Source organism: Uloborus diversus, chromosome 8, assembly GCF_026930045.1.
Source record: "Uloborus diversus isolate 005 chromosome 8, Udiv.v.3.1, whole genome shotgun sequence".
NCBI classification, from domain to species: domain Eukaryota; kingdom Metazoa; phylum Arthropoda; class Arachnida; order Araneae; family Uloboridae; genus Uloborus; species Uloborus diversus.
In genome coordinates this window covers 40,516,799-40,660,977 of record NC_072738.1, presented here as the reverse complement: position 1 = coordinate 40,660,977, position 144,179 = coordinate 40,516,799, and the positions used below count along the sequence as shown (strand labels likewise).

The following is a 144,179-nucleotide window of genomic DNA, read 5'->3' as shown; positions in this document are numbered from 1 at the left end:
CGAAAGAAAAATGCGCCAAATTGCATCATTTGTGACGTCATAAAGAACACGCCTTATTTTCAAAATCGGGCATTTTAAAAAATTAATTAAAAAATAACTGTTAGGAAAATAAAAGTATTTTCTGGGGCCATGTTATTTTTTTTACTCATTCTATCTATTTCAGTGACTAAAAGTAGTACTTTTGACTGAAGGAAACAACCCATTGAACGATTGAATCACGGTTGATTTGAATCACGTTTGTTCTAAGCAGTTTCTATTCCATAAAGCGGCTGATTCAATAAAACTGGATTTTTTTTTCGGTTTTTGACAATTTGATTTATCAAAGCGGTTAATTAACCACTGATTTAATTAAACGGCGCCCATTGTATAATTAATAGTAATAATATATTATTTTTTGAAAGCATTAACGCTTCGAAAATTAGTGTGATAAAACTTTGTATACCTAGATTAATTAAATCATGCCTAGTTTCAACGGATGTTATGGGACATCACTTTGAAAATGAAAGTTTAGTTCTCTGCGGAGTTTGACCATAAAGATTATGTGTGATAATGGTCATGAAACATAATTCGGAATGCTCGGGCTAATTTTAAGCTCAGTGGTTCGATCGAGAAGACGAAACCCGAAATTAAGAAAGTATTTTAAGCATACATGAAACATCTTTACCAAGAAGTCAACCGATTACCGGATAGAATCAAGGTTATTTCGAAGAATATCTTAGGCATCGTAATCGTTTTCATATAAAAGTAAAAACAGGTTCAGATACAAATGTAATGCACGGAAATAACTATATCTCTTTATGTATAAAGTAGAACCCCAATCATCCGAATCAACTTTAACTGGACTCCGTTTGGATAATCAAAAATTCGGATGATTGGAATTTGCTGAAAAAGGGTTCCACTTTAATTAATTATTGTATGAATGTAGAAAATTGGAGATAACACTATTAGAAAAAAGAGCTTTGTATTAATCTAATAGAAAGGCAACACTTTTCATGCTGAGAATACTTTCAAGTGTTGTACATTAGAACATGCACTATGTTACTGTAAATAAATCTCATTACTTTCCTAAACATCTTGGTTAAAGTAAGCTATTTGACAAACTTAGCAGAGAGAAAAATAGCAGCTCGTAGAGGCAATCATTGTTTTGCAAATCGCAGTACGTTTTAGCCTTTTTTTTTCTGAAATTCTGGAAGCGATTCGGAAATTCGGATATGTGGAGTTCTACTGTATTTTAAATCTTATAATACATATACAGTGGTCAACCCCTTATTTGAACCACGGTTGTTCTGAGCAGTTTTTATTCCATAAAGAGGTTTGATTCAATAAAGTGGTTAATTCAAGAAAGCTGGACTTTTTTCGGTTTTTGACAATTTGATTTATTAAAGCTGCTGATTCAATTAACTACTGATTCAATTAAACGGCGTCAATTGGAAAAAAAATATATATATGTACTTTTGAAAGAACTCTTAGCATAAAAAGTGTTGCCTTTCTATTACATTAATAAAAAGCTCTTTTTTAATAGTTTTTTTCTCTCATTTTCAACATACATACAGTAATTAAATAAAGTGGAACCCTTTTTCAGCATATTCAAATCATACGAATTTTTGATTAGCCGAACGGCGTCCAGTTCCACTTCATTCGGACAATTGCAGTTCTACTATATATAGACAGACAGATTGTTATTTTTGTGCATTATATTTGTCTCAGAAGGTGTATTTACCTCTTTATGAAAACGATTACGATGCATAAGATGTTCTTCGAATTAACCTTGAATCTACCCGGTAATCGATTGACTTCCTGGTAAAGAGGTTTCATGTATGCTTGAAATGCTTCCTTAATTTCGGGTTTCGTCTTCTCGATCGAACCACTGAGCTTGAAGTTAGCCCGAGCATTTCAAATTATGTTACATGCCCATTATCACACGCAATCCTTATGATCAAACTCCGCAGAGAACCAAACTTTCATTTTCAACGTGAATCATTCCTTGAAATTAGCCATGATTTAATTAATCTAGGTGTTTTAAAGTTTTATCTCATAAATTAAAACATTTTGAAGCGTTAGTGTTTTCATTAAAAAATGAATTTTTCTTTCATTGATAGCTACTGGAATGAGACATTTTAAACTAAAAATGGGATTTGCAAAAAAAAAAAAAAAAAAAATTCAGCGGTATTAACTGAAGAATGTTGGAAATGCTGTTGACTCTCTCTATCTGAACACTCCCTAATGTGAACACCCCGATATTCTTAACATATTTTGATGATCCCGGATAAATTCCATAGACTTAACACAAGCTGACCTCTCTACTCTGAACACCCTATAATATGAACAACCCAGTATTTTGAACGTAATTTTTAACCCCATTCAATTATTGCCTCTCTATATACCGAACATGTTCACAATCGATACTCGGGAATTCCTACGATTTCAATTGGAAAGCCTGAACTACATTTGCAATTTTATCACAAAAATTGAAGGGAATTAAGCGGAAGATGGAGAGAGGAAGAAGAAAAATTATTTTCCTGGATATTACTGCACATTAAGTAATTAAACTGAGCAATATGAGCCTGAAGTATCTGCCATTGAATTATATGTCAAGAGTCCAACCGCTGTGTCAAGTAGTATTCAAGACCTTTCAAGTATGATTACTTAAAAAAAAAAAAAATGCGTCTGAGAATCACCTGGAAACATTTTCATTTGGAGGATAACACATACCTTGTTGGAGAGTACACAATACGAAAACAGATTAAAAATTACTTTTTTTTATCTAGGTATTGTGGCGATAGCTGTGTTGAAATATTGTATTGTTACATTTTACGTAATTTTTTTTTAAATTTAAAATGATAGAAAATAATGCTAGAGTTTAGGTCTTACTGAACTGAATTAGACATTGCACTAGCCACCAATCCAAGATTCAGCACCTCTATCTAAATTACTGAACATAGTTCATTTCCGCAACTGAACACATACACATAGGTTATCCAATCTCCCTCTATAATGAACACCCCCATGATCTGAACACTTTTGTTCGCTCCCATGAGTGTTCAGAATAGAGAGTCCACTCTACGTTAAAAATGAAAACCCAAGTGCTTTATAATTACTTTAAAAACTTTAAATAACTAAGCAACCTTTTTTCTTCTTTTTTTTGTGTATGTGTGGCTCTACATAAACAGGGGCTTTTTCAAGGGTAAGTGGTTTAATTTCTGCATGAAATGTTTCAGCAAATAAGTTAGAGGATTTATTATAGAAATCTGTACTTTCAGGTTTCCATCATATCATAAAAATATTTTATTTATTGAGTTTGAATAAAAGTATCGTCAACTAGCTTATAATGCTTCAAATATTTTTTCATTAAATTGTAATTAAAACCGGCGGTAAAATCGAAAACGATGAAAAAAATTCCTTCTAGAGAACTATTTTCAAGCTAGAAAAAACTCTAGATTTAGTTATTGAAAGCGATGTGTTACAATTAAGTAATCAGATCTTAATTAAGAATTTTAATTAGAAGGTCAAACGAAACTGGATGTGTATGCTACAGAAACTGGTTTATCAGTTCTCCGATTTCGTTTTGGATTAAGTTAACTGGATATAATTAACATCGAAGTAAGAAACAGCGAACAAGTCTTCGTCCACTTACAAATACTCCGAGCAAGCTACTCTGTTACAACTAGTAAAATATTTGTTTTTGTTTTGAGGTAGGTAATCGCTGAGTAGCAAGCTTAATGAGATGCTGCTACCGCTTGTCTTTTTTTTTTTTCTTTTTTTTTTTTTTTTTTTTTTTGAGATCAATAAACTTAATATAATTCATTACTATACAAACATTTCCAGTTTGGAAGTTTTTTTTTTTAGATTATTAAATTTAGTATTATACATTACTCCATAAAGATTTCAAGTTTGCCAATTTAAGTTTTTCTTAGATTATTAAAATTAGTACAACACGGCACTTTAAGTTCTTTCCTTCGATTTTCTTTTTTTTAATCTATATATAGATAAGTAAAACTTGAAAACTTCAAAGAAATGCAGTTAAAATGTTTACATCATTGGAGCTAAAAATCAAAAACATTGAGACAAGATTTGATGAGTACACATAGTAATAAGAGCTGTAGAAACGTGTTCCGGGACAAAATGAAGCTTTTTAATGCAGAAAAATGAACATTTGGTTGAAAAGCTGCTCGGATTTTCATATACTTCGTCATTCATTCAAGGGTAGGTCAAAAAGGGAGTGGTTCTCAAAGTCGCAACACTTGTATTTAAAATCAATCAAATAAACTAAATTTAAAATGTCCTGGACTTAAGACTCATTTCGAGAGAAAATAAAATAAATTGTCAGAACCATCACTGAAAACTTATTGGCATTATCACGAGTTAAAACGCACGAAAAAAGAAATCATATTTCACATGCTTGTGTTATTAACAATTTTTTCCTTTTTTTTTTTTTGCAATTCATATTTACTTATAAGAAATGGATCGATCCCAAATTCGCTACAAGTAAAGGAGAATCAGGAAGAATGGTACAGCGCTGCATTTATGCCGAAATAAGATGAAAACAATTATGTATTTTAGCTTGTCCAGTAGATGAAGCAGCAATTCAAAAGCTGCTACTGCTATTGAACAAGTTGGAAACAATTTTTCTCATTTTATTCGGGCACAAATACAGTTCTGTCTCATTCCCTCGCCGTCATATTTAGCCCGAATTTTCCAAAATGCTTGCGTTTCTGACAGGAACCGTTACGGGCAAGTGACTTGTGAATTTTGAAAGCTTTGAAATTTAGTAAAATTTTCAAAGTTAAATAGAATGCCAATGCTGTTTATTGTCAGTAAAAACATGCCACTTCAACAGATTCGAAGCCTAATTTTGAAGCATGCAGGACTGAGGGTTCGACAATTTAAGATTATTGGATCTATGAAAAATTGTTTTATAAAGTATTGGGAAAGAATAATTGCATCATGTTGTAGGCATACATAGGCCGTGATATATTCTTCAAAAATTTAAAATGACATAAAAAGGAATGTGAGGCAAAGTTAAATGGCGAAATATTTATTCTATTTTTAGCGCGACCTATCGTCTAATATTTTAACTATGTAGTAAACACATGTAGTCTATACCAGTCAGGAAAAGTTACCTCTGAGGATCAAAGCATATGATAATACAAGCAATGTTCGAAAAATTGATGCCAAAATTGTAATACAGTCGAGCCTCCATATATCGAACTTCCACATATCGAAATTTTCTATATATCGAAATCCCAGCAAATTTCAATGTTCATTACATAGAAAAATTGTTTCTATATATCGAAAAAATCTCTATATATCGAAATTTTTTTCGAGACATTCGTAGGTTTTTTTCCCCTACTTTAGACTGTTTGTCTCATGAAAAATGAAGGTTACGGGAGAAAATCATGTTTACCAACGGTTGCTAAGAAACTCATAAGAAATTTGGGTTTGAGGGGTGTGTAGATAAGTCGTTGTTCCGTTCTGGAGTTCTTAAATTCCCTCGAGTTTATTTCAAATTTTAGTTGTAACCACTAACACTGTAAAATTAGTTTCAAGTTATCCTTTTTGTCTGTTGATTATCATTCCTAGTCTTTTTAGCTTCAGTAAAAATAATTCAAGTTAAGTAGATTGATTTTTTACTTTTCTCTCGGATTACATTGTCAAAACGAAAATCCCCCTAATGTTGCGGATCAAGTTAAACTGCCAAGAATGAAGATGTATGAAGGCACAAAAATGTAATTTCTGTTAATTTTTCAATTACTAACATTCGTTTAATCCAATGCTCGTATAAATTAGAAATTGGGTTTCATGCACGAAAATTAGCTTTAATTTTAATGTTTTAGGAGATTTTTATGAGAAAATTAGATTGTTTCTATATATCGAAATTTCTATATATCGAATTTTTTCCCGGCAATTTGCTACTTCGATATATGGAGGTCCGACTGTAATTCGTTCCAAGTCAAAAAATATTTTTGGTATTATAAAATTAACAAGTTCTTGTTTTTCACAACCTCATATAAATAATAGCCAATGATCGAGTAACCCGCGAGTTTCAACAATGAAACTCGCGCCACGTCATGATCATTTCATAATATGTTTAGCTAATGTTTAACGTGCAGGGAATGGCTTTATTGTGACAAAGCTGAACTCGATCCGATAACTTAACTGTTTTACTGGTAAGACTGTGTCATTTTAGGGGAATGAATAATCAAAAAAGTGGTTGAAAATGAACGCTATCGACTGGAATTTATGATTAATCCACTGGAGTTAGGGTTAAAATTTCAACTATCAAAATATCACCAAACAGGCAATGGCTTCGTTCAAATGTAGAAGCAATTTTCACCCGTCATACCTTGACGGGCGACTTTCTAGTTTTAAATATTAAGACCTACTAATAGTCAGTGCAGAATTTGTAATTTAATGTTAAGTTTATTTTTATTTTAAATTATTTGTGCAATTAGTCATACGAAGGCGGGTGAAGTAAAATAGTGCGTTTCGTTTATACATTTCATTATTTATAAAATTACTTACATATTTATTTGTTAAGTCATTTTAATTATATTATTTACTAGATCACTTATTTATTCATTCATTCTCTTATTTTCTCCTTTATTCACTTATAGTTTTTCTCATATATTTATTAATTTATGCACTTATTTATTCGTTTAGTTTCATTGTATGCTCAGTTATTCATTCTTTCTCTTTTTTACGCGTTCATTTAATCAATAATATTCTCAAGACTAAAATATAAACCAACTAACTAGAAAATAATTTATTTTTCATTTTACATCATCATAAAAGAAAAAAAAAGTAAAAATCCCCCCCCCCCCCCACCCCACCCTCCTTTTTCTTCCTTGAAGGAACGAATTTCCTGCCAAAGATAAAAAATAATGTTTCAATGCAAGATTTTTTATAAAATATATTGTTCAAAAACAAAATTTCCAATGTGTTCTTCATTTTGAAAAATTCAAGTTACCTTAACTATTTCACTTTGCCCCACACTACCCTGAAATTTCTTCATTCATTGACAAGGAGTTCGATCTAGATTGGCCAAATGATAGAACAGTCAGTTAGAAAAATCAAATAATATTCAATTGACATTAAATCGGATAGACGGCGTACTATAATATGTGTATATCACATTTTGCCAAGCAAAAGCTTCAAACAAATTCGGCCTGCATCAGAAGAACGACTATTATCCGTCATTTCAACCCTCCCGACATCCACACCATGACCTCCCCCACCCTCTGATAGCCAATAACAGGTGACCCTCCCCCTTCCCCTTGCTCTCTTTATTTGACTTCTACTTCCCGAAAATGAAAGGCCCCTGCTGCGAAATAAATAGCACTTTTGTTGAGCGATAGGACCCCGCTTTTTTAAAAAGGCGGGAATCCAAAAATGCTGGACGCGTCTTCCATTGTGGAGGGTGAGGAACTTTTCCCGAATTTCTCACACCTGGGCATGTGCTGTATGTTTGTTTTTGTGCCTTTTTTTTAGCCATTGGGAGGGGTGGTTTCTCGCGTATTATCCGAAACAAATTGTTGTGACAGTTCACCACGTGGGGTCGCAGTTATACCGGCGCTACAATGGAAAGACTTTCTTCCGAAAAAAAATTGCCTTTGAGTGGAAAGTCTTGACGCTTGCCTTTTCATGGTAAGCTGCGGCCTTTATTAGAAGTCAACTTCTGTGAGATCGTACATCTATTGGTTTCGTTGCCGGAAAAAAAGGAATGACGTTCGATACCAAAGTTGGATTTGAGGAGAATGAAATTAATTTTATAGCGAAATATCGTGACACAAAATCCATGTCACAGTCTTATCCGAACTAATCTTTCAAGATACACGAGGTAATTATCGGAGTGGAATGGTATTGTCTGCAAAGAGTTTATAGACAATTTCTAGACCCTTTACCAACTAGAACATACTTCCTTTAGACAATTTCTAGAGTTTGTACTCAAAATCAACACTCTCTGCAAGATATTTATGTAGATCATATAAAACTGTCTTTAGCACTTTATGGACCGTACTTCTTGAAAAAACTACAATGATCCTGTACATAGTCTACAGATACATCAACAAAATTTGTACAAAATGTATGGACAGTTATTTGGAAACACACTGCCCTCTCAGAATACCTTCTGTATTATATTGTCTCGTCTTAAGTCCAGACTGGTTTTGTTTTAAAAATCAGTGCATAAAATATTTGTTTTTGCGGTAACCCATGTTTAATTATACCCTAACAGACACCACATACTTTTGAAGTTTTGACTAACCTATGGCTTTTCAGTTTCCTTATCACAATCTTTTAATCCTTATCTACTGACATGACCTTTACTTTAACTTTAATCCACAAAGTTTAAAACACCATTTAAATCTTTCCAAATGTATCTAATTGCTTTAAAACACTGCAGGCAATGTAAATATGAAATTAAGATGAAAACAAACGATTGCCTTACAGTTGCATATTTCGGCATTACCTTCCTTGGACTGTTCAAAATACACCACTTTACGAGACCATGGCTTACGAGCCCAAATTTGTACATTTTTCACTCGAAGTATTAACATAAATTATCATTTTTAATCCCAGGTTTATTATCTTGATCTTCAACATTCCCCAATGAAAATGACACAAATATGAACTAATGAGCATTGCGACATTTACTTCGGGAAGTCTACCTTGCCTTAGTCCTATGCTTTGGGACAGTGTCGCATTCTTTTAAGTCGTATATCATGCGCAGATATATGTAATCCACAGAAAGGGAAGGTATGTTCACGCTCTGGATAGCGCACGAGAAAGGAGGGTTGAGATTTCGGGAGTATGTTTTTGAGTAGAAAGAGATTAGCAGTCGAAAAAAATGTTTTCTCCGAGACATGTTAAAGGTGAAAGGAAGATGACTATCGGGAAACTTCGGCTGATTGTTATGCTCTAGATATCGCTGATCTTGAGGAGAGGCATTAGAATTTCGTAGTTCGATTTTGGAGAAGATACTATCGTAGACTAACTGTCGTGTGCTTACGTATTTGCTATAAGAAGGATTCTACAGAAATTGTAAAAATGTGCTAAAGCAAATGATGGTGTAAATGTCCTCAGTCATTCCTTCTTCACTAGATTTTTACTTCCTTGAATACAGTAAAGAAAGTAAATTATCAGCGAAAACGTTTTTAATCAACTTTTAAGTAGTATTCCCATTTTAGTTACTTTTAATCTGACAAACTTCGCCGCGACGTTCCCCCCGTATATGTACGTACATACCTATGAGCAAACGAAATATCAGTTTTGACCACATCTTTGTCGATTTCTGAGGGTTGTCTTTTTTTCTTTTTTTTATTTTTTAATATGCACATAGCATCGTGTTTTTTTATAAATTTGCATATTACTCTCGCATAGATTATTACGGTTCGTAGCAGAAAGTTAAAACTTTCCATGGAGCTGAAATTTTGTACGTTATGACATAAAATTTGCAAGATCTATTACATTTAATCCCAAAATAAAGTTTTGTTTGGAAGTGAAAAAGTAAATATTGTAAATAATGAAATAGCGGTTGAAAATCATATTGTTTCTAAGTAATTAAAAAGCAAATTTTACATTTTTAATAAATGAATGCTTGAGTTTAAAACAAAATTTAATCTATTAATGCATCCGGAAAAAGCCGTGTTTACATTTTTAATAAATTAATGCTTTGGTTTAAAACGAAATATTATTTAATAATGTACCCTATTTCGTAAATATTTCAGAAAAATAGAAATTAGTTCTATTTTAGAGATTATAGTCAAAGCTTTTATTCAATCATTAATTATCATAAACTGAATTATTCAAATACTCAACTGGCACATTAATTCCAAATAATCATCAGAGTATTTGCTAACTTCAATTTCTTAAACGTGTCACGAGTTCATGATAATTTCATTTTATTATGATAAGTTGAAAAAGTAATCTTTCTGTCAAATTTTTAATACCTGTAAACTATGTAGCATTATTCAGTCTTCATGCAAAGACTAGATCATTTAACTGTAGTTGTAATTTACAATCGTTCGCAGGTTTTTAATCGCAATACATATAGTGGCATTCTTAATCACAGCAATGATCATATTCTAGTTTTGTAGAAGAATCATCATCATAATCGTAATCTAATCACTTTCTTGTTGTCATAATTGTAATCGATTGATTTTCTTCTGCGAGCTTAGAATAACACTTTGATACTTTTATCCAATCCATTCATCATAAGCACGTACTGTTTTTCGCAAAGCTGGAACAGTAAGTGGATCAGCCAAAGAATTAAAAAGACTTTAAGACGGCTATACTTCAAGTTTGAAAGTCTATTATGATGGAATGAAATAATCTATAAACTTCTCAATCAATTTCTTTGGTGAATTTTTAGGCAAATTTTTGAGAAAGGATTAAATTTGCCACACATTTCTGATAAGGTTCATTATAAATCTCTGAAAAAATAACTGGCGGATATTTAAGGAAACGCTTACTATACAGTTTCAACAATATTGACATTTATTTTTTGGTTTTAATCCATTTGTCTTTTATTGAAATGGTACTGCAGTGGTCTCTAAAAAGATCTTGATTTAAAAAGGGCTTTCATTAAAATTTTATGATAGTCACCTTTTCCAAGACCCTGCTGTTATTTACAGAGTGCTTTCTTTTTAGAACCTATTTCCAAGAAGAATGCTCCACGAAATCTCTCTATTATGTTGCAGCCTTATCATTTTCTTTCTTTAAGTTACACACTGCTTATTGAAGTAGTCTCCTCCTCTGAACATAGCTTTCAATCAAAATATTTTATTGCAATCGTCCTATAATGGAGTGCATTATACGAGAACCTCCTCCTTTCAGCTGTCGTTCCTCAAAACTTTTCTCGCAAGAGTAGTTTCTTTACCTGCGATGAACCTTCCTCTAAGACAGTTCCTCATAATAATCGCCCAGTAATCGTCTGGTTTTGGTCTCCTAGAACATCTCCTCCACGTAACTGTTCTTTCTCTAAAATTGTCTTGTAATATTGTCCTCCTCTAAAGGTGGGTCTGCATCCGAAATAGTTCTTCATTATAATCGTCCTGTAATAGTGTGGTTAGCCTGAGAACCTATATAACTGTCCTTCCTCTAAAATTGCCTAGGCTCCGATCCCAAATTCGAGGTGGCACTTCCCTATTTTCTTTTCTTTTCTTTTCTTTTTTTTTTTAAATTTTTACACTAAATTATAAAATCTCGTTTGAAAGTTTCAATTACATTATTATGCTTCTTAAAATCAGTCTTTAATGGTCCTAAATCTCTGGGAACTTATTTTCTCAACCTTTGTCTTAGTAAAAATCGTTTGGTACGCTCTTTTGAGAGTATTTTGGTTTAAAATGAGTCTTATCAATAATTGTTCTTCAGCGTCACGCTCAGCTCAAAGAATGCTTTACTTAACACGATCCTTCTCTTAAATCGTCCTATAACGATACCCTTTCTCAAGAATCTTCATTTCAGACATTACTTAAGAGTTTACATTCATAAATATTAAAAAAATAGCTATTTTTTTTCAAAATATTTTAAAATTTTAACGTTTTAATGAGTAAGTGAAGTCACACTTAGAACAATTGCATTACGTTTCAAATTTTTTAAGACGTTCATTATGGGAGTAACCTGTAGACCAATTTTCGTCTAATTATTCGGATAAGCACCATTATATGTTTGACAACGAGACAGGATGACGCTGCATTGACTCATGTTCGATACAGGGTTACCAAATTTATTGTTGGCGACATTTCTTGGCGACAATGTATCCTAATTGCTTTAGTTGCGCTTTGAATTCTGGCTATATTGTTCCTTATCAAGAGAATCATCAGTGCGACTGGCAATGATCGCAAAGGCACAGGTAGGTGGTTCCAGAGAAAAAGTTAAAACCTTTTTATTTTATTGATTCAGGACCCCCTCCTTAATCGAGTAGTCATGGCGACTCTTGTATTTGGCTTGAGGTGGTTGCCATAGCAACGAAAACGACAGGTGAGGGACTTTTTGCCGTTTCGTTTTCGACACTCAAGGGCTTTCGATATTCATCAAAGAGTGGGACACATACGTGCATAGTTATGCGGCCTGTGTTTGAGACAGAACGATGTATGGTAACTTGGAAGATCGTCGAGATTCTAAAAATAGAGAACTAAAACAAAAACTAAAGTTATCTTTTTACGATTTAGCTATATATTTATAGAAATAAAACAGGATATACTATATGTGGGTATGTGTGTTACCTGTACAAATCCACTTTTTACGTCGGATCTCGACTGAATTTGGCAGAGAAGTACTTGGACAACGGAGAAGGAACGTAGAGGGGTTTTCAAATTCCAAAATAGTTATTTATCATTCGAATTTTAGTTTTAGGACCTGAAAATGGCGTTTTTGAGGGCGAAACAAATGCTCGCAATAAAAGGAGTAAAATATCCATAGAAACCCCTGATTTTTCTGCATCAGATAGTTCCAATGTTCCAAGGTAGTTAGAACATGAATTATAACTGTTTTTAAAATGTAAGTAAGTGTTCATTCAGAAATTCATTGTTGATCACGGTCATTGTTGAACAATACTTTTATTAAAATTTGTAGCATAAAGAAAACCATTAAGAAGAAAGCTCTGTTGCCATTTTTTACTCGAATATGGGCAAATAAAATTCTGTCTTTTGTTTTGAGGCTTTTCTTGTAATCGAGGGATTTAAAAATTGTTCAACACGCGTCACTTCACTTTTTCGAAGTAGACAGTGCAAAGCTGGGCGACACAGCTAGCTTTAAATAAATATTTAAATTTTTCAAAGCGATAAATAGAAGCATTTATTAGTTTTAAAATTAGATCTCTAGCAGCTATATGAAGTAGTACCAAACATTTATGAGCTTGTAGCAAATGCTTAAGTACTACAAAGCTTTTAAATTCGGACAAATGACACGCATCATTAAAAAAAAGCATGGCTTACATTCGTACATAAAAGCGATTTCTAAATGTGACTTTAAAAAACCATATTTCATAAGTAGAGAGCAGTAAAATATAGCTCTTAATTTTATACGAAATAAAATCACAAAATTACACACCGAACACGTTTTTGGAAAGCATTTAGTTTTAGCACAAATACAGTAAACTCCCGATTATCTACGGATTAGGATGGCACGGTAACCGCGGATAATCCGAATTATATGTAAAAAACGATATTAGCGTATACAATAGTTAAAATATAGGAAAAAAAACTCACACATACAGAAAAGTTATAGCTAAAAACATTAACATTGATTGATTCCAACATTGTTTTTTTTTTTCTTTCTTTTTTTTTTAAAGAATATTGTTTTCCTAAAACATAAAAAGAAGAAACTAAAGCAGGTTTTAACTCTTTAGATAATTTTAAGTAGCAGGATAACTATTAAAAGTAAAAAGAAAAAGGCTGTCTGGATTTCATTATCTAAAGCAGTAAAATAATAATTTCATTCCATTAAAACTACTGCTTTTAAAAAGACAATTGTTTCTTCTCTTCTTTTGTTTTATTATTGATGTAAACATTTGTGCTTAAATTTTTTTAATTAAAAGTTTGCTATCTTTTCAGTGCCCTTCACAGTTTTTTTTTTTTTTTTTGAAGTCTTATGCTTTCACCTGATGATTAAGAAAAGAGATAGTTGGCAAAAATCTTGATCATATACAAAGATTGGGCTTAGAAACAAGATTTTCTTGTCCTTACTTAGATCTTGTGACATGATATCTGTGTAAGCCAGTCATTCTTGACAATGTTAAGATAAGTCAAATGCTGCCTTGGTTGAAGTCAAGATTAATCGTTCAAATATTTGCATTTTACTTCTGTTAAAAAATTAAGAAGCATTAGATATTGGTCGAAATTTTTAGTTCTATCCAAACGAGCTTGATGATATATCTCCTCTACTGTCATCATTCATATGGAGATGCTATATTTGATTTATTGCAGTAGCATTCATATTGCAGTAAATCTACGAAGAAAACTTTAACCATGAACAAAATATATCATAATTTTTTATATTTTTTTCTGCTAATACGATTTAGTCTGACTTACCTAGATATGAAATCAAATGCAATATCCATCAATTTGAAACATGTTTATGGCTAAGCAAATCTCATATTATCGTTTAGCAAAGATATTTTGAGTTACATTATTTAAACTTTGTTACACAATGCGTGAGTATAATCGATCTCTTTCTTAAGTAAAATACATCCAAAACTGTCATTATTTATTCAGTTAAAGAATAGAACCATGTTAAATATAATTACATAAATATTATTTTACAAATACAATTTTTTGGAAATATCAGATCTTGATCGAAAGATCTGGATCTAACCTGAACGAGCTTGACAAGATAGCTTATAAATTAAAATTAAAATTAGCATTGAATTATTAATGCTATGTAACAAAGTTTAAATATTTTTATTACTTAAGATTCGCAACACAATGCGTGAATATTCAAATTTCATTCGTAAGGAAAGTTACGTCCAATGCAGTCCTTTCCATGCAATTTAAAGATTAGAAATGATTAAATTTTTTAACATTATTTTGTTGCAAATGCAAGTTTATGAACTACGAGTTCTTGATAAAGAGCTCTATAGTTGGGGCAAACCTAACCCTGCAGCATTGTGAAGGCTGCGCAGATACTAATGAAAGCATTACAACGCTAACAGGTTAGGTTTGCTCCAACTATAGGTTCGAACCAAACCAGCATGTCCACTTATAAACTAAAATCAAATGATGGCTAAACCACAGTTATTTATATGCTATCATTCAAACTTATTGCAAAAACACTCAAATACCTCGGCGTTTAAGATATCAGCATTTTTTTCATGTATGAGATTGAATGCGGATTACGAAGACATAATGGAGAGTCGCGAGGAATGGAACAGCTGCATTTACTTGCCGAAACAACATTCAAAAAGCTATTCCTAGCTTTTTCAGCAGATGTAGCAGATTAGAGTCAAATCCTCAATTCTGCTACATCTACTGGACAAGCAAGAAATGATTTTTCACATTTTATTTCGACTTATAAATGCAGCTGTCCCTTCAACTCGACTTTCCTCTGTGGCAAAATGAGGAATTTGTTTAATATGGTTAAGCCCATACTTTCTCTGACCTAATATTCTTCACTTATTTCGAGGTTTTCTTTGATTAAACCTTTATTTTTTTTACTTTTAATTTAATAATAAGTACGATTTCGTTCGCTGATAAAGTGATATCAGACTTCCCCGTAAATAAAATTTTATCCCCTGGTATTGAAAACGTACTTCTAATAAGTATTGAAAATCAGGTAAATTTTCTACCTGTATTTACCAGCATTTAAAAGTGTATAAAACTTTCGCATAAAAGACGTGCACAAGCAATTCAAATGCAAAAAAAATCAGCTTCAGCATTAAAAAAAAAAAAAAAGTACCTCTCAAAATCACCCGCACGCGCAGAAAAGGAAAAAAAAATCGTCCCAAAAAGGTTACAAATACACTTAAACCAGAGGATTACAGGGTCGAAGATTCCCCACGTCAAGGCCTCTTCGCGCGAGATTCCTCTAGAATGCTGCTGCACCAGGTAAAGGGGGAGGGGGAACATTGTCCCGCAAACATCCCTATCTATATATGACCAGGAGCCGATTTCTGCCAGGGGTCTCTTTCTTGGTCGTTGCGGAAAAATGGAACCACACCTTGACTCAGAGCCATGGTTCTTTGTGATCGGTTTTGGAAAAGAAGAAGAAAAGGCGAAAGTGTGGGGAAAGTTTTGAGGTTAGCAGTTATAGATACATAATAATAAGATGAAAGTTTCTAAGGCGGAAGATTTTCAGCTTGAGCAGTAGAAAATGGGAGATGTAGAATGGATGTGCTTATGGCTCTCATAGATACATGAAAGTGCGTCCACATTTAAATAAGCACACTCTCCCGCACACTAACGTTGATTTTTCTAACATCTGCTGCATCTTTCTCTCGCGGGGCTAAGTTTCAAATTATTCTCAACATTGGGTTTTTGAGCAATCACGATTGCTTATTGTTCTCATTTGACTGTTTTTCGCGTTACGCTCATTTTTCCCACCGCCACCCTCCGCACCATCACCGTGGACCGGCTGGCTCCTCACGATGCTGCTCCTATAGCGAAAGCCGTCTCCAGGTTGCATCCATGTCCTACACACACGCGCATACATACACAACTACACACACACACGCGCACATACACACACACAAACACATACACACATACACACACAAACACATACACACACAAACACATACACACACATACACACATACAACCACTTATACACACGCACACATACAGACACCCACACATACACAACTACCCACACATTCATGCATGCACACAGACACAAACACATATGCCTACACACACATGCACATCCCCCCCCACACATTCATACACACACATACACATAGCCCGTACACACAAACACACACGCCTACATACACACACTCGTGATTGCAAAAAACATAATTTGAATTCAAGAAGTCAAAATTCAAATTAATTTATTATTATTATTTTTTTAAATTAAATACGCTTCTGAAAATAAAATATCTTTTATATGAAAGGAAAAAAACTACTTCTCCCAAAAATGGCATCAAATTCAATTAATCAAACTGATAGGCGATGTGTTTCCGTAAATTCTAACAATAAATTTCTTTTTAACAGAATTCTAAAACTAAAGAATATTGCCTTTTACCTCAGCGTAAAAAAGAATAAATGGATAAGAAAATCATTGTTTTTTCTTTACCCCAACATAAAAATAAATAAATAAAAAAGAAAATCATTTGTCGATCAAAATAACCGCAAAATTACGATACAATTTCGAATCCGAATAGGTAAAAGTATATAGTTATACTAATCTGAAATTTCAAAAAATTTGTTTTTGAAAAAAAAAATCTTATTAGCAATTGAAAAAAAAAGCCTAGATTTGTAAAAATAAAAATTAAAAATGTTTATCGATAAAAAAAAAATATACATAAACATTTTAAAAACAACTCATGAAAACGTAAAACATAATTTATTTGCTTGTGAGAGTTCATTTAATGCTAAAACATACTTTGATTCAAAAAGGTTGATATTATTATCTTAAAAATAGGGATAAAAGTAATTGATTTCCTGATTATTCAAATACTAAAAAAAATTCAATGAGTCTTCCTCATTATAACATTGGTGAAAAGCTTAGAACCTGAACTGACACACAAAATGATTCACATTCGATTTTTTTCTTTTTTTCTTTTGTTTTTTTTTTATTGTTCTATGATTTACCTTTATTATTTGAAATTAGTTTAAACATTGCTGCAAAAAACAAACAGTTAAAGAATTTTTATTCTTTACTTTAAAAAAAATCTGTACATTTCAAAATTTTTATACTTGTACAAAGTAATTTCCAAAAAGTCAAATTTAAAAAGTCAAAAAAAGGCCAGAAATGTTTAACGTTAAGAAAATTACATCATTTTAATTTGCGTAACCAAAAAAAAAAACAAAAAAAATTAATACGTAACACCATTAAGGAGCTTGTGAAATAATTGACTACTATTGCTAGAATGAAAAATCTATTGTGATAAATCACAAATTGTCACGTTGGTATAAATCTTGAGATTCATGTTCACACCCAACTTAGCAGTTGTCAGTTTAATAGTGTACACTGAAAGGATAAATCAATACTTTGAAAAAGCTGTTTTCTGCCCTTTTTCGATTTCTGCTTTATAAATTCTTATCGTTCAATATACTCTGTAGAAACCTGATGATGTTTCAAGCACACTTTAATCGAACGGTCAAATAATTTTGTGAAAAGAAGTTTCATTGGCAAAGAATAACGACTGCAAAATGTTAAATAAGGGGACATAATCTCAAAAAGGAAAAAATCTGATAAAGTTTAGAATGGAATTACATTTTGATTGATAACCGATTTAGACTGGCAGATTTAATAATATTTACCAGACCATTGACTTATTATTTTATTTTTATACCTTTGTACAATATATTACTCCATTAAATCTGAGTAATGTTATAAAATATTCATACTAGACTGTTCATGCGCTAGGTGCAGATAGAGTCGGCTAAAAAAAGTGGCAAGAAATTTTTAATTAAATATTATGGAATGTAGCAATACAAAATGATTACCACAAATTGTTATACAGAAATAACCGTCGAATTTTTTTTATTCTGTTCCTGAAGGGGCACAACAAAACTCAATTGTAAGAAATTAAACCCAAATTGACTTTTTTAACGAATGGCACAGGATGGTCTTTAAAAAAAAATACTTGCTAAGGGCAGGACATATTGCCTATAACAGAAGTTGGAATTATATTTCTACGTTAATCTCATTGAATCAGCATCGTATCTGACTTGGTGGTTCCGGTAGACCACCATTGTCTTTGACATGTTAATAGAAAAACAAAAATAAATAAATAATTGAAGCATATTAACTTTTTACCAGTTCCCTGATCAGATTGAAAATCGTCTGCACTTCGTCTGACGAATTCGTTAGCAAATAAAAGCATATCTGTAAACCATCTTCCTTCAACTGTCAACAGTTTAAACAAACCACTAAACAGCTTATTTTAAAAAGAATATGTGCAAACCACGTTTGTTTAAACTATAACTGACGTTAACAACCTCTTTAAAACACGTTAATCTTCGATAAAGATAAGCAAAATCTAATGAAGGTCTCAAAAACAAACAGAAATCTCATGTTTAAATTCAAGACACATCAACAGTTATTGCTGTCCATTCCTCATGACAGCAAAGCTGATATTTTGATTTATTGCACGATTCATTTTCTACTTAAAAAGAATTACGTTTGCATTCCTCTTTTATATGTATCGGAAAAGATCTCCCTCCTCAAATATCCTTGTCAGTCTTAAACCATTCATGTCAGTTCTTCACACTGTCTTTCATAACGATATTACAGAAATCTTCCTAGACATAAGGTTTGTAAGTGTTAGTTCATTTATAAATAGCTATGTTTTAATATTTAAGATTCATATGTTACTTTGTATAAAATTGAGCTTTTGAGGGTTCAAGAAACTTTTATATGTTGAATATATTTGATTTCATTATGCATACTATCAAAAGAGCATATAGTCACCTATGGGCAGCAGTAAGATATGAGCAAATGTTTTACTGTTGCTCTGAGCGGTTTCGATATATTGTTTTATCAAGTACTTGCTTTAACAACGATTTTGTTCTAAATATGGCCAGCGTTCCAATGATTTCTTTCGATTCAATCTCTAATCCGTTTATTTTATTTTATTTATTATTATTTTTATTTATTTATTATTATTTTTTTTTTGAATTTTTTATTTATTTATTTATTTATTTATTTATTTATTTTTGCTGTTCGATCGATCCTTTATTTTAACTCTCGATTGATAACGCCTTGACGTATTTGTCGGGTGTCTTTTCTGTCATAAGCTTATTTTTTGCTTTAATAAAGGGGTTTCTTGTAACCCCAAAACAAGTGTAGCACGTGTCTAAAATTATAATTGTCATTTGCCAAAAATTTAAGATTTTTTTTCTTTTGTGAGTTTTCGCACAAAGGTAAAAATTTTATTTATAAGCATGCACACCCATATACAAAATGTTTCATTTGTTTATATTTCCCTTATTTTCTAGGGGAAAAACTTCTTTCTTTTAATGGATATTTCAATATTAAAAATTTTCTCTTGATTAGAATTGGAAATAAATGTGTCGTATGTGTATGTGTGCACGATAGTGTGTATGCGTTTGAGTATACTAGTGTACGCACACCTCCGTGCGGAATTTAATGAAGATCTGTCTATTATACATTAAATTCTGCAAGGAATATACAGAGACACATATATATGCACGCGCTCCATTGTATTTGTATCAAGTAATTAAAGGAATTTATCAAATTTGTCCGCAGCGTGGGAAAAAAAAAAGTAAGAACTCATCATAAATAGAGAAAGAGAGAAGAATGAGTGAGTGAATGAATGAATGAATGAACGAAAATGCATTTAAATTCTTTTCGGTTAACTACAAAGGAAAATGCATTAAAAAGGCTAAGAAATTCCTCGAAATAGATCGAAAATACAGCTGGAAACTTTAAAAACGGCACGAGTTCTTCATGTATGTACTGTCGTAAGTGCTGCTGTTTTTATGGTGATTAGCCCCTATGCACCTGCCACGTAGTCCTGACACTTGCAAGGACAGGGGAAGTATCTTTACGACATTCTATTTGTAGAAGAACGCGGGCGGTAGGGAAACTTTGCTCTGCAGCTCTGAATTTAAGATCAAAAAATGAAATAATAGTAAATGCCTAAAAAGTGAAGCAGGATCTTAACTGAATGAAAAAATGTACCTTACCACCTAAAAACACTGCTTATTAATGTGCTACACTGACATTTTTTTTTTTTTTTTGTGTGTAACCTTACTCCATTCGATATATGTTGCTCATAGCAGTAAAATATCAATTCCATTCAATTTAATATTTTACAATTTGCAGTGCATCTTAATTATCTGTTTGTCTAACTTCTAGATAGTTATTAGTTAAATTTTAAATTTGTCTAACACAAATCATGATTCAGTGTAAATAATGTTTTAAGTAAGTGTTAGTGTTTTTTTTTTTTTTTTTTTTTGCAATTAAAAAAATTAAAAAACTCATTTCTGTACAACACACACACATACATCCCTTTTTTTTTTTTTTTTTTTCAAAAATGTACTTTCTTTAGAATAAAAAAAACTGATTGACTGTCAAAATCTTGTTGCACTAACTATTGTCTAATTTTTTATCTACGCTAAAAAAATGTGTAAGGTTCCCTGTAGTAATAAGTGTAACGTTCCGCGTGTGTAGTTAGAAAGCGAATGAATTTGATAAATATTGAATAAACGAATAATTAAAAGCACGATTTTTTAAATCTGTTTAACGAAATTTCAATAATAATTTATTTTTGCACTTAAAAATAAATTATTACTGCATCATTTTAAAATATCTGGATAATTTAAACCATCGAATAGTTAACTTGAAGTATAAGTCTACGTACAATCAAAAATGAGTCCCCGTTCAAGAAAGTCAGATGAAAGCTTAATTTTTGCTAATGTGTAACCTTTCAAGCAATTTCTCTGTAAGCATACAGAAAATTGTGGTATAACCTTTCGTAGAAATTCCTGAGACGTTACGCTATGCTTACATCACCATGATGTAACCTTCCGCAAACGATGCTTTACTTTACACCAGTTATATCAATTAAGTTACTCCAGACCAATAGCGGCAGTAAAGTTGCCACAGAATTTATCGGGTAAGTTTACACAAAAAAACGTTTCAGAGTAGCAATTAATTAAGTTTGTAGGAATGAGGACACCTTAAGTCCAAAAACGGGATCTTTTGCTTTTTGTGTTACGTTGCGCTTTATGGGCAACCCATACATGTTTTTTACAGTAAAATATTTTTTATCCGTTGTAGAGTGCAACTAGTTTTTTTTTTTTTTTAAATAATTCTTTAGTTAACATATTTGTTAACGTTCTGAACTAGCAATACGATAAACGCGTGTGGGAAGTTAGTAGTATATTCGGTAAGCATCTAAGGGGCAGGAAAATAATTTCCACTTTTAAAACCTTATTCAATTATCCACATGTTTTTTTCAAGCAATTGCTTCCAAAATTTCAAAAAGTTAGCTAAAATAAGTGTTACGTTTAGAGATTGTGTTCAATGTGTTTATTTCGTTCTAAGTTTCAGTTCTAACTGTAATATAATCGAATAAACTGGGGGAATATCTATTGTATTTGCACTGTAAAAAAATTCCGAAACGTTACAGGTTATTTCCGTGGAACGTTTCGTGATTTCAGAGGTTTTCACCTATTTCCCCAAAAAATCAAGTATCTTCGCAAAAAAAATTCCTGAATTCCTAAAAGATGCACGAATGCAGACCTTGCACTGGTGTGAAAAATATTTTTTGCTACCAGTTTAAATATTGACGGAGCGTGTTTATTAAGTGTATCGGCTTTAGATTGTTTATGGTCCGTCCGGATTGACTAAGCTTTCAATGGGAGCAAATAAGTCACTAGATAGCTACAGCTTTGCGAGGCAGGAATTGCAGGCAAGGAATATGCTTGGTTCTTGCTTGCAATTTTCACGTAGCGTGGCCGTGGTTGCTCTAATACTTCTGGAGCTTTCTTGGTAAATCAGGAAGGTTCTAATCAATTAAGTTAAACCTATTTAATTTTTCTAGAAGGTTCGCGACTGGCTTTAATAGGGGAGATTTCTTAATATTTCAGAAAGGTTACTGACTTTTATCAGAAAACGTTCCTGGTTTTTGTAAGATATGTTACTGACTGAAATTGGGCACATCAGCTGCCTATTATTTTCCAGGAACGTTTCTGAATCGTTTTTACAGTGTGATAACAACAAAAAAGTTTTACTTTCAACCAATCTTACAAATTTCATCGAGCCAAACTTAGAACATAAGATAAATTCTAAAAAGCCAACATCATTGTACAAGGTTTTCTTTTTTTAGTACAAAATTCTATTGTGTGAAAAGAACGCATGCCGAAACGCATTGCATATTTCCCACAATAATACTTCAGATACATTTTGAGAAGTTTTTCCCGGACTAAATGAATTCTTGTCAAAAAAGTATTCAGTCAAAAAAGAACTAACTTTCATGACAAAAATGAGAATTTGTGAGATGTTCTAACAATGGGGCTGAATCTACAGTATTAGTAAATGGCGTTGTTTCTCCCCCTCTTGTAACAAAAATTGCAACTTTTCACACCACTTATCATTTTCTTCTATTGCTTCATTAATTATTCCACTCTGTTAATTGTCGCAAATGAACATCTCCGAACTAGCGAATTTCTCTAAAAATTACACTGTCTTTTTTTGCTGTAAATAGTGTCACAACATATCAAGACGAGCTCTAATCAAACAAACATTTCTGCAACTTATTTTGATATAAAAAGTTTGATAGAAGGTTTCCCGTAACCAAATGGAAATGTAAATCTTCAGCAAACAATGCCCGTTAATGTGTTGACAAAAGACGCCAGTTTGTAGGCATTGCTTGTGGGATGATATTCCATCAAAAATGTACCTCACTGGAAACACAAAAAAAAAAAAAAAAAAAATGAAGAACAAATAAAGGGGTGAGAGAATTTCGAACAAAAGAAAGATGGAAGGTGCATCGGGGTACAGTGGTTGTCAGCAAACAAGTATTATTTCCCGATTTTGAAAGAGAAGGCTATAATCGCCGAGAGACAAAAGAACACCCATACAAAATGTAGACACAAAAGCAAGATGGCGGGTTAGCTGTTTAGCATAAAACCAAAACAAAGACGTTGGGAAGATTTCGGCGGGAATTTGCGAAAATTCCAAGAATATGTAAACAAGCCAGGGGAGCGACGAACAATGAAAGGAATAGGTGTTTGGAATAGCTAAGCGATTTCTAAAATGTCATTAAAATAACCATATTAAGAAAGGATCGTTTTGTTGAGGCGTGGTTTTTCTTGATTTCTTTTTGGCAACGGATTATTTTGGTTCCCAGATTTCTGCAAAGATTTGATCAGATTAGACTTGACAAGAAGAAGAAAGTTTATTTAAGAAAATAAGAAAAATGATGTTGTCAAACAAGAAAGAAGATTTTTACTTAGAAAAATTCTTAGATAAAGCTGATGCTTTAATAGTAGAATAAATACAAAAGCAACTGTTTCTAAAAAGAGCGAACGAACGAAGTATTTTTAGAATGTTTCAAAACGGAAAAGAAAATCATTCTGAAAATGTATTCAAATGTTAGTATTCGTTTGAAAGAAATTATCTGCAGTTAAATGTTATCTTGTACGGTTCTCCAGTTTTTTGGGTTCTTTCTTAATCTTTAAAGTTCTTTGTAATCCGTAAAAATAAATAACATTCTGATCAAACCTATTTATCTGAATTAATATTTATAGAGAGTGATGGCATGCCATTTATGATTGTAAATAAGGTTCCAACGTTCCAACACTGTAAAAACGATTCAGAAACGTTCCTGGAAAATAATAGGCAGCTGATGTGCCCACTTTCTGCCAGTAACATATCTCGCAAAAACCAGGAAAGTTTTCCGCTAAAACTCAGTAACCTTCCTGAAAAATCCAGAAATCTTCCCGTTTAAAGCCTTCGTGTCACTGGAAGTTAAAAGTAATCTCTGGTAGAGATAATATTACAGCTTGGCACCTTTCTGATTTATCAAGACAGTGCCAAAAGCAGTACTGCAAGCATAGCCAAAGCTAAGCTAGAATTGCAAGTAAGTATCAAGCATCTCACTTGCTTGAAAGTCTGGCAAAGCTGCGAAGTCCATACTTATTCGCTCCCTTTGGGAGTTTAAACAGCATGGACGAGCCGTAAACGAACTGAAGCCGATAAACCTTATAAATACTCTCAATTAATCTTTAAACTGGGAGCGAAAATATTTTTTACAACTGAGAGAAGTCTGCATTTGTGCAACTTGTAGCAATTCAGGAAACTTTTTGTGAATGATACTTGATATTTCCAGGAAGGGGATAAAAACCATTGAAATCCCGAAAGGTGACACGGAAATAGTCAGTAATGTTTCTGAATTTTTTTACAGTGAACTTCTATCTCAAAATTTACTGGAGGACGTTTCTTTGTAATGGAACGCGTTGGCCAAGGCAGAGATCATGGGGGTCTTTTTTTTTTTTTCAGTATTGTTGCCAAAACTGTTCAAAATAAAAAAAACTCAGAAAATCTCCATCATGTTTTGTAGCAAGAGCCACAAAACAGAGGTCATTTTTTCACACCCAACAGTGATTTTTTTCGATATTAGTTCTGAATACGTAACTTTTTTATGTGGATCTCCTTCAACAGTTAAGCTCTTTTTTTTATTTTTTACTTATTTTTTATTTATTTCTTTTTATTTTTTTTTTATTTTTTTTTATTTTTTTATTTTTTTATGAATAGTAAAACTCCATTATTGCTGGTACAGTAAATAAATTTGTATGTTACTTTATCCAGTAAGTTAAAAAACATAGTTTTAATATTGGAACTTTAATTTAGCAAAATGGCGGTAAAGCAATGGACCGTGAAGAAATTGGGATATAACTGCATAGTTTTGAAAAGTGCAAATTGGATCCTTACTTTTTTGTCTCTTTCCTATATTTTTAAATAGTTTGAAAATTCTAGACATTGACAATGTATGTGTCTATGATAGTTTCCAGGCTTAATATTAATGAAATATATTTAGTTATTTTTACTTCTTCTTACGACGTAAGCAAAACATTATATTACTGCAAAAATTTTCGATCAATTTTCATCATAAATTTATATTTTTATCATCATTTCTTTCTTTCTCCCCACATTTTATTTATTTATTATTATTTTTAATTGCAATTTCAGATTACAGATGCCAATAAAAACATGGTTTCTTTAAATTTCGAAAGTGCTATGCTCTATATTTGTCACAAAATTGCATAGGATATCGCTCAAAAAATTAAATTCAGTAATAAAAAAAGTATGCTTTTAAGAAGTATAACCTCTAACGGGCCTACGTAAGCAAACGAACCCATTCCTTTCTAGTTACTAATAAAAAAAAATTTGAAAAAAAAAAATAGAACCGACTTCAAAATTACTCCAAAAAGTGAAAAATAATTTTATTCTTCAAACACCATCGATAATACTTCTAAACATAATTTTTGAAGTTGGCGCAAAAACAAAAAGTAAAATCCCTTGTAACCTTGCTTCCTTCATATTTTTATCAAAAAATCATCCAAAGTTAGGAACGAAACATTTATATCGTTACTCAAATATGTTGTCATCAATGCGTAATGCATGTAGTAGTGAAGAAACGGCCTGGTTAAATTTATAGTTGTAGTTGAGTTATGGCTGTGAATGATTTTATCGATCGTTTTTGCGCCAACTTCAAAAATTATGTTTAAAAGTATTATTGATGGTGTTTAAAGAATAAAATTATTTTTCACTTTTTTAGAGCAATTTTGAAGTCGATGCTATTTTTTTTTTTTTTTCAATTTTTTTTTATTTAATTCTTTTTAGTGTAAATGTATTTCTGAAATATTAAGAAGTTACCATAACGAAACTTTATCTTTTTTTTTATATAAAAATGCTCCATACTATAAAAAAAAAAAAAAAAAAAAAAAAAACAAGAATTAAAAACACGCCTTAAACTTTAAGCAATTGAAACTAAAAATTTATTTTTGTTCCTCCCTGAAATTCATTTGTGTTAATTTAATTATAACCATTTAAATATTACGTTTTCCCTAACTAATTTACATTTCACAGCCATAGTTCCTTTTTATGCAATCCTCCTTACTTAGCCCAAATCATCTGTTATTAGCATACATGATAACGATAAAAATACTATTATAGTTGAAGCAAACCTAACCTAGTAGCATTTTGAAGGCTAAGCATATCCTAACCACTGCCTAAACCTCTCTTCCACGTTAGGTTTACCCCCACTATAGAGCAATGAAACTGAAAAAACTTTTTCACCAAAGTCGGTTAAAAATATGACTTTCTCGGATCCTAATTAATGCACAGGTGCACAATGCCTGGACATGGGCCATGTTCCTAAGGGGCCCCAATTGTTTAAAGGCTTGTACTGTTTGTATAGTTTTAATGCGACGCACATGTTAACAATTAATGATTAAAAAATAGAAAAACAATTCCTTAAAGGAGAATTTTTAAACATTCTGCCACTAGTGAATTTACCATGTCGAATTTTTAAAGAGCCCCAAAGTCCATAGGGGTCCCGAAAGGGTGTTTCAAAAATAGACAAAGGGGCCAAAAATGCATTCCGATCAGCTATTAAACCTGTAAATCAGCCACTGCATTCTGCCATAGAGTTTTCAAAGGGCTGCAAATTATTGTGTCATTAGGCCTCTCTTTCAGTTCGTCGGGTCCTTGACTTTCTAATAGGCGTACAAGAAAATCCACATCAGATTTTCTTTGCAAGTATATATGGAATGCTTCAATTAATGTTGGTGTATTATGTAAGTTAATTGATAAAAGACTAAACCCAAGTAGCAAAAATAATCTAAAATCAAACTTATAACCATATTTAGGAGGGTAAAAACTTGAAACGTGCAAAAGAAACCACATATTTCTAATCCGTTTCTCAGTCATTTTCTACATGTCCTTCAGAAGTATAAGATTAATTACTCGGGCTTCCCGAAGTCCTATATTAGCTACTATTTTTACACAACCTAAGCTCATCGATTACTTAAGATTTTACTTTAATGAAAGCTCCCGAAATCAGATAAAAACAGAACAAGGGATTCAGCCGGTGCAGGTACTAACAGGGCCTTATTCACTTTTTTCTGCAGATGTAGCGCTGCTTGTTAAACATTGAATGACAACCTTATGATACTTTGAAAGCTGCGCGAAAAAAATAGATTGAAAAAAATCCGCGGAGCTTGTTAAACTGGTGAGCACAGCGCTTACTCATGCGTGTTATACGAGTAGAAAATTTAATTGGAAGCAGGAATTAATGTGAAACGAAACGGGTCTGAGACGATGAATGATTACGGGGATAATACGACTCACGAAAAGGTCTGTGTCTGGATTAGGAATATCAATCTGCGACAAAGATTCATAATTATTAACGCTTTACAACAACTTTTACCTTTCAAATTTTGTGGATTAGTAGAAGCGATACTTTTGCATTATGACAAACGTAATAATAAATATGTGCCCATAAATGCTATATATATATATATATATATATATATATATATATATATATATATATATATATATATATATATATATATATATATATATATATATATATATATATATATATATATAGGGTGACTGATAAGTCTTTGACGCATTAAGAAGTTCATATAAAGGCAAGAAACTGTAGTATGAACATGTAATTTGCACATAATAATGGGCTATTCCACCGTCACGTGCGGGAAACTCCGACTCTATAATTTCACCAACATTTTGTGATAGATCTGAATATTTTAATTAAACTGGAGTAAGCACATTTTTTAATCTTTTAATCTTTACATTTAATACAAAGATACTCCTGACACAGTATGATTTTTATTAAACATCTTTATTACTTAAAATTTAATTTATTTGCATGTCTTGTGCGGGACATCCAAAGTTAACCTCTTGTAGTTTGCTATGTATATTACTTAATATTTTTGCTCTATTAATATAGCAATGGCGAAAACAAGTGTAGGTTTTGAAAGCTAAGGTTAAAACTCAAAGTAAACATATCTTTGTTGTCATTTGTTAAGAAATAATAAATGGAACCGTTGAATAAAAAAAAAATGCAATTGGCCGTTCCACTGAAAACATTCATTTTTTTCGCACGTGACGGTTCCCATATTTCTTTTTTTTTTTTTTTAAGAGCGAATTTTAAAAGACAATGACGAAATTTTGTGTTTAAATTTTGTTCATTAACCTTTTAAATTACTATTTTTAATGAAATGTGTGAAGAATTACGTGTGGGAACAAAATTACCGTTTTCCGTTTAATGGCCCTAATATTTCAAAGATTCAAGAATTTTTTATGACATCGCAAAAAAAAAAAAAAAAAAAAAAAAAACTTTTAAAGTGTGTTTAATGGTGTCGTTGTATCATCATAGTACGAAAAACAATTGTAATTTCAGGTGTTTAGTAATTTTATTACACAGAAAAAAAAGCAATACCTTTCATTGCTAGAGTTGAATATTTGTACGGACTGTTAAAAAAACCTCCAAATCAAAATAATCGCTATAAAGTGGTCGAAAACTGAAAAAAGAAGGGCGGGGGATTATTAACAAAAGTGGTGAGATGTTGGAAAACGGTGGTTATATTTGGGTTCAGGTCATTTTGCATAATAAGCAGCAGAACTCCAGTTCAATGTTTAATTTTAGTCCATCAGGTGATGTTAAGTAAAAATTAACGCCTATGTTATAAAACGTTAACTGACGTTAAATAGATCAATAACATGTCTATACTTGTGCTTTGAAGAACTGCAGAAACAGATTAATAAAGTCACTTAAAATAAAATTAATAACTTTAATTAATAACCATGGTATAATTGAAATAGTTAATAACAAAACTGTATTTCGATATATATCAAAATAAAATTCCAAAACGATCAGCACTTTCTTCTAGAATTACAACTGGAAATCACTGAACTGATTATTCGAAGTAATCCTTATATCTATGAAGATCAAACTACCTTAGGATAGGCATAATCCTGATCGTTGCAAGATTTCTCATTTCCATTGAATAATGATCTGCGTTTTAGCGTTTTTTCATAACCAAAAACAGTGTTGACAAAATTTGTGGTTTTGCTCTGTTTTAGCTTTTGATTAATGTAGATCAGTAATATTAAAATTTCGTAAACGTTTGAACAGTGGAAGCTTTGTAGTTCCTGTTAATTTCATTTTTTTTTCTGAATTCGTAATGGTGATATTTTGTAACGTTTTATCCTTTCAGAACTACTGTTTTACTCTTGATCTGCTGAAATTATAACGCATATATTTCCGAAAGTTCTCAACTGCTAAACGATTTCAAACATAATTTATTTCAAACTTTTACTGCCATAATAACAGCTATATTTCACACCTATTTGTAAATTTCGATTTATTTAGTTTTCAAACCCGTCTTCAACTTTGACCTCTAATTAAGTTAAAATATGGAAAGTGAGAAAAGCCAAACTGGTCTGTATCGTTGGTCAATTTGAAATCTTTCCCTTAATTTTTAATGAAAGAAGCAAACCCCTTTTTTTTCATTGAAGTATGCTTGATTAATGATGCATCAAATACGATATTGGAAATATGAATTTTAATATGGTCCTTGAACTGCTCCTGTTAAAGTCACATGTCTGTACTTCCTGCAGCATTCTGTGCGATCGAGACAAGGTCTTTATATAATTTAGTTTCAAATTTAGTCACGAACGAAGGGTTTGCTGGATTTACGCCAGCAAATTGTCAGCAATGTTGTTAATCTTGCATAGATAATTTGCGCAAACACAAAGCACTAAATTGTTTCATTAAAACAAACATAGATGACATAAGTTGCTGCATATTTCATATTTAATCATATCTTCAGGATCACTTAGGAAAACAAAAAATACTAAACATTGATTTCCTTTTTATTTTCTGTTTCTCAAAGACGTTTACAAATTACAATTACAGGCACTGGGATAAGTAAACTCATCATGATTATTCTTCTTCCAATCATTACGGCTACCTTTGTTTTACATACAGAAATACTGGAGTATGGAATATCAGTAACGCATAACAAAATACAATAGTTTTTTGGATGAATATATATATATATATATATATATATATATATATATATATATATATATATATATATATATATATATATTACATTTTGTATGTGTGCACTAGTGCTGTAAGATAAGTTTCTTTTGCGGTTGAGGAAAGCTCCTGCAATATATTGTCATTACATGTATTAACATACTACAATTGGGAGCAGAGCTTTAAACCAGGAATTCTGGGGAGATGCAATGCAATCCCCTCTGCTGCTGTCCGTGCGTCTTAATGTGTATGTATGGGTGTATATAATAGCTAAGGTTATGGCTAAATGTAAATCAATTTAAGAAAAACAATATCGACTCACAAAAACTATATTTTGCCCTGAAATATTCAACAGCGTATGGCTTCAGTTGACATCATACCCCAGGCAATTTTGATCTTTAAATCATCCGGCAGAGTGTTAGTGGTATGGCACCGTACGCTCAAAGTCTTTGGCTGAAATATTCTCAGACAGTAAATCACATGTAACAACAATAATTGGAAGAAGAATAACCATGATGAGTTTTCTTATCGCAATACCTATAATTCAGTCAGCAACAAAAATGAAAAGGAAATTAGTGATAATTTTTTCGTGTCGAAGATCCATTAAATATTTATTTCGATTTGATGTTCTTAGCTAAAAAAAAAAAAGTCGTGAGATTTTTCCCAGAATCTTCCATCTGGTGGGAAATTGGAATCCTAAGTTTTTCAAGCTGGTGATGACTATTTGCTGATTGTGGTGGCCATCACTGTAACCTCCCGAAGATTTTTCACCTGGATGATGCACTTGGTCTACAAATCGTGAAGAGCCAATGCATAGCCTCATTCAAAGCAAATGATTTTACAAAATGTTTTGCATAGACTTTCACTAAACTTTCATCAGCAGCTCAGCAGGAAAGTTTTTTTTTTCTCATCTTCTACTTCACTTACAAGATATAATCCGTAAAGAACGTTGTATTCATAGATACTAATTCTACTCATTTTGCGCATTTGGTTCAATAAGAAATGAAATAATCCTGAAATTTCACGCTTCGTTAAGTTTTACAAACTTGCTTCTATCTCCTCTACCACAAAGCAAGCCATTTAAGTAAATCATGGCAACTTCGCCTGTAAACACGTACGCGAGAATATTAGTTGCAATTTTCTTATTTCAGACCCACTCATATTCTCCCAAGCACTGCTCATAAAACATCAAAAATGGCTCAATTAACGGTAACTTTGCGAAAACTTTTCCTACCTTTGTATAAGGTCAAAAAGGAAAAACTTGAGAATGACACTAAATAAGAGCAACTACCACATTGAGTTTGAAATATTATTTGATAAACATATTAGTGTGTTAAGCAAAAAATTGTTGTGCAGTTTTGTGAATGTAGTAAAATTAGTTCCTGGTACTTATGACAACATTATATTTTTCATAAAAATTTGAAAACTTCATAGAGACATCAAGTTTTAAAGTTGCTTTTGCAATCGTTGGCTTAATGTTCATGCCCTAGCTTTTACTTCCCTTTCAGTAAAATAATTTTAGTTAATTTTATGGATCATCAAGATTTTACTTCATTTTCATGAAGAGACTTTTACGTAGTTTTCATAACTAGGCTTTCACTTCGCTTTCGTTGTGATACTTTTAGCTAGTTTATATAACCAGACTATCACTTCACTTTCGAGATGAGATTTATAGCTACGTAACCAGACTCTTTCACTTTCTCCTTCGAAGGGACTTTCATTTGGTTAGATAGTTTTCCTAAGCATGATTCCAGCCTTTGAAAATTTAACGTTTTAGACAGTTAGTAGAGGAGACTTCTGGAACGTGCCATGGGGGGTCCCTATTTTCAATGTGAAAAAGCAGAACCGCTGACATTTTTAAAACTATGAAACTGGTATACACACATTAACATTCTTAGTAAAATCCCATAGGGATTGGTATGAATTGGTTCAACCAGAGAAAAAGCCGAAAGGAAAACTGCAACTCAACTCGATGCGGTCGCCTACTTAGTCGCAACTAGTTACTTGGTTGGGTCGCCTACCTAGTCGCAACTAGTCTTAAGAATTTGTTTGCTCGATAAATTTTTTTCAAATTTATAAATGTTTGCGGTTATTTAAAATTTAACTCCTCCCTTACGACTGCTGCGAAGAAACAAACTTGATAAAGGAAAAAATTCCCAGCGAACGAGAGATACGTTCAGCCAGAGCAAAAGCCGAAAGGAAAATTGCAACTCAACTCGATGCGTTCGCCTACTTAGTCGCAGCTAGTTACCGCAGCTAATTCATGAGCGCAAAATCAAGTGACGACGATGATAGTAACACGCAAAAAAACAGAAATAAACCAAAATTAGAGAAAAACGAAAACCTTGCTCCAGTGGCAGTGATCTATCTTCGAGTCCATGCGGCCGTAACTAATGGGATACTATTCTAACAATATTTCAAGCGTTGCCGGTAGCTTTGTTAGACTTTTCCCTTGCCAATATGCTAGAGCTAAAATCCGTAGAAAGATGGTGTAGGGAAATTAGAACCTGTTATGTATTTGTTATGTAGCAAGCATTAAAGCATTATTTAACATTAATCCATGCATTGAGGAATATTACTTATGCTTTGCACTACATAGTGTGAAAAGAGTAGTCAATCATTGCGTGGGCCACATAGCGTGGGCAATGTCTAAACAAGAATAAAATGTTAGTCGGAGAGACCCGAAGTTAAATTTTTCGGAGGGCAGAAATTCTCAATTTGCTAAATGAACTCCAAATTTTTGCCGAATGATGATAATTTTGCTGAATAGCTCATCAATAGATAATCTTTCTGAAAGAGCTCCAAATTTTGCCAAATGATTATACTTTTGTCAAATCATCAGACAAAATTTGCTAAAAATGGAATTTTTTCGAAGGTCACAGTGACCTCGCATGACCTCCCATCGATGCACCCCTGATGTTAGCAACTATAAATTAAAGAAGTTGTTTTCAGTGTGAAAACAATTGACTAATCAATAACTGTATCAGGACATTATAATATGACATCAAAACTAATTCAAATACCGTACTTTCTTAACGTATCGGGTTTTGACATTCGCTATGGGTTCTGCAATATTCGGAGTGTTTTCATTTAGTTTTTGTTTTAAGGTATTGTTCAAAACAATATTATTCATTTTAATTTTTTAAATTTGACTTATTCCCAGAAAAGTTCAAGTTTTCTTAAAGTTTATTTGGTTAATAGGTTCATCTTCCTCCGACCCCAGGATCTTTCCTTCTTCGTATCAAAATGTTTTCATTACATGATTCTTAAACGTGTTAAATTTGTCGATCGTCTCTAACAAATACAATTGGTTGTTTTTAACGGTTTTACTACTTTATCCAGTTAATAAATTATCTTCTGAAATTATGTGCAAAATTTTAAAAATTGTTCAGGATCTAACTGATTAAGTCAGACGTTTTATGTTTAAATGGAAAATCAAGGCAATTAGACTACTTTTCTTTGACATTTAAGAAAGCCATTTGAACTCTACAAATCAAACAGAAATTATGTACTACACAAATGGTTTAAAATATTGCAAGTTTGAAGAACATTAACGTCTTTCCGAGGATAAAACTTAAAAAAAAGTATTATATTATTTTCTTTATTTGGGCTCAGTTGATATTTTTTTAATGTCAATAAGTTAAAATTGTTTAAAATTAAGTTTTAATTCACGAATTATTACATTATTTTTTAAAAAGTAGCATACGAAAAAGTTCTTTTAATTAGAAATTTGAATTCGTTACGGTTACGGTGAAAGTAAATGAAATAAGTGAACCATTTTAAATTTTTCTGAAAAAAAAAATGTTTTAAATTAGCGTAATTGATCCAAAATGCCTATATCAAGTTTTCGGGAGGCATCGGACATTGACCACATGGTTTCGCAGAATTTCTTTATTTATTTCATTGCAACCATGTTTCTTTGGTTATTTCCTTAACCGTAAAGTAAAATACGTTTTGATAGGAATAAAATACATGTGTTCACTACAACAATCGGAATTTCTTCTGAGGAAGGGTTTGCAACAATTATTACATGTGAATATATCACAATAATAATAGTTTTAGCTTAAAACTAAATGTGTAGGGAGGGGATTTAACGCCAAAAACCCTCTTATCCTCCCTACGTCTATTTATATTTTATTACTAGTGATACCCGCACGGCTTCGCCCACAATAGAAAAATCAAAAGGTCTTTTGGTTCGCCTGTTTATTTACAAATAATGTATAGTGAATTTTCTCGCCAGTTGGCTTGTACCGACGTTACGGTTCCACGTTATGATAATTTCGTATCTCGCCAACTGGCTTGTGCCCATGTTACGGTTCCACGTTACGATAATTTCGTAATTTATGATACTTTTTTTCTTAAAATTGGAATAAAAAAAGAACCACATCGAATTTTCGAAAAATCGCTTCGAGGTGCACACCCCCATGCTACATATTAACTTTGTGCCAAATTTCATGAAAATCGGCCGAACGGTTTAAGCGCTATGTGCGTCACAGACATCCTACGGACATCCTACAGACATCCTACAGACATCCAGACATCCAGACATCCTCCGGACAGAGAGACTTTCTGCTTTATTATTAGTAAAGATAAAGAAAAGAAAATACTAGAAAATCGTCCGTCAAGGTATGATGGGTGAAATTGCTTCTACAATTGAAGGAAGCACTTTTCTATTTGGTGATATTTTGATAATTGAAATTTTGATCCCAACTCCAGTGGATTAACCCTAAACTCCAATACACAGTGTTCATTGTTGACCACTTTTTCGTTTTTTATTCCTTTGAAGTTAATCTTACCAGTAAAACAGTTAAGTTACCGGATTCAGTTCAGCCTTGTTAAAATAAAACCTTTACTTTCATGCCAAATATTACCAAAAAAAAATATAAAATTATCATGCTGTTGAGTGACTTTCGTTGATGGTGACGCTAAGAGCGTTACTTGAACAGTGAATTCGCTATTATATATATGAGGATTAACTTAGTAACCAAAATTAATTACCAAAAATTTTAAAATTAAAACATAATAACCAAACATTATCATCTATGCGGATAAGACGTGTGTTAACAATGCCCAACGCTTTGCGAAACATAACTTATGCACTAAGTTCCATCCAAATTAGCACCATTTCTGTCTTCTGCACTGCGGATAATCCGCAACTGATAACCCGAAAAAGTGTTCCCATACGATCTGTTTTCCAACCAGCTGGAGCTCAACCTCCGCACTTCCCCAACCTCCATCCTAATTTAGAGCCACTGACCGTAGTTCCAGACCGGGATGAATTGCAACACGCATTCCCCTGCTGCCCACCGAGGCTTCGATACCCTTTTTGGATACCGGTAATAGGCCATTTATCTTGTCTGCTCCTGGGATGGCCCATAGTGCTCTCGCTCACTGGCCTTTTTTTATTCTTCTTTCTTCTTTTGCAAGCTTGTTTCGTCCGCATCGGTCGAAAGGCTGATGTGTAACGAGCAATAAACTACGACGCCTCACTAATTACAAGGTGCTGTATGACGGTTTGTTGTAGGAAGGGATGTAGGTTTGACTTTGGAAAGTTCAGTATAAATCGTTGGGACAAAATATTATGAAACTCAAAGCAAAACATGTGCTTGATACATTTGGGGGGGGGGGGGGGGGGGGGACAATCCAGTATGTGAAACCTATAGTGCAGCTCTGGTTAGTTGAGTTGTGACCTTGACTATGTTCACCTGTTTTAGGAGAGTTTAGTGAAAAATAGACGTGTTATTAGCTAAGATCTTAGTTGGAATATTTTTGAAAAACAACTAAGAAAGTTTCTCAACGCAACTTGGCGACAATTATCCCTCCCTATTTTCCGAAACAGAGGTAAATATTTTCAGAGTCGGGGCTCAACTTCTCACAGACATGGTGCTTTCTCCTCGCTGACCTTTTTTTATTGTTCTTTCTTCTTTTGCAAGCTTGTTTTGTCCGCATCGGTCGAAAGGCTGATGTATAACGAGTAATAAACTATGACTCCTCACTAATTACAAGGTGCTGTATGACGGTTTGTTGTGAGAAGGGATGTAGGTTTGACTTCGGAAAATTCAATATAAATCCTTGGAACCAGGGATGTGCACGGGGGGGAGGGGGAGGGAGAAGGACACCTGTTGGCCCGAGCCTTAAGGGGTCCCAATATCTTCAAAAAGAGGGGTGAAATCTAAGTAGGACGCTAGGGTAAAAAATATGAAACAGGGCCCGTAAAAGTCATTTGTAACGGGTCCCAAAATTTCTGTGCACGCCCCCGATTGGGACAAAATATTATAAAACTCAAAGCAAAGCCTCTGCTTGATGCAATTGACAAACTAGTATAAATATACCTAATTTTGTATGCTTAGAAATGTATAAATAAATATAAAGAAGTTCAGCCCCTCACTGAGAATGGATGTTTTTTTTTAATGTCGGTAAATCCATTTATTTGTCGGCTCAGTGATGGCATCCATCCCATAGTGCTCTCTCGTTGACCTTTATACATATATATATATATATATATATATATATATATATATATATATATATATATATATATATATATATATAATTATTTCTTCTTTGAAAGTTTGATTCATTCGCATCGGTTGAAAAGCTTATGCATAACAAACAATAAATTGGGACGTCTTACTGCTAACGTGATCGGTTGCATTGTAGGAATGGGTACAGATTATAGTTCAGAAAACTTGGTAGATATCTTCGGAAAAATTCAACGAAATTCGAAGTAAAATATATTTTTATATTATAAGCAAGCGATATACTTAAGTTTATGCACCTAAAGGTATAGAATAATGGAAATCCAAATTCTCACTAAATTTTGGATGCCTTCTTTAAGTACCAGTTATTGGCTTTCTTGTCGGCTAATGGGATGGCCCATAGTGCTCTCTCGTTGCCTTTTTTTTTCCTTCTTTTCTTAATTCGTCCTTCTTTGGAAGTTTGATTCTTCCGGCTAGGTGGAAAGACTGATGTGTAAGGAACAATCAACTGGGACGTATTACTACTAACATGGTATGAGGGGTATAGCTTATAATTCAGATAATTTGATAGATATCTTCGAAAAAATTCAACGAAATTCGATGTAAAATATATGTTTGATATTATTAGCAAGCAATATGCTTAATTTTGCGCGCTTAAGGATATAGAACAATAAGAATAATGATATCAAAATGCTCACTAAATTCTGGATACCTTTTTTAAACACCAGTAATTGGTCTTCTTGTCGGCTCCAGGGATGGCCCATAGTTTTTGCTCACCAGCCTTTTTATTCTTCTATCATCTTTATAAGCTTGTTTTCTCCGCATTAGTCGAAAGGCGATCCGCAACAGTCGAAAGGTGTGTAACGAGCAATAAACTGTGACGCCTCACTTATTACAAGTTGCTAGATGACAATCGGTGTTGTAGGAAGGTAAGTTGGATTCGAGAAATTTAGCAGAGATCATTTAGACAAAATGATATGAAACTCGAAGTATAGCAATACAATTTACACATTAGTATATTCTTAATTTTGTATACATAAGAACGTATAAATATCTATAATAAAGTTCAGCTGCTCAATGAATTTTGGACATTTACTTTTCGGATATCGGTAATAGGCCACTTATCTTTTTGGCTCTTGAGTTTGCCCAGTGTTTACCGTTGCGATCACAAGGTGGCACATGATCGTTTGCATTTTAAGAAGGAGTGCAGGTTAGAATTCAGAAAATTTAGTAAAGATAATCGAAAAAGAAATGTACGAAACTCGAAGTAAAATATGTTTTTTCATGTTATTAGCAAACCATGTGCGTAGTTTTATATGCTGTGAAATTCCGCAACAACGAACAACGGAGCGAAATCGGAAATTTCGTTGAAATAGATCGGGACTAAAAATTTATTTTGTTGAAAAGTATATTTCGTTGCATTGGTGTTCGTTGTAACGGGATTTCACTGTATTTAAGAATATATAATAATAAACATAATGAAGATAAAATACTCACCGTGTTTTGGACACGCTTTTTAAATTGAGGTAAGATGTCATTTTTCTTGTCGGCTTCTGACATGGCCCACTGTTCGCTCGCTTGGCTTCATACAATTCTCTTTTTCTCTGCAATCTTATTTCGCCGGCAACGTTCGAATGTCTGACGTGTGAAGAGATATAAACAATGACGCCTCCCTTATTACAATGCGCCATATAGCTGTTCGTACTATAGGAAGAGATGTAAGAATTCAGCAGATTCAGTTGAGGTTTTTGGACATAGGTCGATGAAACTCGAAGCAAAATAGATGCCTATTAGCTCTGATTGGTAATTCTTTTACAAAAGGAAGGGCGTCGTAGAAAAAATTATCTCGAAAAGGCGTCTTGAGTCAAAAAAGTTTAGGAACCATTGTTGTATTACATTACAGTGTGACTATTTGCTTAATGCTGTGGGAAGCAAAAATAGTATGATTTCGGAAAAGGCTCTAGGAAAAAAACTTCAGTTCAACTTCAAGCACATGAGATGGTTTTTGTAATAACTACAAGGAAACCACTAAATACCAAGAAGGTTCATAATTCTAATTATAAATTTATTTTAAATTACACGGTGCTTTGTGGCTGCTCAGTCTCTGCTAAGATATCAGACAAGATTTAACAAAAATATCCTTGGATTTCGAATCTATTTTTTTTTTCTATTCTGTGTAAGTGTAATTCTGTGTAAAGTGAATGTATCACTTAAAAGCTAAAAAAAAAAGTTAATTGCCATGCTACTTTAAGTTGTTGACTCGGACTTACAAGGTGTTATACTATAAATGCTGATGAAATGATGCACTTCGTTGTTTGAAAAAGGCAGTTCAAGATAATTGTGATTAAGATAAATTTACTCTAACTTATAATATAGTCACTAAGCTAATAATTTATTGTACTTTGCACTAAACTTTAGAGCAAAGTACAATAAATTATTTGCATAAATAACACTTCGCTAAATTAAACGGAATTTGATTCAGACTGCCTCCAAATTGCTCAATAACAGCTTCAATTGCTCAATAATAATTATATACGAATCATATACGTTAGATAAGTATTATAATCTATGTTAACTAAATTATGGAAGCTACAACAAAGATTAGAAACCCTTAGCAAAGGTCTCATTGAATTGAAGTTCAGTGCAATAAATTCCTGATGCAGTAATCTCAGCGGAATCATTAAATTCCTCGGAATTTATAGCTGATTACTTATGAAGTTCTGTGATTTAACATATGATGGTTAGCTGTTTATTGCTTTAGAAATGACGTTAGTTATATTACATTAAATATAGTAAATTAAATAGAGCAATAGAAACAATGTTTTGTTTTTGTGCATGTACATCATTTTACATGTGCATGTGTTACTCTGTTAACTCTGTATATTATGGAATCTAGTGCTGTTACCAAAACCCAAATGCCCTATTTATATTTTTCATTGGAACTAACTTCATTGGTGCTTTAATAGTATAGTTAAATTCGCGATGTCTTGCGTCATTAATTTATTCTTATTGGCAAAGTTTACAGTGTACCATCTATCTTCATTAAATAATCAAAAGGGGGTTAGACACTTTACTACTTAAACAAAGTTAGCAGGACTCTTATTATTGGTGTGTTCATATATCCAAAACGGACTATAGGGTACTGTCAAGAAAAATTTTCTTAAATGAGTTAAAACTAGCTAGACGTCTTAAATTAAAACAAAAGTAATAATGTATCTTATTGGTTTCGTATTCTTAGTAGTAAAAAATAAAGTTTGCCATCAACGTAAACACATTAAAAGCAGTAAAACATCTTAATAGTTAAACAAAACTATAAATGGTCTTTGCTAGTAATGTATTATCATTCACTGTAATAGAGTAATGTGTGTTTCAGGTAGTTAAATGGAGACAAACACTTTGACCTATTGGAATCATACAATGATCACTGCCTAGGCATTTATAATAGCAGATAAAGAAACAAGAAAGCTTCATAGAGAAGCCGACAAATTTATCTTTTTTAAATCAAAATGTTGTTACGATAATCATGACTAAAAGGAGAAAAATACATGAGCTGCAGAGATTGTTTCAAACTAAAGAAAACCAAAATGAAAAGATATTAGTTGAAATCTTGTAACGAAAAGTAACACCTGTCGTTCTAGTTATTTACTTAACTTAAATTTATACTTAACTTATTTACTTATACTTAAAATAAAAGAAAGTGGCAAAATTTATCTAAGGTATCATTGCGCAATACCACCTCAGTCCAAAATGTTTTTAAAAAAAATATTGTGACGTAGACATTTCTTTTTTAAACAACAAACATATTAGGGTAGAAATTGTAACTTTCATTAAGAAAAACCAAAACAGTCAATTGGTTTTTGGAAAAGAAAACTGACTGAGGCCTTCCAACAACATTTTTAATTAAAATAAATAACGTAAAACAGGAAGGTAGCCAAGAAACGAGGAGGAAGAGTATCTCTGAATGTTATCTCATCCTTGCAAAAGTTAACCTAAAATCACGTTTTTAGAACTACATTGACGAGAATTTCCCGTGGAAGTGTCCATAGCTCTATCTTTTCTCCAATATCATGAAAGATATTGCATTTTTAGATCTTGAATGCCGAAAAACATTTTGGAGAAGACATCCGATCTCCTCTTCCCCTAACATTGCTTGAGATTGCATTTCTGGAACTTTTGATTTCAGAAAAATGCCGCAGCTGGACTCGGAACTCCATCCCTTCCTATAGCATTACCAAAGATGAACAAAAACCATATTTTGAAGAGTTCCATTCTGAGAAACTTCCTACCAACACCGAAGAGTCCCAAACAGCGTTTTGGAAGCTTTAATCAGTGGAAAAATTGCCGGGGAAAGTTTGGAATTCCCATTATTTCTCTTAACGATACCAAACATGGCCTGCGATTACATTTGTACGCTTTTATTTTAAAAAGTTTTCCGGGGAAGGTCCTCGAGTCTCTTCTTCACAGACACCACTATGATTGCGTTTTCTAAACTACAATTTGAAAGAATTTCTGAAAAATAGGTCCGAACCTCCTCCCCTACCATCATCGAAGATTGTTTAAAATTAAGCTTTTGGAATCTTCAAAAATGTTTAAAACCGAAAACAGCCTCCCCCCAGAAATGGTTTGTCTGTTTGCGCCGTTGTCTTAGATCCGAGATAAAATTATAACCAATATATTTTACTGGTGAGCTCCCACCAGACAAAGCGAGCAGATATATACCAGCAAACTGAAAAAGCTTGCAATTCGTTTAAAATCCTTACATAACTACCTAATATATAGAAACTTATCTTCAGGTGCCTTAATCCTTAGATAACATTAGAAACTGACTACTTTATTCCTGCATTCTCACTAATGAAAATAGACAGTGTACACCTTCGAAATAGAACAATTGAGGCAGGGAGAAGCAAAAGGGTGCAAGTGCCAAAAATTAAAAATTTGGCGATAACCAGTACAAATGGTAAGTGAATTTCTCCTCCGTCATGGAGAAAGATAAAGTACTAATAGTCCTAATAGGGGGGTGCTTTTATACAGCGTGATTTAGAAGAACTTTTCAATGTAAGCCTACCAAGGACCGCAACTTTAAACGTGTTTTACTCAAAACTTGAAAATGTTCATTTACATCCCTTTGCTTCTCTCTGCCTCAATTTTACAAATCATTAGCGATAATTAAAGATCTGCCTATTTCCCAAACGACTTAAAGTTACACACTTAATCCTAAGACAAATTTTAGGAAAATGTTATTTAGCGAATAGAACACTTTCATTGGTCAAAATAACTAATATATGCCATCAAAAAAAAAAAAATCAATTGAGGAAAATCAATTGAGGCAGTGAGAAGCAAAGGAAAGTAAGTGGACATTTTCAACTTTTCAGTAAAATGCGTTTAAGGTTCTGGTCCTAGGTAGATTTTTCATTTTAAAAAAATTCTAAATCATGCTGTATAGCTGTACCTACCAAGGCTACTAGTCCTATCTTTTGCACCAAGACAGAGGAGAGATTCAGCTACTATTTATACTGGTTACCTCCAAATTTTTACTTTTGACACGAACATCCCTTTGCTTCTCACTGCCTCAATTTAAAAAATTGTTAAATGTCATTTTGAATCTTAGTATGCAGAGACCTATCCATAGCTATCTTGCTTTGGGCAAAACCAAAAACCGTTCATTTTAATGGTGGGTGAGCCCTCCCCAAGCAAAATGGACAGTATCAACGAAGAGCAATTTCACGAGGAATTAAAAGTCATTTGATATCTGCCTAATACTCAGACACCTATAACAAGGAGAATCCTATGCTATTTTTGACACACGAAAATAACAATAATTACAAAGGCAAAAACATCACCTTGCTATCAGGAGACGAAAAAGCAAACAAGCAAAAGCGAAAAGTCGTGCGAGAGGCTCCGAACAGGCAGGAAGCCAGCAAGGATTTGCCCTCAGGCACAACGAGAATCCTACACGCGCCAAACCAGAAAACCAGCTCTGGTGGTTGTGCCTTCGGGGCCCCTTCGTGCGACCGGGGTCATTTGCGATCGGCCCCTTTTACGTTCCTCTTCCGAGCCTCTGATACTTCTGAAGCCAATTCTTTTTTCTTTGCTATCGATGCTTGGCGTTGTCTCAAGAAGAAATGTTATTAACAGTCGAATCAGGAAGACACTTTTTTTAGCGATGCTTCTTAGGCAGTAAAGGGTATTTCTTCCTACTCGTTTCTTGTTTCTGTTTTTTCCCCTGGATATTTATGAAGGGTATTACAAGAGTAATACGGTATATACCAAAGCAAGAAAAGATCTTTGAAGCAGCATCTATACAAAATAAGATTTTCAGAAAAGTAATTCAAAGTGCTTGGTGAATATTTCATAAATGGTTTTTATAAAATTAACGTCTAAAAAGCAACTAAGAGATAGCTTATTTATAATTATCTCTTTAACATTGGATTTTCATGGGAAAATGGTTGGAAGCTATGCAGAAAAATAACATCAATGCCCAAAACGCTGTTTCAATTTTCTGCAAGAATCTAAGAAAATCGGACTGATGAAAACTTAGGTAAACGATTTTAAGAACTGCAAGATATGACGCATTAAATGATAAAAATTAACAAGCATAAGCAAGTGCTATGAAACAAGAATTACAAAATGAAAAAAAATTAACATGAAACTAAATTTAGAATTGATAATATCAATATAAATTGCTGAGAAACATTTAACAACTAGAAAAGATCGGATGATTGAACAGATCTAAGGAGCAGATTTTATTGAACCAAAGCTTAAAATCCTTTCGATCAAGTCAGCTCTCAAACTAAAAAGAAAAAAAAAAGACAGAAAATTAAATCAGACAGACACCAGCAGACATACACATACACAAGTTAAACTAATTCCACTCCTCGTTTTGCTTCGGGGGTCAAAAATGATTCAAACTTGGATCAAGTTTGATTATACTGCGCAGGTTCTTCACATAAATGAAGAAAGCTAGCCAACATCTCAGAAAAAGTGGTGGACATTCCTACAATGTTTTTTTTTAACTGAATTCAAGTGCGATTGGAATTCCATGAAAGCTCAACTTTTCTCTTTACATTGTTTTTATGTTCTTTACAGCAATTTTTGACATCTTGTTTAATTTTCCTTTTATGAGAAAGAGCACAGTAGCAATTAATCTTTAAATACCAAAGCATTCCGAGTTACACATGGAATTTTTGGAAACAAATGTTTAAATAAGTTTTGTTAGGCGATAATACAGTCTGAAAATTGAAACGTGAGAGAGTATTCGTATTTTGTTAACTGGCAGCGGGAAAAATGACTAAATTATTTCTCTTCAAATTTTTTATGGGTTTTTTTTAATGACTTTTTTAAATGTAGTCACACTGAGCAAATAATCTTCACTAACAGTCGCCACTCTTAAATAAGTTCAGTGTGGAATAATTTAGGCTAACAAATAGTTAAAGCTCAGTGAACAAAACTTGATAACAGAAAATGTTTGATTCGGAGTGAGAGAAGAGCATTTTTGGGGGAGCGAATAAAAAAAGTATCAAGCTTGTGATAATCGGTGTTTTAAAATTAAAATCTATGAATAACGAAGAATTTTTTATGTGTCATTATTAAAGTATTAATATGTGTTATTCTGTAGGGTTTCCAGAGAAAGCTTGAATACATATATGAGTGTTAATGTATTGAAACTATGATACAAAGTATGATACAACAAATTTACTGCCAGAACAGAATTGATGAGACACTATTTTTATCAAAAAAGTTTTTTTTTTTTTTTTCTATATTTTGCGCTGCATTAGTTTAGTTAGTTGCAATCAAAGAAACTCTTTGCAACTGTGTAACAGATGTAAAATAAATTGTATTAGGCTCTGTATTATAATATCTTTCTTTTTCGATCTAAAATATTACGAATTTTTTCAAACAACTTTTAAGCGTGACTCAGCACTTCCTAGTTCATTTTTCATTAAGTTATATAATGAATCCCGAGTTTTTTTGTTTTTTTTTTTTTTCATGCACTTTCATCTAAATGGAAAAATTGGAACATTTGAAATGGAAACATTGGAAAAATTACGAGAACAAAAGGGAAAACATCTCAAAGAAAGCAACCCTTACAACAGACGTAAAAGAGATTTATGTCCCAGAAACTGAACCCTCCTGCCATCCACTTGTGCAATTCGAAAATTAAACCACCTATTTCTCACTGTTTGAAGCTAAAGAACCGCCTTACCTATTAAGATGGTTGTGCGATAAACATCTACACGACCACAAGAAAAGAAATTTCTTGACAATCCACCCTGTGCCCTTTTGTTCAAGGTAGAATAGTAGATAGATATCTGTGTTAAGTTGAGAATTAGGGTTTTTTTTTTCTTATTAGTGAGAAATAGTGTCCAAGCATAATCTATTTGCTTCGATGCTGTATTTTTTTGCACCAAGAAGAACTCTAGTAGTTCGTGGTGTTTATTCTGGTTTCTATTTTGGAGATTATTCCGGTCTTAGCTGCTTGTCATTGAAAGTTGTTATCCAACTTGTTGATTGTTTTGATGTTTTCTAGCTATGCGTGTGTTTATGGTAAACATGACCAGTCTGATCTTAGCTGCTTGTCATTGAAATTTCTACCTTGCTGATGGTTTTGATCAGTGGTTGGAAGTAGCGCGCTACAAGTAGCGACGCTACTGTAGTAGCTACATTTTTTAGTAGTTTGTAGTGTAGCGCACTACTTTTCAAAAAAAGTAGTGTAGCGAGTAGTTCGATACAAAAAAAAGTAGTTTGTAGCGATTTCTAAAAACTACTTTTAAATAAAGTTTCAAAAAAAAAAAGAGAAGAAGAAAGGAATGGAGGTTTCAAACGAATCTGACTTGTGCAAATTTTACGCGAGTAAAATTTGCACCAATCAGATTCGGAAGACTCTGAAAATTACGAGCTGACCTCAGATTGACGCCAAACGTTCTATCTGTTTGACGCCATTAGTTTGTTTAGCATCGAAATTTTCACATTTCCCCAATATTCATCTTATGGCTTAGAAAGAAAAGAATAAGAGATAACTGCCAATGTAGTACCGCGTTTCATGGGCGCCGATATGGAAGGCACGTTTTGGCTCAAGCCCCCCCCCCCCCCCTCCGCTTTAGAATTTACTTGTTTCTTTTAATACGTTTTTCTTCGCAAAAAAGGTAAAAACATTTCTTCTCCATCCATTAATGAATAAGTTATTAAAAATGTCAATTTTTTGATAATTAATTCTAATCTGTAATGAAATCGGTTTCCATGTGAAAATATCCTACTAAACCATGAGAAAAATATCTGACCCCCCCCCCCCCTAAAACTTTGTATATGGGCGCCCATGCCGCGTTTGTGTTTTCTGGCAGCTGAGAATGTCCCGTGGATGAACATTTTAGATTTCAATGAGACTAATGTGCCAATATCTACCTAGTATGGAAGCTACTGTAAATGTTATGGAAGACGATGATATTGAACTGCCTTTTTTTTTTGGCCGGCTAACAAATGTTACAGTATTATAGAAACATATGGTCACGAGAATTTTTCGTTTCTTGTAAATTTGCTCCTTTTTCAAAAAACTTACGGTATCAATGTCACCTGCATATTACTGTCGAATTTCAACGCGAGGGATGCGTTCCAAGGCTCCTAGCGTAGGTTGAAATTTCGCTTCGTGGAAAAGGGTATCCATACGATTTTTTATGAGTATACCAATCATTTTGAGACATTTGAAAACGTCCCTCAAACTGTTTTAACCGATTTCTTAACTTCCTATTACCGAATTTAAACATAGAGAATATAGAAGTGAAATTTCACTGTATTTTAAAAAAAAGCTGTGTTATTGAATAAAAATACTGTTAGGATGCACAAAATCAGTGGGAGAGAATGGCATAAAATGAAACGGGACGATACCGTAATTATATTCGACACATTTTTTAGCTGTTCAAGCATATCGAAAATCTTTAGTTGTCAAAGATTAGTATTTTTCCTTCCATTTTCAAACATTAGATAAACAGCTGCTTATGTGAACTTATGTTTCATTAAACTCATATTTAGAATGAAAAAAATGCGGAGTGGCGATTTGTAAATTAACAAAGCGATGTTCCGACTAGTACGGTTGGAGAACTTACGCTTTCAGTGATGCTAAAGGGAAAGTCCATTCACGAAACTAATATTTAGTAGCCAGTAGAGTAGGTGATACTTAAGCCCCGCGATTCCCACACGAAAACTTTCGTGCTACAGGGTGAGGAATTCGCGTTAGCTCTAAAATTCATTACTCGAGTAAAGCTCGCTATATAGACATTTCGTGTAAATCGAATCACGCTGTTGCGCGAGTCCACAGTAGTTTAAAATTGCATATTGAAGTAAGCATTCTAGTTATCTTTCATATTTCAGATATTTATTAATATTTGATTATAAATACTAGTACAGTTTGGGGTATTTTCCCATTTGTTTATTTTTTCTTTTTCACTGATTGAATGTTGATATATTAACATAATAAAAGTCGATTATTAGATATTTAAGTTCTTGAGGTTATTCGGTGAAATTGAAGAAATGCTCTTATTTCATTTTATGAGTGGCGTAAAAAAGGAGATGTTGTTTTAGTCCGGACCTCTAGCTTGAAGCACAAAATCAATTAAAATTAGTTCCTCTTAAAAAAAAAAATTCCTATAAAATTAACTGATATAATAAAAATTAAAGTTTTTCTCTTTTGTTTAAAATATGATTTTCATGATCTAAATCATTTATATATATATGTATGACTATATAAAATTTAAAATAAATTATGGACTGCATCCAGGGGCGTGCACAGAAATTTTGGGGCCCGTCACAAATAACTTTTCCAGGGCCCCTCCATATTGTTTACCTCTATATTTATTTAAACCCCTAGTTTTAAAAATATTGGGCCCCTTTCAGACTCGGGCCCGGGACACACACAACAGGTGTCCCTTCTCCTCTCCTCCCCCCGTGCACGCCCCTGACTGCATCTATTTACACTTTTAAATAGCCGAGTTGCACTTCTTGTCTTGAATGAAATATTCACTGACAGGAAAGGATTAAAATTTTTAAGGTTGATTTCCTTCAACTTTTAAATCCTTTCTTGCAGCGAATATTCGTAAAAATCGTTTAAAATATTTGGAATGACAAATTGGCTCAGCAAACGACGGAAAGAATAAATAATTCTTGGTAATATTCCATGTTCAAATGATTCAGTTTATTATTCTAAATCATTTTTTTAATCTTCGTTCAATCCTCAAATGGTGTATGCTTTTTATTTATTAATTTTTTTTATAGTAGCTAAAAAGTAGCGAAGTAGCGACTACTTTTCAAAAGTAGTTTGTAGTTGCTACATTTTGGGAAAAGTAGTTGTAGTTGTAGTTAACTACATTTGTAATAAAGTAGTTGTAGTTGTAGTTCGCTACAAATAAAATGTAGTTTTTCCAACCACTGGTTTTGATGTTTTTAAGTTATGAGCGTATGGATGACAAACACTTTTTCTGTGTGATGATTTCATCTTTCCATTTCTATAAAGCTTTGAATTTATTGTTTAGATTCTGGCTTTTGATTACGAATTTCTTTTTGTTTTACATTATATTATACCAATTTGCTTAATAGTTTACAGGTCTTCTCTTTCTTACAATTGGAAATTTTCAACCATCTACTTTCTTTATTTTTGTCACTTTGAATTTTCACTTTCCATATGAGACACTGAGAAGAAAAGGGATATAAGTGGCAAAACTAAAAATATCGAGATAACCAGTACACATGGTAAATGAACCTCTCCCTTGTCTTGGGGCAAAGATAATACAAGTTGCCCTGGTAGGGTCTGTTATATAGCATGATAAAAAAAAATTTCAATGAAAGACTAACTAAAACCTTACCTTTAAATGTGTTTTACTTAAAAGTTGAAAATGTCCACTTCCATCTCTTTGCTTCTCACTGCCTCACTATGTGCTACATCAGTACCCTTTAGAAGTATTGAACATTGTATTTTCTTAACGTTTCTAATCTTTGACAATTTTTTTTACTCACACTGATATAAAAAGAAAGTTAATTTTGTACTATGCATAGATATGAGAATTTCTTTTTCAAATGTAATTACTGTTCTTGGATGATCAAATTTTGGATTAAGCTAAAAAAAATATATTTAATTTTTAAACAATTATTGATGTAACACATTATAGGCCAAAAAGATTTATACTAATTTCACATTTTCCATTGAGATAGCAGTGTTTTCTCTGTTTTATTGCTTTAACTTCAAATTATGCTTTTGAAAAGTAAAGCAATAATTTAATAATTTTATGATGGTATTTTCTTTATACGACGTGGATATATATATATATATATATATATATATATCAATTGTGTACCCAATACAGTACACCAAATAAAAAATTCCGCGTTTGAAGTTCAAATTTGCATCGACACATTTTGGGGACACACGAACATATTCAGTTCGAAAAAAATGTGACCATATAAAGGAGAAGATATGCAACAAAAATGTTTGACTTTTTGAAGTATTTATAAAGGCTCCCTTTGGTACACTTTGCATAGAATTAGCTGTGCTTCGAAACCCAAACTATCATTAATGTATGCAATAGATCTATGGCGCAAAAATAGCAACAAAGAGCAACAACAACTTACATCTTATAGCTAGACCACATATTTTCCAAGACAATAATCTTTGTAGCACCATAATACAACATAATTTAAAGTTAAATAAATTAAAGTAAAATAAATCAAGAAGTTATAACTATTACCTTTTACCATGCATCTTCGTTGATATCTGTCCTGCATTATTGAATACGTCTCCAGTTTTCTCAGCAAACGAAACGAGAGAAATTCCAAAACAGCAAGTAAGCTATAACTATTGAACTTATGAATTAGACATTGTAACCACATGATGAAGAACAGTTAAGTGAGGAAAAGGAAAAATAAGTACAGGACAGAAATATGCACTTACCATTTCTAAACGTACGACTCACATGCTCAGTATTCTAGTAATGCAAGTGACATCTGATGGCAGCATGAGGCAATTTTGTTTACAAATCTTGTCATGGTAAAAGATAGACATGTATCTGCCCCCTCTCGTTCATCGCTGAATATTTCTCAATTGTTTTCTCGGGAAACGGAAGAAATTCTAAAACTGCAACTAAGCTATAATAATTGAACTCATTCATTAAAACATTCTAATCACATGATGAAGAACTGCTAAAAGGGTAGAGGAAAATAAAGTACAAGACAAACTTACCATTTCCAAACGTACAACTTACATGATTAGCATTCTAGTACAACAAATGACATCTGATGGCAGCATAAGACATGTTCTTTAACTGAAAGCTTTGTCACTGTAAAAGATTTAAATTCCCGGTCTTACAAGCCTTGGTCCATCCAGGCTAATTCACCCTCGACTCATTTCAAGTATAGAGTAAAAATTAATGTCTGTTCTTCAAGCTCTTTGATTTTTTCAGTTTTTAATACCATTTTCAAGAGCAGAACTTGGCACAACTCGTTACTCCTTGAACATATGTTCTTGACCACACGCAGACCAGTTTGTGTTTCGTTTAAGTAGCGCAAGCTATACTCTGGTTGCAAGAAAATATTGAAATCTTCAATGGTGTCCATTTCCAGTTCTCTTAAAACAATAGCTGATATGGATGTGTTGGCTAATAATAAGGCAGAGAAGTAATTGGGAAGTTTCAAATAAAGTGCAAACACGTCGTAATGTGCACGATGCTTGACATCTTCCCATTACCTCTCTAGCTTAAGTAGCGACATGTCGCCATCTTGGGGCTAAACACCGCTTTCTTCTTATGTCTGCTATATTGAAGTAGCGTTCTTTGTTTCTTGATTGTGGTTTCTCATTAACCTCATGTTAATCCACGATCAAGAAGCATTAAAATCGAGAAACAAAACACGATATTTCATCATAGCAGACACAAGAAGAAAACGATGTTTACCCCCAAAATGGTGGACGTGTCACTACTTACACTAGGATATAAGACTTCATTCCTACCACCTCTTTGCTTTACTAAGAATCTACTTTTTTACAATATTGCGGACTTCTTATTTATTTATGCATTTATTCATCATTTTGTTTTTGTATTAGTTGTTAAAATTACTTTGAACATTCACAAATCAGTTTGCGATTTCTTTGAGTAACAAATCGCTAACTTCCATGTGTCGGGAAAAAAATTTGAAAATGATTTTTACTACCACGCTCCTAATAACAATTGCTTTGAACATATGAGTCCAACTAACAGAACGTACTTTGAATAAGTTCCGTGATAAAGTAAAATTTTTTGTTGCTAGATTGTTTTTTTAGTACACTCCATTATCATCTGGTGGTAGAAAGGATTTATAGTTGGGGAAAACCTAACTTGGCAGCATTGTGAAGGGGAAGGAGATCCTAATCGCATCATCACGACGCTGCCATGTAAAGTTTGCCCCAACTATAGTGTTTGCTTGATGCAAAGTCCTCTTCCCTGTATTACATGTGAAGATGGCCCTAAGTTTCAATGTATGAGTGTAGATAAATGAGTATCTCTTAGAAGTAGTTCCACGCAGACCCTAACACGATCGTTTTATTATACACGTAGAGAAGTAATTTAACAGTTATTATTATCCTGCACATGAGTCATAGCTATCAAAAACTTGCATTGGTTCAGCAATCTGAATCTTTTTCTTGATAGTATGAATTAATTAATCAATTCATTCTTTAATTTTGTTTTGTTGCATCTCATGTGCATAATTATCTTTTTCTTTGTATTATTTAAGTTAGAAATACACCAAATATTCATTATTTATTGTAAAATTTCTGAATTTTCAGTAACTTCAGCGTAATTGAGGGAATAATTTTCCACAGGGAAAACCATTGTGCTTGCTTGATGCAGTAGTATAAAAGACACACCTAGCCTGCTTAAATCTAGAAACTGCTGTTAAGTTAAAGTAAAATACCAGCAATGGAGGGTTTTCCTTCAATTCATCGCCAATTTTGACGTCCTTGTAACTGGTTTCTGAATTTTGAATTACATGAAACGAAGACTTCGTGGATAGAAAGAGATATGACCAGATTTCTGAAAATAATAAGTTTTTCCACTGGGTATGAGTAAAATAACGCTTCATTACTCAATTGAAACTAGAAAAGAAGAATCGTCATACATCCCATTGGTGGTACTTTAAACGGTGCTTTGCAATACGGTAATTGAAGAAATGGTCTTCACAAAAAGAAAACTGTTGTGCTGCCAAATTTGTTCGAATTGGCAAAAGAGTTTTATTATTATTATTAATTATTATTACTACCCCAATTCGTTGCAAATTTTGTAAACCTTGTAATTGATTTTCGTGTTTTGCATACCATGAAACAAAGACTCCGTGAGTAGAAAGACTCAATAGAGGTTCTGAAGTAACAGTTAACTCTCGATTATCCACGAAAATGCGTCACAGATAATAAACATCACGGATAAGCTGCAAAAAGGCTGAAATGAAGGACAAATAAGGTTAAAATTGTCCCTTTTCAAAAACTTAGCTGTACTGGTGCGCAATACTTTCTACAAAGAGTAAAAATAATTTGTATTTCTCACAGCAGAACTGAACATCAATAATAAAAAAAAAAAAAAAGAAAAAAAAAAAAAAAGAAAAACAAGTATGTACGATGAAGAAAGCACAAAATATAAATAAATAAATTAAACAAAAACGAGTGAGTTTTAAATTTACAATTTTTTGCCAAAAACAGCAAATGGTATATTTGCTTTTTGCTACGAAAATACATGATCCTGATTGTCGATTAACTAGCGGATAATCGGGAGTTCACTGTAATAACACTTTCTCCGTTGTGCATAAGTAAAATGGCGCTTCATTGATGAATTGAAACTAAAAGAGAAGAAATGCAATGAATCCCTTTGCTGGTGCTTTGCGACACGGTAATTGAAGACAAGGTCTTTTTTAAAGAAAGTCGTTGTGCTAGCTTGATGCAGTTTAAAATACACGCCTGATCTGTTTGAATGAGCAAAAATGTTTTTCTTTATTCCAATTCATTGCAAATTTTGATGCTATTGTAATTGATATTTGAATTTTGCGTTACGTGAAAAGAAGCATTCGTGATTAGCATACAAGATGACTGGACTACTGAAATTAATAACACAGTTTCTCTGTTGTGTATAAGCAAACTAGCGCTTCATTACTCAATTGAAGCTAAAAAAGAAGAAATTCCATAGATCCCCTCACCGGTGTTTTAAACAGTGCTTTGCGACATGCTTTGCATTTGAAAACTCGCCTCACGATTTATCGATTCAGAAACGTGCATCCAAACCGTAAGCAATCTGCGAACTCTACAATGGCACGGTTTCTGGAACTCTGCGTTTTAAACTGGAGTGATTTTTCACTCTTTTATTTATAGTTTACCATCATTATTGTTTTTTTTTTTTGTTTTTTTTTTTTTTTTGCATTCGTTCTGTGAGTTTTTTTTCTGCGGTCATAAATTCAGTCGCTGCGAGCAATTAAAGGAGGTGATGGAAAAGAACTAGCTTTGCTTTTTGCGGCATCTTGTTTGATCATTTAATGTATTGGTCGTATTCTTTCGTATGCCGCTTGGTTAATCATGTCACCAAAGATAGATTTCATGTACTTGATGTCAACTGTTTGGTTTATGGTAAAATGTCACGGAACTGGGAAAAATCATTTAATTTGTTAAATAATTTTGAGTGTTTTACAAGTTCTCATTCTAAAATGTATTTTTCAAAAAATGCATTAGTTCTAGCCCTTTTCTTGCGTCACCATTTTACTCAAAATTTTTAACTAGCTTTAGATATTAAAATATGCCGAAAGTAAGTTAAGTTACGATAAAAATTATTTTTTATTTTAATATAAAACTAGCTCTGAACAGTTTAATCATTTAATTGTCATTGTCGAAGGTTTATTAATTCAGCACTGGTAACAAGATTATATTTTTAAATTCTCACAGTTCAAACACTTTTGCTTTTTTTTTTTTTTTATTGAATGTGTAATTTTCCAGAAATTTCTCAAAGTACTACATGATATTCTTCATGTAATACTACCGCGCAAAAGTGTCGTTCATGAACGCTAAATTATGACAAAAAAGTTTCCTAATTATGTTTCGTAATGATGATTTAAGCGGAAAACTTTCTCTAAAACGACAATCCATTTTCAGCCTAGATGTAAAAATACTCCATTAACAATACTTAATCTAAGAATTTCCAACTATTTAGTTTCGATCACTGTGGATCTTATTACTCAGTTCGATTATAAATTCTAACATGCATGAAAAAAATTTAAAAATTAAAATTCAATTTTACAATCAACATTGCAAGATATTTTACTTGATTTGCATTTTTTAAACAGTTTCTGCATAGGAGTTGGTTTTTAAAATTTGAAGCAATTTGCGATTAAAGGAATCGGGATAAATAATATTTTTTGAAAATCAGTTGATAAAGTGGTTGTTAATGTTGAACCTGATTAGGAAAATTGTTCTGACGTATTTGAAACAAATTGCAATCCAATTTACAGTTGCAGGAGAAACATAATTTGGTACTAAAATATAATTGCATCCAATAGTGCAAAAGCTGAGTTTTTTAATTTTGTAGAAATATACGTCTTATATGAATGGAGACTAAATGATTTTAAAGCCGTAAAATGCTACATCCCTATAACATTAGCTCTCATATATAGTAAATGACACAGATTTAGCTTTCTTTACCAACTTTTCAAACCAAAAAAAAAAAACAGTACAATTAACCTAAGATTTTAAACATTGTACTCACAATCGAGAAAATTCAAGACTTTTCTATAAAGTGTAAGTACAAGTTATAGAGAAAAACAGTGTTGCATGGCAATAAGGAAAATTGCTTTCTGTATTTTTAGAGCTACAAAAAATATCTTCATCTGATGCAAAAAACATAAAAGCTGTAGGTATGCGATGGGAGATAAAGCCCAATTTGTTTAGTATAGGCTTCATTTTTTTCTAACTAATTCGGCTTCTTATGTCTCCAAAACACTTCCAAGCAATTTTAATTGCAATCCGTACCTTGGTTTTGCTAATCAGCCAATAGCGCAATAGGTTAATTTTTTAGCAGTTCTTGGCTCCTCATATAGCAAGAAAATAAAAAGATGAATATGAAATAAAAAATAAATAAAAATTTTGTAGTTCATATCTACCGTAGCAAGTTGCAGTTTTTAAATTCTTTGATTTCTTTTTCATATTTTTGGGTCAAAAAATAAAGAGTTCAATCAATACAAAAGCAATATCGATTAAGAACATAATAAAATCATGTGCTGCCCATAAGCCATATCAGCAGATAAATATGAAAAACCATTAAGGTGTAATTACTAAAATTTAAAGATGAAAAAATCATTATTTTTCGTTTGTTCTGTATTAATACCATCATGGAAAATCATTATGGGGGAAAAATAACATTTTATGGTTTTTCTATACACATAAAGTCAAAGTATATTTTTATTGCACTATGGATAAGAAATCTTTAATGAATTTATAGCCATTCATATATTTTAAAAACCGAGCAATACGTTGTGGAACTTTGGTAATTTGGCTTTCCGTTTAAATGACCGCGTACAATAAATAGCTTCTCTCATTCGACGATTTTGTGCGTGAGTTCCATCATTATTTAGAATCATTACTATTATTTTGTCACAGTATATTATTGCTTAGCTCGGATGGCAACAATGTTTGTAAACTTCTTTTTGTATGCTGTAAGCAGCAAAGTATATTGGGGAAAAATTGTTTTGTCTCCTTTTATAATTTAACTGCACTTTGTCAATATTTTTTAAGGATTTAACGAGGTTTTTTGAAATCGAATATTAGAAAATACACACAAAAAAAAAACTACATATCTACCGTGACCACCAGCTGATTTAAGCGAAACTTTAAAAACAAAACCTACGTTACTGAAACATTGTTCTGAAAACCAAAAAAACCTCGGTTTTCCCGTCAATCGTTAAAAATTTATCAGTTGCTTTAAGGGTGTCCGAAACTTAAAACATAACTCTTACCAGGTAAATATAAACGTAATATAAAGAGAATAATAGCTAAAAGGAAATATTAGAAACTAAATAATGATGGAAATAAAATACAAATAAAAGTGCTCTATAATATAGGATTATGAACTTTAAATATGGAAGTTTCTCGTGTATTGATGTCTGTCTTCGAATATTTATACATTTTTATTATTTAAATGTTGAAATTGTAATAATCTACAATATGTTATCTGTATTATATTACTCTTTCAAATGTAACGAAAAACTGGCAGCTATTTGATACCACAAAAAAAGGTTTTCAAGTGTGAAATGTTATTTTGTCCACTTTTCTTTCAGTCACAAAAATGTCAAATTAAAACAAAATCACCACTTTTTCCGAATTCAATACCAAAGAATATTTCTCCTAAAACATCACATTTTAACTACACCACTCGTTAGAATTCATTATCAAATATGTCTAAAAGCAGTATCAGTAACATAGAGTCAAACTAAAAACTTGAAGGTTTTTAAATCGAGTCAGGACTTTAGATTCGAATAATCATCTTAACTTCTGAAATTTTCCTAGAATATAATCGATGTTCTTTAGTAAGATCTCAATTCAATGCAGTAATACACAATCCGTCTTACTGAAAACACAAAACTGTAGGTGGAAAATTCTCAAGCAGCAGTAATAATGAAAAAAAAATCCTATAAAATAAATTCAAAAGAAAAATGGAAAACAATTTTATCAAGTTTTAAGAATCAAACTAAAAACTTGAAGGTTTTTAAATCCAGTCAGGATAGATTCGAATAATCATCTTAACTTCTGAGAGTTCTGAAATATCCCCAGAATATAATCGATGTTCTTTAGTAAGATTCAATTCAATGCAGTCATAATCTGTCTTACTGGAAACACAAAACTATAGGTTGAAAATTCTCAAGCAGCAGTAATAATGAAAAAAAAAAATCCTTATAAAATAAATTCTTTTATTCTTCTATTTATTTATTTTTTGTTATTTATTTATTTATTTTTTAAATGATGTAACAGTTATTTTGTTGGAATCAATGTTTTCTCTCACGTAGAGCAAGTTCAAATTATCAGTCAAAACATCTGTTCTTAACATCATTTTCTTTTAATCATCTGTAACTTTTCATCGTTTTCAATGAAGAAATCATCAATCTGATCATTAAAACCGTTCACAAATGTTTTTCTTGCTCTGTAATTGATATCAATCATACATATCCAATTTCCTGATGATAATATACAAAAACAAATCTGTACAACTAATGAAGACTTGTATTGATTACTTAATAAACATTGCGGTCAATAAATCATTTACGAGCGTATTTAGTTTTCTGAACCATACTTTGGAGTGATCAATGACTTTTGCTGCAACATAGGTGAAGATGAAGAACTTCTATTCTTACTTTATTAATCTATTTTAAATAGAAATATTTCTTTCGCGAAGAATTAATGTCACTTTGAAGGTCAGAGTAAAAGACATATTTTCTTTCTTAGATATTTCTGTGAAAGATCGGCTTCGAATTCTATCTGCTTTGATATCCGATCTCAAGTAAGATAGTTTTTAGAACTGCATTGCTACTGAACTTTTTACACAGAAGTATCCTACTATTACTGTACCACTAAACTGTGATTTAGCAATTTGTTATATTATATTTAAGCTGTTACAAAACGCAACACAGAAAACCTTTTTGCTTATGAAAAATTAGTTTTTCCTCTTTATCTAAAAAAAGGTATTAAACTGCCCTAAATAAGCATAAGGTTAGTCTAAATCTTAATATATAAAAATCAATGTCCTGAGATAACATATATATATATATATATATATATATATATATATATATATATATCAACGCACAGCCGAAACCGCTGAAGCTTCAGACTTGAAATTTGGCAGCTATGTCCGCATGATTACAAAAGTAACCACTAAGAAAGGATTTTTCGAAATCTCAATTAGTTCGGGAGAAATTAATTAAAACCCCTTAATTTCTGCGAAATTAAAAACCTGTCATTGAAATTCAAATCCCTTATTTTCGAAGGCTTTCCTCCATTCAAATCATTATTTAGCACTTCATCTCAACTTTTGGCCGATAGCGAACTGTAATTTTGATATTGTTTTTGTTTCTCACGTGATTCTTCGAGGTTTTTCTCAAGTCAAATAAAGCCCTGGCTAATGGGCGGTAACTTACTGAATAATAATGTTTTCTGTCTTTTGTTTTCATTTTTTCAAAACTAGAAACGATGTTTTTAAGAACATCATCACAGGCGGACTATCCTCTTAAATTTGGAAGAGTGCAGTTTCCTGTGAAAGTTTGCTTTGCAATAACCGTTTATAAGTCGCAAGGACAGACATTAAAAGTAGCAGGGATCGATTTAAGAGAAGACTTTTTTTCACACGGCCAATTTTATTTAGCTCCAAAGTCAGTTCATCAAGCAGCTTAATAATTTTAGCACCAGAAAAGAAAAAAAATGTTGTATACTAAGAAGTTCTTGCTTAAACATAGATATAACAATAAAATGTGGATGACCCGTGTTTGCAAAGATAATCAATACTTTAAAAGGATCGTTAATAACAGTTAAAGATCAGTTAAGGACAAGGGCATATATATAAGGAGTCCAGGGGCCCCGGGATCTTCCCAAAGTTAGAAAAAATTATTGGTAATAAGTAATTATTATAGGGCATTTTCGAAACTAGGTGCATCAAGCACTGTTAACCCCTGCTAATTCCATTACCCGAGCAATGCCGGGTACGGGAATGCTAGTAGTGTATAATTTAAAAGTTTTTACTGATTCTGATCACGATTACAAGCAATGGAAAATTCTTATCGTAATAGAGATGCTCAAAAAATTATAATTATACCCTGACTTAATTGACTTAAAAGAGACAAATTTTAATTTTGCACTTTAAAAATCATTCGTTAACTATTAATTTTTAACCTTCAATTATTTGTGCCAGCATTTTCAACAAAAAATCCCATTACGATTCAATCATGTTTGTAAAATTGACATCTTTTCACAATGGCTACAATTAATATACTTTATCGTTGTATTAAAATTTACACGCTTAGCTATAATCTCAGGTTATTTAAAACTCCCATTAATATCCATCATCTAAAATGATAGAGTCCTATTATATACGATAGTCTAAGTCTAAGCACTTACTGTTGTCAATTTTAGTTAGCTTCCTTATTTTTTTAGCAAAACCGGTAGTTCCCATGACAACTGCAAAAAACTCAACGTATCATATCAAAAGTTACTTCAGTCAATTTATATTTGCTATTGTTGATGGTCCAGAACACAACCTTAAAATATTAGTGTGATTAATTGCTGCTTAAGTTTAATTAACATTTTGATAGTCGTCAGGGGGAAAATTTAATTAGAATCAGTAGTATCACTTTTGTAGACTTTTAGGTACAAGTTAACTAGTTTAAAGTTGATGACCTTAAAAAAACTATTTTGATGGATATTTAAAATACTAACATTCAGCTCAGTTAAACCGATATTCCTTTTGATAAATTTAAAATCTCCTCTTGCGATCGATAATTCCACTGGTAAGGCTATATTCTAATAACAGTTAGTAGTTACGATTTTTGCCTTCATATCTCATTATAATTGATAGCAATAATGGCACCCTCAAGACTTTTTATGATCGAAAATGATGTTGGACAGTTTCTATAGCTGAAATGATAAGTTGAAGTCATATCATAATTAATAGTTTAAAGTTGATGACCTTAAAAAGCCGTTTTGTTAGTTCCGATTCTAATCTTCAACTCAATTTATCCGACATTCCTTTTGGTAAATTTAAAATTTTATTTTAAATCATAGTTTCTTTTGATAATTTCTTATACTTTTATTATTTATAATTAGTAGTTTTGGTGCTAACTTAAAAATCTTATGCAATTAGAAGTCATTTGGATATAATACACGCTAATTAAGATCGATCGATAAACTGAAACTATTAATATGATCGATAGTACCTTCAACTTATCAACGATTCCAAGTATTGTTTTATCTGTTTTTAGATCAAGTAACCTTTCAAAAAAAATCAAATTTAAAAAACAGCATGTTTTTCGTGTACATCAGCAATATTCAGTAAAACGAAGAAACATGATTGCTGGTAAATAATTTTTCGGCAAAACGTAATAACTGCTTATATCATCTGTATGGTGAACCTTTAGAAGCATAATAAAAATGTCTTTAGTATGCCTGAAGGCACTTTTAGGTGACTTTTCCCCCAAATTGATATTTCTTTGGGCAAAATTAAACTTTTATTTTAAACGATAGTCATTTTTATAACTTTTACTATAACGTGCAGTTTTGTTGCTAACTTGGAAATCTCATGCAAGTGGAAGTTAATCATGCATTCTAAATTCTTATTACAATTTATAGATTGTCATAATCTTAATCTTTTAATTTTCTTAACTTATTTTTATCTTAAACTTATAAGTTTACTGAGTGTCAACAGGACAGCAATGTCTAAATTAAAACTGCCTTATATAGTTGGGATCGCCGTAAGAGTTCTAATTAAATCAATAACCAAGCAGATAACCTTAAGCTAGATGGTAATTTAAAATATCGCTGCATCTGTGTTTACATTAAGTAATCATTGAAAAAATTAAAATGCACATTATTTTGCGTGTACTTCAACAGTACCTCCAATAAAGCAAACAAATATTATTGTGGATGAATAATAGACGATTCAGAACATTAAATGGAAAAGAAAGCTTTCGCCAAGAATTAATGACTACTTATATTATATGAATGATAGTTTATTTAAAAGCGTAGTGAAACTGTCCTTAGCGTGTTTAAATGCAGTTTTAGGCGACTTTTTAACTTAATTGACTTTTTTTTTTTGTAAAATTAAACTTTTATTTTAAACGATAGTTATTTTTGTAACTTTTATTATAATTTGCAGTTTTGTTGCTAATATGGAAATCTTGTGCAAGTGTCACTTCGATGTTCTAAATTTTCATTACAATCGATCGATAATCATAATCTTAAGCTTTTAGTCTTCTTAACTTATAATTATAATGTTGACAAGTCCGCACTCTCTAAATTAAAATTCCCATAGAACAACCCAAATATAGTCGGTGTCGTCGCCAAGAGGTTATTTAAAACTCGCAAGATCGATAGCCAAGAAGATAACCTTAAGCTAAATGACAATTCTAAGTATCATTGTGTCTGTGTTTACATTAAGTATCCATTGAAAAAAGATTAGTCAAATTAAAAGCACAGTATTTTGCGTGTACTTCAACAGTACCTCCAATAAAACAAAAAAATATGATTGTTGATAAATAATAGACGATTCAGAACATTAAATGAAAAGAAAGCTTTCGCCAAGAAGTAATGGCTGCTTATATCATCTTTATGATGTACATTTAGAAGCGTAGTAAAACTGTCCTTAGCGTGTTTGAAGGCAGTTCCAGGCGCAGTAGTAGTCCAGCGAATCGGGAGAAAAAAATAATATTTATTAATATGGTGGACACCTCGTTAGTATTCTCGAATTTGTGGTTCGTGTGGTGATTTGGGTGGAAAAAAACCCTCGCGATTAAATGCGTGTGATTATCAAGAGATTAAAACCGTTTTTTGAGATCTTGATTCGTAGATAATACAGGTAATGAAGGTAAATGTGTGGAGAGTTTCACACTTTTTGTATGCTAATGGTAGAGAAAGAAATGGACTATAAATCAATGTTGAAAGACATGAAAGAAATTTTCTTTTATTTCTATTAAGATCATTCGTGTGCTGTTTTATATTTCTTTTGTTTTCGCTTAAGTATAGTTAGTAGTTTGTGATTGTAACGAAAGAATTTGGCTCGGAAACTGAATATAGTGCATGGTACAATGAAAGCAGTTAAAGATTTTTTTTTTTTTTTTTTGTCTTGCAGTTCTTCGTTTTACTTTGAAATCAAGAGAGCAAATCTAATTGCTTTACTTGTAATTGCTGAAATTGATTTACTTATATTTTTCATTAGTAAAAAATATTAAGTTAATAAATTTGATTTTGAAAAGCAAAATAGGTTTTTTTTCATCGTATTTTATTCTATTTTAACTTTTTTAATCATTGTTTTTTTATTTCATTTTATTTGCTTTTTTAAATATTTATTTATTAATTTATTTTTGCTACCCGCCTCGTCTAGTGGTCAGAGAATTCTGATAGCGATAGGGAGGTCCAGGAATCGAATTCCGGCTCGGGCATGGATGTGCTTTCTCTCTCCTGTCCTTATCGCTTTCTTTGTGTGTTCTTGTGCTGTGAATTGCTGCCTACCCAATAAAAGAGTCTTTATGGCTGTGGAAGTCGGAATTCACATCAAATTACCGTTACAGTTGGAAAAGAGAAGCAGCGCACCTCAAATTTCCAGCCTAGCCCGAACAAGACAGCAGCAACCATTGTTTGAATCAAATATTAAGTAAACGATAAATGAATGTCAACTGTTTGAAGAAAATTCGAATGCACTAATCAAATACAATGATTTATGAATTTTAATGAGATACCCACGAATCATTTGCACACATTACTATCCATGAGTGCGTGTATGTAAATTAACTTTTATTAAAGTTCAAATTTTAGCTTTTACTTTTAAAAAAAAGCAATTTTATTGCAATAAAAGTACATTTAAATGCTTCGCAGAAATGAAGCAACAATTTGAATCGTTTCAAGTAAATTAAAAAAAAAGAAAAAAAATTAATTTGAATTCTGAAATTTTGAATTCAAATTATGTTTTTCGCAATCACGAACTGAGACAGGACCCTACCCATTATAGTTATTGTTTCTAGAAACAGCTCCTGTCACCCCCCCCCCCAAGCCTGCCTCTCCTCCTGGGCGGTTACGTGTGCATAGTTGTGTGTAGGCTTGTGTGTGTGCGTAGACCTGTGCGTATGCACGTAGGCGTGTGTGCGTGTGTGTAGGACATGGACGCTTCCGACAAGGAGAAGCGGATAGCTCAGGACCGGAGCAGCCGCGCCGCGCCGCCTGCAGAGGACGGTGGGTGGTGGTGCTGCAAAGGCTTCTGTTCCAAGCTGAAAAAGGCACGGGCACCAAAAACGGTCAAATGAGAACAATAAGCAATCGTGATTGCTTAAAAAAATCTGAAAATTGTCTTTTGTATGGCGGTGGGGTGGGGTTATGGAGTATGTCATACTGTCTCTCTTATATTTTGTCTACAGGTTTGAATGTTCCCTGTTGCAAAATATTAGGTTCAGTTTGAGAAAACCTTAAAATAACTCCGAGTTTAATGCACTTTTCCTACATCTATTTTTTCACTCACTTTAATCATGAATTCCGTTGTTTTCATACATTTATATTCTTCTCTTGCCAAAAAATGTTGTAGCAATAATAATTGAACACATTAACATCAAACTAAGTAACTTCTGAAAATCCGTTGTTTTGAATTCCGTTGTTTTCATACATTTATATTCTTCTCTTGCCAAAAAATGTTGTAGCAATAATAATTGAACACATTAACATCAAACTAAGTAACTTCTGAAAATCTATCACCGTTGTGAAAACTTAAAAACCAGCACATTCCTCGGTAATAGCGGGGGAAATTTCCTCAAGAAATAATTTATTAAAATTAACCGACTGGTAAACGGTGGTAAAAAAACAGGAAGTCACAAGAAATGTTTTATTTAATGATACTCAAGTTCAGTTAAGTCACCTTTCTTTAAATTCGGATGCATTAACACGTCGTCTTTGAAACTGTGAGGCTCTGTCCGCCGTTTACCCTTTAATGGCAAAAACAAGACGTAAAAACTAGTTGAGAATTCTACTGACGAACACCCACAAAATGCTCGAGAAGGGTTAATTATCGGTTTCGTTCAGGTTAAAGAGTTGATCGCAATCCCGCCTGCTTAAGAAGTCATCAGCGGATTTCCTTTACACCCGCAGCCATACCACGTGCTTGTGACAAGGTTTATTTTTAGAAGATTAATACCCAAAGGATAGGCCTTTATGCATCGGTAGGCTGGCAAAATTCATTACAGGGAAGGCGGAACATTTGAATATAAGTTTACCAAACCGCTCTTCAAGTAACTAATCAATGGAATTTGAAGCATATTTCCTGAAGTCGTTTGAGCCCACAGCAGCCTGTTTAGTGTCCTTGGGTACATTACCAAACAGAAAGAGCGCTTGAATGGTGACGGAAATAGGGATTTAATGTCGAAAATGTTTTTGGTTGCAATTAGAGTGTTTAAGAGTTGATCAAGCTTAAATGGCATTTATTTGTGCTTGAACAATTTGGTAAAATGCCCTGAGCTAGAAAAGAAATCACTGGGAATTTGAGTTTGTCTTAAATGATATGAATATTTCCATTTCTGCTTGGTTTAGTACTATAAATTTTTAATTAACTCGGAGTAATATATGTGTTCAAAATAAGCAAATGCATTAAATTTTGTATGATTCATTTTGGTATTAGAAAAACTTAAATGAGTTGCGCAGGTGAGTATTTAGTGGCAAATTAAATAATGAGATAAATCTGTTAAAATATTTTAGACTGTTTTCATTGTTAGTACTACTAATGTAGATGTTTTTTCTTAAGAGATATTCTGTTTGGCTTTCTTCGACTTAATTCACTTTTGCAATTTTTGTAACGGACTAAAATTTAAAAAAGGAAATCACTTTAGCGAGATGTAATTGATATCTTAAGTTTCGTAACAACTTTAAATAATCATTACGATTCGAGCTCTGAAAATATGACTGTTAATATGAAATTTAAAAGAGCTATAAAAATAACATAATACTCAGTACTAAAGAGGTACTTTTACCAAAGCTGATCTATCAAAAGCTACTTTAGCATTGTTGTCAAGATGTCAAGTAGTCATGTCGGTTTACCATTTTGAAGAAATGTATCAAATATGTGGCAAAAAAATTAGATAATATCCGAAGCATACTTGTCAATAAGTGGAACTTTTAGACGATACTATTTAACGAATGATACATTTCTTAGCTCTAGATGTCTTTGGTAAAAACACCTACGACGAAATCATTTGATGATTTAATATCAAAGCATAATTTAATTTATATCTGGTTAGTTGATGTTGAACATTATTAAGAACGCGATGTTGTGTTTTATTATCGTGATACACAGAAACTGAAATTATATTTGGAAAACATTTTCTTCAACAACATTTGTACATTTGTTCGAAACGTCCTCTTATGATTATACAACCAGTAAATGACCGTCAAATATCTGATTTTAGAGAAAACTACTATGACAATTGTAGAAAAAAATTACTATTGTCATGAAACTACTTTGTTTACAATTTTCTTGGGTAATATTTTATAGATTTATTTGACGACCTTGATTTCTTAGTTCTTGATATTTAGTGAAAATGAAAAATTCATTATTTTTTTTTCTCTTATCGTTTTTGGAAGTCAATGTATAGCGTCAAAACTGTTAAACACGTTCATTGATCTGTACTTGAAAAGAACCAAAACACGCTCTCTCTTAAAAAGTTCGTGTCAAAAAAAGTTTCAGATGCTTTTCTCATTTTGGGGGCAACATTTAATAATATTTCTAGTAGATCTTGATGGTATTAATGGAACTTTATATGTTAATGTTTTGAAAAATTCCAATTACAAATAAGAGACCAGAAGGATAAAAATGCTCAATAATGTCTAACTAAGAATGCAAAAGCAAAATTGCAGTGATATTGATTAAATGCGTTGCACGCCCATCATCTTCAGTAGCAATTTTCAACCCTAGACATTATGCACCGAATAATCATGTAAGTCAATATACGACATCAGAGAAACAATCGGACGTTGACAGCGAACAGATAATAATAAAATCAAGCTCTTACTGACTTAAGAGAAATTTTACCGCTGCGTTTTTACTAGCTCCCTCGAACAGCCATCCGAAATATCAAAAAAAATACTTCTTCTGTTTTGGGTTCAGCTCTTGGTGTATTAACCAACAATAACATTAAATCAATTCATTACAGCAGACAAAATATTAAACTTTGATTGATGGCTAACAAAAAAATGCAGCATTAAGCTCTTCGCTAGTTAGGTTAAAAATAGTATAAGCCTTCTTTTCTTTTTCTTGATTTACAAGCAATTCTAATGTCTACTCTAGCCCTGACGTCATACCTTCCCGTAATCTCCAATAACATGTCAATATAGGATGTCAAAACTGCCATTAAACTTTAGAAAGTCGGAAAAAACCAAAATCTACTTTTACAACGATTTCAACCAAACATAAAAGGAATGTAATGTGTTCGTTTACTTTTGAATACATTTAAATGTTTTAATGATCAGTGTTTGCTTCTGATTCTCACAGTGACCTCTCTCAGTATTTTAAGTATCTTTTTTTTCATCGATTTGGTTCAGCCTTTGTTTAAATTAATAATGTAACTACTATAAATACTTTTAACATAACCACGTTCACCCCTCACCCAATTTTTAAAGTCATATATTATACACAGCAGCATAAACCTACAACATTATTAAACTGTCAAACTGAATTCCCCTAATGTGTACCATGAAATGATAAATTATTTTCAAAGGCGTATTAATCACATATTTTCTAACTATATCATTAATTTAAGAAATAATCTCCATACCGTGATGCATTTTCACAATGCTTTTCTTCAGTGCACTTGAACTATAGTAACAGTATAGACAACAACTGAAATCGTCTTTCTTTTAAATCGTAGACAATAAACAGTTCGTGTATTTGCGGCAAAAAACTAGCAGAGAAATTTGCACATTATTATTAATGGTTTGTTAATTTCAAATGGTTGATCCGAAAATGGTGCATTATTTAGCGAATTTCCTTTTAAGCAAAACACAAGCTATCAATATTTTTCCTCACTCATATTACTCTAACAGGGTTGCCAACTTCCGTTTTAACAGGGTTGCCAACTGCTCCGCATTTTGCGGAGTTGCTCCGCAAAACTGTCAAAACTCCGTGGCTCCACAAAGAAGTTTTTTTGCTCCGCATTTCCCGGCCGAAAGTTATTTTATGATAACAAACATGAAAACATGGAGAATTGAAGATGCTAATACTCAAAGATGGAAGGCGTCTAAAACTGTTTTATTAATTTAAAAATAAATATTTTTAACTCCTGCTTATAATGATTTATTAAAGCTATAAAACAATTTTAGATAAGTGGTTTTAGTTATTTTTATTGATTTTTCATACAAAATACCGAGCTTCTCCGCAAGATTTTAATCTGCCTCTCAAATTATTTTTCCAAGGTTGGCAACCCTGGTTTTATTTTTTTTAAAAAAATCGTGTTTTAAAATTGTACGCGTGGTATCCTTCTGTTTTAAAGCATGTAACCTTTAAAATTTATCCTTTAGCTTACAGTTACCTTAAAAGTTAGTTACGTTCAAATAGCAATCAAAACTGGTTTGTAGCTCGATTAAACTATTTCTTACGTTAAAATAGCTTTACGTAGCTTATGTTAAAACACAAATGTTAAAATATTCGTCGAAAGTGGTTGCGTGGCATCACTTTTGACTGCGATGTTAACATATGCATAAAACATTTTGCAGCAACGTTATTTTAATATTATGATTTCACCCAAATCATGTTCCATCCTACCATTTTAGATGAATAAAAAGAAACATTATTTCAGCATGGAGTTCTTTGAAATATCATACCCTATGCTTGACTCAAAAGTAAGGAACTCATTTTTTCTTATTTTACCTCCCCCCCCCCTTTCTGTCGGTTTTTTTTTTTTTTTTTTGATTATGCATTTTTAGAGCTCTGATATTTTGGTTGAAGATTGTTTATCTTTATTATGATGATAAATGTAAGAAAATTAAAGCATCATAAAATAAAATGACTGAGACGAAAATAATTTCTTTCTCTTTTTTTCTTTTTTCACTTTCTTGAAATTTCGAAAGTTTTTCTGATTTTATCGAATTTTCAAGAACATTAAGATTTTAGAAGATTCAAGTAGATTTCGTTTGCTCTAATGATGTCTATTTTTAAAAAAGTGATCAAAAGTGCTTTCCAACTAAATAAATAATTTCTCCCAGGAGCTAAAAACGGCAATATACCCTTATGCTTTAAAATTGAGACAAATTTTAGTTATTCATTACGTTCTTTAAACAGTCTATAAGTCTACATTTTGAGAATTTGTGCTAAAAATGTAAACGATTATGAAGATCAGATATCTGTTCTTGTTTTCTAATGCCAATGTGTGTCATTGATTGCAATCAAGTAAAGAAACATAACACAAGAAATCAAACTTACCATTTAATGTGGTTGTGAAATTCTGTGACCAGCAAAAACACGCATGACGCGTGGCACAATGAGCTTTGACATAAGGACAGATGAAAAACTCGGAGCACACACAATCTGGCCAACTCAAGATTTTTGCACAAAATCTTACTGACAAAAGTTGAGCTGGAGTTCAAATGTACAAATGACTTGGTGTTGGCGTACGGTGAGTTATTTTTTAAAAAACGTCTGAGGTGAAAAAGGACAATATTGGCACTATGTATATTTATATATATATATATTATTTATACGTGTCGGAGATTTACCACAAAAATTTTCTTTATACAATTCTTTCCTATGGTACATCAATACATCAAACTAGTTCTTCATTGATGGTCATAGTCACTTTTGTTCATATGTACAATATATATATACTCTGTTATGTATAAGATGCTGCTTAGTTCATACCGGAGAGGTGAAGTTGAGGCCTGAGTGTTCTACAATCTTCTCATCAGAAGAAAATGTCGAATTATCACTGTTCTTGAATTCCAGAATAGTGAAGAACGATCGTCTTGAAAGTCCTGCAGAGCTTTGGTGAAAAGCTCTGTAAAAGACATAGTTTTCACAAACTAGGAATCAAGATCTTTGTCTCGTAAAGAACTTGAAAATATTCTTTAAGTCAAGATAATGATGTGGTGGGTACTGGCATTTTTACTTAAGTTTTAAGTTTCTGCAGAAATTGTGCATTGAGGTCCAGTTGTCTACAGAGACTAGTGTGTTGCAGATAGAATGCCTGAACATTGTTTGAAGTAATAGTAGCTGTTAGAATCAAAAGACTCTTTAGCTTCGAAGCTTGTGGAGTTTATGTCTCAACATCCTCAGTTTCATTATGAGGTCGGAATCAACTTGTGAGGAAATTGCAAGCAACTGATATAAAAGGATCTGAAAGACACTGCAGGTATCCTATGAAATTAGAGTCTGAGCACCCTGACTAGTTTCGGGCTCAGGTTCTCCAGGTCTGGATGGTTGTAGCAAAACCAAAAGGTTTTGCGTCATCAAACTCGTATAACGAATGCTTCAGTATCGGAGGTTATCTCGGAGGTCTTGCCGAGTTTCGATATTGTTCCAAAGAAATACACTTCTGCAGTTTTCAGAAATAGAGTGGAATTTGATTCTGAGAGCACTGCAGAGACTAGTTTGGTGCAAATTCAAGGCCTCGATGACACTTGTGTAATGAGCAGAAGATCCACATCAACAATGAATGCTTCAGCATCGGAGCTTATCTAAGAATCTAGTCTCGTCAAGTCTTCATATTTTCCAAAGAAATCAACTTCTGCAGTTCCGGGCATCGAATAGAACCTGAGAGCCCTGCATAGACTAGTTTGTTGTAAATTCAAGGCCTCGATGACTTCCCGAGAACTTTTGTGGAATGAGAAGAAGATCACCATCAACAATGAATGCTTCAGCATCGGAACTTATCTCAGAATCTGATCTTCTCAAGTCTTCATATTTTCAAAAGAAATCAACTTCTGCAGTTCCAGGCGTCGAATGGAACCTGAGAGCTCTGCAGAGACTAGTTTGTGGCAAATTCGAGGCCTCGGTGACTTCGATTGAAGAATCACCATCCTGAGCGTCGTGGAACGGCGAGGAATCTTTCCGGGCAGCATGGCTGTAGAGCGTATGGAGGCCTGTAGAGTCGGCTTCTCTCCTATCAGTCGTAAAGCGGGTGGTGGTGCCCCGGCAGAACGAAGCATGGGGCTATTTGTCAGTGGGCCGCCAGCGACTGCCCGTGCATGCTGTGTGGGCCGTGGTTCTGCGGGGCTGCGTGCGGCGAGAGCATCGGCGGGCTGTGCGAGTGCAGGGGCGGGCTGTGGGCGAGCATCATGTCTGCGCCCCCTGGCGTTCCCGGCCCGATGTTGACTGGTGGAGTCATTCGCTTCTCTTTTTGCCTCCGGTTGCAGAACCACACGCGCACCACCTCCTTCTCGAGCTGCAGGCTGTCGGCCAGCCCCGCTATCTCCTGGGCCGAGGGCTTGGGCTGCTTGTGGAAGTGGTTCTCGAGCGCCCCCTTCACCGAGACTTCGATGCTGGTGCGCTTCTTCCGCTTCCTGCCCTGGGCGGCGATCTTGTCGATCGAAGTGGGCGATCCCGTCGTCGAGTCGGCCTCCTCCAGCCACTTCGCAAGAAGTGGCTTTAGCTTGCACATGTTCTTGAAGCTCAGTTGTAGCGCCTCAAATCTGTGGAAGACAGAAAAAAAAATTCATTAAGATCAGTCCATAAACAGCACAAGAGAGTTCACTTTTTAATATACTATACTTTATGCAATATATCGACAGCCCGGTTATGCCAGCCAAGGACTGTAGTTTCGCCCTCAGACTGAAATAGACAATAACGGAGCTGGAAGCAGATGTCATCTCATTAACGCTGTCTTTATATTGCATGTAGTTCTTTCTGATATAGTCCTAGCTTAAATGCGGTAACTTACGGCATAATACTATACTCCGTACATTGAAAAGATAGACTAGATGTAAATACAAAAATACACCATTTGGAGGCGTTAGCTACGTGTTTGCCATGGCAAAATAACAAATCAGCGCCAAGCAAACGGCGAATATTGGTCTACGTTTTTTTATTGCCGAGAAAATCCCCAAAAGTGGCACGCTTTCTGGCAACCCATTTGTTAACTTCCGTTCTTTCTTTTAGCTCGCTTTCTGGCAACCCATTTGTTAACTTCCGTTCTTTCTTTTAGCTGAACAGAGTATAATAAAATTACTTGTAGTTTCGCTAACTTAAGAATGTTTAACCTGTAGCCAGTATGTAAATAGGCCGACGCATCCGTAGTTTCAGATCAGAGTGCGTGTTTGTGTAGTTGTTTATTCTTACGTAGCACCTGAAAAAAGTCTGATCCATTAAGCCGGATAATAAATTTTGTCCGACAGCTAAGCTTTCAACAATTTGGCGAGTTTTGATATTGTCCCAAAATTTCGCTTTGGTAAGCCTAGATTTCCAACAGTTAAAATATTATCCAGAATAACTTGTACACTGGATCATGTATATGCATCAGTTTAACCATTAAATAGTCGACATAAATTGATTTCTGTTAGAAGTTATTTGTTTCCTGTACCATTGTAGATTTTAATGTCTCTCAGACGGAAATCATTTCAAGTGTAATTGTAGACAAGTATATTCCAATACTTCATGTATTTGATTTGCTGTTATAATACCTAATGTTTCTGAGACGTCATTGTGTATGACGGAGTTAAGTAAAAAATCACCCTTTAAGAACAAAATAGCAATAAAAGCATCATACACGAGTTTCGGGGTTAGAATAAAACCCTTTACATTGTAAACTTGAGTTATAGCAGCTAAACAGCTGCCATACTGAAGCATCAATAGGTTTCATTGTAGTTACTGCCTAGCGTTTGAAAGATCACCAGTGTTTCTGCAATCAGAAGGTGGTTTCTTACCACCTTGAAAGATGTGTTTGCAATATGTTTGACACTCAGTGCTTTATTAAAGTTCTTTTTAATGAAGATGTTTTAAATTTAACAGACCAAAACACCAATCTTTAACATAAGCAGCAAAATAAGACAGTTTAATTATATTTATTTGTAATTGAACGTTATACATTTTGCTCACTGTACACAATTTGCTCTTTCGAAGACACAGAATCGTATTACTACAAAAGCACAAAACATTTTTATTTCGATTTGTGATACTCAGTAATAACCACCAGAACAATAGTTTCTTATTCAAAGTACCAAAAAGTATTATCGCTATGCCGCTGACGCCATTCGATTACAACTGACCAAAGTAAAGTTGAAATTCGACTTTGAAAATAAGCTTTGATCTTTATAACGACTACCAATGAACAAAATTCATTACTTTAAATTTAGTTTGAATATATATAAGAAAATCATATCGTCCTGTGTTAATGTAGTGCTGATTTCCGCTTAGAAGTCTTCAGTACAGCTTCATTTTATAACCGTTTGAATAGGAGACGCAGTATAAATACAAAAGATTTCTTGAAAAAAAAATGCATGCGTGATATTTAAGAAAAAAAAACTAAGCACAAATCACTAGCAGCTTTCTCGTTTGTTTCACATCAGAGAAAAGGTTTTCTCTATTTCTCCTCTAAATTAGAATCAGTCTGGTTAAGCGTCCGCCCCCACACGCGCCTAAAGATTAACTTGTTGTTTCTTCTTTTCTCGCTGCATTTGGTGGGGACTAAATGAGTTAAAATAAACTAAAGATTAATTCCACTTTAAGTTATGTGCAGAAGACAGACAGCCGGCGATATAAATCTATGGTAACATTGAGAGAAATGCCTTACGTGGCAATTTGAAGTGAATTCATTTAATTTTATTTCCAATCACTACTTTTAATATGTAAGCTGACCACTTGCGGTGCAGTACTTTAGAGAAACACTCAGACAGGTGGTCAACTTGCAAAGCTATTTTCATATAACACTAATTCTGTACTGAAAAAGACCAAAAACCTTGGACAAGTCATTAACTTTACAGGTTTTATTGTACTTAAAGCGGCTGATATAATATTTTTGATTTGCTCAGATCACACGTTTCCACTACTGGGCAGCAAATGACTGTATTACATTGCGAAACGTTTCCTTAAAGATTGATATCAAGGACAACTTCTACCGGAGTAATTTATTGAGTACTTGATATATCTCACTTCTTTGTTTCAACTACAACATGAATGCGTTATTTTAAGAACGCATTTACAGTGTTTTTTTTTTTTTTTTTGCCACTAAAGCGTAATTTATTCTATTTTCATCCCACGAAAAAAAAATCAAAGTTGATTAATTTCATACTCTTAAACTGTTCTATCTATCAGGTAAAAGTGGTAAAAGTTATAACTTATTTTCAATGACTTCAAAGCTATTTCTTTTATTCCCTTCCGTCTTCGAAAACTGTTTTTCAACAGATCACATTTGTCAGATTAAAGAGAAATGAATGGTGAATTTATGATGTGAAATAATTAGTGTTATTATGAAGTGAGCATCAATGGTTATAATCGATGTCCTTTTTAAAGATTTTATTGGCAACGAAATATGTATTTTTTGCGAGTATAGAAATTAGTTTGAAAAACGTATTTTAGAAGGCTCCATTATATATTTTTTAACTCGAAACATTGAACATAAAAACGGTCAAGATGGATTAGCTCGTTAGCCCTCTATGGGCCCCGGGTCGTAAGTTGCGCACAACTTATCTAGTCAATTAATCTCTGTCACCAGCTGAGGGAAAAAACTAGTCAAGTAATCTCTGTATTTGAAACGAATTAACAGAAAAATAACCAACAAAGTTTTTTTTTTTTCTGCAACCAAGAAAGAAGTAACCGAGAAATCTCTATACCTATACACAACTAAAAGGGTAGAAAAGAAAATAATTTCAGCATCTACAACTAAATTAGAAAAAAAATTATTTGTGTCATAACTTTCTATGATCACTAGTCAAGCAATGTTCCGCACGTGAAATTAATAACAGGAAATAAAAACTATTCATCAAACTAAATATAATGATATTTTTCAATGACGAAGATGTCCTTCATACTAGTTTACATAAAGGTATAGAAAACCATCTTACAAAAAGCATGTTCCAACAATTTAAATGCTTCTTTTACAAAATACTTAACTTAGAAAAAAAATTATGTAGCTGATAAAATTGCGGCATTACACACAGAACAAAGGAAAGCAATCACATGCTTTATTTAAATACAAAAGATAAGTGGATTTTTTAAAACATAATATACCTCCTTTTTATGACGCTGTTAATTCAAAATAGATTAAATGAGCGTTAAACAAAGAACAGCTGTTTTGGATGTAAATGAGAGGGGTAAAAAATATTTTTAACGCACTTCCTCATTTTTTTTCAATCGTTTAAATTCCCCCGAAGAAAAATAAATGAATTTTTTACATTGTTTTTCCTATTTTATAGTTTAGTAAAAGTAACTATCTCTCGTTATTCAGATTTTATTGTTCGTCTAATTGCTTCGTTTCGGAAGATAAAAATGGTTTTACTCTTCTTTTTTTTCTTTTCTTTTTGTAACGACAAGAAATTTTGAGAAATGTAATAATCATACACCTATAGAAAAGCAAGAGATCATATTACCATCAATGAACTCTTTCAATTTGGATGCTTTCTAAAACTTTTAAAATCAAGAAAAAAGTAAATAACCTGCAATGTTTTTTAGATAAGAATTTGTAAGTGGTTATAAAACTTTGTACTTAAATGAATAAACAATAAGCTTGTTTCAACAAAGAATCTTAAATTCGTCAAAGTGTTCAGGGAGTTAAAATTTTTCAGTGTATATGGACAGGTTAGAATGATAGTGATGTGAGTCAAAGATTTTTCAAGTAGACTGAAATATGGATGTTGGTTCCTCTTTAGTTCCTCTATTAAGTTTAACAACTGCTAAAAAAAACTGACAGATATTGGATACTAGGAATGCACAAAATTTGTCCAGTAACTTGAATTGCGGATCAGGTAAGAAAGTGAAAGGTGTAAGAGTCAGTTTCCATTCCGCTGATTAGATCAGGAGGCAGATTTTTTTTTTTTTTTTTTTCAATCAATAGTAGTTCTTGCATGTAAAGTGGACACCGGTTAACTGAATCAGTGGTTAATTGAATCAGCAGCATTAATAAATCAAATCGTCAAAAACAGAACAAGATCCAGCTTTATCGAATTAGCCGCTTTATGGAATCAAAACTGTTTAGAATAAACGCGATTCATATAAGCGGCAGCCACAGTATTTAAATATCTCAAAAAAAAAAAAAAAAAAAAAATTGAATTTTGACATCTTGAATTCAAATTATGTTTTTCGCAATCACGAGTGTGTATGTAGGCGTGTGTGGGGGGTTTGTGTGTGTGTGTGTGTGTGTACGGCTTATGTGTATGTGTGTAGGCATGTGTGTTTGTGTCTGGGGGGGGTATGTGTATGTGTGTGTAGGCATATGTGTTTGTGTCTGTGTGCAGGTATGAATGTGTGGGTAGTTATGTGTATGTGTGTGTATGTTTTTGTGTGTGTATGTGTGGGTGTCTGTATGTATGCGTGTGTGTATGTGTTTGTGTGTGTAGGTGTTTGTGTGTATGTGTTTGTGTGTGCGTGTGTGTGTGTAGTTGTGTATGTATGCGCGTGTGTGTAGGACGTGGATGCAACCTGAAGACGGCTTTCGCTAGAGGTGCAGCATCGTGAGGAGCCCGTCGACCGTGATGGTGCGGAGGATGGCGGTGGGAAAAATCAAAGGAACGCCAAAAACAGTCAAGTGAGAACAATAAGCAATCGTGATTGCTCAAAAAAAAAAACATCCTAAATGTAGAGGAACAGTGGCGTAAGCTATTTAAAGTTACTTTTAAAAAGCTAAAAGTAACTTTTGTTAAAAGTACATTTATAAAAATAAAATGTATGTCTAAATTAAATTCCTGCTCTTGAAGTCAAAAGTTAGTCTTGATGCTTTTGCAGAAGTTTTTGCAGTACCTTCGCTTATTCAAAAGTATGGACTTGGTCTACTTTCACCCAAACCACTAAATAGAAAGACACCTTTTTCTACGAAAGAAAAATGATATTATATGATAAATTAATTGATTAATGATTCTTAAAAAAAACTAAAAACAAGATGAATTAACTAAGATTTACAAATGAGGCTCAAAATTTATATAGTAACACTTAGAGTAAAAAAATCAAAGAAAACACATAACTATCGAGTGTTCTCGTGATTATCAAATTTAACTTACCAAATTCGATAAACTTATTATCGATTCGAGAACTTAAAAATTCGATTTCAAAATAAAGAAGGAAAATTTTTGGTGGGTTTTTAATTAATTTAAAAGAGCGACGGTTAATAAAAAAGAATATAGTATTTATGCTATATATGTATAAATGGAATAAACACTTAGGTATTTTTTAAGCACTTGAAAATCTAAACAAATTTGGAATCATCAAATGCACGAAAAGTTTCCCAACTTATGCTTAAGTTGTGGAAAGTTTAATAAGCAAGAAAAATATCAATTTGCATTTCACAAACTATTTAGTAATAAGTACTAAAAAGAATACGTTTCATCTAATAGCAAAAGAATTACATTGATCTGATAGAAGGTCTAGACTTTAATTTCTAAAATAAAGAAAAATTTATTTGAAAAAGAGAGAGATATATCGGTGTTACATGGAAAAGTTTCAAAGTTCAAAAATAATTTTTTTAGTAAAAAAAATCAAGAAGTACTTCTAAAACCAATAAAATGCATTAATTGCACAAATATTGAATTTATACTTCAGAGTCATATGAAATATAAATATCTTTGAAGTCATCGAGATATTCAAAGATTATAAATATTCTTCTACTTACAAGAATAATAACATCTTTCTGTTAGCGAAAAATTATGTTTAAGAATAACACAACTTGTATTTAAAAGAAACACACACAAAAAAAGGCTAACTACTTTAGAAATCATACCTATCTTGACGAAAACAATTAAAGGGCAATAAAAGGGTTAGGAAGTTAATATAACCCAATCCGCTGCTGATCGTTAGCAAAATTGTAAAATTTTAATTATCTATTCACTAATCTTATACGTTACACACACTGTCAAAACTATTGGTGGTCCTCTCGTCCGAGGCCTCTTAAAACCGATCATGATCCCCTCAAAAATACAGCACGATAGTCCGTGAGACTACCGGATTAATGCCGTCAATTTAACCAATTTCATACTATTTAAATTTTTAATTATTTGATTTGTTTATTTACTGTAATTTTGAGCACTTAGTTTCAGTCTAACGCTTTGCATTGAAGATGAGTTAAATGGTTTACAAGTGAAATTAAAAAATGATCTTCTATATAATGCAATTACAAAAACAGCAATTTAAGCAAAAAATTGTTTGATGAATTCAAATGTTTCATGTTTAATCCTGATTAAACCAGTCACATTATCTGCCGTATAACTTCATACTCTTCTTTTAAGACTTTTATCTATGCGCAAACTATTAAAATTTAATAGTTATAAACCTTTCACTTTTATAAATAATGGCTCAATATTGAAATAATTCTCCAAGATGTCATTAGTTATAGACGAATTTAATTACGCTGCTTTTCAACTACGAATACGTTATGAGCTTACAGAAATGAAATAAACGATTGGTATATTCAAATCACGGGAGTCGATATGAATTATGTGCATACTTATAACATTATGTGTAAATAATTATTGTGCTTTTTTCTGTAGAAGTTTTAATAAATACCCATGCTGATGTAACTTTTTGTATTAGTTTTGTAACTTTTGAGCGAACGAATGATGATTGGTAGGAAAAATAAAAATTTTTGAGTGCAGAAATCAGTTTTCTTTTTCTTCATATTTTACACTTATTTACAAAATATGTATCATTAAAAAGATTGAGTCAAGAAAGAATCAAAATAATGGATTTAAAAAAAAATCCAACAAAAACATACACTGATAAATTTTGCCTCGCGTCATCACATTTCACATGCAACATTTCAACAACTGAAAATGAAAATTCACAATCAGTCAACTTAAATTTAGATGGTATTGTAATGCTAGAAATTTAGAACTTTATGTACAATATAATAATGCGTTATTTCAGTATATTTTTTTAAAATCAACAAATAAAAAAATTTTCAACAATGTATCGAATTTTGCATCTAGTGTATTTAACTCTTTAAAAACTTACATTTTTTTAAATAAATTATTTGAGTAAAATAATTCACACATTCTTTTAATAGCATCTGACATTATGAGAAGGCATAAACCTTTAAATTATTGTTTTCATTCCTTCTATTTACTATGTAGTAAAATATATTTAGTGCTAAAGATATAATATTTATTACGTCTCATAAGTATACCATTACGTATAATGATAATGTAAAATATTCTGTATTATAAAATTATTACGAAAATATTATAGTAGTATATAATGCATTGCTTTATTGCAGTGGTTCTCAACCTTTTCCCCACTGCGGTCCACTTGGTTCCCTTCCAAAATCCTAAGCGGACTACGTACCATAGAAATAATACTTTCACATAAATTAGATTAAATAAAATGAGATGAATCCAAAAAAATTTCTTTAAAAAAATTGACTACAACTATAAAAATGATACAGATTAATTTTCACTGGCTGTTCGCGGACCACACGAAAAATTTTTCAAGGAAAACAGGTTGAGAAACACTGTCTTACTGTTTTATGAGTTGAATAGGGGAACAAAATTACAAGTTTCAACTACAACGGAATGACTTGCAACTTTGCAAAAAAATTTCGTAGAAAAAAAGAGCAGCAAAAAAATCTCGATTTACGTACGGCTAGATAACTTCAACCATAATATAACCTTTTTGCCACTGAACTTCACTATCTGGAAGAGTAATTCTGAAAGAATAAAACTAAAACAGTCTTCCATTAGTGCCCTCAGTTTCGCCAACCCTTTGACTTTGACATTCCTTTTTTCCTTTCCCCTTTTCCAGACTGAACTTATATTCTACAGCAGATGCTTCGTGCGACATCTAAAACACCAGAAGAAGAAGCCAGCTGAAGACATCCAAGTCCAAGAAAAGAAGATGGAAGAAGGCGGAAAGGGGCATCACTCCTTGTAACACAGATAAAAGCGCACGCGGAAATTAAAAGCTTTTGATCCAGAATCTGCTGATCGGATCGCTTTGAAGATTTCTGACGTAGGAGAAACATAAAATTTTCCCAAAGGCACGACGAAGGTAAGGAGAGGGGGGATTCCAGTTCTTCCAATGATTTATGAGTCTGTCTTTCGAATCATGTATCTACTCCACGGTTTGCCCAGTGGCTGGTCTTCAGGCAGCGGAAAGAACGTGAGGTACATCGCAGCGTCGGCGACGTCTGACAGTGAACCCCAATGCAGTCAGAAACTTCTGTTAATGTTTGTCGGAGGGGGAAAAGTCACTTCGTCCAAAGAACTTTATTAATTATCGAGGAATAAAATGCACTGTAAGCATGAAAAAAACATGCAAAATTAAGTATCAGCTGGTACTCTGAAGTTTGAACCTGATAAACAATTTCGTCATAATTTGTACAATGTAACCATACATATGTTCAGAGTGTGCTGCTACCAGTGCGGCAACATATTTTTAAATGTTGTATCAGGAAGAACGCGAGGTGCATCAGAGCATAGGCGACATATGACAATGAGCCCCAATGAAGTAAGAAAACTTCTGCTTTAATGTTCGTTTGATAATAAAATTTCACTGCTCTTCCTCGTTCAAAGATCTTCACTAGTTACCGAAGAGTACAAACTTTTTCATACGCATTTTGCATGGAAATAAACATGCAAAATAAAATATCAATTTGAAGCATTTATCATGTTTAAATTTCAACATGATAAATGCTCTATTTAGGGTTGCGGGTCATCGAGTCTTTACAATAAAATCTTATATACATTCAGAGTGTTTCGCTACTAGTGCAACAACACATTTTAACAGGCATAGGTGGAAGAACGTGAAGTACATCGTAGTGCCGTCATATGACAATGAATCGCAATGCTGCGAAATTCTTCAATTTTAATGTTTATGTCAAAGGGAAAGGTCCAAAGTAATTCAGCGTCCAAAGAGATTCAATAACAACGGAAGACTACAAAACATTGCCGATGTTTATTGTAAGGAGAAAAGCACGCATATCAGTTGAAAACATGAAGTTTGAACTAAATAATTGTTCTGTTTCGAGTCTTTTAGTCTTTATAATCTGTAATATAATCACGCATACATTCAGTGTATTTCGCTACCAGGACGACGACAAATTTGCAAAGACGATTGGAGTCATACAGCATCGCGGGATCGGATGGTCGAGGGCACTCTGTGGGAACTCGACAGAAGAAAATGTTTCCCTTTCGGTTCTAAATGCATCAAAGCACTTTCTTTCAATGCATACACTACACATGTACTTTCTGATAAACACTACATATGTTTTAAAAAAAGGACCCTAAAACTCTTTTATGAAATTTTTTTTTAATTTTTTTCTTTAAATAACATTAATTTTTACCATCTAAAACAAACTGTTTCAGTATATTCACTACCTTAAAAAAAAATGTGCTGTAGAGCTCTTGCAAGAACACCCTCTACTGTATAAAGAAGGCACTTCCGATCCAGCATTGATTTGAGATTCCAAATCATCATCGCGTACCCTACACTTTCTGCAACTTTTCCCACATTGGTAGCGAAGCTTCCCGCATAAGCGATTACATTCCGATTTGCCGTTTGGCAGCACAATAAATAGTTTAATTAAATCCATGATGCTTATGGTTTATTCATATTTATTTGATAAATACGTGATAACCACTCTTAGAAGTATTTCAGAAGCCCATTTTATCTCACCCCTAAGCCACTTCGCATCTGAATTCATGAAAAAAAACACTAAACGGATATTACAAGTATTTAACGTTCAAATTACTTTCTGCTATACACTATGGGGCTTCCACAAAATTCAGAAACACAAAAATTCAGAAAAAATACAAAGTACTCACACTAGTTAACAACAAACTATTTATTAATCAAAAAACCTAAAGGAAAACGAAGATGAAAATGCGATAATATCAGTAGATTTGAACTGACCTCGAGAGGAAAGGTAAGCACACACCGGTTACAAAGTATGATGCAAGATTAAACGAGACCTGGAGTAAAAGTTAATTTTCTCAAATCAAAAGTATTTTGAATCAACAGCCCTCAAATGATGTTCCGTGCCACAGCTATTGTGATTTCACGAAACAATATAAATAACTATGAAGCACTCTCACAAGTTTTCTAGTGCTAACTAACCAAAAATGTAAAATGAATTGAATGTGGCATACGTCTGCAGATAACATCAATATAGAACAGTAGCCTTCAAAAGTTTGCATAAGGGTATCCTACTCTGCACATTTTATTCATGTACACCCCGGGTACAAAATGTGATGCGAAAGTATCCATTATGTTGTACGAAATTGCTGATTGATCATTTCGTAAACATTTTTCTCTTGAATTAACAAAATGATTTCAATTTGTAAATTAATTATAGAAAATTGAATAAAAGTGATTGAAAAAAATGCACAAATTTCGAACTTACAATATTACGAGGATGGTAACTTTTGAAGACACAACAAACAGTTCACATTTGCTCCAGATTGAGGATTATCTCATAAGTTTCCCAGTTTTACCCTTTGGTTAACTTGTTAAACAAAAATTTTTAATTGAATTTTAAAAAATTTAAATTGCTGTACTAAACGTACCAGACTATTTACATACACTTCTTCGAAAATTAGTATTAGCTTATTACTTATTTTAATTTTTATGTGTCATCCACTTGAAGAAGTTAGAGATAGGAAGTCTAAAGAACACGGGCTGAAAAAAAACCGAGATTTTTTAAATTTTTTTTAGTAAATAAAACATATGTCCATTGCCTCTCTTGTTCCTACATTAAAAAATTAAAACAATACATATTTTAAAGCTAATTTCATCAAATTCAACTCAAATGTCTTTATTTTGAACCATCAATATCTATATTTTTCTTCCTCCGGTATTTTTTCCGCTTTATTGTTATTCTTTTAACGATTTTTGAACTTTATTTACCCCAAGGCATTTTTTATGTTTCACTCCTATTTTTTTAGCCTACTTTCCCGATAAGTAAGAAAAAGGCACTAAAACAGACTTAATATCGCGTAAAAAGGAAAATAAAATTATCTTTTATGATGTCTTTTGTAACAGTTTAGCTAATCTTCTAATGGAAACTGATCGACATTGATACAGATCTGCTTGAAGGCAATCACAGTCAATCCGAAGTTTACGCGATAAAATTTGACATGCTTAAAAAAATAAGAACTGAACAGAGATTCTATCACACATGCAAAGCATTTTTCAATAACATGATTACAAATGCTCTTGTAAATAGCAAATATCACCGTTTTTGAGTGTGAATTGGTCTAAATAGTGCAACAAAGCATTTTAACAAATATTGTTTGTTTTAATATTTTTTTAAAGAAATTAATAAAAATTACCAAATTTTGGGGAGAAAATTTTTTTAGCATTAAAACGCCAATAACGTTGGAGTTTACTTAGCTCACCCATATGTTTTCCATAATTTGTTGTTCAAAACCTCCTGAAAGGCTTGCCTGCAATAAAAGTTTATATGAACCTAAAGGACCAATAACCAACGAATTTTTCTCCTGGCGGGGAATTATATTTTTCCATAGCGCACAGTAATTTTTATAGGAATCAGGAAATCGCATGAAGTTATCCAGACGTATTATTTCCATGATTGCGCAAACTGGATCTAAATAGATTTTTGTTAAAACAACTTGGTTAACTACTAATGGTAACATTCTTTAAAACTGCTCTATATAACGATGGATACCAATCCCATAACTCGTCAATTCAATCCTAAACAGCCCTATTTACATAAGTGCTGATTTTTTTAAAAATGTGCAAATACTTCCAAAAGTAAGTATTTTATTTCAGAAAGTGGAAATTAATTTTATTCTAAGAAATACTATTAAACCACGTTAAATTTTATAGAGGAATTACTCAAAGGGTTTTTAAAACATTTTTCAATCAAAATTATTTTTTTTTTTGTAGTTCCTAATTTTTAAATCACTAATTGAAGTTAAAACATCAAATTGAACTCTCTAGTGTGTTGAAAAATTCCAGATTTGCTTAATATAACGCACTGAACACCTAGCTGCAGCTAGAAATATCTCAACGAAATTTAGTTTAAAAGATTTCAAATTCTAATCTTTAGAGTCATGGATGTGCTGTGGCCAACATGTAAAAGCCAATCATCCTAAAGGTGTTGCATAATGTCGAAGCTCATTACCTAAATCCAAAACCTTAATTTTGAGACATTGTCAATTTAAACTTTTAATTTACTACGAAAATAATAACCATTTTAAATGCTCTAAAGTTATTTTTCTGATGTAACTTATAGGTTGTACCAGTATTTTACATCAACTAGGATAACTGACCGCAGTAGTTCGTCAAGTGCATTTTGTAAACTTTTGCTTGAAAGTTGACGACATATCCCAGCAAGTATTTTTCTACCATTCCAAATTTTTATTTTCTTTCTTTTTCTTTTCAATTATTTTTGTCATCTATTGTACGTTAGCTTTATTGTACAATCTTGACTATTTGGTTTCCACTGAAGAAAAAAGCGTGAGGAAAAACGTCAAATCCCAACATTTCCCCATTAGTATTGAATCCCAAACACGTTTCTTGAAATATATCTCGAATACTCATTTCTGCAGATACTATCGTTTACCTACCCAACGCAGTATTGCACTGTCTGAGTAAGTTCTTCAGAAAAAAGAAGAAAAAAAAAACTAAATGAGGTGGAGGGACCACAACCCGCATCAACTTTTATGACGCCGTAATTGTGCCCTAATGTAAATTATTACCGTCCACTCTCCGTGCACCCAAACAATGGCTTTCAGATTTTCGGATAGCGCATTAATATCAGTAATATTTCAATCCAGAAATACTTATTCGAGCAAAACGTGCTTCGCAACGCCGTGCTGGATAAACATAATGCTCAATGGGGCGAATAAGATAATCCTCTTCGGCAAAATCCGATACCCCGGCATGCATCTTTGGGAAACATATTCGTGTGGTAATGGACACTCCAACTTTCGCATTGTCTTTGGCCTGCGGGCACGAAGATGAATTCATTCGGAAAATAGGGTAATATAGACATTACATGCGATGAGTGTGGGTGCTTGAGATCGGGAGTGACCAAGAATGCCGAATTTGGCGCGTTTCTTGGACGTTTCGTGTTTTGGGGACGTCCTAATGGGAGGTCACTGTGACCTTCCGAAAAAAATCCTTATTGGGCAAACTTGTGTGTCTATTTGGCAAATTTGGAGATATAATTGCAATCTTTACTAATAATAAAGCTAAAAGTCTGGATGTCTGGACCTCTGTAGCGCCTAGACCATTCTGTCAATTTTCATGAAGTTTGGCACAGCATTAGTTCGTGTTCGTAACATAGGGGTGAGTACCTCGAAACCGATTCGATTTTGTTCTTTTTCTATTCCAATTTTAAGCCCATTTTACCGAGTGAATTACCATAACATGGAAGAGTAAGTTACCATAACATAGATGAGCAAATTACCATAACATGGACGAGCAAATTACCGCAACATGGACGAGCAAACTACCGTAACATGGACGAGCAAATTAACGTAGCATATTGGCGAGAAATTCTTCATCCATTATTTGTAAATTTTCAAGCGAACCAAATGATCTTTTAATTTTCTACTAAGGGCAAAGCCGTGCGGGTACCGCAGTATTGTAACAGTTTAAATGCCTGAATGTCCTTTTTACTTCCTTTTACAAAAAAGGATGTATTGTATTCGCGAAAAAATTTTCACTCAAAAATTGGCCTTAATTTCCATTTTGCTCACCCCCGAATGAATATTGATTTTTTTTTTCGACCCGACTACACGTGGATACATGCCTAAGAACGTAAAGACACCTGAAGAATCCATTTTGACGATCCAAGAGTTAATTACAACGAGTTTCCTCGTGACGTCTGTATATACGTATGTATGTGCGTATGTGTGTATGTGTCTCGCATCACTCAAAAACAGTATGTCCTAGAAAGTTTAAATTTGGTACGTGGACTCCTAGTGGCGTCTAGTTGTGCACCTTCCCTTTTGGTTGCATTCGGGTGTATCTATAAGTGGGTCTTTTGCCCCTTTTTGGAGGGAAATCATAGTTAATTTCGATGTAAACTCAAGTGGTGTTATAATTTGTGTGACACTTGGCGATATATCGCCAGTCTTTTGATCGCCAAGTTTTGTCGCCAACTTGGCGACGAATTCGGCGTTTTTTTTTTTTTTTTTTTTTTTAAATCTGGTATCGATTTGGCCACTGTTGATGATATTTAGAGAGTAAACTATTGAATCACATTAAAATTGCCAATAATGGGAAAATGACATTAAATTGGAGTAAAAGGAAGTCATGTGATGCACACATTAGCTCGGTTTTTTTTTTTTTTTTAGTTGTACTTTATAAGATTTATAATTAATTTTATGGTACCGTTAACGCGGGCTACTTTGGCCCTAGGGTCCTTCTTTCCCCAAATGGAAAAAAAGATACAACGTGCTCTATTAACCGTAAGTTAGCAAGGGTGGACATTGACGAATTTAAAGTAAATTCAAACGAATCAGAAAAACCAACAAATCATCGGTTTGCTTTAGTTGGGTAAAAAATGAAATAAATGAAAACTTTGAATCATTTTTAATACATTACAAGTTTTACAATTAAGAGTCATTAGTAATAAGGAATGTTTTTTTTTAATTAAAAACATCAAATGAAGAATAAAATCGTCAAAGAGGAAGCCTTATGTGTCTTTGAGTATTGGTTCTCAACCCGTATAAACACCCCTTGAGGTGTGCAAAAATCTATACTATCTTATTTACTAAAAATGATTTTAATGCTAGGATTCGATAACGAAAGTTTGAGTGATATCGTGTGATCTTACTTTGAAACTAAAGTATTACAATAGTTTGTTAATGAATTTTTAACTGGTATTTAAAAACACACACACGAATGACTTGTTGGGGGGGGGGGTTATGATGACTTACTTCCACGAAAAAGTGGTTCAGAGTTTAATTTATTAAAAAGCAGGTTTCTGTACCTGCTGCTGTACAAACTAATGTTGTGTAATGTTGAGGATGATTTGCGGTTATATTTGTGTGTGTGTGTCCAAGCTGGAGCCTAACATCGAAGAACATCAAAAAAAAAAAAGTATTAAAGAAAGAAAACAGCGTTCTCACTAATCATTCTCTAAGACTTTACCGTTTATGTCTAATTATTAATAATGAAACATGCATTAAAATAACATGTCTTATTTTGATCAACCTTATGGAAATCGCCTGTTAAACTTTAAGTAATATAAAACATTTTAAAAGAACATTTTGTTGAGAGTACGCATAGTTAATTATACACAGAGAAGGATATGCGGGTTGAAAACGGTTGTGAACCTCTGGCCTAGTGTAAATACATCTAGGCAAAAATAGTGTTCTGGATGCACTTGTTTTTAATAAAGGTCAAAAAGCTCCCTTAGAAAGACAACCAGGCTAGGTTCTCCCAAACGTGTGGTATCGCCGAATAAGTAATTTCTATGTAACATTGACCTAATAAGGAGACAAATACAAGGATTACCATATTTTTTCAGAATGTCGCCAAACTATGAAACAGCTAGATTACAATAGCTATAAATCCATCATACTGCCATGAACCCATATTCTACATTCTAGCCACAGACAAAATGGATGTATCTTTTATGACACTGCAATGGTGTTTTAATGTAAATCATTACCGTCCACTTGCCATGCATAGAATTTTTTTCAAGCTTGAAGATAATTTCCAACTTTTCCTCGAATTGATAGCATTAAAAACACGTGTAAATAATTACTCACATACTGCGACACAATCTCCGTAGAACACTGCTAAAATGATTGACTTCAATAAGGTAAACCGACGATTTCCCACTCTTTCAATTTTAGAATGACAAAAAGGCGGGAACTATCTGATTGTCGTGAACCGCCATCGAAGATTCAACAGGAAGATTATAATTATTGTGATAAAGCAGCTTTTTATGCGTAAATATCTGGAGCATTTTTTTTTTTTAATGAAACGATGCTTTTACATCTTTAAGAATAAATTTGAATCTTTTAGGAGTTGGCTTGGTCAACCAACTCTGAAAAAATAAGCTTTTAAAAGAAATCGAATTCCCAGCCTGTTCAGTCAACTCTAATGTGATGTCTCTATTACTAATCCAATTCAATTTGGCGGAACCCCGGTACGTACAAAAAAAAAAAAAATCTCAAGAAATATACCGAGTGTCCGAAAAGTTCTTGGCACATTTAAAAAAAACATAAAAAAGCTATAAAATGTAAACATGCGATTTGCACAAGAATACTTCACAGGTTCCCGAATTTGTTTTGACATTGTAAAAAATATACTAATCATAATTATAATAATTTTTAAAAATTAAAAGAAAAACCATCCAAAGTGTGTTAATGGAAAACGGTAATTTTGTCCCGCACGCAACGCCTCAAATATTTCACTAAAAATAATAATTTAAGAGAATAATGATAAAAATTTATTGCTTAACAATTTAAAAACGAATGCGTGATTTCTTAAGCAAAAGATTTTGCCAAAAATTGTGTCATTAATTTTTTAATCCTTACTTTTTATTGAAATATATGAACCGTCATGTGCGGAAAAAAGTGACTACTTTTTCGTGGAATGGCCTAATACAGATATTTTTCCGAAGGTTTAAACTATTGTTTCTCAACAAATGAGATATGTTTCCTTTTCATTGGAACCTTTTGCTATCAAAATCTACAATTTATTTTGTAATTAATATATTAATCGAGCAAAAATATTGAATAAGTCATAAGCAAACTACAAGAGATCGACTTTGGATGTCCCGCACGTAACGTATGCAAAGACATTAAATGTTAAGGGACAAATAAAAATATAACTGTGTCAGGAGTATTTTGTATCAAATACAAAGATTTTAAAAAAATCGAAAACACAAGATCTTGACCGAATTGTAATTTTTTTTACTGTCAAAAAATAGGTCTGATTTTCTGGTGTATTTTGACATAAAAATCAAGGTTGTGTAATTATTTTACTTTTAGAGCTAATTTTCAGCAAAAAGGGTGGGCAATGTGGCTTGTAGGACCAATCAAAGAGACAATGGAAATCGTTTAAACCACGCTGAGGTCAAAGATAGTTCAGGATCAGCCTTCTTCACTGCTCACAAATATTATTGCGTAGTGAAAAAAAAAAAGAATGAAAAGTAAAACGAGATTCTAGCGATTAAAGGGAAACATGAAGTTGATGAAAAAGAAACTTTTGAATACAAAGTTTCAGAAGCTGAAAAACTCAGAAGTTGTGGAAGAAGTGATTAAGTGAGTATGTGTACAGTCAAATTAGGAAATATAAGTACATGAATCTAAAGTTGAAAAAAAAAATCATTTACATAATTCAAGTTTTAGAAAATGATCTAAGCGCTAGGAATGCAGCCATAGTTTTTGAAAGACTTATGAGATAAACGTTTTTTACCAAAACTCTGAAATTTTAATTATATTCAATACTCCAAAAATGTATAAGAATATCATTTTAATTTACTGAATTGCGAAGAAATGCGACTTGATTTATCAATTTAGTGAATAAACGAATTATGCACGAAACCGTAAACGACATTTTTATTTATACTGTGAGTTACGTGAGAAAGAAAAGACGACATCGGAAATATTAATATTAAACTCGAGATGAAACCCTTGTTTTCTTGCAAAAGAACTTCAGAAAGAAACTGTAGATATCATAAATTAATTTTTGAACTATTTATTTACATTTGTTAAGTTAGGAAGAATATAATAGGCTATGATTAATACAATTAATTATATTAAATTATGTAAAGGTGTGTTATTTTGGAATAATTTTTTTTTCACTTTAATAATTTGATTATAAAGTATAAGTATAATTTTATCCATTGTAAAAAAAACAGAAGACATTATTTAATTCGTGACTAATCTACGAAAAAGATTACCATAAAATCATTTAATGAATTTTACATTAATAAAATTAAAAACGATGTTAACACGATTGTTCAATAAGAGGGCAAGATGTGTCGATCAGAAGCGCCAGTGTCTTGGAGGTGTCTGTTGTGTACGGGAGGGGGAGACATAGTTTCGTTTTTATTATTACTTGTAACTTTCAATTTTATTTATTAATATGTAATATTTGTATGTCTATAATGGGGTGGTTTTCTTCAGTCAAAAGTACTACTTTTAGTCATTGAAATGGATAGAATGAGCGAAAAAATAACATGAACTCAGAAAATACTATTATTTTCAAAAACAGTTATTTTTTAATTATTTTTTTGAAATGTCCGATTCTCCAAACAAGGCGTGGTCTTGATGACGTCACAAATGATGCACTAAGGCGCATCCAGACCCCGAAGTGGTTTTTTGAGGGGAAAATGTAGGAAATAAGGAATCAAAAATTAAAAAAGTAGGAAAAGTAAGGAAAAAATAGGAAGAGATAAGACTACACACACGTCAAGACGACTGACAATCATTAGTATGAAAAATAAACTGGTGGAAACAAAGATAATAATTACAAAATATGAAAATAAAATCCAAACAAAGAAACACCTTTCAACAATACAGTAATAAAATTTTTAAGTGTGAAAGAAAAAAAAATGCAATATAGCGATCACAAAAAAAAAAAAAAAAAAAAAAAAAAACGTTTTTTGCTCAGGATATGCTTGCTTCTTTTGTTTTCAAAATTGAAACATGCAGAAAATTTTTGGTGCAAATTGTAAAAATAAGAATCAATACACAATTAGAAGTGTTATACTAAAGAAAGAAAAAGTAGGAAAAAAAAGGAAAAAGTAAGAAAATAAGGAGAGAGCTCTAAAAAGTAGGAAAAAGTAAGAAAAATAGGAACTCTTCTGGGTCTGCGCATCCGTTAATCGTGTTTCCACGTTAGGATAATTAAGAAGCGAAATAAAGACTGCGCTCTCGCTTGCTTTCAACCATATCGTTGCCAATACACGTGAGTAAAGATGCGTATTAAATATTTTGGTCTGTGAATGGCAACAAAGAATGGCATTTCATCATTTGTGATGTCATCGGCAGAAGCGTTAAACGATGAAAGAGCACCGATTTAAGTTTTTTTTTTAATATTAAACTTAAACAAATTACTTAAAAAATAGTTAAATCCTATGTTTTTAGCATGTTTTTTCATAAAAAAATACTTTTAAAATTTTGGAAACGACCGCATTATTAATATTCATATAGTTAATGATGATGCCCCAAATTACATGTAATTGAAATAATGGGTTGAGCGGCGCTATTTTGAAGTTGCTCGAAGATTCCGTCGGGCGTCTTGGGTACATACGACATACATAACCATTTAATTACTGCGTGTCAGTTCTGTGGCAGGCAGTATTGACTTACACATAACAAAAAAACTGATGATATTTATTAAGCTGCAAATAAAAAAAGAAAAATATCAACTCATCACAGAATCGCAGTTTTATCAAATCCATCAAAAGTTCAAATAATAAGCTAGGAAAAATTTTAGCAGAAAAACAAATAGTCATAAGTTAAATCATGTAAGATTTCTTACTTGCGGAAGAGCAAAAGGGTAACTATTTTCGAAGATTGGAAGCAATCAATGCAATATATAGTTTTCCAATAATAAATTTTGGTTTAAAAAAAAGTAATTTCAATTTAATCTTCTTTCCAGAACCGCACAAAGAGAAACAGAGAGAAGTTATGCCAACTTGAATCCTAAAGTAGAAGAACCTAGTGGGCGAAAATCTTCCACAAACCATCAAAAAGAATTTTATTTCTACTGCATAGTACTGCAGTTAATTATGTTTCTCAGTGATTTATATTATGAGAACAATCGCACAAAATAATTGGGGAACATTTTAATAATCGAAGTTCTTGGCAGTTTTTTCAACTTGTCATCGTTTTTTATTAATTTATTAGTTTTTTTAAGCCAAAAACTACGTTCTACTATATTTTGGTCTGACTGGTATTGCTCTCCAATCTGACATTGAAATGACTATTGCCCAAAATTTGGCAACTGTGCAAAAATCTAAAAAAAAAATTTTTCACACAGTCTTTAATTTTATCTAATGTGCAGTATTTATATATTGAAATAATACGCGAATTTAGATATCTTTAAAGTACGCACCAGTAAAGAGTAGAATGTGTACCATAGTTTAATAATCAGTCTTCATGGAAGATAGAAACATAAATATATATTTCAAATAGATACTTATGTTTCTGAAAGATTAAATGTGATTAAAAAAAATATCGAATGGCTATGGCAAAATGTTATAAATATATTTAATGAAATAGAAAAAAATAAGATTAAATCCATCAACTTCATAATACAAACACTTTTTCAAAGCATTACTTAAATGGTGAGACTCCATCAACTAAAAGGATAAGAGTTGAAGGATTGACAAGTGAGACCCACTATTGACTACCTCTTCTCATTCCGTGACGTTCCAACACATTTCCCCTGCATTCTGTTACAAGCGACAACTATTTTTTTTCTTTTTCAAGGAAAGTGTAGTTTGGGTTGTCATGTTTCTAGAAAAGCTCTTTGGAATATAAACAAGTTCAAGCAATTATTTGCTATTTGGATACGTCAATTAGCTAAATACGTTTATCCATTTTATCCTCACTTTATAAAATATTTGTTCTACAAACAGAAAGTGATAGCTACTTTTGCAAATGTAGATTGATATAAAAAAAAAACATTTATTCTTAAAAAAGAGCTAAAATACAGCTTTTGTCAAAATTTGCACAAATAAAAATGTAAATTTTAAAAATGTTTCGCTGTACAATTAATATCTGTACCGCGTAAAATTATCCAGGTGTGAGTGTATAATGCTTCAAAGGGTGTCATCACTGTCATCCCCTCCAAAAGCTGAAATTTTAGTTTTGAATTGCAGTGCCCGATTGTGATTGATCAGGCTTTTTATAGATTATGCCTATATGCATTTTAAATCGCACGTAAAGTTATGCATTTTGCTTACTGCTTTTATTCCAAAAATCAGAAAAGATTACCTAAAAGAGATTTTTAGAATGGTTAAAACTATAAAGTGTAAAAATAATTAGATATATACAATATACCCTCATAGAAAACCAATATGTTATGCATCAAGAATGTCTGTTGTATATCTTTATAAATTTTATCAGTATTCTGCGAAATAATAGGGCGGCAAAAAAAATATCCGTAGCAATTATTTGAGCGTTCTTCAAAATACCTGGATCGTTACTAACAGTTTAAATTGAAAACAACTGGTTTCGCTGTAGTTTTAAGCCATAAAACATAGTTATCCCAACCGAATAGACAATTTAATGGATTTAAAAATTCTTGTATGAGTTTATCAACTAATATATCTGCTTGGCCAGGTTTTATAGCACTTTGCATTTATATCTACGCTAACAAATATTGCCCGAATTATCCCGAAACAGTATTATTAACAGTACATTTATTCTTATAAAAATAAAATAAATAAATAAATGCATGTTTAGAAATCAATCTAAGAATGTAAAAACCGCAGAAAAAACACAAGAACTTGTTCATGTTTCAAAACAAATGGGCTTTACCTCTAAAATGACACAGTTGAGGCAAGTTTTCAAAAATATTGTCTTCACAATCATTTTATAAGTACCATTAAAATTTAGAGCAATTTGCTCCATAAATAAGACAAGTTAAAAGTTTTATTGAAATGTAAAACAATCCTCTAACTAAATTAAATATTAAAAACAATTATTTAGCGACCGACCATGTAGAGTAAACTATAGCCGTCAGCCCCACTCTTTATTTTGATCAATCAATGTATCGTTATCTAGTATTGTTTTACAAGATAGTTTGACTTAAAGAAGCTTAACGGATACATATATAAATGGCGTCTTTCAAGCTGGTACTTTGGTATTGATTGTTAACAACACAAAACAAAATTACCACCGGTTAATACCACCAAAAAGCAAAACGTACTGCCAAAGATTTCGAGCCGCATGCCAACAGTCAAACTCTTACGTGACTTTTAGTGAAGTAAATAATGACTTTAAGAATAATCTGTTATTTTAAATGTTTCCAAACTTTGCCAAAAAGTATGTATTCTTAGCCAATTACATGCGGTTATTACAACCAAAAATTTTTGCATTCAGTTTGACAAGCTCTGGAATTTTTCGATCAATCATTTAACCATATCTGTTATTCATACATTATATGGAGTGGATTTGAATAGTTAAAGGGATATTTTAAGCAAATTTGAGAACTGATTTACGCTTAGAAGTTCATAAAACTAAATTGTACCAACTGAAAATTGACTCATTTCGCGTGGTTGTACCTTCTATTTTTCACGGTGGGTATAAAATGAAATTGAAAACAACATGCCAAAGCACTAAAGGTAGTCGGAAAAAATTTAAAATAAGACTCACGTACCTATGTTTAAATCGTGCTTACAATAAGTAATTGTTTGAATTCATTCTTTCAAAATCTTCGTTGAATAATACGGCTTAGCTTAATCTTCAGAAGGTCGATAAAATAAGAACGAAAAGAATCATTTCAGCCTTGCGTCACAAAAAAGTAAGCAACGACAATAATTCCTGTTCTATTTATTCTCCAGTTACAAACAAAATCCATCTTATAGAGGGGGGGGGGGGGGTCCGAGCTTTAAAGTTCTATAAAATACGATGAGATAAAATGACAGTTTCTGTTTTTGATAAGTTAAAAAAAAAGATTTAAATAATTATTTAAAAAAACACAATTCGAGTTTTCAAACGGGATCTCACGTTTTTCTCTGTAGAAACAACATTGAATCGTACCAAATTTTTTAGAAATTCTTTAAGTTTTAGAAAGCGAGCGTACATAAATACATCCCTCCATCAAAACATACATTCATTTCTGCATGCATTCATACACGAATACATGAATTTTTGTGTACTAGCACAAATACATACGTACGCTCAGATACAATACAGATAATACGCACAAGTAAAGTCTTTTATATAAAAACCGAAAGCTGGTACGCGTCGACATTCACCGGTGATTGTCAACATTCTCATAGCAAAGACATCGTCGAAAGACAGAATACTTCCGATGACCCATCGGTGAATGTTGACATTCTTCAATTTTAGTCCTTCGAAGAAACACAAACATTGTACTGAACTACTACTGCAGCAGAACACTTTTGAATCAAAAACACTGAATTACAGAGATACTGTAAGAAGAAAAAAGAATCCACAAGCTATTCAAAGGTCCGTATGAATGGATCCGTATACACGGAAATTAATTTTTTTAAGATGTGTAATATCCAGCTGCCCGCCTTAATGAATTCCATCAAGTTGATGCGCTTCTAAAAAAAATTGTGATAAAAACATTGAATGGCACAGCGACGAGAACATTGAATCATTAGACCCAAACCAAAACAACCACGCCAAATAACTTCAACTTTTTGAAAACTACCCTTTAAACCAACACACACTAAAATAATATTTCTGCTGATTCAATGAAGGATGAAGAAAAGGAAACATAAATGCAGATTCCGAACAAATATATAATAAAATGCGTGAAAAACATTCATAACTTACTCAACCTACTTACGAAGTCAGCTACATCAAATATTTATTACTGAATTTGCAATTTGAATTATAAAAAGGTGCTAAAATATAATTTTGAATTGCCATGCATTACGAATAACTTCGCATATTATAAATTTAAAAATAATTTCCCCACACGGGTAAATCAAATATATCTTTCCAATTATATTTTCCCAAAAGTAACATCAGAAAAACATTCAAAAATTTTATTTATTTATAGAGACAAAAAAATTCGGAACAAAAAACTGCAAGCCTCTATTTATGTTTTATCAATCATCAGTGACAAAACGAACTAGGAAGCGGCAGATGACCACACATTTGGACGCCAGCCAAACCTCGTGACAGTTTTATAATCCCGAAAAAAATGTTCGACGAAAATAATGATCGATATTATAAGCATCGATATGAATGTCAATGCCAGTTTATGTAATTGCGGATAAACGAACTCATGTTATGTGTTTCTAATATTAATAATTCATTGGCAAAAACTGTTTAGATATGCACATAAATTTGAATTTAATACTATTTCCTGGACAAAGACTTAAGCCTCTTCAAGAGAGAGGAAATAAATATGGTAAAAATATGTGGAGCTTTTTTCTTTTTTGTGTTGATGTGTAGTTTAGTGAATTTTACTTTACATAATTTCACTTTCATTTTAATTATTATAATATAGTTAAAGTAGCATGCATCATTAAAATAAATTTATTCTCAACATGAAATTGGTTCCAAATTAATATTATCTTTTTCAGTTTTAAGTATTAAAATAGTTTTCTCAAACCCTAACATGCTGTTTGCATTTTTTAATAACAATTATTTGAAATATTAAGCAAGGTGTTTTGCACGAAAATGGTTCGTTCAAAACGAATTAAGTAAATGTCATTTTCAATATTGATTGCAAAAAGTTTGATAAAATTATCATGTAAAATGAAAATGCAATTTTGTATTTTTAGTATAAAATGCTTCAAATACATTGTTTGTATTATTTTAATAAAAAACTATTTTTCAAATATTAAGTAACGAATTTTACATGAAAAAGAATGCGTGGAAAACAAAGTCAATTATTTTAGCGAATTTCACTTTACATAATGTCACCTTCGGGCGTTTTAAAATAGATTTCTCATAAGCACTAGTACTTTGTATTATTTCAATAAAAATACCAGATGAAAAATTACATTACAAAACAAATTAATGTACGTTTTAGTGAATTTATTGTTTCATTATTTCACTCCTTTCAATTATTACAATTTAGTTAAAATGGCATTTTAATATAATGGCATGTTCGCATAAAAAATAATACAGTATTTTTTATGCGAAAAGGCTTCAAATTAAATGTTCTTACTTAAACTTGCGTACGAAAATTGTTTACTCAAGCACTAATACACAATTTCTATTAGTTTAATGAAAATACTTTAACACATTAGGTAAGGTATTTTTGCATGAATACACCGCTTACGAAACCAGTTATGAGTATTTAAGGGATTTAACTTTCCATTTTTTTTTTTTTTTTTTTTTTGCATAATTACTGAAAATACCATGTATGACGAAAACACTTTTTTATTTTTTACACGAAAATTCTTCGAATTAAATATTACATTATTAATTTTACAAATTAAAATAGTTATTCATGCACTGATATGCATAATACATATTTGTAATTTTTTTTTAAATATATTTTTAAATATTAAGTAAAGTTTTTTTTTTATGAATATGTTGCGCACAAAACAAGAGAAATTAAGTAATGTTTATGATTTTTTCAAATATGGATTTTATTTTGCAATAACATGTGTTTAACAAATCGTTTTTATCACTCTTAATTTTCAGTTAAAAATTAAAATGTGATTTACGTTATGTGTTAACGCTTTGTGAAGCAATAACTCATTATTAGTAATATTTTCACAAAAAATCTTTGAAATTTAGAAACATATTTTTTATGAAAATATTGAGAATAAAATAACTTAAACAGCCCTTTCGTGTTTTACATTATTTGTATGCATTTGACTTAGTTTCAGTAAACATATCGTATCTATAAAATAAAATGATTGATTAAAGTAACCTTGAAGCAATTTACAAGTAACTTTTCAAACAAGCTGACGCAGAACAAATATTTTTAAAAATACCTGTATTTAAATATAGGTCTTTCTTTTGAAATAAAAAAAATTGTGGACCATTACACACTCCATTATTTATTTTTATTTATTTACTTACTTATTTGTTTGTAGAAGCTTTTACAAAACCAACAATTAACTCGAAACTATGCTAGAATGCCATATACCCAGGGCTATGGAGTCGGAGGGAAAGTGACCGGCTTCTACTCCCGACTCCTTTACCACAAAATCGGTCTGACTCCAACTCCGAGACGAGAGTTGCAGACTCTGCCACTGCTGCGGCGGAAGAAAAATGACCTCTACTGCTCTTCGAGTTTTAACCCTTCGACTCCAGACTCTGACACCTTTACCCCAAAATCCATCCCCAGCCCTGCTTACTCCACTCTCATAACCCGACATATTATTGTCAGATGGGGAAAGGGAAAACAGAATTTCGATGTTTCAACTTTGAAACCAGCCCTTACTTATAAGTAAATTAAAACACAAAATTTTCTGCATTGTGTCAAAACTACAACTTTCTAAGAGTAACTGGACATTAATATTTTAATTTACGACTGGTTTATTAGCAAATGAAATCAAAATTCCTTTTACCCCAGAGACTATGGGGGAAACGGGAACATCCCGTTTACATCCCCACGAGGTTGATGCAGGTAGATAATCATCGCACTATACACAATCAGTGTAGAAGCTTAAGAAGTTCTATACCGAAAATATTCAATCTGTGACCCGTAAGTCACATACGAACCGCTGAATCTTCAAATGAAATCTAAAATCCTTTTAAGAGAAAACTCGCACAAAACATAAATTATGCCCTAAACTTATCTAACACACACAGAAAAGTGTAATCTGCATCGAAATGTAATCCTCCAAAAAATAAGAAGGAATAAGAGGAACTTAGATGCTTTCCTTTACCACAGAGGACCCTAGTATGTACTCGTATGGTGTTTTTTTTACCTCAGTATTGTATGTACGTATGTGGTTTTCACCCCATTTACCCCACTATCTATGAGGTAAACGGAAACACCTAAATGGCACATCAAGTTAGCTTAAACTAGTTTTATCGCAGTTGTAGACCTAACGGAGAGGGTAAAATGTAAGACCAATAAACTAAAAAAACAGCATTTCTCACTATCTACATGTAATGATGACGCTTACATAATTGTTTGGACGCACGTGGAACTTCAAGAATCTCTTCTGTATGTTACGCAGTATTTAATCACCAATAGTTTAGTTAAAAATGCATGGAAATAGGGCTTATTTACATTTACCCCTTATTTATTTTTACCCCAACAGACACCACATAACTTAAAAGGTTTTGACATGGCTGTGTATCAAAAATGTCTTATTTTTCTGCTTTCACTGCTTTGTGCTATTTTGATTTTTATCTTTTGAAATGTAACCCAAGTCAACTATGAGAAATTCTCAACCTTCGGAGCTTTCGGCTTTTGTTTCATTCACAACTGCGATTCCATTCACAAAAATCTCACAGCTTACTCTTACAAAACTTTCCATTCCGCATCGTCTAATAAGACTTCTCTCTGAAGTTCGATAACACGTGACAGCAAAATCGAACGTCAATCACTCTGTTGAAAAAGGGGAAAATAAAGAGTTTTTTCCCACGAGTGTTTCTTCCATCACTTTCCGCTATGTCGTGACCCGTCTGATGAAAATATAAAGCAATGGACGCTTTTGAATTACTTTTCCGGTATGACAATGAGTATTTTCACAGTTAGTAAGTGAACGACGCGTGGAAAGCTGATATTAAATAGGCTTCATTAAATAACTTCCATCCTATGTAATTTTGCTTGCAGGCCGAATTGTGTCTTAGCTGGTGTTAAGAGTTTCTTAAACCTTTAAATGAAGGTTTTGAGCAATAAATATAAAACAATATTTAAAAAAACCGTTCAAAAGAACAAATTTGTAAGCAACTGCAAACGCGTGTTTCTGGCTAAAATGGAAACAAGAAACCCCTTTTTCAATGCAAAAGAAGTGAGCTTGTGGATGAAAAAATATCCGACAATTCTGTCGGGTTCGTCAAAAGCAGGGATGCGGAGTCGGATTCGGATTGATTTCCGACTCTAAAGCAGTCGGAAATCGAAGGTTTAAAGTTCCAAGAATCGAAGTTGGTCGTTTTTCATGGCTTGCGAAGTCGGAGTTGGAGTTGACTAATTTTCGGGTAAAGGAGTCGAAGTAGAAGGTTCTAAGCTTTCCAAAGTCGGACTCTGAGCTGGAGTCGGTCATTTTCCCTCCGATTCCGCATCCCTGGTCAAAAGTCATCAGACAAAATTGTCGGATTCGTCCGCGAGCTTACTGTTTTACTTTAAAAAAGAGGTTCCTTGTAACCGGAAACACGCGTATGAGCTTTCCGACAAATTTGTATCTTTTGAAGTTGTTTGATATTCTTTTATGTTTTAAGTACAAAGGTATTTTGAAAGTTCTTATTAAATACATGCTTGGATAAGTTTTCAAGATCCTGATCAATTAAGTAATTCAACTGATTGAGATTTTCCTTGTTTTTCATGTTTGTTAAGTCTATTTGTTTCATATTTCATTCATTCACTTCTGTTTAGCCTCTGTTCTTTTCTATCCACGAGTGGCAGAAAACGGTTAATACATTTTCAAGAAATCGTTATCTATATACTTCTCGTTAATGAAATAGCGGTCCGCTATGAAAATTCCTATCTATGGGGGAACTGATTAAAAATTTATTAGATTTTATTGTTAATCAATTAATTTTAAAGTAAGGTACAGTCGAGTGTAGTAATCGACCTAATGCAAAGCGAAAAGTCTCCAAATTTGAAAATGCCGGGTTATAGGGAACGCGCTCGCAACAGGTTATTTGGACATGTTTTTTTCGTCTTCCCAAAACGTTTTCAAGTTCACTAGATTCAGTCGGATTATCGATGGCCGAGTTTTCAAGACTATTCTGTATCATTTGGTTTTGAACTTTTCGCATGCCAACTGCACCTGCTGTTTAGCGTACAGCGGAAATTGGCACATAGCGTTTTGCAGCGTCTACTATGGAACATCTTGAGCCATTAAAAACTGTTTTCATCTTCCGCTAGATTCTACAGCAAAAATCAGTGCCCTTAAAACTGACTTTAAAAATATTTAAAAGGAAACTACACCTTCTGGGTGATCTCTAAGATTCACATTCTTGAACTGCAATTTTCGAACAACTACTAAATTAATAATTCCGACTACGCTTAATCTGTAATTTAAAAAACCAGAGAGGAAAGTACAAAAAGAGTAACCCTAAAGAAAGATGGGCAGAGACATTTAACCGCCTTGAAAAGAAAAATATTACTTTCAACAAATTTTTAAAGTTTCCGGAATTTAATGTGTTTACTAATTATAAATGACTAAAATGAGGGATTTTTTCCCCCTCCTAAACCAAATTCGAAAGTTTACAAAAAAAAATTTATAAATCTTCGGAATGGGGAAATAATTAGATTGCACGCATCCAGTATTTTCCAAAAAAAAAAAACTTGACGAAATGTTCGCAGAGTGTCAAAATAACTATCCACACAAAATGATATCAATTCAAGTGAAAATGACAGCACGAAGACTCTTCAAAAGACAAGGCGAAAAATAAACATTAATCTTATAACAATCACTTTGATTCTAAATATCTACTGACACGTATAAAAATATTAATGGTGTCACATGATGTTAAGTAGTTTTTGACCTTACATGAAAACAGTTTTGCATAAGTCAATCAGACTTTTCAAAATCGCTTTTGAAGCTTCAGACAAATAACCTTTCTGCCGTTTGAAAGGTAAGTCTTTGACAACCTTTCAATTTAATTTAGAAGCAGAGTTAACCCTTACACCGACCTCAAAAGCGAATAGAAAATAAAAGGCGGTCTCAAAAACAAAAAAATAATTTGCCACATATCTTGATGCATGCAGGAGAATTTGGAAATAGTTTGCATTTTGAGGAATGTGTAATTCATGAAGTTTTAAATACGATGAAATCCCGTTGTATGCATTGCCACCATTTAGTCATGTTACTATGTTTGTGTATGTACAATTAAAATCTGATGTAAACAAGGAGGAACGGAATGGCATTTTGTATTATTTCTTATGAAACATTGGACAGAAATTAACTTTTCAAAGTCAGAGTCAGATAAAACACGCAGCTGGCCGTTAAAATTTTAACCTCTCATTGATTTTCCGTCGTATTTTCTACAAGCAGAAAACTGCGAATTGCATGTGGCAACTAAAAGGGTGAAGCGTTGGAGACCAACGACACCCCCCTTCAGGGTGCCATTTGGCTCTCTATGGCACCTTTAAGGGCAATAGGGGGAGCCAAATGGTCTCCTTAAAGGTACCACAGGGTGAAATGCGGAACCAAATGACACCTTTAAGTGTCACATACTGGTGCAATAAGGAGTTAATCAGCACCCTTACGAAGGTGCTGCTGCTGCTACAACATTTCGTCTGAAAGGTGCCGTCTACAAATCTCAATTTTAATAGTGTACTGGTATGGCAAAATACGTACAATGAAGTCTCGAAAATTCGAGGTAATTCGGGCTTCCCTCACCTCGAATTACTGAAAACTCGGATTATCCGAAAAAGATTTCCGGATTTTGAATCGGCACAACTCAGAGGACATAAGAAGGAGCACCTTTTACTTCCTTGCATCAAGAAAAGGAACTGTTGTCTTCACGAAAAAAAAATATCACCCAAACTTCAACACAAATTTCCTTTTAAATGCTTTTAGACAAATTTTAACCTTTTTTTTTTCTCGATATCCGTTCGCATTTATGTGTGCAACGCAATCAAAACATAATCCACCACTCAATAAATTTTTATTATTTACTGAACCTAGTCAATAATTTTTACAGCAGCAAAATATTTCTATTTTCAGATTTTAATGAAAATCAAATTTTTAGCTACTAAAAAATACAACTTAAAATATGAATGAAGCATCTCGGATTAAGCGGAATCTCGAACTTTAAAGAGACTACTGTACATGTAATGATTTTTACGACCAAATGCAAATCCCACTCTTCTCAGGAGAAAATTCTCAATCCAATCCAACTAATTCAAAAGAACTAATTATGGCTTGAAAAAAGCTAAATTTGAGCACAACTGAACAGAAGAATAAAACGTCTTAAAAGACAGCAGGGAAAAAAATTCAAATCCAAGACAAAAAGCAGAAAAATCCAACCATATTAGGATTTACGGAAAGCTTCCTAACCAAAATGACAAGATTTGTACCTAGCGAAACTTTCCCTAGTAGCACCATTTTGTTGTAGCGTAAAATGAATTTTAGTAGTTCCAAAACACGTGTTAGCAAATTTTTTGGCAACGTGCCTGTTTTTTTTTTCTTTTGTTAATTAAATGACGTCAATGTAGTTTTTATTAATGCATATTAAACCAATAAAGCCCTAATTTAGTTTCATAATTTACGTAGATGCAGGTGTAGATCCAGAGGGGGGGTGACATAGATGTCATGATCCCCTCCTTTAATCAACAGAAGATAGTCTTAAGCTGCGCGTTGAGAAATTATATTTAAAAAAAAACCGCCCCAAACAACCTATTTGTGTCCCAAATATTATTACACTTATTACCCCCTTCTCAATAATTACCCCCTGCAAAAACCAACAGCTGGATCCGCCCTTCTGTAGATAATGAACAAGAAATGAAAAAATGAAAAAAAAAATGTCACATTTAAACATATAAAAAAAAAGTTGTAGAAGGAGGAATTACGAATCACTAGAGAAGGATCCTACGCAAAATTTTGCGAGATTTGTGGTGAGTTAAAAAGTTGTCAAACAAGTAGCATTTCGAACAGGTGTGCAAAAGAATTTATGTAGAAAGTTTTAGAAAAACCCACAAGTGCAGTATTAAATACTTGCATTTACTTAAAAATTATCAGCTTTAGAGCTATTACTTGAAAAAAAAAGCATATTCGTAGCATCCAAATTATCCTTAATTCTAAAATTGAGGAGCCAATTAATTGTATAAATTGTTTCATTCATTTTAAAGAATCTTTAACAATTAATATCCGAGTGTCTATGGACAAATTTGTCGATTTGCTTCAAGTGCCGTTTAAAATACATTTAAATATAAACTATAATTTTTCTTCCTTTGTTAAAAAGTTTTTTTATGACATTTCTGTACGTTAGAGCCAAACTGACGTAAGTCCAAAAAAGGGGGGTTTTCGTTTATTAGTGCATTGTATGTAGAAGCCTATTCTGCATCGAGCCATGTGAATGTATTTTTTTTTTTTTTAATCCTTTTTAATTTCTTACCAGGGTTAAAAGAGCGCACTTCCCATCCTTTGCATTTGACAGAAAAAGGGTTTTCTTCTCACCTGTAAAATGGGGTCGTTTCCAAAATTTTAAAAGTATTTTTTTCCTGAAAGAGCATGCTTAAAAACATAGGATAAGACCCTTTTTTTTGATAAATTTGTTTACGTTTAATATTTTAAAACAATCAGTTAAATCGGAGCGCTTTCATTGTTTACGGCTTCTGTCGATGACATCACAAATGATGAAATGCCATTCAGTGTTGCCATTCACAGTGCAAAATATTTAATTCGCATCTTTACTCACGTGTATTGTGAACGATATGGTTGACAGCAAGCGTAGAACGCAAATTTAATTCGCTGCTTGATTATCATAACGTGGAAACGCGGTAGACAGATGCGCCAAAGTGCATCATTTGTGACGTCATCAAGACCACGCCTTGTTTGAAAAACCGCACATTTTAAAAAATTAATTAAAAAATACTGTTGGGAAACTGAAAGTAATTTCTGGGTCCATATTTTTTTTTTTTTTTTTTTTTTGCTCATTCTATCCATTTCAATGACTAAAAGTAATACTTTTGACTGAAGGAAACCACCATATTATCATTATGTGACTTAGTCCTTCTGGCTCTAAGGTACAGATTTAATCCTTCTGTTTCATCCATTCAAATTTATAAACTTTAAACTGCCTACAGTGATCAGTGATGAACTTCACCGCACTGAAAGGTACCGTTCTATACGTTTCTCAATGACTATTAAATGCATCTGTTTTTAAATTCTAGAAACGTAGCCTAATCAAAAAAAAAAGTTATAGGGGCTAAAAATCAAGTTAACTTTATTTAATGGTCAAAATGAATTCGTGTGCTTATATTTTCTCAATAAAAAAGGGGGATTTTCTGCATCATTTTGGAAAAAAAAATAGGTTATAATATCTAAAAACTTGTGGTCTTAACTGCTGACTATCCTCAGTGAATTGGCACCAAAGTCTGGAAATTTAAAAAAGATAAATAAGAGTTGGACTGAGAAAGTTAAGCAAATGTTCGAAGAAAATATTTAGTAAAGATGGCTAATTGGCATGCAATTGATTCACATATGGTTCAATCCATTAAAAACAATCACAGGACAGTCAAGACGACACAAAAATGAAAAATTTATCGGAGAAAGAGCACCTTCATTAGCCTACTTTTAACCTACTTTAGCCAAATGTAAAACTGCCGTTTTCTTATTCATCTCTATCTGATTAATATCATTTTTTTCTCGTTCTTTTCCTTTTCCAAACAAATCCGGATTTCGGATTATCACTTCCAAAAACACCTCATTATCCTGTTTTTGAACTTTTTCTAAACTACCTAGAAAAAAATACGGAAAAAGTGTAAACAATGTCGCAGTCTTCTCAATTTCTTCTCAATAAACTTCTTTTGTATTTAATCGTTTAAGCAGCACTGCTTTCATTTTTAAAACAGTTGTTATATGAGGCAGTGAGAAGCAAAGGGATGTAAGTAGCAAAATTAAAAATTTGGAGATAACCAGTACATATGGTAGGTGAACCTCTCCTCTGTCTTGGGGCAAGAGATTGTACTAGTAGCCCTAGTAGGTGCTGCTGTACAGCATGATTTACAAAAAAAAAAATCAATGAAAGCCTACCTAGGATGTTATCTTTAAATGCGTTTTACTCAAAACTTGAAAATGTCCACTTACATCCCTTTGCTTCTCACTGCCTCATATATATTTTTTCACCTTGCCTCCTTTCTCTTACATCTTCATTTTTGCGTTTCAGAATGATCGCTGTTTAGATGGCAGCTATCTATCTGTGCAATTAGGCAGTTAGTTCTTAGATGGAACCGCTAAAATCAGATTATAATTTAACAAAGAAAGTGAAACAGGTTACTTAGGAGCACTTGCATGTTTTTGTAGGAGGAGAGAGAGAATGGTAGATGTAATTTTTTTTTTTTTTTCTACAAAGTGAACTATTTCATTGTCAACTTTTATGCCTATAAAATGAGGGGGGAAAAGAAGATTTTGGCTCGTTTTTATTTATTTTTTTATGGTTTTGAGGGCTGCTGCTTGACAATCTCGGCTTTTCCAATTTTGTTTCTGTAGATAAGGACATTAATTAGTGCGTATAGTCGATAGTTCAAAGCACAGTTGTTTGTAGCAAAATGTTTGGATCTTTCAAGTTTAGATTTTTTTTTAATCCATTTTCACTGAAGCTTTAGCGTTTTAAATAACAAAGTTTAAGTACCATGAGTAAAATCTTGAAGGATGCATTTTTTTAGTTTGTATGCAATTTTTTAGTTTTAGAACTACTACAACAGAAATTTCACAAATTGCGTAATAGGTTGCATACTTGTTTCGTGATTACAAGGAATTCTTCAATCTTTTCATTTCTTTTCAATGTAAAAAAGAAGACTAATGAATGTAAAGACAAAAAAAAAAAAACTTTTCTGTATTTACGGATGACATGTTTCCACAGTTTCTATTGGTATTTGTACAATTTTAACGCCGTTACAGTTATTCTCAATTTTCTTGAAAGAGTAAACATTTTAATTTAAGTTTTTTAGTCTGTTCCTATACGGTTTGTTCCTATATACTTTCCTATATAGTTTTTTACATTATACAACTCCATGTTTTGCTCTTTGCTACCCAACATTTCCTGTTATCCTCATTACTGCGTAAGAAATATTAACAAGCATGAGAATTTTTGAAATATTTGATTTATTGACTTAATTACTTCAACTTTTAAAAGACGAAATATAATAAGTAAAGGAGAATTTTAAGAAAAAAAGCTTGTGTTGTAATTTAATTTTTATTAATTTTTATTTATTTATTTGCTTTCAAATAAATATTTAACGCTTCATTTTACGTTGCTGCAGATCTACAAACAAGTACTTTAACTACACATAAATAATTTTTTAAACTTAGCTTTCAATTGTTGTTAAGTGGTAACATATCATGCATTTTATCCATGTAAAAAAGAAATCCTTCTTCATTCGCGAACTGTCCTTTTTTTCTTTTGCCTTCCTCATTCAGAAAATTAATTCACAAAATGTTTAGAGAGCAACAATAAATTCCTGAAATGAATGGTTAAACAAACTACCTCAGTAGATTTACATCATAAATATCCTTTCGTAGAAATATATATCTATATATATATATATATATATATATATATATATATATATATATATATATATATATATATATATATATATATATATATATATATATTTGTTAGAAATAAACAATTTAAAAGGATGTGTGTGCGATTCTAACATTGCATAAAATTCCGCAATAAAAATAAATGTCGCATAAAAATGCATCACGTACATAATGTCGCATAAGTATACATAGCAGTGTCATATAAATTAATTCATACATTATTTTCTCCCTTTTTGTAGAAAACTTATCTTTCACTCTAAGACGATAATATCTTAAAATAATGGCTCGTAAGAAATGACTATTGTTATAGCGACCTTCAAAACTTTTCTTATGCACGTATGTCTAGAAGGAATTAGATTCTTTGATGCCCGGTAGTAGTAATTCACGGTTTTTGTTAGACTTTGTGTTTATTTTGTCTAGGGCTTCAACAAATGCAAGTCAAATGTTTGAAAAATGTGAATGAAAAGAAAATAGCTTGAGTTTAGGCAGTTTAAAATTAGCTTAAACAAATATGTATCGGTCGTTATCGTCAATGTGCCGAAATCTTTAAATGCATCTAGGCAGCTCGTAGTACATCATGGGTACTGGGTCCATGCATCTCGAGAGAGTGACCAAAAAATTAGCATTTCTTTGGTCAAACATTGTCGCCAGCAATATTTTTTCACAATATTTAAAATGTTCTAAAAATAACAAGCTTGCAAATTTCCTCATAAAATTTCTTTTTAAGTGCATTAGCCCTTTAATAATAAATGTTGTCTTAATTAGTAAAAATTCACTTCCTTTGCCAACCACGTTGTCCAGCGGTCAGAGAAATCTAACAGCGGATGGGGAGGTCCTGATTTCGAATCCCGGCTCGTGCATCTATGTACTTCCTCTCTCTCTTTTCTTTTCTTTTCTTTGTATGAATGTATTGTTATGCCGTAAATAGTTGACTACCCTTTAAACGGGTCCTTATGGCATGTGTGTACTGCAGAAGTCAGACTTCACACCAACAGTTGGAAAAGTGAAGCAGCGCACGTCAAGTTGACAGCCTTGCTGGCACAAGACAACAGTAGCAACATTCACTTCGTTTCATTTGAACCAAAATCCTTTTTCACAAACTTTCTCAATTCTCACATTTGCGCAAATGTTACATTTTGCAAAAAAACGAAATTGTTCTTTCTTTCCCTCTGTCTTTCTTTCAAAGCTTAATGGACCTAAATGACATTTTATTTGCTTATTATCACAAGCGTAACAAGAAATCACGACACTTAATAGTCCGGCAGCATATTATTATATTCTTACTCTACTATGGGTAACAGACTGTTGTTGTCATGTGCCAGCTAGGCTGGCAATTTTGAGTGAGCGGCTTCACTTTTCCAACTGTACCGTAATACGGTGTGAAGTCCGACTTCCACAGTACACACATGCCGTAAGTATCTGTCTATAGGGTAGGCAACCATTCACAGCACAACAACACATTCCCGCAAAGAAAGGACAAGAACAAGAGAGAGAAATACATCCATGCCCGAGCCGAGATTCGATCCCGGAACCTCCCCATCACAGTCAGACTCCTCTAACCACTAGACAGGACGGGTAGCCGTAACAGCCCTGACAGCACATTAATGTGCCCTTTCGCTAATATCGATAACTGATCGACGACATATTAATTTGTTCTTTCTTTAATAACTGACTTTCTTTGATAACTGACTGGCGACACATTAATGGGTTATTTCTCTAATATCCATAATGAACCGGCGGCATATCAATGCTTTCTTTCTCTACTATTTATGTAATATAATATATAACTACTATTAATGTAATATAATAAATAACTAATAATTATACGTTAATGTGTTCTGCAGTATTAGAAACTGACGCATTAATGTGTTCTTTACTGACAGAAATCGACCGGTGACACATGTGTTTACTGTCCGTAAATTGGCGACACATAAAGGTGTTTTTTTTTTAAATTATTTATTTATTTCATTTTTTATTATTAGCAACAGAGCGGCGACACATTAATTTGTTTTCGACTTTCATGTGCAAAAAACAAGATAAAACTGCTAAAATTGTGGGACAAAGGAAAAAACCCACGTGCTAAAAACCTGCTGCGTGCGCATTCCCAATAACTCGGCAAATTCTACCTCTGATTAAAATTACGCCACAACAGTTACCACCTTAAACATACCAGTAGCCAAATAAAACACTAAACGAAATTTGGTCCATCCAATGATAATTAAAAATCACATAAAACATTATTTAGTATCAAAATTAATTATTGACGCTGGAAGATAATTAATAAGAAGATGAATGTAGCAAATAAAGTTTATATCATTTGTATTCCAATGATAACAAACATGTGGGAAGCATCAAAATTGCAATTGCACAAGTAATTTCTCAATATACGGGCTTGCTAAATCGAATTTCACTGATTACTCCGATGATAATCGGTATGCAATAACCAATTCTCATTGCAAGAGCTCAAATCATCATTTGAAATAATAGATTAACAAAATTGGTTATTACAGGTATTATGCTAATAATTGATTAGCAATAACAAGAGGTTTTTAACGCAAACGTGCAAGCAATATTAGATACAAAATAGGATATTACAGGCTATTGTGCTGATAAGTGGTCAGCGGTACAGGTTCTCAACACAATAAAAACAACATTAGACTAGCAAAAGCGGACATTACATGGGTATTGCCATAACAAATGCTATTTAACAATGAGTTCTCATTCTTTGTGAAACCCTTGCTAAGGCTATTTTTAAGCACTACTTAGAGAACTGATTAATGGACCTGATTTCATCGAACATGTTAACAGCGACAAAAATTGATCGATTTATAAGCACGATTTCTTCTTCAATGAATTTTACTGCTTCTACAATACAACTGTGACACAAATATTTCTTAATATATCACTGAAGTACATGGGGCCAAAAAGTCTTGCCAATTTTAAGAAAATAATTACTTGCAATCTTTTTGGAAGTAAATCAACGCGTATTAAATAAAAATGCACATTATATTATCAAGTTTGATAAAGCCTTAGAGCCAACTCTAAACATTTTTATATTTCTAAATAATGGTTTCGTGACAAGGCTCGTTGTTTCAATATATTTTGAGGATTATCTAAAAAGAAATTCTAGAGTTTAATTTTCTTCTATTGAAACGTATATTATTTTTCATAAAAAGTAATTAAATTTATGACAGTTTCTTTTTTCCGTAGCAAAAGATACTAATCTCGATTAAATTTATCAAATTAAAACTAGGCATTGTTTGCCGACATAATATATTATTATATTGCAGTTTATACTATTAAAAAAATTTCCTACAAGCTCGCAACAATTGCTTGAACAAATTGCGATTTCATACAAGCTCGCGACAACTGTGCTTGAACAAATAGCGTCGATATTCGGAAAACAAAATTAACTTTATTTCTTCCTATTACAGTATGTGAACTTAGAATATAAGGAAAGTTTCCCACAAGCTCGCAACAATTGCTTGAACAAATTGCGATTTCATACAAGCTCGCGACAACAGCTTGAACAAATTTCGTCGATATTGGGAAAACAAAATTAACTTTATTTCTTCCTTTTACAGTAAGTGAACTTAGAAAATTAGGAAAATTTCCTACAAGCGCGCAACAATTGCTTGAACAATTGCGATTTCATACAAGCTCGCGACAACAGCTTGAACAAACTTCGTCGATATTGGGAAAACAAAATTAACTTTATTTCTTCCTATTACAGTAAGTAAATTTAGAATATTAGGAAAGTTTCCTACAAGCGCGCAACAATCGCTTGAACAAATTGCGATTTCATACAAGCTCGCGACAACTGCTTGAACAAATAGCGTCGATATTCGGAAAACAAAATTAACTTTATTTCTTCGTAAGTGAACTTAGACTATTAAGATAGTTTCTCACAAGCTTCCGGTTCACGTCCAAATGCAGTTTTTGAGTTTGAACACAGATAATGAAGCTACAAAGAGAAATCAGTCGTATGTTTTTTCTTCTTTTAATGCTCTTAAGCAGGGGTGTGCACAGTAGCTTTGGGGCCCGTCACAAATGACTTTTTCGGACCCCCCCCCCCCCCCTTCATATTGTTTACCCTATATCCCAACAGATATTTCATCCCTCATTTTAAAAATCTCGTGCCCCTTCATGCTCGGGCCTGGGCCAACAAGTGTCGCCTCCTCTGTGCATGCCCTGTTCTTAAGAAACACTTAAAGAAAGGAATAATAACTACATGATCTACAGCGAGAGATAGAGCAAAGATTTTTTTCAAACTACGAAAATACTTTTCGACATTTTTTAGAGGAGATAAATTTATTTTGGAGGAGTGAAATTTACGAAAACAAAATCAAAAAAGTGATCAATTCCATAAAAGAAAGCAAAATTTAAGAGAGAAATGGGAAAAAGCAGGCAAGGAAAATACGTATGCTATTTTGCTTTTTAACATTTAAAATGTTTGATGTTTTGTTTAAATAGAAGTAGTGAAATACAAGTTTTCTTTAGTTCCAATTTTTAGTATATTTATGTATAAACAGTGAAGCACCGTTTATACGTGTCTCTTTTATACGTTTTTATCAGTGATACGTTTTTTTTAAATTTGTCCCAGCAGAGTCTAATACGCATTAACCTATACCTATTATACGTTTTTTCATTTGTACGCTTTTTTCATTCCGTCCCTTCAAAAACGTATAAACGGTGCTTTACATTTATTTATTTATTCATTTTCCAAAATTTTAAGTTTTTGCTCAACGTATGAAACGTGAAAATGCTATCGACTAAATTTTTGAGGCGTATTTCCGTTTTTCAACGCTTGAAATACCGCTTAGAGACATTAAAAACATCTGTTGTGCTACCCGAAATATTTTTGGCACCCTACTGTATTATCTTGAGTCACAGAGCTGAATATTATCCATTCAATTTCCATACGAATTTCTCTGTCTCAAATCTCACATGAAGTGTGCGAGGAAAACCCGGCACTAAAATCTCAGGAAGCGGCATACTACAGCGGGTTTTTTCTAGATTTCTGGAAGTTATATTTAAGAAAAAGAAAATTAAAGTACATATTGCTCTAACGATGATACTCATTTAACTCGAATTTCTATACATTTTTCTATTACTTGTATCTAATGCTAATGATCTAACGGAAAAACCAAAGCTCAAACTCATGCAAAAGTGACTCCCCCCCCCCACCTGCTTTGAGAAAAGGGAGGTGGGGGAGGGGGGGACTTAACTAGGTTTTTTTCTTAAAGGTATATGGAAACCCAGCAGATAAATCTCATGAAACAGAACACCAAAGTGATTTCCCCTCCCGATTCCAGAGAATTACACTTAGAAGAAGAAAAAATGTAAGGAAATTAAACTGCGTGATCTTTTAAAGTTAATAATCATTCATCTCTAATTTCCATCTAGTTTTCTTTTGCTTGTATCAAACGCAATGGATCTAAAGGAAAAACCAGAGCTCAAATTTATGCAAAAATGGCTGAAGTGGCTTCTGCGTAGGACTTATTGAGTAAATTATTTAAGAAAAGAATGGCAGCTGCTGTATTTTGTAAAAAATAGTTGTGAGAACTTTCTCGTAACTGAAATAGTTGTACATAGTGTCCGAAAAGTAATTGCCAAATTTTAAACCTTTATAGAAAAGCAACAATTTGTCGTGTCAATATGCGGTTTGCGTCACAATGCTTTACAGGTTCAAGAATTTTTTATGACACCTTAAAAAAAAAGAAAAAATGAAAAAGAAAATAAAATAAACTGTAATTTAAGTAAGTTGCATTAACGGTAGTATCATCACAGTATGAAAAACGAATTCTTACTGTGACGATACAGCGACTACTTATAGCTACATCTTTTTTCTTTCTTTTTTTTTTTCCTTCCTATTTACGATGTCATAAAAAATCCTCGAATCCATGAACTTATGGTGCAAACCGCATATTGGTACGTCAATTTGTTGCTTTTATATGAATTTTCAAAATGTCTCGAGGCTTTCTCGGAAAACTATGTATATTTGTTCTCTATTATTCTTTTTTGTTGTTAAGTTACGTAAGACCATGTAAAATCTTTCTAAGCAGTTCATATCCCCCGACGTTTTAGTGGCTTTGATTACACCCCCATTTACACCATTTTGTTTCCGTTTCTTAACCAGATTGCTGAACGTATGCATCACTTGACACAACATTTGTTTTCGAGGTAGTCCAGACAACGCAGCTAGTCTATTTTAAAGCAGTGACTATTTTAACTCAACGTCGACCTATGGGCTGCGTATATCAGGCCGAAGCATTTGATTTGGTCGAATACAAGCAATATTGCCTTTAAAATGACCAAAAAAAATCAATTCCTTAACACTAAAATTAAACCTCTAATTTTGACTTTACTTCGTTCTACGTAACATCACTTCAGTTGGAATCATACAAAGGATGGATCAGTGGTGGAACGTCCCGTAACAGATGTTTCTGTAAAATGTTGCAATGCTTATTACAGTTCGAATGCTTCGTTGTATCTGAAATTTATTATCAGCATTATCAAAATGTTTTGCTCCCAATAACGACACTTAAAAAATCAGAAAACTTTTATGGTAAATATTGCTGTAAAATGGAGTGTTTACAGAAAAGAGAAAAAAATGCACAATATTGAACCGAAAAAAATAAACGATTGCAGCGCCAATTGATACACCAAGTCAATTGATACAAGTTACTTACAGTGCACAGTACCGTATTTCCCCTCATTCGGTGCGTCCCAAATAGTATGGCGGTCAGCGAAACAGCCTGCCAATACAAAGGTCCCGAGATCCAGCCTGCTGCTCGCATGTTGCATGTTTTAACTCTCGCTCATTCTGAAGTAAAATTTTACAGTAAAATAGATTTTACGGTAAAAGTTACTGGCAATATAGATGTCAGTAACTTTTACCGCAAAATTTCAGGATTTTTCTTAACAGTGGACCAACAGAACGATTTACGGCATAAAGCAAAGATATTTTGTTGATTTGAGATTAGAAGATGAATTAACAGTATACTAGCACGATTTTGGTCTTCGTGAGAGTATTCCAGTAACTTCGGAAGAAACGAGAGAATTTTCAATAATGGAACTTGAATGACTTAGCGTAGTTAAATAGTGAAACTCCTTGGAATCTTAATGAAATAAGGTCATCTTCCAACCAAATAGAGCGCATACTAAATAGTCATCCAGTGTGTAAAACGCAGTCGCTTTATTTACTGATCGTAGAAGGCGAAAAGTACTGGAATTTTATCTCTTAAATATCGTACATGCTAAACAAGTCATGTTATTTACAAAAGTGAAGTACGCTCTGTTTTTACTTTAATCCTTAACTAATTTTATGTGAGTTGTCTTACACCCCATAAGAATTGGAGTTTAGCAATTAAACGCTTGGCAGTGATTTCATTTCAGACAGCGAAAAGCAAAGAGATGTTGGTGGACGTTTTAAAATTTTGAGCAAAACGCCGTTTGAAGTTCCAATCTTAAGTAGGCTTTCATTTAAAAAAAAAAAGTCACGCTGTATAGTAGCACCTACCAGGGCTACTAGCGCTATTTCTTGTCCCAAAGCAACACTTACATCACTTTGCTTCTTACTGCCTTGTAGTATGGCTTTTTATGTATAACTAGAGGTACCCGCACGGCTTTGCCCGTAGTAGAAAATTAAAAGATCATTTGGTTCGCCTGTATATTTACAAATAAGGGATGATGAATTTCTCGCCAATTTGCTATGTTTATTTGCTCGCCCATGGTCGCATATGGTAGTCTGCTCGAATATGTTATGGTAATTTGCTAGTGCACGTTATGGTAATTTGTTCGTCCACGTTATGATAATTTCCTCAGTAAAATGTTCTTAAAAATATAATAGAAAAAGAACAAAATCAAATTTTCGAAAAATCGCCTCGAGGTGCTCCCCCCTTTACTACGAACTAACTGTGTACCAAATTTCATGAAAATCTGCCAAACGGTCTCGGCGCTATGCGCGTAACAGACATCCAAACAGAGAGACGGAGATCCAGACTTTCAGCTTTATTATTAGTAAAAATGTATGCACAGTTACTGTACTGTTTCGTAGTATTTACAAAAAAAAACTTATTGGAAATGTTCCCACCTTAATTTTGTGGAATGCGAAAGAAATATAACGTTGAGGTTCCATACACCTTACCTCACCACGTACGTTACAAAAAATAATCTCACCAGTGAAGAGTTGACAGCGCAATATACTAAAAAGTCAGTACTTCTATTCAAAGAAATTAATTGTTTGAGGTAATGAGCCCACGAGATATATAAGTCATTATTGGCTGGATGAGTCACAATATACTAAAAAGTCATCACTTTAACAAAATGAAGTAAAGTTGGTTGGTGTAACTGGGTACTAATTGATTGGGGCAAGTAAGTTACAAACTTTTCTATTTGGCTTCCAAAGCGAACTGTCCTAAAAAGAGGTCCCCCTTCCCCAACCAACTATAACTATAAACCTTAGATATTCCGTATATTATGTGTTAAACATGTTAAATAAGGAGAGAGTTAAGAAATTAAAAAGTTCGTATGTATATTTTATTTACGAAATGTACATACGAACTTTTCGAGTCGTTCTTTAATGAATATGGTTCCCGATAATTATACTCATTCTGCTCACGAAACAAAATGCAATCATTCTATTTCATAAATAATTACACTTAAATACAGGTACTCTACCTACGAATAAAATATAGACAGTCAAATCATCAAAATATTGTACATTACATAATCATTCTGTACAAAGTTGAAGAAAAATAAAATGTGTGCTATTCACGTTACACAAATAAAATCCAACGCTTCGCATACAAAATTATAACACTGTATAGCAGAGAAATATGTTATATTCAGTAAGTAACCGCCCTATAGCCAGGGCTAATGCAGAAATACATGAAATACACAGCCAGCTCAGTCAATTCCAGCCAAAGAATGCAGTTTCGTGCTTATTAGCACTTATCAGTCCGGCATAGGAGTGACTGAGCTAGAGGTGGAAAACACTTAAATACTATTATGTGGTTTTCCACCTCCAGCTCAGTCACTCCTATGCCGGGCTGATGAGTGCTAATGAGCACGAAACTGCAGTCTTCGGCTGGAATTGACTGAGCTGGCGGTGTATTTCACAGAGAAATATGTGTTTCTAACCATGGAGTTTGACACCAAATAATACAAACGTAAAAATGATTTTTTTTCTATTAAAGATTTAAAAAATTTCTATGCATAAAACTCCTACAGCAATTCTTTGTGGTAACAGTCATTTAACTTGAGCAGATTTTTTAAAATTAAAACGGAACTTATTAAATATTTTAACTTTTAATGAAAAGGTTTTTACTGTTTTTGCTTCTTATAGCTGATGTTTCTCAACACTTGCTGCTTCATAATATTAAGCTACTCCCTTCGGCTGAAACAATGATGAGTTAGAGTCAGGTTTTCCCAATCCCGTTGAGTAAAATTACCATAGTAACAGAATATAGCCTGGTTGAAACTACTTCCAGACATGTATTGACATGATAGAATACAATTTTCTTCCTTGGGCAAGTAATGAGCAGTATCTTCAGAAATGAGTTTACGAGACATTAGAAGAAATGTGTTGTGAAACCAATAAATACAATAGGGAAATGTTAGAAGAAGATTTTTTTTCCGTGCTTTTTTTCAGCGGAAACCGACATTAGAAGAAATGTGTTGTGAAACCAATAAATACAATAGGGAAATGTTAGAAGAAGATTTTTTTTCCGTGCTTTTTTTCAGCGGAAACCGACATTAGAAGAAATGTGTTGTGAAACCAATAAATACAATAGGGAAATGTTAGAAGAAGATTTTTTTCCCGTGCTTTTTTTCAGCGGAAACCGACATTAGAAGAAATGTGTTGTGAAACCAATAAATACAATAGGGAAATGTTGGAAGAAGATTTTTTTTCCGTGCTTTTTTTCAGCGGAAACCGACATTAGAAGAAATGTGTTGTGAAACCAATAAATACAATAGGGGAATGTTAGAAGAAGATTTTTTTTTTCCGTGCTTTTTTTCAGCGGAATCCAAATAAGCTCCCTTGTACAATGAAACTAACGTACAATAGATGACGAAAGTGCAAAGTGCAAAAGGATGAAAAATGAAGAATTTGCTGCTACTGCCCTTCATTTGCCCACGCCAGTATTTCCTGTTATAAGAAAATACAGAACTACAACCCTCAACGTCCGGTGAAAAAAAAAAAAATTCTATGCGCTTCATGTATGATTCTCGTGGGACAGTGTTAGATATATGACGAGTCAAAATATTTTTTAAGCTATAACTGGTGAGGAGCGGAAGTTATCTTAATCCCTAGACGCATTAGAGTTTTACATTCCTACTTTTTGTAATGTAGACATTTATGGTTTCATTTGCTTATATATGTCATTTGCGATACTGCTTCAGTCACCTTTGTATAAACTAATCATTCAAACATCGTTGGAAATTTTCCACTTTTAATTTGCTAAGTTTTGTGGATACTCAAGAAATATAATATTGGGGTCACATACACCCCACCTGATTAAATATGTTGCAAAAAAAAAAATCCCCTGGTTACTTAAGATTTAAATATTTTTTCTACAACAACGACAAAAAATCAGTCAGAAAGCTTAAAAGACGGAACAATATGTATGTGCAAACCTGTTTTAAGTGATTAATGAATTGCTATTAAATTACTTTAGTTGGTTGACTAAGCACACCGCAAGAGCAGAAAAACATCGCTATGTTTCTGCCAAATGCCAAGTGTTAAGCAAAGAACAACAAGAGCAAAAATTACACAAAATTAACAGTTTTACAAAAAGAATCGCCCACACATATATATAGAACAAGACGGCAGCTTTTGAATTGAATGATATTTTTAATCTGCCTTTTCTGGTGGAGTCATACTTCAGGGAACTAGTGCTCTGTTGGAGACGAGAGGGAGTGCTCAGAGCGACAACTGATCTGAAATAAAAACGATGAGATGGTCGAAAATTTCTCTAGGTTATCATACTGGGAAATTCTAAAGGAATAGGTTACGCAACAGAAAAATGCTCTTTTTAGAGAACGAACATTGTTCTTATTTTCATTAACCCGCCCCTGTGTCACTTTTAAATATTCTCTTAACTCTTTAGCTTCCACGAACACTTATTAAGAAATAAAAGTCATTAAAGATGAAGATTAGCGGATAATAAAATGTATATGCTACGGTAAATGTGATAAATTGGTGATTGTATATAATTACCGGGATTATACACAATCACCAATAAACATGGTAAACGTGATCAATTATTCAATATTTATTACATTTACCGGTTTATTTATACATTCCCTGACTCGTGATGGGGAATGTAATAAATTTGAATAATGGGGTAGTTTTCAAAATTTTAAAAGTATTGTTTTCTGGAAGAACATGCTTAAAAACATATGATATGACAATTTTTTAAATAATTTGATTAAGTTTAATATTTTTAAAAAATTACTTAAATCGGTATGATTTCATTGTTTATACTTCTGCCGGTGACATCACAAATGATGAAATGCCATTCAGTGTCGCCATTCGCACGTATTGGCAACGATATGGTTGATAGCAAGCGTAGAGCGCAATTTTAATTCGCTTCTTGATTATCATAACGTGGAAACGCGATAGAAAGATGCGCCAAAGAGCATCATTTGTGACGTCATCAAGACCACGCCTTGTTTGAAAAATCGGACATTTTAAAAAATTAATTAAAAAATAACTGCTGGGAAAATGAAAGTATTTTTGCTTATTCTATCAATTTCAGTGAAAAAAGTATTACTTTTGACTGAAGGAAACAACTTCATTCTGTAAAGTAATGAGGGTTTAATTCAAAAAAAAAAAATTAACATTAAAATTTACTTTTACATTTAAAACAAGGTTTGATATCTATCAAAGCTTACAAAAATATTTCAATAAAAAAAAGTAATAAAACTGGCTTTGCTTTACTTTAACTAAATATTTTAGAACAAACAAATTAGATGATATATCATAAATACTGTAATCGGAAGCGTCACTACGAAAGGGAAGGAGGGAGCGGTCCACTCCAGATTACACCTTTCTGGGGAGGGGGCGGATGAAACTCAAAACAGTTTATAGAAAAAATACAAATATTTCAATTCTGATAAATTTTCGGGAAAAAGTAAAACATATCCACGTTTACTTAAATTGACTTTATTTATACGTAACGCATTCGGAGATATACGAAGGAAGGATGTTTTTTTTTTCTTTGTAGTTTTAACATTTTTGAATTTTAGAGGACAAAGAAAGTTAAATATATAAATATACATAGTCGTTTTTGTCAAAGATAGAACATTTTATTTTACTTCAAAAACAAACTTTGGGGAGGAATATTATTCTTTTATCTCTTTTCAGAGTTTTTTTAGTATTCGAATGAAAAATAATTTCGGCATCAGCCTTAAATTTTACAAAACAAAAATAATAAAAAGCTTTAGAGCGAAGCGTATAAAAATAATAATAATAATAATCACAATAATGATATCAATGGTAATAACAATTCAGACTTTCTTACAGCATTTAAATAATAAATAATAAAGTAAACAGCAACATAAGATGTAACAAAGTCGAATTGCACAAAAATTGCAGATTACTGCCGACACGTGTTTTGGCGTTACAATGGACACCTTTTCAACGCAAAAGAAGTGAGTTTCTGGATGAAAAAACATCGAACAAAAGCTTTTGTCTGGTGTCTTCTCATCCATTGTACTAACTAAAGAGCCTAAGCATTTAACGTAAAACATTTTAATGCTCGAATAATCCACGCGAATAACAGAGGAGAATGCTATTGTTTACTGTGTGTAGAGTCACTATGGTAAAAAAACAGTAAAAAAAATTTTTCCATCATAAGTTTCTATTAAAATCTTTTTAAATAGCATTTTCGATAAAGCATTTATTTTTTAAAAAAATCTAAAATTTTGCTTCATTTTCTTTACTAATAATAAAGCTGAATGTCTGGATCTCTGTATGGATATCTGTGACGAGCATCGCCTAAACCATTCGGCCGATTTTTATGAAGTTTTGAACAGAATTAGTTTGTAGCATGGAGGTGTGCACCTCGAAGCGATATTTCGAAAATTCGATTTTGTTCTTTTTCTATTCCAATTTTAAGAACATTTTACCGAGCAAATTATCATAACGTAGACGAGCAAATTATCATAACGTGAACGAGCAAATTACAATAACGTGAACGAGCAAATTACCATAACGTAAGAGAGCAAATTAACATAGTAAATTGGCGAGAAATTCATCATCCATTATTTGTAACTATACAGGCTAACCAAATCACCTTTTAATTTTCTACTACGGACGAAGCCGTGCGGGTACCGCGCGAGTAAGTGAACATAAAAAACGATCGTTTTTTCAATATTCAGTAAGAGGTTTTTTTTTTTTCTTTTTCTTTTTAATGTTCAACAAGCGTTTCTTATACTAAAAGAGCGTTTTTTTATATTATAATGCATTTTAACATTTTTTTATAGTTAGAGAAACTTTTCCTTCATAAACGTAGCGATTACGGCTATTTAGTAATCATAACCCACAGAAGCAAAAGAGACATTATCTTTTTAAACATAAAGTCAATATTGAAATTACCACCCTAATTGAAAGGTATGAGTTGTTTTGTGGAAGTTTCATATAACTTTCACTCTAGACTTCGTAACAGATTTTACCTGGGAGACTTTAAGTGCGCTTTATCACGCAAAATTATATAAATCAAACTAAATTTACTACTTATAGAAAAGTAATTACTCATACCGGAATCAGTGCCTTGACCGGATTCGAAGCCGTATCATTAGTTTGCAATGAAATTTACTAATAGGTATGCAATTGCAGTCAAAATGGGTCCATTTCCAAAATTTTAAAAGTATGTTTTTTTCTGAAACAGCATGCTTAAGAACATAGGATTTGACCATTTTTTAAAAAAATTGACGAAGTTTAATATTTTTAAAAATATATTTTATTCATTGCACTTTCATTGTTTACGCTTCTGCCGATGACATCACAAATGATGGAATGCCATTCACAGAGCACAATATTTAATTTGCTTCTTTACTCACATGTGTTGGCAACGATATGGTTGATAGCAATCATAAAGAGCTATATTTAAATCGCTTCTTGATTATCATAACGTGGAAGCGCGGTAGACAGATGCGCGAAAGTACGTCCCTTGTGACGTCATAAAGAACACGCCTTATTTTCAAAATCGCACATTTTAAAAAAAATAATTAAAAATTAAGTGTCAGGAAAAAGAAAGTTTTTCTCGCTCCATGTTTTTTTTTTGCTTATTCTATCAATTTCAGTGACTAAAAGTAGTACTTTTCACTGAAGGAAACGACCCCATTGTGGTTTGAATTATTACGTAAAACTCTTCGCAATTACTGTGGCCCATTTATAAGGTCGAATTATAAAAATATAGCAACCCGACATGTAGCCCATATTAAACTTTCCGAATGCGTTAATCGTAACTGATGTCAATAAATTGCGTATTTACATTTATTGCTGTATGATAGTTCTACCAGGTGCGCAAACATAGAGAATTATAAGATCAACGTCCTTCCCTATCCTGGGTAATGGGGAGAGGGGGTAGAGTCGACCCCCTCCCCCTTCCTCAACATGTCCGGAGCTCGTCGCGATTAGAAATTTTTGCATACAATTCCTTTGTCTAAATGCAAAGCAAAATTATTATTTCGCAAAAAGTTTTTACTCTTTATTAGTAACAGTTACTAAATAAAAAAAAATATTATTTTCTTAATATGTTTATTCTATACAGATAATATTAACAACACGAACATTCATATTTGCTGCAATTTGGCGTTTTTACTACATTGTACCTTACAGTGTTTTCTTATTTATCACTTGTCTTTTTCAGTAAATAGTATATTTACAATTGAAATTGAGATTGAGGAATGTATAATAGTAACAAACGCCTTTTAAAAAAATACGTGAAGCTTGCTCTATCTTCAAAGCGGTGTAAATAAATGTTTGATACGTACTTATACAACTATAATTCTGTTCCTTAGGGCCAGACTAACGTAATTCCAAAAATGTAAATTTTCATGTTATCAATACATTTTATGTTGAATCCTTTTTCGCATCAAGCCATATGACCGCAATTCTAAAAGAAAAATCCTTTATAGTTATTTACCAGTTTTAAAAGGCGTGGGTCCTATACTTCTTATGCGTCAAATTACATACTAAGTCATACGTAATGTGACTTACGTTAGGCTGGCTTTGAGGTACAGAATTGAAGAAGATGTAACAGAAGAATGAATGGTAGGTTAATTGACAAATACATATCATTATACAAATTAAGACTTATTGGTGCCAGATGAAAAAATTTTATCATTTGTCAGTGGCAAGTGATGAATGGCTGGTGGAAATCAAAGAGATTTATATTATTTAGAAGTAAAAAGGATGAAAAATATCTTAAAGGTTAGAAAAATACGAGGCATGCTAGTAGATGCGCAGACTTCATTTGAGACGTCATAAATAATTGGGAAAAAAACGTGACGAAAATTACGCAATTTAAATAGTCAAACTCATCCAGTGGGCATTAAAGGGATATTCCATGTTGTCTGTAAAGTGTGTTGTTGCTTTTATGGACGAAAGTTAACAACCAGCAAAAACTACAGATTGGTTTATTCAACTTATTAGGATTCAAACGCATTGAAGGATATTTGAGTTGAAAGAAAAAAAACTTCTGATAGCTCTTAAATACGTGTTTTTTTTTTTTTTTTTTGGTGGGGGATTTGATAAACAGCTAATATAAACCGTGACGAACTTTATTGACCCTAATAGTCAACAGCGTAAACAGAAGTTTTAGTTAAATGTAAAATAAACTGTAAAAACAATTCAGAAACGTTCCTGGAAAATAATAGGCAGCTGCTGTGCCCAATTTCTACCACTAACATGTCTCGCAAAAACCAGGAAAGTTTTCAGCTAAAATTCAGTAACCTTCCTGAAAAATCCATAAATCTTCCCGTTTAAAGCCAGTCGTGTCTCTGGAACTTCAAAGTTAACTTGAATAGGGATAACATAACAGCTTGGCACCTTCCTCATTTGTCAAGAGAGTGGCAAGAGCAGTACTGCAAAACATAGCCAAAGCTAAGCCAGAGTTGCAGGTAAGTATTAAGTATCTCACTTGATTGCAATTCTTGCAAAGCTACGAAGTCCATACTTATTCGATCCCTTGGGGAGTTTAATCAGCATGGACGAGACGTAATCGAACTGAACCCTAGATTCACATTAAAAACATTTTTAGTTAATCTTTCAACTGGGAGCTAAAAATATTTTTTACAACAGAGAGAAGTCTGCATTCAGAAAACTTGTAGCAATTCAGGAAACTTTTTGTCAATGATACTTGATATTTCCAAGAAGTGGATAAAAACCATTGAAATCCCGAAAAGTTACACGGAAATACTTAGTAACGTTTCGGATTTTTTTTACAGTGTATGGCAGTTTCCCGGCGATGAAGAAAAGTCAGTAAAAACTACACAATTATTTAAGAAATTAGATGTTTCAGACGATATATTGACGTAAGGTGACATGATGGATTGTTACTGAACTAATACAAAAGTTAGCATCTAACTACCTGTATCGCCCAAACATGTTCGATGTCCTTTATTAGGGACATGCATATGACAGATTCACGCGCCTAATAAATGGGTTAAAGGATATTTTAGCTGAATAACAGTTGAAGTAAGTTGTGAAACTTGAAATTTTTCGGTCTCAGTTTTTAAGCATTCAACTTAAACTACTGATACATTTAGGCAAGTTAATCTTCAATGGAACTAATGAATATTTAAATTTAAAGTAGAGCACGGAATTTACTATTTAATACGCTCAACCTTGTAGCAAGACTCAATATACGACTGGTAAAAATAGTAAACACTGTTAAGCAAAATAACTGTCAAATGAAACATTAGTTACTTTAATAGAACGAGAAATATGTCTTGCTCTTTTAACGATGAAAGAACCCAACAAAAACTTCGAGTACATTTAGCATTCTAACAGATGTCATTAGTGTGCTACTTAGAATTCTAATTCATTAATGGATATTTAAGCCGAAAGAAATGATGTGATATGCATGTCAAAGGGCTCGTTTTTTAATCATATTCAATGGCAGCTGAGAGTAAAAATCAAAGGCAAATTCGAGTAACCCAATTGTTCCCAAATTCATCAATGACTATTTTCACGGCTAGAAAAATCTGTGGCTTGTCGGAAAATGTGTTAATATTTTTGGTGCTGATTATTGCATAAGCCACCCAGTAAAAATGAAGTTCATATAACCTAAAATCCAAATGAGTGATGAATAAATGATAATTTAATGAGCAAAACATATGTTAAAACTGCCAAGACAGCAACAATTAGTCATTCAAATTGCAGTTTCTTTTCGAAGGAGTTTAAATTTTGCTGCAAAAGGTTTTTGTTCGGTTTTTTTTTTTTTTTTTTTGGATAAACATATTCTTAAGCTGTGACAACTTCTTAGTCACCATTCGCGCAAAAATTAAAAACAAGAGAAAAATGATGAAAAAAGGCTTAATGTAAAGCAAAAATAAGAAAAATTGCAAAAAAAAATTAATAGTGAAAGAAATATTGATTTAACTTACTCACATTGGTTAACTATCATTTAATAGCTAAAAATTTTTTATCAGAAAAAATGTGAACTTTGACTTCAGATAGTATCAATTATACGATGGTCTGACTTGAAAAAAGCGTGATGAAACTTCGTTTTAAATGTCCATTTCATAAGGCTTTAAGGGGGGCTGCAACATGATCTCACAAAAATAAGGTTTGCAAAAGCGTGGGGGCATGGGGGGGATTTTGTCTTTTCTCTCAAAATAAGAGTTTGAGAAGCATGTTATTTTCAGAGACCCTATGATGTGGATTCAGATTGGCATCCGGAAATTAACAATTTTCTTTCCGTATTAGATTTTGGCAGTGAGAATACAATGATATTAAAAGTTGTTTTTCACAGTATCATATATGTGTTTCACTATTTGTCCCAACACCATTTGTCAGCTACTTATATATTGCCATTGTTTTCAGTCCCCACAAAAAGTTCAGCTTCCCCTCATCTTTATGAAGCTTAAAACTGGTTGTAGTTTCTAATTTTTCAACGGTTTCGACCAGGACTACTAGAATATCTCAAAAGGTGTGTTTCTACAGTAGTGTAGTCAATGCGGTAAAAGATCTAAAATCTTTTACGGTTCCTAGCAATCTGCCCAGACAAAAAAATATGAAGCAATATATCTCAATTTGCTGGACTGACCTATCAAAAGTACTACAGATGAGAACAGAGAGAAGTTTCAGATAACAAAGAATTTGGATAAAAATTTTCATAAATTTTTACATTAAAAAAAACCGTTAGTAGAGTTTATAAATGTAATTTTAATAAAATAACCTATCTTGGCATGAATATGAGAAATTTAAGTTTTTTGGCTTTTGAGGGGCGCGGACTTAGTTTAAACAAATAATTGTAAGATTTCAAAAACGAAAAATTGAAAACAATAGTGTTTAAAAAATGAATAAATATGATCATAGTAAAATAAGAAGTTGTCTGGCAAATAACATAAACAAAAGTTTTTAAAGAAAACGTTAGAGTTAAATAATTTTAGTTCATCAGTACACAAAATTGAAAAAAAAAGGCTCTGTTAAAAGCGTGAATAAATAATAAAACAAGCAATTTCTAAGAAATAAGGGGAACATAACACATATGAAAAAAGAATAGTTTAAATAAATAAATACGTTAAATGCTTCAACTTTTTTTTTAAAGTAATGTTAAAAATGAACAATTTTAAGATGATAAACTAAATTTCCTAATATAAATAAAAGAATAAAAACCTTAGCTCAAATAAATAAATGCGGGCTCATAAAAATGAAAAGACGAGAAAAAACGGCGTCTACAATAAAAGTGAATAAATATGATGAAAAAAGAAATGACGTAATAAATTGACATAATAAATTAGTAAATAAAAGATGAATAGAAAATATTATAGCAAAAATTAGATGAAATACATGAGTGTAAAATCTCAAATAGTAAAGAACGAAAAACTGTTTAACAAAAGAGAAGCGCGTATAGACACAACGAGGGTGAGGAAGCTAACCCCAGAGCCCTTGTTTTCAACACATACTGCCAATCCTAGTTATAGTAGTATTTTATATACCCGTAAGGAGTTCTATGATCTCCCCCCCCCCCCCGGGAGGTAAAGGCTGGCTTTGCTAGGGGAAACGTGTAATATAAAATATGCAATACTTTCGGCCCTTTTTAAAAGGAATGTGAGACGATCAAAGCGATATCAGCTTTCCTCTACTTTCAATTTTGTCAATGAGGATAAGTACTCTGGTTATTCAGAACATAACCATTATTTATTTGAGCTAAGGTTTTTCTTCTTTTTATTATGCTAGGAAATTTAGTTTATCCTCTTAAAATTGTTCATTTTTAGCATTGCTTCAAACAAAACTTGAAGCTTTTAAAGTATTTTTTTATTTAAACTATTCTTTTCTCATACATGTTCTATTATAGCAGGTATTTTAAATACAGATGTGTTAAAAAAAACCCTGAGCTTGGACGGTTTTGACATCAATGACGATTAAAACAGGCAAACCAAGAAACTTTCGGTCCTTTTTTAAAAGGAATTTGAGACGATCAAAGCGATATCAGCTTTCCTCCACTTTCAGTTTTGTCAGTGAGGATAATTCAGCAGAGAAGAACTCTGCGGTAATTCAGAACATAACCATTTACAGATTCGTATCAACTTCTGATTAAAAATCAGATCGTCAGTATTGATACGATTTTTCTCTGAGGGTTTCTTTAAAAAATAATCAGTTTACTACTCAGCTGTGTGGCAATGGGTCGATAGTCATCACTATGTTGTCCTGTTCATAGCCTAGTGAAGAATGAAAAAATGCAAATTTAACCTCTTTCGTTTAAAATTATGTAACTAATCGCAGCCTTCTTTATTTTCAAGTTAGAGTTGCTGTTTTGGTAATTATCCAGCATTTTCCCCCTCTCCCCCTGTAGTATTAAGGTTTCTAAAAAATATCTTGAGTTTAATATTCGCTAACGAATTGTATTCTGTCCCAAAATTTAAAATTTCACATTTTAATACAACATGGCACCTTTTGTTCCAAAATTTAGAAGTTATTCCAAAATTTTCGGTTTTTAAAAGTTTACAATTTTTTGTCCTCCGTTACCGTCGAGCCCTCAACAAGTTTGACGTAGTTTAGTTTACTAAGGTTTTAGTGACAATAATCTCAAACATATGAACAAATCAATTGTGTCCAAAGATGCCCCATGTCCACGGCAAATGTTGGTAGACTTCAGCATAGTTAAATCTAATGAAAATGCAAGTGTTTGTTTCGGCACTTTGTTCATTCAGCGCTGTATAAATCATACCCTTTGTCAAATTAAAGCAAGATTAGACATTAAATTTCACCAAATCCTACAAAAATGTAATGGAAAGTACTCAGCAATAATTTGAAGGACTATATTAATATATTTTGACTTCTAGCGTTGTTTACAACAAATTACATTGATTTTAAATAAATAGAAAGAACACCCTCATCTCCTTGAATTTTTTACTATTGTAATACAGATTACAAACTGAGTGAGGTTTTTTTAATTGAAAATTCTGCCTTAAAAAAGTGAGATATAGCAGCTAATTTTTTATAATCTTCGGCATGAACGGATACAGGGGGGGGGGGGGGGCGATCGCCGCCCTCCCTTGAGGGACTTTCCACAAATAATTTTTCGATATTTAAGTTCAAAAAATGCGCTTTAGGCGAGTTTTAATGATATTATGAAGAGAGGTTTGGGGCTCTACCCCGAAAATGTTTCGGAATTGAAGTTCGAAACCTTTGTGATCACTTTTGTGAATCTGAATACATTTTACATTATAAAAAGTAAAAGATAAAAATCAATTGCCCCTCCCTTGAAACATTTCTGGATCCGTCCTTGGTCTTCGGTAAGGATTAACTAGGTTTTTTCCCCCTTTTCTTTTCTTTTCCTTCCTTGTATTATCTAATGAGCATTTAGAAGATTTATATTTTAAATCATTTCCAACATTTACTCTCTAAAACTTACTTATTTCTTCATGTGGAAGAACGGAAAGAAGACAAAATTTATTTCAATAATATGGTGAAAACAGAAAATCGATTTGAACCTTACGACGGGATTTAAGTACCGTTGGCTTAACGCAGCCCCAGGCAATTCGGTCCCCTTGGCTCAATGGGGATCTACGGGGGAAATATTTACGTTTCGCGTTAAAGGAATCATACTTTATACACCGTAGCTCAATTGATTCAATTTCTTTCCAGCTATCGTGCTGCGTAATAACCAAATTGGCGAAATTACAAATAAAATATCGCTAATTTTAAATTTCGGCTTACTACATCATTATTATTTTATTCCTTTTTCCACAAGAATTATTTCTAAAAGTTTGATTATTATTCCTGTGATACGGGATGCATGTTTTACCAAGTTGATATGCAATTAGTGTTTGATGATGGAGCGATAATGAGTCAAAAAGTGACTGATTATGTTGCAACAATTGAACAAAATTTTAATGAGTTTTTTGAAATGATTCGACTTTCAACAGAATTTTAAGAAATAAACTTAATTGAATTAAAATTACGTCTAGATTGCTTAGTCATGTGCCATAGTCAATATTCCAAAATTATGCCGCATTTTTTTTTAAAATAAAAACTGAAAGAAGAGAGATTCAACAACAAAATAGATGGTCTAAATTGAACATTTATGATTTAAAAAAAATTGTCCGAAAAGTCAATCTCTCAACGACAATATCGGTTTCTGGAAAATTCGACATTTAAATATAGAATTTGATGAATCAGATCAGAATGCCGAATTCGTGACATGATATGCTTTGCACTCGGTCAAATAAACTAGCTAATATATGTAGAAGTTTCAGCAGAATCTTCACCTATATAATAGCCAATGATCGAGCAACGCGCGTGTTTCAACAATGAAACTAACACCATGGCATGATAATTTGATAATATGTTTTGGTAATGTTTAACATGCAGGGAAAGGCTTTATTGTGACAAGGCTGAACTCGATCCGGTAACTTAACTGTTTTACTGGTAAGATTGTGTCATTTCAGGGAAATGAAGAAACGAAGATGCGGTCAACAATGAAAGCTATCTACTGGAGTTCAGGTCAATCCACTGGAGTAAAGGTTAAAATTTCAAATATCAAAATATCACCAAACGGGCAGTGGCTTCGTTGAAATGTAAAAGCAATTTTCACCCGTCATACTTTGACGGACGATTTTCTAGTTTATGAAAGAAGAGACATTCTGTGCGTGAATTCGTTCTTCCATTTTTTCAGCAATAGAGCTCAATAAATGGAAATTTATTTTGAGGTGTTTTTTATGTTACTAATGTAGAGGTTTTTGAGCAGTAAATGATAAGTTGAGCTTAAAAAACTATGAAACATAAAGTATTTTTGTGTGAGCTCTCCTTTCCCCCTCTCCCTCAGCAAAAAGTCCCACTTCTCATTACCTCCTTCTCTTGTGTCACACTGTATTACATAAGCATATAATAGTTTTGAGGCGTGACGTCACATTTTTTATACCCCCTCAGAAACCCCTCTCCCCTTCCAAAGCATTTATTATTTTATTTTCATCATTTATGGACGACCCCTTTCGCTGAATAAATCTTATTTGATTTTTTTTCAGAATACGGATTAAATTATGAGTAAATAATATTGTATATATGTTACGTGAAAGACTGAAATTTGCAAATATCGACTTTCAGTGGCGTTTACCAAAAAAAAGTTGGTCCTTTCGCCGACATCGTTGGTCTATGAATGTTGACATTCACCGCCTAATGTCGCCATTTACCACATTTCGGGCTTTCATAGTAACATGTATAAAAAATTAAAATCTGTACATTTGATCAAATTATTATGAAATGTCAAATCAAAAATAACAACGCTTAATTGCACAAAATTGCAGATTATTGCATACACGTGTTTCGGGGTTACAAGGAACCCTTTTTTTTCATGCAAAATAAGTGAGTGTATGGATGAAAAGGCATCCGTCCATAAGCTCTCTTATTTTTCAATGAAAATGGGATTCCCTGAACCCCGGAACAAGTGTAGTAATCTGCACTTTTGTGCAATTAAATGTTGTTATTTCTTAGTTTAATTTTTGTGCACAAAGGTATCTATTTAATATTGCTGTGCAATGCATTAAGTAGTTTTAATTCCTTAACATTTTCTTCTTTTTTTTTCTCTTTTGTAAAAATTATCTAGTAATTAACAATGGGACATGCACAGCAAAAAGAAAGGGGAAAAAATGTTCGGGTTTTTGTACGATTAACAATAAAAATTATACATTAGGAACAATGCGACTAAAGTTTCGTAGATTTTTCCATTGATTGCTTAAAGTATCTTTAGCGTACCGAGTAAAACATGAATAAAGATTTATTAAAAACGTAAAAACATTTTCCCTTTCAAATTTTCCTTTTTTTAAGCTGATTTTTTATTTAATCATGTAAAATACTTGCAGAATATTAAATTAAACATGAAAAAAAACTCATTAGAAAGCATATGAACTTAATCTTAACTTTCTTCCAGTTATTTGCTATATTTACAATGTCTCATGCTTGCATAATCTATAGGATTCTCTCGCAAAAGGAGTAATTAGTGAGATTTATTGATATAAAATTCAACATATGTAAAGAGTTGTGAGATTGAAACTACCTTCTTAAGTTTTCTCACCAACCGTTTTAATTTATTGTAAATACGGCATAAACGCCATCTATAATTAGTCAGAAGTGTGTGGAGTTTTTCATTTCCTTTTCCACTTCTTCCTTTAACTAACAACAATTCTGATATCCTGATTACAGCAAAATATTTAAACTTTTTACGGGATCGAAATAAAACTTGGCAGTTAGGAGACGTTTTGTAAACTATTCAACAAAACGTTTCAAATTCTCTTCAGAAAACCAAAAGAAAGAAACGAAAAGATTTATGAGAAGCAAGCGAGCTTCATCGCCTTCATGGGAAAAAAATACAAAATAAAACTTGCGTTAAGATTTATGAGAAACAAGCACACATCATTCCTTTTTTTAGTTCAATATGTATAATTTTTTAAAGATTAAACAATTTTTCAATGATTATGGGAAGCACACATTTTTTATAAAATTTATTGTACTTTTTTTTCACTTTCCAATAAACACGCATATAATCGTTTTAATCAGAGGCTCAGCAAGGGAGAGTTAGCTGTCAACCCAACTTAGCCTTGGTTTTTTAACGCTTATTTACAACACTTTGCCTAACCTAAATAGTAAATATTGTGATGCTACCGTACGGGGGGGGATGGTATAAGCTGTACTTAAAGTTTCCACGAAATTAACAAACGGAATATTTTTTTCAATGACATGATGCAATAGCATCTAAATATATACACCAAATATAGCAATAGTTAAGTTCAGAGAAGTTTCGTGAATCAAAACTATTATTTTCACACATAAACGTTATTAACTATTATTATTTTTATCTAAGATACAGTATAAAAATACGTTAGGATTTGCGAAAAGTCAATGCCTCTTTTTTTTCCTTGCTACTGTATAAGCATAGCCATAAATACTAGCTTTCAAAATCGGTCTTTCGATATGTATGTGATACCGAATATATAATACGTAAAGATATAAGTGAAGCAGATTAACTTCTTACGTTTTTCAATGAATATTTGCTCTTCGCTTCTTCCCCTCCCCCCCCCCCCCTTTTTTTTTCTTTCTCTCTCTCTTTTTTTCCCTGACACAGAGTGCAGCAATCATAAAAAGTTATGCGGCTCATGGGAACTTCATCGCTTGATATTTAGATACCTAATAGAAATGTGCGATGTTTTAGAGGAGGCAATCTGTTGTCATCGTTTGTTTTTAGTTCATGCGGACGTATATTTTTTCGGATAAAAGTTTTAAGATTTATAGAAAGTAATTCATCAAGTTTTTTACCTCTTACTTTTATATGACGTGCAAAAGTTTGCGAGAAAAAAACAAGCATAACTAAAATTTTTGAAGCAAATTTTAGACTCTCCAATTAATGAACACGAAAACTAAAATAAGGAACGAGTGAGTGCGGTAAGACTCGTGTACTTTTAGATATCTCCATTCACAGATAAAAATATTTAGTATATCTTTTCGGATAAAAGTTTTAAGATTTATAGAAAGTAAGTCATCAAGTTTTTTACCTCTTACTTTTATATGACGTGCAAAAGTTTGCAAGAGAAAAAAACAAGCATAACCAAATTTTTAAAACAAATTTCATACACTCAAATTAATGCACATGAAAACTCAAATAAGGAACGAGTGAGTGTGTGATACGACTCGTGTACTTTTAGATATCGCCATTCACAGATAAAATATTGAGCACAATAGAGCTATTTCAGGATTCCCATAACGGGAGGCATAATTATTCTACCTTCATACTTTACTGCCTCTTTTAACAAATAAAACTAATATATTAAGACTGTGAGCAGACTTTGGTTTCAGATCACTTTTTCTTTCAAATTTTAATAATTTTAGAGATCAACTAAAACAAGGGAATCATTTATTAAAAGCACGTATTGACACCTACACAAATGTTTTTGCTGTAGAGTCAGGATTTAGGAGAATCAAGAGAAACCGTAACCTTCTTATTCACAATCCAATCGACACGGAATACACACTAAAAAATAGTGGTATGATGTAACAGAAAGTGACGCCAATCTACTAGTGGCAAAGAGTGGTATTTAATTTTATTATATTTTGATGCAAAGATGCGCAAATAAGCATCAAATTATAATAAAAGGCAGCATAAAAAATAAATAAATAAAATATAGCATCAACCACTGGCAAGTCAATATGCAACGAAATGTTCATATTAAAGCTGAACATAGTATGGGACTTATTTAATAGTTATAAGATTTCGGTATCACAGATCTTAGGAAATAGATCGCTACTAGACATATTATTTAAATGGAATATACACATGATTTTACTAAATGCAGGCGAACTATGGAACTTTGGAAATGTTAATTTGAAATCGGCAAAATAACGAAAAAAGACTATGGCGCCGTGAGCCATATATATATATAAGCTTTTGACGGCGAAGATAACCTTGACTAAATTTTTGAGGGGTATTCGCGGATTTCAATACGGGAAATACGCTTGCAGTGGTTATGAAAAAAAAAATCTGATTTCAGATATAGAGCTATACAAGCAATGAAAAATTTCTAAAAAATTGATATTTTAAATGTTCTTTACTGACTTTCTCAAATGACATTTTAGGAACAAAATTTAGCATAAATTGGCAAAATGTTTGAACGCATATCAGTGATTTTTCCCAAAAGCCCAGATTTGATTCCGCATTCAAATAACTAAAATATACAAAAAAGGACACGAAGTACTAAATTTTAAAGTTATCTATATTGGGTATTCCGTTCTTTTTGTAAGTAGAGAACGGGATATACATCTGGGACTCTTATTTTAAACGACATTTAATATATTTTTCAAAGTTACAGGTGTCAAATGGGGCATACATTGACATATTTTAAAGGTAAGCAGTGGCGCAGCGAAGGGGGGGGGGATCTTGGGGGGTGAAAACACCCCCTAGAGTTATTGAGTTTAATATAAATTCAAATGCTAATACAGTAATAAATGCATATGAAAGGACTGATTTGATCAAAAATCCCCTCCAGAAGGTATTTTTGATCAAAAAACGCCTATTGAAGGTATTTTTGATTAAAAAAAATCCCTCCAGAAAGTTTTTTGATCAAAAAAAAAAACCCTCTAGGAGGGATTTTTGATCAAAAACCCCTTCCAAAAGGTGTTTCTGGCAGCGCTAGTGAAGGTAAGTCAAATTTGCTAAGTGACATGCTGCCTTTATTTTTTAGGGAAACATTGAAGAAATTCAGCAAACTTAACTTTCCCCAGCAAGATGCGTAAATTACGTAAAAAGTATCTTTAGGCCTGAAGAGCAAAGAGTTTCAAGATAAATTGGTTTGGTTTATTGAAAAACAGATAACTAGTTTTTAAAAAATAAGGATAAAAATGCATAAATCAGGCATGACAATAAAACAATCTTAAAATTTTAATGATGGCAATTGTTAGAGCAGCTTGAAATTAAGAAAACAAGTTTAATCGTCTCCAGCAATACATAAAAAGGCATAAAACTAAAACCCCAATCTAACGCTTCCTGTCAGCACTCTGTTTGCAAGCGGTAAAATCTTCCAAGCAGAATTTTACGTCTTTTACTGTAGAGCAAATTTTGTGACTATTCTATCTGTATTATAAAATAAGTTTTACAAGAAGTATAACTTTTTAAGCTCCAAAGAAAGCAAATTAGTTTCTGTGTTTTTAATCCTGATTTGAAAAAAAAAATCGATTCAATGAATGTACTAAATTTTCAAACAAATATTTTTTGCAATTCATCTTGACTGAAATGGGTTTCTGACGAAGAAATATTTGAATAAAATGTATTTTAAAGTTAAACAGTTTAAGAATAATTTTTAAATGACAGAAGAAATAATTAAACACATATATTACAATGCTAAAAATGGTTCGTAATTTCGGCCGAAACAGTTTGATTGTCTTTATGCTTAAGCATAAATATTCAACGTTTGTGCAGTGTCTTACAATCTCTGCTAATTGAGTGAATAAACAGAAATGTCACCATTGATTTTTGTTAAATTTTAAATCAAGGGACTTGGTCAACTTACATTTTATTAACAATTTTCAATCAGTTTTGTAATTGAATGGTTTGAAATTGGACAGTAAAAGAGTTATAAATTGACAACGCTACGACCATTTTTTAATCTTTAGTAGTAAAACTTCTAACACTGAAGAAATGTTCAATAAACGATAGTCAGCTTCGACACTTTTAAACAAACTTTTCAAAAGCTAAAAAAATAAGCATTCTGAGCAACACTGCTTTTTTTAAAAGAGCGAATGATTGATTAAAATTGAAGTACAATTAGTAAAAACAGAGCAAATGGAGCATTAGTAGTTACATTACTTTTTTTTAAACTGCGAATGATTGGTTACAAGCGAACTAAATAGATGAATCACGTAAAAAAGAAAGCTTTGGAACAAAGCAAATAATAAAATAATGTCTTTCCTAACAAAAAGTTGTATATTACTAAAAATGATCCTTTCTTTTAGAAAGTGCTGCTTATGATTTACAATAATCGTTATCATAAAAATGTTACAGACAGCTGTCACTATGATTTTATGTTTTTTAACGGAAAATTTCAATTATTCATTTTAAATACTGTCCCGTCATTTCTAAAGCTTACGAACTTCAACATCGATATAAAACAAACGATAAGCAAGAATGAATTGTAGATGATTATTCAGGAAGAGAAAAACAAAAGAAAATAAATAATAGGTTATGCTACGATTTGTTTACATTTTACATGAACCTTCATCACAGTTTATAACACACACAAAAAAAAAAAGTTCGATAGAAAGAAAAACTATTTCAATTGATGGTATGGGAGAGACATATTACTCAGTATTGCTATCAGGCAGAGGATAAAACCTCCCCCAAGAACCTTGGGTTTAATTTACATTGCCGGTTGTAGCATGGTAAAGTAAGAACAGTTATGAGCGACTCCTTCGCCACTAAACTAGGAAAAATCTTTTTTTTTTTCTTGTAGAAATTATCAATTTAAAATATTCTTAATTTAAAGGAGAGGAATTTTTAATATTTTTTAAAAAGATCAAAGTATTTCATTCTTAATAAATAGTAACGGAGGTAACTACTTCAAAGCAGTTATGGAACCTGCCGAATCAAAAGAAAATAGTCAGTTGATACATGAAACACGAAATAAATGTTTTCTTTTTTCATACGAGACGGAAAAGAGAGTCTCAAAAACTATTATAACGCTTGTGTTATAGATTTACAGTATTTAATAAGTATGGTTAGATGATCGCTAGCATAAAAGCGCCTAAGAAACTAAATAAAAGGAAAGAGAAACCCCCAAAAAAAAAACTGCAAAGCAAATTTTCGCAAATATGAGGACATTTTTAGAGTTTTAAAGGTTGAAATCAACTTCAAGCACACGTATTTTCATGTAAACGAAATATTGTAATTTCAATTTTTTTGTATTTAGGCAAATTGATGGAAAGAACAATAAAGAAAATGAATAGCGATCAAGAAAAATTGTAAAATCTTAGGCTCTATGGAAGAAATTTAGGCGTCAGACAAATTATTTTTTAGACTCAACAGGGAAAACCAGAAAATAGTCTCCAAGGTATTTTTTTACTCGGAAAAAATAGTCGCTAAGGTATTTTTACTTGCTCGAGCTTTGTCGGACCTTAAGAATAGTGCATATGACTGCAGAAATTTCATTAAAAAAGAATAAAGTATTGACAATTTAAAAACAATTTTTGGGTCCTTAAATTTTATGAAAGCGAAACCAAACTAATAAATATAAATGAAATAAACTTTTTTCATACATATTAAAGACATAAGTAATGTATTGTGAAAAGTTCACGCATCCCCCCTCCCTCACAATTTGCAACGATAGTTTAAACTGCTAATTCGAGGAAGAATTGGTGAATATCCACAATTTATGGAAGAAAAACAGCATTCCTGTCAAAACTAGCAAATCACAAATCATTTTCTTGTATTCACATTTATCAGTTATTCATATAATCAAACTAAGGGTTATTGTGTTTCAGAAATTCGTGCACTCAAAGGGAATTGCTTGAGGGATTCTACTACACAGAAGCTCTATATAAATACGTATTCCTGAGGAAAAAAATATTTTTTTTATCTAATTCCAACAAACAGTACCAAAAACAGTTTCCCTTTTTACCCCGAAAACATTTTAAAAAGATGAAATAAAGTGTTCATGGTTAGAAACGTGGAGATGTTTTTTAATTACATAGCAAACATTTTAAAGCTATTCCCAAATATCTACCGCAGAGTTTAAAGTACGATAGAAAGTTGATTTCATTCCTAGACATTTCTGTAAACGAATATATATGCATAATTTGTCTTGAAATTGATTCTGTATTTTGTAAGCATTACATTTCACTATTTTTAACATTATTATTGCATTTCGTTCAGAATGATTTTTTTTGGTGGAGAATTACTTTCTAATTATGCAGATACCCATTTTGACTAATATTTGAAGGGGGCTGGGCGTTTAGAGTTTGCGTTCGTTCTCTCTCTTTCTTTCTTATCCTTCATCATTTCGCTACCCAGCACTATCAAAAATGGTTTCTCACATAGAGTGCGAATATCAAGATGACAAAAGTATATTTTTCTTCTATATTCGAAACGTGTATAAAATAAACTAAACTATAAACGAGGTTCATTTAAATGAACAGATTCGTTCAATTAAATGAACCTCATTAGAAAGAATTTTTAATTAAAACTGATAGAAAGAAACAAATCAATGTTTACCGTCTCTATCTATAAATACTCTAAGGCATTATGTTAGGCTAAAATGAAAAAGCATCTTACATTTTTGTTTTAGGTGATTTATACACGCTTTTTTCTACAACCAGACTATTTCCAAACAGGAATTTGAGGGGGAAATATGTTTGTCTTAGCGGTGTAAAATTATATCTCATGACACAATAACAGAGCCAAATAATGACTGAGAGGACATGTGATTAATTTTTTCAGTAGTTAAATGTATCTTTAAAACGAAATTGGTAAAAGCAAAAATAGATTTTAAAATAAAAACACTTTTTAGCAAAACAATACATAAATTCTCCACACACCCAAAGCAAACATTATGAAGGGACTCTTCCTAGTCATGAAGTTGCAAGCACGTGGTTACTTTGCATAATGGTTAATACAATCCTGATGACCAGTCAATTGGATAAAGCATCCCTCCACTCAAACAAAGATCCACCATTGTAAGGAAACTTTTTCTGCCCTTTTAGCATTTAAAGGTTTTTGTCACAAAGGGTCATCGCGTTCAAAATATATTAGCCAAATATTCGAATTTAGCTGATGACAACAGGTTAGATAATATTCGAAATCAGGACTTGGCGAAGATATTGCAATCGCAATGGGAAGATGACACCCTCAGAGACCTCGCACCTACCAATTTCTTGGTTTATCGGTTATAAATGGTCAGATAAATTGAACAAGTGGGTCTCTGAGGATTTTGATTTCAGAAAGGAAAAAAATACATGGTGTACACACAAAAAGTTGCAAGTTGGCTTCGATAGCAACATAATTGAATCGTCAGGTTTAAGAAGGGAATAAGTCCAAGAACCAAATATTTGAGAAATCGAACTCATTTGTATAAGTGGTCGAGTTTTCATTCAATGACCATCAAATTTTTGCTATATCTGCCTTTATAGACTGGTTTTATTTACTTTTTTTTCACCACTGACATGTAGAGCAACGCTTGGAGATAATTTATAGTTTAAGAAATTTTCCCATTTTTTGGTCTTCATTCCCTTCTTAAACCTGACGATTAAAATTGCAATAGGAGATTTCGGGAAACGGGACTTACCTGCATATGGTTGTTTGACTGAACACATTGCCGTAGAGGGTTCCTAAGGCGAGACCAACATCTGCCTGGGTGAACCCTAACTTGATGCGCCTCTGTTTGAACTGTTTGGCGAACTGTTCCAGGTCGTCCGAACTGGGGGCCTCCTCCTCGGACCCGCCGTCCGGGTGGTGCCTCGGGTCCAGGAGGTGGTGCTCGTCGTGGTGCGGGTGGTGGTGCTGGTGGTGGTGGTGAGGGTGGTGGTGCGGGTGGTGCGCCTCGGGGTGGCCCGTCATCTCCCGCATGGCCGGGTGCAGCTGCGGCTGGGACAGCATCCCGTTCATGGCCCCGTAGTGGTGCTGCAGCGGGGGGCTGCCGTTAGGGCTGGGGCTCATGTGGTGGCCGCCCCCCAGGGAGGACGGGTGCCAGGGCGCCCCCATGTGCTGCGGCGGACGGTGGTGTAGCGCCCCCGGGTGGATGTCGCCCGGCTTGATGTCCTGGTGCAGCCCCATTCCGCCGCCACCACCGCCCCCCGAGGACCACGGTGAGGGGTCGCTGTGCGGGGGCAGGCCCACCCACTGGTGGTGCGGCGCCAGGGCGTGCCCGTTGGGGCCGCCCTGGTGCGGCGGCATGTATTTCATCTCCGGGGGCTCTCGTCCGTAGCTGGCCTGGGAGGTCGCCACCTGCATGCCTTCGTGGATTACCGCGTTGTACGGGTTGGAAGGGCTGGTGGCCATAATGCCATGGAGATCAATTGTGGAAGGGAACGAGCGAAACGCCGCCGACACCGATGGAACAACTCCGAAGCTTTCGCCTCCAAAAACCAGTTCTTCACTCACTGCTTCGCATCAGTACACACGGCGCATCCACTGGTTAGTCCTTCTGCCTGACACCACTTCCGACCAATCTCTTTTTCTCTCTGTCACCTTTGAACTTCAACCACTTAGGTCAGTTTGACTTTAAGATGAACTTGGCTTTTTTATTTTATTTTTTCAGATCGGAAAGCGCTTCCTCTTAAGATCACCTTACTTATGACCAATCAGAGTCTTTCTTCAACAGCTGATCAGCTGGTTTTCTTTTTATTTTTCAGCCTTAATAAACTAGAGTTACTTCCAGCACCTGATTCTGTTCATACAAATGCAGAGCGAAAACGAATCTTCAATGGCAGTTTACCTTCAGACAATATCACTTTTTACGCGCTTGTCACCAGTTAAAACCTCAAAGTTCACTTCTGGAACTACCACTTTCCAAACTGCTTAACTAAGTATAACCCTTTAGAAGCACTCGAAAAAATCAGGAAAATAATTTCTAATCTATGTAATCACCAATTTAGACTTTTCTCTAAATTTCACTCCACACCGACCTAAACATTCTTTGCCTATTCAAAATTTTAAGCAGGAGGCAAAAATAACGATTGGTCATTCAACTCCTCTGCCGAATGATATTAATGTATGCAAAAATTCAGTCTTGACAGTACATGAAATAAAATTAATTGAGATCTTGCTTTCAAGAGTTTTCGAAAATGGACTCAAATATTTGGAGATTTTAGAGGTCAATGGTAATATAAATATGCAAGGGTTATTGCTTCACAAAAACACTTCTGCTAATTGATGAACGAAATCTTCATGAATTATTTATTCCAATGATTTATAACATTTTCTTGGAGAAGAAGCGCTTAATATGCAGCTGATTTACTGGTAATCGAATTTGAATGCTTCAGTCAAAATGTTCCACGTTGTTAATTTTTATTCTTTTTTATCAAGGAGAAAGCATTCCAAGACGGGGCACTCCGGTGAATTCTATTGAGAAACTCTATTTGGTGACAGATGTTTCTGTTCTGAAATTCGCTGGTCACATGTTCTCAAATCATCAAAAAGAAGCTTCTTCAATGCAGCAAGTTCTTCAAAGCAGAACTACACAAAACTTTCGATTGCCGCAATCGAACAAAACAAAACCTACCCAGCTGAGTTGAGATGCAAAGGAGTGCGTGTGCTGCAAACGAACGAGCAGACGATCTACGGATCTTCACCGTAACCGTTCGATCCCGCTTTTGCCGCCGCCTTCCCGTGATATCGTTCTCGGGGCGGCCGAGTGAAGTCGTCGTCTGATTGGCGCGTCGATCCGCCGAGCCTATTGGTCGGATGTTTGGGGGCTCCTTTTTTTTGTTTCTTTTTCTTTTTCTCCTCTTTCTTTTTTTTCCGCTCCTGCGCGCGGAGGAGGGGGGGGATGACGCGTTGCGTGAAACGTGACGTTGCCTTGGCGACGTTCTCTGCTGGCGTCACGTGACTCTTGCTGAGGGTAGGTGCCTTGGTTGCGTCACTGGGCGGGGCATGTGTTTGTGGGGGAGGAGTTTCGTGTCGCTTGATTGACACTCAGCGTGCTGTTTTGCCGAAGAAAACATCTGAAGAGGAAAGAGAAGCAAGAAGTTACGTTCCACATAAGGTGTTCGTCTCATTGTGTGGCTCTGAAGATCGGGAAACAATAACTTCGCGGTTGTTTCCGATTACCGATTTCAAAAACGAAACCGGCACTTTCTTATTCCACAAACAAACTCAGTATCAAAACACGCCAAGTCGTCTTAAATACTACGTATTAAAATTGCTTTTGCAAAATCACCTTTTACAAAATTACGCATTTTTTCTTCTTTTAATTTATAAGTTCAACAGCCAATCACTAATTGTTTTTGAAAATCGTCTTATTTTAAGGAAATATACTTTCAAAAATTAAATCATTGTATTACACCATTAAAACTCGCAATTGGAGAATAAGCAAAATAGTACTAATTTACATGAGTTAGTTTCAAAAACAAGATAATAACACGTATATCTTGGTATTCATGACTTATTCGTTTTGAAATATAATTTTTTTTCCACAGCTCCTTTTCCTTTTCTTCTTCTTTTTTTTTTTTTTCTCTCTTTTCTCGGGGTGGAACTGAAAATCTTTTTTCTATGAGCACGTGCAAGTCTTCATTGCTAATTGGTGGCAAGCGATTGATCTGTCAGTGTCTGCAACCAGCATAAAAGTACTTTCATTGTCGAAGTTCAGTAATTATTTCTTGCATACTAGATCTCTGGTCAAATAACAGTTAAATCATATTTACGGAGAGATTGGTAAACTTTTGAAAATTTATATACGTAGCGCATTTACTCTCTGAAAATATTAGTTGCGTAACTTCGATCGTGTATTTATTATTTTTTTTTTTTTCTAATTTTAGGGGTCAATCCCGACACAAAACTCTTGCTTTTCACACCGTTTGCAAACGTAACGTGGTTGCGGAAAGAACTGTTTTGACCCTCCCCCCCCCCCCCCCAAAAAAAAAGGAAAATTTGGCTGCGCTGGTACTTACAGGTAGCACTGTATTCCCTAAAATATCTTTCAATGTTCAAGCAGTATTTGAGGAACTAGATATATTTCAAAAAATAATTTAACCTATCCTGAATATTTTACTTGTGTTTGCAAGAATTTCGCATTTTTTTTCCTATGCAATCAACATAACAGTCATAAAATAAATTGCATTATAGTTGAGCAAAAAATTAACTTTGGACAGTAATTTTACATCATAAGAACATGAAATATCCGAATCTAATATGGAATATAGGTAGTTCGGATTATCAAATTGTTTGGATTTTCCAAAATAACCAAGAAAATACTGTTTAGGAAAACAGTATGCCATTTAATCAAAGTGGTTTACGTCAAATACAATACATAACGCAATAATATGTAATGACATTTTTAGCAAAATTTAACACTTGTTGTTTACTGAGCATAAAAAATATAAATACTTGCAGTACTGTATGTACCCTATAATGAGCTATTATACTGAAACTATACAAAGAAAACTGGATAAATTTCTTTAAAATTTACCAACTTCACGCAAAGTTGAACTAATTTCTGTAAGGTAAAACGAACTTGAACTGTTTTTAAACAATCGCTGATTTTTACCTGAGAGAACTTTGAAATAAGACTTCGGATTTTGTCGTTCAGATTTTTGAGATCCTACTGTAACCTTTACTAATAATAAAGCTGAAATTCCCTCTACCTGGATCTCTGTCTGTCTGAATCTCTCTCTGTCTGAATGTCTGGATCTCTGCCAGGATCTCTGTGACGCGAATAGTGCCTAGACCGTTCGGCTGATTTTCATGAAATTTAGCAAACAATTAATTTGTAACATGGTGGTGTGCACCTCGAAGCGATTTTTTGAAAATTCGATTTTGCCATTTTTCTATTCCAATTTTAAGAACATTTTACCTTGCAAATTATCATAACGTGGAAGAGCAAATTATCATAACGTGCAGTCGTATCATGGGCGAGCAAATTGGTGAAAAATTCACCATCCATTATTTGTAAATATACTGGCGAACCAAATGACCTTTTAAGCACTAGTAAAAAGTAATTACAGAATTTAGATTTATTACTAGCATTAAATAAATGTAGATTTCTAATAATACAATAGCCTGAAATTAATTTAAAAAAAAAAACTTTTTTCTCTTTAAGTATGTTTCTCGTTGGATAATCGCTGCATGATAATCGTACGATGAACAAGAAAATCTCTCCAAACTCGATAGAAAAGTCGTAAAAAAAAGGGGGGGGGGAAACCATGCTAATTTAATTTGAACTGAAGTGAAGGGAGAAAAGCGCTAGAGGAGAGTAAAAAACAAATAAGACAATCGGAATGAAAGGGGGGAAACTGTTGCCAGTGCACTGTATGAAATTTAAATCCATCTCCGGGAATTTCGCTCTTGAAAAACGCGGAGGGAGACAGAGTTTATATAAAACTATTCAGTTCCTAAATCGTCTGTCGTGCAAAGGGGGTGGTGATCCCTCAAGCCAATTTTCATACAGAGAAGGGTTCCCCCCGCCCCCCTTCCTTTAAAGCGCTAATACTGAAAGTTGCGTTTTTATGTTTGACGTTTCCGTAAGTCAACAATGATTGGTATTTCAAGCATCGCATTGACTAATTGAAATAATAGTCAATATAATGTTAATGATCATCAAATATTAGCAAATATAGTAATTTTTTTTTAAATTTGAAATATTTTTATGTCTGTATGGTTATAGATTATTACTATTATCATTAGTATTATTGCTAGAAAAATAAATGTATAAAACTACTATATTTAATAATATTTGATGTTCATTAACATTATATTGACTATTATTTAAATTAGTCAATGCGATGTTTGAAATACCAATTATTTATCGTTTATTACACTATCTTTGCTTATAACTTATTTATTTAATGTATATTTATTTATTTATTTATTATTTGTAGGGTGAGAGAGCAAAAGGTGGTAATAGCTAAGCTTTGAGATTTTTCATAACTCTCTAAGTGTATTTGGCAGAAATTTTTGCGCTGAATTCTGCTTATCTGTTACACATATCAAGTGCAATGGGGTCGTTTCCAAAATTTTAAAAGTTTTTTTTTTTTTTTTTTTTTATTCTTAAAAACATTGGATCCGCCAATTTGTTTTAAATAGTTTGACAAAGTTTAATATTTTTTTACAAATATTTTACTCGGTGAGCAGAGTTAGTTTTATTTTTTACGCTATCTGCACATGACATCTCAAGTGATGAAATGCCAGTCATTGATGCCATTAGCGCAGAGCGCATTATTTAATTCGCTTCTTTGCTCATATGTAGTGGCAACGACTGGGTTGATAGCAAGAGTAGAGTGCAATATTTAATTCGCTTCTGAATTATCATGACCTGGATACGCTGTAGACAATAAGCGTAAACCTTCAGTGCACCAGTAGAACAGCGCCAAAGTACATCACTTGTGAAGTCATAAAGACCACGCCTTGTTAAAAAATCGGACATTTAAAAAAATAATTAAAAAATAAACGTTTTGAAAATAAAAGATTTTCTTCGTTCCATGTTATTGTGCTCGCTCATTCTATTAAGTTCAGTGGCTAAAAGTAGTCAACCCCATTTCTTATGCACGATAGATTTAACTGTTTTTATAATACAATTTCAAAATAGTTTCTTGTGGGCTGCCTTTGAGCCATATTTGTACAATAGCGATCCGTGTGCTGAAATTATGTATAAAATTAGAAAAACATTATCATCAGCTTTCCATTTTTACTTCTAAAAAAGTGGTAAATTAAAAGAGGAATTTAATTACAAGGAAATTATGCGGGGAAAAAAATCAAAGTAAAGATAATTTTTGATCCAACTCTGTCATGACTTAACTTGTTCTGAATATTTTTAAAAAATAAAGCAGAGCAATGAATAACGTTTAAAAATATAATCCAGAATTGCAGAGGAGCGCCAAAAATTTTCATTGTGCATATTTTTCCTTTCCCCCCCCCATGGTGGTTTTTTCCCCTCGTAAGGTGGTGTTTTTCTCCTAAGTTGTTTTCCCCCCCCTAAGGTACCCTTGGGAACATGCATGACAATTTATTTAAAAAATATATATATATGCAATGTCTTTTTACTTAAAAACAACTTTTTACATTCGATTCGAATGCGAATTTATTATTTACTAGTGGTACCCCGCACGGCTTTGCCCGTAGTAGAAAATTTAAAGGCCATTTGGTTTACAAGTAATGGACGATGAATTTCTTGCCGATTGGCTATGTTCATTTGCTTGCCCACGTTGCGGTTCCACGTTATGATAATTTGGTAGTTTACTTTTCCACGCTGTGATAATTTGCTCGGTAAAATTTTCCTAAAATTGGAATAGAAAAAGAACAAAATCGATTTTTCCAAATATCGCTTTGAGGTGCACACCCCCATGCTACAAACTAACTTTGTGCCAAATTTCTTGAAAAACGGCCGAACGATCTGGGCACTATGTGTGTCACAGAGATCCAGATATCCAGACAGACAGAGAGACTTTCCGCTTTATTATTAGTAAAGATTAAAGTATTTATTATAAATATAGTATTTAATACCATCGTGGATTTTTTTTTTTTTTTTAAATGCTGGAAAGTGATTTTTTTTTTCTTTTAAGCAGGACCTCGATGGACACCCAGCTATTGAGCTAATAACTGTATATGTTCGAAATAATCTGCAATAGTTTTACTTCACACTTTTTCGAATGTAAGAGTGCAAAGTATCTATAAATAGATTGCGACTCGAAATATCTCACTTTTCCCAAATAAAGATGCAAACTAGTAACTATACTAGTGGCAACAAATATTAATTTCACAAACATAACAATGTACTTT

At 32.8% G+C, this 144,179-nt stretch overlaps 1 protein-coding gene across 1 annotated transcript; it reads right to left on the bottom strand.

The window, feature by feature from the left end:
• Positions 1–67,408: 67,408 nt before the first annotated feature.
• Positions 67,409–138,199, bottom strand: LOC129228205 (POU domain, class 3, transcription factor 4-like). The gene is made up of 2 exons (XM_054862872.1): positions 137,035–138,199; positions 67,409–70,084 (listed from the first exon to the last, which is right to left on the bottom strand). The coding sequence occupies exons 1-2, from the start codon at positions 137,745–137,747 to the stop codon at positions 69,613–69,615; spliced, it is 1,185 nt and encodes a 394-aa protein (XP_054718847.1). The 5' UTR covers positions 137,748–138,199; the 3' UTR covers positions 67,409–69,612.
• Positions 138,200–144,179: the final 5,980 nt, after the last annotated feature.

What these genes read in the sequence shown, in the direction of transcription:
- LOC129228205 (XM_054862872.1), bottom strand. Translation starts at nt 137,747, where the DNA reads ATGGCCACCAGCCCTTCCAACCCGTACAACGCGGTAATCCACGAAGGC. An exon ending in AGTCAAACAACCATATGCAG is followed by an intron (nt 70,085 to 137,034) that starts GTAAGTCCCGTT and finishes TGTCTTCCACAG; the next exon opens with ATTTGAGGCGCTACAACTGA.